Source organism: Tachysurus fulvidraco, chromosome 9 (genome assembly GCF_022655615.1).
Source record: "Tachysurus fulvidraco isolate hzauxx_2018 chromosome 9, HZAU_PFXX_2.0, whole genome shotgun sequence".
NCBI classification, from domain to species: Eukaryota; Metazoa; Chordata; class Actinopteri; order Siluriformes; family Bagridae; genus Tachysurus; species Tachysurus fulvidraco.
In genome coordinates, this window is record NC_062526.1 from 26,064,671 (window position 1) to 26,205,953 (window position 141,283).

At 41.7% G+C, this 141,283-nt stretch overlaps 3 protein-coding genes and 1 pseudogene across 3 annotated transcripts in view; all 4 read right to left on the bottom strand.

Moving 5' to 3' along the window:
• Positions 1-1,109: 1,109 nt before the first annotated feature.
• LOC113660551 (polymeric immunoglobulin receptor-like) lies at positions 1,110-25,538 on the bottom strand. Its single transcript, XM_047818705.1, has 11 exons — positions 25,289-25,538; positions 19,132-19,449; positions 15,975-16,283; positions 15,484-15,792; positions 15,114-15,375; positions 2,954-3,003; positions 2,505-2,570; positions 1,947-2,072; positions 1,818-1,876; positions 1,603-1,668; positions 1,110-1,452 (listed from the first exon to the last, which is right to left on the bottom strand). The coding sequence occupies exons 1-11, from the start codon at positions 25,536-25,538 to the stop codon at positions 1,345-1,347; spliced, it is 1,923 nt and encodes a 640-aa protein (XP_047674661.1). The 3' UTR covers positions 1,110-1,344.
• Positions 25,539-30,969: 5,431 nt separating this feature from the next.
• On the bottom strand, positions 30,970-36,283 carry LOC125145438 (annotated as a pseudogene).
• A 5,889-nt stretch (positions 36,284-42,172) lies between these two features.
• On the bottom strand, positions 42,173-117,198 carry LOC113660576 (obscurin-like). The gene is made up of 22 exons (XM_047818191.1): positions 117,132-117,198; positions 104,281-104,346; positions 103,504-103,566; positions 102,403-102,465; positions 101,947-102,012; positions 101,767-101,829; positions 100,162-100,470; positions 99,518-99,695; positions 96,707-96,840; positions 95,927-96,238; positions 84,419-84,733; positions 84,005-84,313; positions 81,066-81,380; positions 45,313-45,627; positions 44,512-44,826; positions 44,082-44,393; positions 43,631-43,696; positions 43,409-43,486; positions 43,148-43,213; positions 42,956-43,033; positions 42,568-42,657; positions 42,173-42,488 (listed from the first exon to the last, which is right to left on the bottom strand). The coding sequence occupies exons 1-22, from the start codon at positions 117,181-117,183 to the stop codon at positions 42,430-42,432; spliced, it is 3,624 nt and encodes a 1,207-aa protein (XP_047674147.1). The 5' UTR covers positions 117,184-117,198; the 3' UTR covers positions 42,173-42,429.
• Positions 117,199-128,634: 11,436 nt separating this feature from the next.
• Positions 128,635-141,283, bottom strand: part of LOC113660593 (obscurin-like) — a 79,572-nt gene continuing 66,923 nt past the window's right edge. The window contains exon 11 of the mRNA XM_047818192.1: positions 128,635-128,718. Within this exon, the coding sequence (XP_047674148.1) occupies positions 128,660-128,718 (59 nt within the window). The 3' untranslated portion in view covers positions 128,635-128,659. The remainder of the gene's footprint in view (positions 128,719-141,283) is intronic.

Here is a 141,283-nt window from a genome sequence, read left to right on the forward strand (position 1 = left end):
CTTGTGGACTCTAATTAAACTGAATAATTAGACAATTATAGCTTTTTTTATTCCACTAGATGGCAAAATAGAACAATAAATTCTAAAAAGGACCATTCTGGTCTGTTCATCAGGTGTGTAAATGTTGTGTTGTCTGTTGGTCAGGTGTGAAGAAGGAAAAACATGAATAAAGACATCTAGTGGCCAAAACATGGAATGACAGGTGCAGAATCCTAAAGACACTAGGAAATAGCGAGAGCAAAAAGAAAAGCAGGAAATCTACAACTGACCAGCACTAGGAGCTCCACTCAGGTTAACAGATGCTCCTCCTGCAATTTCTTGGCATGCTGGCAGGGCAGACATTCTTTCCTCCATTTCAGTGAGTCTTTGGAGGTGGAAAAGCTGCATCTTGCCATACTCAGGAGGAACATTCACAGCTATAACTGGTGGAGTAACTACATACTGCCTTTAGTCTGTTTTAAAGGCACTTTGGTAACCCTTTCACCAGGCAGTGCCTATATTATTGGATCATACATGTTATATGGTACATGGAGTAATCTTGTCTCTTAATATCAAGGCCCACCTTTCAGGGGTGTAGCATCTTCAACTACCCTGTTCAGGGGTGTCCCCATGCATAATGTTTTGCTGTGACAGGCTGGTCCTGCTACACACCGGGCATGACTGGTGTCTTTCTTCAGACAATCAGAATCTGAGGGACACGTGACTTGGATGCCCTTTGTCAGCCAATTAAATATTGTCATGTGTTCACAGAAGCTTCCATGAACACGGTTACAGGTTACAGGAATGAAAGAATGAAAAGACAGAATGAAAATCACAACCCACCTTTAACCATCAATGTTCTTGCAGTTATTTTCTGCTTGGACTGGTCTTGTGAATTAAATGGGTTTAATCCAAACCTCAACAATAAATGTCAAATAATTTTGACCAGAAATGATTTACAAGCAGGAATTTTCTTCAATAATAAAAATATTTCAGTAATAATAAGATTTTATGGCTTGTTACAAGGATCTGATTAAACTAGAGTAAATCTCACTAATGTTCATTGTTCTGTTGGATAATTTTTCTGTGTTGTGTAATAAAAAGCAGAGAATGAAGACAATCCACAGTGAACTTTTCAGCTTCTGTCATTTATTTTTAAAAAAGAAATCAGCATAGAAAAGTTTGTTACATCTAAAGCTGAGCGCTTTTGTCACCTTTACAGGTGTGTATAGAACTAAAGGAGTCATATTATATCAAGCATGCCTTAAAAAATTTAATCTTTATAGTTTCTTCTTCTTGTGTGTGTGTGTGTGTGTGTGTGTGTGTGTGTGTGTGTGTGTGTGTGTGTGTGTGTGTGTGTGTGTGTTAGTTAGTTTTGATGCTGGCGTATACTGTAACTTCTTCTGATGCCACAGGAGTGTGTGCTGCTCTCACAGTGTTACTGTGGACTACAGTCGAGTACAGCAAACCATCCTGTAGGAATAGAGCAGCAATAAATGTTATCACACACACACACACACACACACACACACACACACACACACACACACACACACACACACACACACAATAAAACATATACACATGTCCATATAAAATACACACATTTAGAATTATACACACCTGTTCTTCTTCTTTGTTGTGTTTAGTTTTTGGATCCATGGTGGTGTACAGAGCATCAGAATCATTCTGTAGGAAAAAAATGATGCATTAGAAAAAACTAATGACACACACACACACACACACACACACACACACACACACACACACACACACACACACACACACACACACACTATGTGATGATCAATCTACTGAACAATGGTATGTTTTCCAACCTGCTCCTTCTTCTGTCCTGCTTGTCCATCATTAATCTCGATCTGTCCTCGTCTCTGTACTACAGAATGAAACGGAGTGAAATGCAGAAATGTGTGTGATTGAGTGAGTATGTGTGTGTGTATATATACCTCTGTGTTTCCAGAAGATGACCAACCCAAGTATCAGCAGCAGCAGCAAAACCCCAACAGCAGTACAGATGATGATGGTGGTATTGAGAGGATCTGACAGATGATTATTGTTTTGAGAGTTTATCCCTATGTGGAACAGATGAGAAGTGAAAAGGACACAGGGGTTTAAATTCTTCACTCTGACTTGTTCACCATGTTGAATCATTATCTTGCTCTGACAGTTTACATTAACACACTGATTCTAATATGTTATAATTTCTATACTAACAGCTCCTTCACAGAATCACAAGGAGAACTCTGGTGGACTCTACAAAATCTAAGGCCAATTTTAGGATTTATTACTTTTTTACTAACCATCTGATTAATTTGTTAATGCATATTAGCTTTCTATTTAAATAAAGTTTTTCTGAAATGATTCTACTCCTGTAGATGTTAAAAGAACAGAAGAACATCATGAGCTCATCTTAAATAAACAGAAGTTAATGTAGTGTGTTGACTAACGTACTAACACTAACACTAAGACTTTTCATTGCAGTGTGTATCAGTGGTGTGTGGTACCTGGTCTGGAATGAGGTGAAGTTGTTGTGATCACTGGTGTGGATGATGAAGGTCTTGTTGGTGCCCCTGTAAGGAGAGAAAGGTTTAATAAGTTATAAATAAAGAGTGTGATGTGTGGTGAGTGAAGGCAGGACACAAGTGTGGAAACTCAGTGTGTTCTTTATTAAAGACAATCCAGGAATCGTAGTGAGAAGTGAAAGCAGGTCAGAACACAAACTCAGATAATCTGTAATCATAAACACAAACACAGACGAAGGACAGAACAGAGAACAGAAATGTGTCTAATTATTACATTTTATTTATCAGTTATTGTCACCAAGATTTGATGAATGATCTCCAAATCATTTGTTATAAAGTAGAAGTTCACATATTTATTAAAATATTTCATTGACATAGATAAACACTGTAGTTGACATCACATATGGTTTATATACAGAAGGATGTTTTACCTTTTACTGTGAGTTTGATGTCTGTACTGATTTTGTTGTTGATCTCACACCTGTACCATCCTCCATCCTCTACAGTCAGGTGTGATATGAGTAGAGAGAGATTTCCTGGAGGATGAACATTAAAGACCTGAACTCTGTCTGTGTAATTTGTCTGCTCCTTTGGGAAGATATTTATGACATCAGATCCTTTATAAAAGCTCCATCTGAAAGTGTGTGGTTTGGCTTGTAGTTCAGAGCAGGAGCAGGGCAGAAGGACAGACTGTCCCACGATTCCAGTCACATCCACTGTCTGTTGATTCAGTCTGCAACCTGGAGAATGAACTAACATCAACATATTGTATTGATGTTACAACCTCAGATTGATCTGTCATGAGATTATCACTGAAGTAACATTGTGAATAAAAATGAATCATTTACCTTTAACAGTGAGTCTGATGTATCTGTATTCATTAACTTTAACATCACACATGTAATCTCCTCCATCCTGTTCAGTCAGGTGTGATATGAGCAGAGAGAGATTTCCTGAAGAGTGATCATTAACCAGCTGAAATCTCTCTTTGTACTCATCACTCTCAGGAGATATCTGTGTCCACTTATTTCCATCTGTATTTTTCTTCCATGTGAATGTCTCAGGTTTGCTGTGGAGCTCAGTGCAGGAGCAGGGCAGCAGTACTGAGTCTCCTGTGTATGCAGTGATCTGTTTCATCTCTCTATTTCGTTTCAGACTGCAGCCTGTATGAACACACCAGTTAATGATGTGTTAATGAGCAGTTCACCATCTGTAACAACTCTACAGAACTACAGACATCCTGTAACTCCACAACTCACTAATGTCCACAACTTACTTGTGTCCAATAATCACAAATTTTAATAACTCTCTAATATCCACAAGTGGTCATTAGAGAAAGACTTTTGCAATTAAAATGTATTTTTAAACATTTCCTATAAAACCACACACTTCATCATACACAACTACAGACAAATCATGTCACAGTATCGTGGCAAGCTACAGACATGTAGTTTCATCACATGACACTTCTACAGACTCAGGCAAAAATGTTTAGAGGCTTTTTACACAGACAATAACAGCAGAAAAAAACATTTCTCAAATTTATACAAATAAAAGGATTAATTTATTGTATTGATGTTACAACATCAGATTAATCTGTCATGAGATTATCAGTGAAATAACATTGTGAATAAAAATGACTCTTTTACCTTTAACAGTCAGTCTGATGACTCTGTATTCATACCCTTTAACATCACACCTGTAATCTCCTCCATCCTGTTCAGTCAGGTGTGATATGAGCAGAGAGAGATTTCCTGAAGAGTGATCATTAACCATCTGAAATCTCTCTTTGTACTCATCACTCTCAGGAGATATCTGTGTCCATTTTTTTGTGTATTTCTTCCATGTGAATGTCTCAGGTTTGCTGTGGAGCTCAGTGCAGGAGCAGGGCAGCAGTACTGAGTCTCCTGTGTATGCAGTGATCTCTTCTGTCTCTTTATTTCCTTTCAGTCTGCAGCCTGTATGAACACACCAGTTAATGATGTGTTAATGAGCAGTTCACCATCTGTAACAACTCTACAGAACTACAGACATCCTGTAACTCCACAACGCACTAATGTCCACAAATTTCTTGTGTCTAATAATGACTAATTTTAATAACTCTCTAATAAACTACAGACAAATCATGTCACAGTATTATAAGCTCACAGCACACAGCTACAGATATGTGGTTTCCTCATATGACATTTCTACAGACTCAAAAATATTTAGATGCTTGTGACAGAAAAAAACAGCTGTAAAAAAAACATTTCTCAAATTTATCCAAATGAAGACATTATTGAGTGTCAGTTTGAATGTAAAGGTCTCTCATCATTTGTCACACACATGGTCAAGTGTTAATCCACAGAACACAAACTACACAATGTTCACATGAACATGTTCCTCTGAGACACTGAAACTCTGCATGTATTTTACTCTGAACAGCAAAACCCACTTCTATTTTAGTGACACAAAACCAGACAAGCCACAAGAACCAGGAAGTGACAATGTGAACACACCACATGGGTTTCAAGTATTTTTGACATGATTGTTACAAAATCTTGTGATGTAACCACATGTACGACGCTAAAAGAACCTTGATGAGTAACAGCCAATGCGAGAGCGAGAGGAAGGTGTAGGGGGACGACGAAGGAACAACCAGAACAGCCATCATGATGAAGGAGACTCAGTTTTCTACATGAACCCAGGACATAGACGGGGATTAATAAAGACCTGGCAGAAAGTTCTTACTTAATAAGTGTTAAGCAGGTTTTATTAATATCCAATAATGAACATTTTCTTAATGTTAATGTTTCTATTTACATTCAGTTTGGCAGCAAAACCAAAAACTCCAAAACTCAAATAATTTCAGTTGTTCAGTGAGAACTTTATATTTTCAAATAAAAAGTAAGATTAGTGAATAACTTTATGGTTTAAAAGATACAATCTTACATACAGCATTTCCTGATATAGTATTAAAAAGGAATGTATATGTGTGTGTGTGTGTGTGTGTGTGTGTGTGTGTGTGTGTGTGTGTGTGTGTGTGTGTGTGTGTGTGTGAGAGAGAGAGAGAGAGAGAGAGAGAGAGAGAGAGAGAGAGAGAGAGAGAGAGAGAGAGATCAGCAGACTCACCTTCAGTGACATGAAGCTGTATAAGGAGGAGGAGAAGAAAACACACCTGCATTCTTCCTGAGGACCAACACATTAATCCAAAGAGAGAATTAGAGCTAAACACACACTGACCGACTGCTGCAGTGTCTCATCATAATGAACACACTCCATAGGTCACATTCACACCCTCACAGTTAAAACAGGAAGTGCAACATTAGCAGTATGGCCTTGACCACATAGAAGTAAGAAGTCTCTCATGTCTTTTGCACAGCAGAACTGAGTCTATGTTCTGAATCCTTATTAATCATCTAATGCTGATAAACTAATCAACTATTATACATTTTAATGCATCAAACAAAAGCAGTGTGGTTTTGAATTTCTCCTTGTAAACATGTATTTTATTGTGTTTTACATTTTTCATGAGCTTTGACATGACGTAGTGACAGTCAGCAGCAGTCTACAGCATTACTGACCTGACATCTCCATCTAGTGGTCTTTTAGAGTTAGTGCACCAGAACAAAGCTCATTATGATACATTTGATTGATTGATTGATTTTTCATGGAGTCTCCATTCACTTTCTTTTCACTTAGAAATGACAATATATACAAATGTCTATTATTGTAGTTTCCCCTTCATTCAGCGTGTGCGTTTCATTCAACTCAAAGTGAACTGTTGCAAAGATCTGGGAAAAAAGTAGTAGAGCACTTGTCCATACTCTTCAGTATTCTGTGTAGTGTACAATAAGGAGTTGAATAAGGAGGTTTATATGGGTGAGATATTAAACTCATGTAATGATGAGTCTGCACATTTCTCCATCACACTTAACCCAATTAAGAGATGTGTCCTAGTTTGCATGGGTTAGTGTTGAAAACACAATATCAACTATCAGAGTTGATCTTAGGTTGAATGCAGGTGTCCTTCAAAGTCCCTCGGTCTTCTAACAAAGGATCCTCTTCAAGTTCTTCTACCTAATCTATTGTTTTATTCTTTAAATGGTGGAGTCAGACTTAGACTTAAAATCTCCTTCAAATAATAAACAGTATTAGAATAAGTAAATGTAATTAAAATGCAAATATTATAACAAACCAAGAAACACTCTCTAAGCGTAAGCATGCATTTGTTCTATGATGCACACAGAGTATAACATGCACTGAGAATGTTTACACTAGAATGCACACACAATTTAATTCAAGACAAGCTTTCATACATTTTCAAGCCTTTTGCCAATATGGCATTCTTATTGACTTTAAAACCAACAACCGGTAACCCTGTGGTCAGTGACAAAATGTATTTAAGGTATACATTCCTCTCAAAAAGCACACGCTTGCAATATCATCTTACTGACTAAGTCTTTCCCCCACATGTGTTGGGGTTTCCCTTTACAGGTTACTGTCAGTGGTATCCTTCTGAGCACTGAGGGTTGACTTTTTCTAAGAGAGCCTTCATATAACATATCTTTTAACACACAAGCAATATTACCGCATACATATTTTGAAAGCAAAGAAAGAAAAAAATATATAAAGAAATAAAGAAAACGTGCATCCTGTCCCTCTATCAGTTCGCACCAACATTCGAGTCACAACCAACAGATGTTTACAAATAGATGGTCTCTTCAAAGAGATTTCTCAGACACTTACAGACAGAAGTTTTTTTATGATGCACAACATAGGGATAAGTGGCTCAGGCCTTCTGAAACTCCACAACTCACTAATGTCCACAGTAAGGATGTAACTGAATATAACATCATGAACAGACAACATGCTCTACACGGATACAAGTACAGCTCTGTGTCAGTAATTGGATGTGCAGTGTTTATTTATTCTACAGTATTGTGATCTAATCCATTCTATTTGCTTTATACGTTTATCCAAAGTTACTTTATCCAAAGTTTTTTCAGGATTTAAAATCACATTCATATTTTACTGTTTTGCTCTTTTTGCTTTGCTGATTGTTTACACTGTAATTGTGGAAATGCTGTAAAACTACAATGTAACTTAAAACCCAGATACAGAAAATGATCATTGGAGCATGAATACAGATAAAAATCTTGTCATCATGTTACTGCCCAAAGCCACAGGTCAGTAATGATCTCTTTAATATTTTTAACTACATGATTTCAGTAGTTTCATGTACAGGTTATATTTCCACATCAGAAGTAAGAAAACTACATGATAAGATTTAAAGGCTTTAAATAGCAAATTCTTACATATTTTACAATTATTTTGATTATTGAATAGGAGAGAGAGAGAGAGAGAGAGAGAGAGAGAGAGAGAGAGAGAGAAAGAAACTCACCTTCAGTGATGTGAAGAAGGAGGAGAAGATAAAAACACACCAACATTTTTAATAACTCTAAATAAGCAGAGACACTGTGTGTGGAAATGCAGTCTTACATTCAATTTTTAATGCTCACACACACACACACACACACACACACACACACACACACACACACACACACACTTAATGAAGCAATAGTTTCAACTACTTTTTTCAGTTGTCACTTCCTGTTTTGACAGTCATACACAACTCTCTCTCTCTCTCTCTCTCTCTCTCTCTCTCTCTCTCTCTCTCTCTCTCTCCCTATCTCTATTTCTAGCTATCTATCTAGCTATCTATCTCTCTGTCCAAAGCTTATATTTTCTACCAGCATCAGGCCCAAGCATGTATTACTCACCTTCAGTGACATGACCAATCTTACTGAGGACCCAAATCCACACACTATACTGATCACACACACTGCAGGTTTAACACATTACCACATTCACACACTGACAGGAAGTGAAAATATTAGCAACACACCACTGACAGGGCAGAAGAGTGAAATACTAAAAGCGTGACGCCGCATTAAAACACACAAAAGCCAAACACTGCTTTCACCAAACAACACAATGAGTAAAAACACTGATTTAAAAAAATAAGCAGGTTTTTTATTAATAATTGTAAGAATTGTTGACATGGTGATGATATGTTGATGTGGCATTGACAGCAGAAGTATACAGGAAAGTCCAAAGATAAGAAGAGTTCATTTGAACTTGTGGACAGAAAAAAAAGAGAGGCTGGTGCCAATCCAATTTGTGAATGAAAAACGGCTAAAATACGTTCAGACGGACTACAATACAATACTGTATGTAGAAATACTGTCCATACATACAATAACACATTAATTTATAATCATTGTTCTAAGTAAAAAATCTTTAGGACTCTAATTGAACTGAAAAATGAGATAAATATAGCTTTTTTATTCCACTAGATGGCAAAATAGAGTAATAAATTCTAAAAAGGACCATTCTGGTCTGTTCATCAGGTGTGTAAGTGTTGTGAGGTCTGTTGGTCAGGTGTGTAGGTGACCTCTTATAACAAAATAAGCTAACAGAAGGAAAATAACATGAGGGAATATGAAGACATCTAGTGGCCAAAACATGGAATGACAGGTCCAGTGTAATGAAGACACTCTTTGTGTGTGTGTGTGTGTGTGTGTGTGTGTGTGTGTGTGTGTGTGTGTGTGTGTGTGTGTGTGTGTGTGTGTGTGTGTGACATGAAGCTGTATAAAGAGGAGGAGAAGAAAACACACCTGCATTCTTCCTGAGGACCAACACATTAATCCAAAGAGAGAATTAGTGCTAAACACACACTGACTAAATCTAAAACTAAACTAAAAATCTTAAACTAAAAAGCAAAACTAAATCTAAATCACACAAGGAAATGAGTCACAGGTGGCAGCAAAAACACTATAAAGAGACGGGGGACAACAACATACAAAAAAAGTGGAGCAATATAGACCTCTAGTGGCCAAAGCATAGGATGACAAGTCCAGAATCCTGACGTTCTCTGTGTTTGGAGAGAGAGAGAGAGAGAGAGAGAGAGAGAGAAAGAGACTTTTTGACTTTTAAAATGCCCTTTCATTTAAAAACAAGATTTTTTTTTCCAGAGAAGACAAATTTATTCATTTTTCTTTGAGTTTTACCCTCACAGGGGACAAAAGGAGGAGAAAAAGAAAAATTAACAAACACATTTAAAAGGTACAAGTTAGCTCATTTGTGCCTATCCGACATAAGACTTCTCTGCATAACCAAAGCTGAAACAATTTTGGTAGCTTGTGTGTCTAAAAAAAAATTAATATCCAAATTTGAGTCTGGCTTTTGCTAAAGCAGCAAGTAGTATGTTGGGAAACTGGGTGCAACTTCATTTTGTTTTTTCTTGTGATCCAAATAGCAAGTTTAGCCTGACCAATAAAAAAGTTAAGAACCACATTTTTCGTATTTGAAACATAACTTGGACCATATATAGTCCACTTAAAATCTACACTTTTACACCAGTTTTGTTCTAATGAAAACCTTTCACTCACCCTCTCAATGCCTAGATGGAGGTCTTCCTCCATGTGACAGAAAAGGTATTACTTGCCCCTGGTAGGGTCGATGTGTGCCAAGTATCTGTTTGTAGTCACAGCCACGTACACAATCTGCCACTGAAAATCAGTAGTTCACTTTTCTATTCTTAGTTTGTAAAGGGATCTCCAGGCTTCTCGTGGGGCTGGACTTGACTTCAACATGGCGCCCCCTGAGGCAGACGTGTTTGCTTGCTCCGTGCTAAAATGTCAGATTTTTCTCCTTTTTTGTGTTTCCTGTTTTTTCCACAGTACATGAATGCCATGCACTGCTAACATACAATCGACAGGAATTACTGGACATCGCCAACTCACGACACAATGACTTCACTAGTTTTATTCCGCTGGAGCTACAACACATTGTTCGTTCCCAGAGTGACCACCGAAACCACCACCAAAACCATCCCGGGGGCCACGATGCACCGAGCTCGAGGGAGTTAGCTGACACCAGGAGAGCGCTTCGGAGATGGCAACGCAAGCGAGGCAAGAGGGGAGGGCTCCATGCTAGGCTAAAAGCTTGTGCTAGCCGACCACCACTATCTAGCCTCCTGCTAGCGAATGTGCGGCCCCTGGAAAACAAACTGGACGAGCTACGAGACAGGATTACAAATCAACGGGAAATCAGAGAGTGCTGCACCCTGTTTTTCACCGAGACCTGGCTCTCAGACAGACTGCCAGAAGATGCCATTCAGTTACAGACTCACTCTGTTCACCGAGACGACCGAACGGCCGCGTCTGGTAAGGCTAAAGGGGGAGGTGTGTGTGTGTTTGTCAACAACTCGTGTTGTGGAGATATACAGACGGTTGATAAACACTGTTTGCCAGATGTGGAGTTTCTACTGCTGAAATGCCATCCTTATTATCTACCGAGGGAATTTACTGCTGTGTTTTTAGCCGCTGTTTACATACCCCCATGAGCTAACTCCATGGCAGCACTCAGCAAACTCCATGACGTCATCAGCGCATTAGAAACGGCTCATCCTGATGCTGTTTTTATTGTTGCTGGCGACTTCAACCAGTGTAGTTTATGTATTCCTCAAATACCACCAGCATGTTGACATTCCCACCCGTGATAAGAACACTCTGGACCATGTTTACGGCAACATACTGTACGTGGTGCATACAGGGCTGCACCCCGCCCCCACTTCGGACACTCAGATCACATCTCTTTGTTCCTGTACCCTGCTTACAGACAAAGACTGAAACAAGCACACCCTGTCACCAAAGAGGTTAAACTCTGGACCCCAGAGACTGAGAGCACCCTGCAGGACTGTTTTGCTTTGACAGACTGGGATGTTTAAAGCTGCAGCCACACTGGAGGACTCATCCATCAGCGTACAGGACTATTCTGAGTATGTGACTGGGTACATCAGCATTTATGTCAATAACATCGTGCCCACCATACAAATCATGAAGTTTCCAAACCAGAAGCCCTGGATAAACACTCAGGTACGTCACATGCTGTTTGCTCGCTCTCTTGCATTTAGATCAGGCAACGAGACCGAGTACAAAGCTGTGAAGTATGGACTGAGGAAAGCCATCACAGCGGCCAAGAGGCAGTACAGAAAGATGCTGGACAGCTTCAATTCTACTGCTGACTCGGGGCAGATGTGGCAAGGCCTGCAGCACATCACAGACTACAGGACCACCACCAACAATATAACCTTAACAGACAGCCTGCCGGACGACCTCAACACATTCTACACCCGCTTTGAGGACCCCAGCTAGACTGCAGAGAGCAGGCTCACACACACCTGGACCACCCAACCCCCCTCCCCTCCACCAACCGTCTCAACAACCCAGGTACAAAAAGCTCTGAGGATCAATCCCTGCAAAGCAGCAGGACCAGACAACATTCCTGGGCGGGCCCTCAGAGCATGTGCCAACGAGCTGACTGATGTTCTCACATCTTCAACCTCTCCCTCAGCCAGTGCACCGTTCCTTTGTGCTTTAAGACCATGACCATCGTCCCCCTGCCTAAGAAGAGCCCACCCACCTGCCTGAATGACTACAGGCCAGTGGCACTCACTCCAATGATCATGAAGTATTTCGAGAGAGTGGTGCTGGCCCGAATTCAGAGCAGCATACCAGACACTATTGACCCCCTGCAGTATGCCTACTGGCCTAACAGGTCCACCTCGGACGCCATTGCTGCTGCCATCCACTATTCCCTTTCTCATCTGGAAAATAAGGACTCATACCTAAGGCTACTCTTCATCGACTACAGCTCCGCCTTCAACATGGTTATCACCCACAAACTGTCCACACTTGGTCTGCACCCCACCCTCTGTGACTGGCTCCTAGACTTCCTGACTGGCAGGCCTCAGTCTGTCAGGATTGGTAATAGGACTTCAGCCAGTATCATCACAAACATTGGAACTCCACAGGGTTGTACTCAGCCCCATACTCTACACGCTGTTCACTTACAACTGTGTCACCTCCCACAAGGACAACATCATCCTGAAGTTTGCAGACAACACTGCAGTGATAGGACGCATCACTGGCGGTGACGAGGCAGCCTACAGGAGGGAGGTGGCCAGTCTGGTGTCATGGTGCGGAGACAAGAACCTCACCCTCAACACGGACAAGACGAAGGAAATCATATTGGACATCAGAAAGGAGAGGAGAACACATCAGCCACTGTTCATCCGGGAGCTTGAAGTGGAGAGGGTGAGCAATTTTAAATACCTGGGTGTCCACAGCAGTGAGGACCTCACTTGGACACCTCACATCAAGCAGCTGGTCAAGAAGGCCCAACAGCAGCTGTATTTTCTGAGGAGGCTGAGGAAGTTTGGCATGTCGCCTAAGATCTGCAGCAACTTCTACAGCTGTGTCATCGAGAGTGTCCTGACCAACTACATCACTGTGTGGTATTGCAGCACTACTGTCATGGACCGCAAACACCTACAGAGAGTTGTGAAGACTGTGCAGAAGATCATCAGGACTCCACTGACCTCTCTGCAGAGCATCTACCACCACAGAGTCCGCAGGAGCTGCTTCCAACCTCAAAGACCCCTTCCACCCCCTACACGGACTGTTTACACTTCTACCCTCAGGACAGAGGTACCAAAGTGTGAATTGCAGGACCTCAAGACTGCAGAACTCTTTCTTCCCCTCTGCCATCAGACTACTAAACAGCTGATGGGAGTTTGCAACCATGGACATAACTGCTTAACTTTTTACATGGATATAACTGTTTACATTGAACTACATTTTTGCACATTAATTTTCTCAGAACTGCACTACCTCACCAAGAACTGCACTACCTCACTTTATTACCTTATTCGGCACTGCACTTCTTATTGCCTCTATTAAGAACTGTACCTTTACTACTTTATTGCTTTTGTTGCTCTTATTTTTATTTATTTATTTATTTTGCTCCTTTTTTTATTCAATTTTATTCATTTTTTTTTTTTTACTTTACTGTATGACATTTAGTGTGGACAGCAAAGTAAGAATTTCATTGTGCAGGGAAACATACTTTCTGTCTGTGCATATGACAATAAACACTTTGAACTTGAACTTGGGAAGAGTCTGGAGCCAACACCCCTGACCAACAGGATTCCTTCAGGCCAACCACATACAAAATTTTGGAGTCTCTACACAACAGAGCTATGGGTCTCCAGTTCTTTAAATGTGCCAGGTTTAGTACAGCTTGCTTGCCTTCCAATGGCGAAGGTGTACTTGAAGACATTGCACAGGGCTGCCCCAGAAAACCACAGAAGTGCTTGTAAAATTCTTTGGGTAGTCTGTATATTGTAGTCCTGTTGTTAATGTGGTTAGTTCCTGTAGTTTTAGAGGCATGTCCAGTTTATTCTTCTGTTCTGTGGTTAAAGTGGGTTGGTTCATCACTATGGGATGAGTTGCAAAACTCTGCATTGTAGAGTTTAGTGTAGAAAGTTATAGCTCTGTTTCTTATTTCTGCTGGGTCTATTATTACAGTGCCATTTTCCCTTTTGAGATGCAGCATTTGTTTGTAATGAATTGTGTTTTTAGAAAGGTCAAAGAAGAAGCTGCTTGGGGTGTCAATGTATTTAATAGAGGAGAAATGTGATCTTATGGGATGAATACAGAGACTTCGGTCTCACTGTTAAAGGTAAAACCATTCAAATCTTGGTAGAATTGGTAGAAAAGTTGCTTACAATAATCTTTGTGACACAGATGTATTTATTGTCTCTGAGGAACACCTCAGTTCTGATTGCATTTACAATCCAGGACCAAGAACATTACATTTTGTGAAGAAATAATACAATGTGTCTAGTTTTTAATGATGCATATATTGTAAAAGTGAAAAAGGCTTCAAAAGCATGTGATCATCAGATATAAACCCTGTAAATGATACACCTTTAAATCTAACCACACATATTCCATGATTTAGCTAAAATATCATTAAGCATAAAAAGGAAAGCTGAAAGTCTAAAACGGTTGGAGAGAACAAACCGTGAATAAGAAATGAAGCTAATGAATTTACTAAACTATTTATGCAGGAATATTTCTGAACAAATCTCTTGATTAATTTCTTGATGGATCAGTGAATTGAATTCTTCTCTACTGCAGACTCACTGTTTCCTCTCCATCACCTTTGCTGTAATGGACTGTACCAGAACCTGGAGAGAAAAATAAAGAAGAAAAGCTCAGGTCGTTCAGATAATACGGTGGTAAGTTGATAAACTTCTCACAAAAGTTTAAAGGTGTTTGTACCTTTCTTTCTGGTGGTGCAATAAACCACAGCCACAATCATATGCAGAAAGATCACAGTTACCACGGCAACAGGGAAGTGGATAAGAGAATCTGGAGAGACATCAGCAAAGACAATCCAGCGATCATAGTGAGAAGTGAAAGCAAGTCAGAACACAAACTCAGATAATTAGTAATCATAAACACAAACACAGACAAAGGACAGAACAGCTTCTTGTCTGATTTTAATATTTTAATTCTTATACCATAATATGGTTTTGTCACCAAAGTTTGATAAATGTACCTCACATCTTTTTAATATGAAGCAGTAGTTCACATAATAATATATTTTTAAATGACCTCCTTGCATAATATACTGAAGGGTGTTTTACCTTTCACTGTAAGATAGATATATGTAGTCATTTTCTCGATCTCACACCTGTAAAATCCTCCATCCTCTACAGTCAGGTGTGATATGAGTAGAGAGAGATTTCCTGGAGGATGATCATTAAAGACCTGAACTCTGTCTGTGTAGAGATTTGTCTGCTCCTTTGGGAAGATCTTTATGTGATCAGATCCTTTAACAAAGCTCCATCTGAAAGTGTGTGGTTTGGCTTGTAGTTCAGAGCAGGAGCAGGGCAGAAGGACAGACTGTCCCACGATTCCAGTCACATCCACTGTCTGTTCATTCAGTCTGCAACCTGGAGAATGAACAAACATCAACATATTGTATTGATGTTACAGCATCAGATTAATCGGTCATGAGATTATCACTGAAATAACATTGTGCATAAAAATGACTCATTTACCTTTAACAGTGAGTTTAACATCTCTGTATTCGTCCCCATTAACATTACACATGTAATCTCCTCCATCCTGTACAGTCAGGTGTGATATGAGCAGCGAGAGATTTCCTGAAGAGTGATCATTAACCAGCTGAAATCTCTCTTTGTACTTATCACTCTCAGGAGATATCTGTGTCCAGTTATTTGTGCTTTTCTCCCATGTGAATTTCTCAGGTTTTCTGTGGAGCTCAGTGCAGGAGCAGGGCAGCAGTACGGAGCCTCCTGTGTATGCAGTGATCCGTTCTGTCTCTCCATTTCCTTTCAGCCTGCAGCCTGTGTGAACACACCAGTTAATGATGTGTTAATGAGCAGTTCACCATCTGTAACAACTCTACAGAACTACAGACATCCTCAAAAAAGAAAGAACTGGTTCTAAATTAGGCTCTGGCTCTAAACCAGCAATCAAACTGCCTTGGTGAAAAAGGGGCATAAGTGAATAAAAATGACTTTTTTACCTTTAACAGTGAGTCTGACGTCTCTGTATTCATCTCCTTTAACACCACACCTGTAAAGTCCTCCATCCTGTTCAGTCAGGTGTGATATGAGCAGAGAGAGATTTCCTGTAGAGTGATCATTAACCTGCTGAAATCTCTCTTTGTACTCATCACTCTCAGGAGATATCTGTGCCCAGTTCTTCGTGCTTTTCTCCCATGTGAATGTCTCAGGTTTTCTGTGGAGCTCAGTGCAGGAGCAGGGCAGCAGTACTGAGTCTCCTGTGTATGCAGTGATCCATTCTGTCTTTCCATTTCCTTTCAGTCTGCAGCCTGTATGAACACACCAGTTAATGATGTGTTAATGAGCAGTTCACCATCTGTAACAACTCTGTAGATCTACAGACATCCTGTAACTCCACAACTCACTAATGTCCACTTGTGTCCAATAATCACAACTTTTAATAACTCAGTGGTCAGTCAAAGTGAAATAGTTGTGCAATAAAAATGTTTCCTATGAAACAGCACATTTCATCATACACAACTACAGACAAATCATTTCACAGTATTGTGGCAAGATACAGACATCTATTTTCATCACATGACACTTCTACAGACTCAGGCAAAAATGTTTAGAAGCTTTAGTGACAATAACAGCAAAAAAAAATTATAAATAATATATATATATATATATATATATATATATATATATATATATATATATATATATATATATATATATATATATATAATTTTTTCCCCAACAAATTCCTACAAATGAAGAGGTTATTTTCTTTGGGGAGGGTGGGGGTGGGTATTGTACTATTGTAGTTTTATGCACTTAAATATTGGTCAAAGATAAAACAAGTAAACACAACATGCAGTTTTTAAATGAAGGTTTTCATTATTAAGGGAAAACAAAATCCAAACCTGCATGGCCCTGTGTGAAAAAGTGCTTGCCCCCTAAACCTAATAACTGGCTGGTCCACCGTTAGCAGCAAGAACTGCAATTAAGGGTTTGCGTATAACTTGCAAGGAGTCTGTTACAGTGCTGTGGAGGAATGTTGGTCCACTAATCTTTGCAGAATTGTTGTAATTCAGCCACGTTGGAGGGTTTTCGAGCATTTACCGTGCCACAGAATCTCGATAGGATTCGGGTGTAGTAGAAAATTTGTAGTTGAAATTTGAAGAAAATCATGAGTGTTTATATGTGCTTTCATGGACAATTCTGTTTGTCAGACTATGGGAGAGAACAGCAAACCCAACAGTTCTACAACAAATGTACATGTTCTACAACCCTAAACGTTCCTGCCACAAACATTCTATGTGTTAAAGGGATGGGAACTAAGGGGCGTGTGGGTGCACGTGCTTGATAAGATCTGACTTTACTCAAGTGACTGAGAGGCCACATAAACACAAGCACACACACATACCAGGCTACACAAGCACACACCTAGGTTATAAAAGGGAGAGCTGAATCAGTAAACTTTGCCTCTTCACTGTGTAGACTTGGCACTCTACACTGTATAGAAGACTTCGTTTGTTGCAGGGAAATAAATACCATCTATACTTCTTTGTTTTTACCACCAACTCTGAGTCTGACTGTGTTTTATATGTAGATCAAAAATGCCACCACACAGATTTTGACTTGGCCACTCCAAGGTCTCATTTTGTTTTAGTTCAGCCATTTAGAGGTGGACTTGCTGGTGTGTTTTGGATCATTGTCCTGCTGCAGAACTCAAGTTCGCTTCAGCTTGAGGTCACAGATGGCCGCACATCGTCCTTCAGGATTTTTTGGTAGACAGCAGAATTCATGGTTCCATTTATCACTGCAAGTCTTCCATGTTGTGAAGCAGCAAAACAGCCCCAGACCATGGGGACGGGGGGAGGACCTTCCAAAAAGTTAATGTTTTGTCTCGTCAGTCCCCAGAGTATTTTCCCAAAAGTCTTGGGGATCAATAAGATATTTTCTGGCAAATCTGAGACGAGCCTTTATGTTCTTTTTGCTCAGAAAAAAAGCAGGTATTCATCTTGGAACTCTGCCACGCACGCCATTTTTACCCAGTCTCTTTCTTATGGTGTCATGAACACTGACCTTATCTGAGGCAAGTGAAGCCTGCAGTTCTTTGGATGTTGTTGTAGGGTTTTTTGTGACATCATGCATGAGTCGTTGCTGCACTCTTGGGGTAATTTTGGTCTGCCGGAGACTCCTGGGAAGGTTCACCACTGTTCCATTTTTTTCATCATTTGTGGATAATGGATGTCACTGTGGTTTACTGGAGTCCCAAAGCTTTAGAAATGGCTTTATAACCTTTTCCAGGCTGATAGATCTCAATTACTTTCTGTCTCATTTGTTCCTGAATTTCTTTGGATCTCAGCATGATATGTAGCTTTTGAGGATATTTTGGCTTACTTCACTTTGTTCAGTCAGGTTTTATTTAAGTGATTTCTTGATTGAGAACAGGTGTGGCAGTAATCGGTCCTGGGTGTGGCTACAGAAATTGAACTCGGTTGTGATAAACCAGAGTTATGTTAGGTTTCAACAGGGGGGCAAAGACTTTTTAACACATGGCAATGTGGGTTTGGATTTTGTTTTCCCTTAATAATAAAAACCTTAATTTAAAAACTGCATTTTGTGTTTACTTGTGTTATCTGTGACTAATATTAAAATTTGTTTGATGATCTGAAACATTAAAGTGTGCAAACATGCAAAAAAATAAAAACAGGAAGGGGGCCAACACTTTCACACCACTGTATGTTCATATTTATGACCAGAAAATAATGGGGGGGCATATTGAAATGCTTTTGAAGAAGTGGAACGCCCAAAGAGTGGTTCGAACCTCAGGGACTAAACTACCCAAATTGCACTCCTTAAGCTCTACCGCTACAACAGGCAGGTAAACAGAAGTGTATTACCATGCTGAACCTCAATTGAAGCTCTCCTTGTAACTCCACTACCAATTTTGTTACGTGCTATTGCTCTACTCTGACACAGACTTTGTCTGGAAACCGAAATTCTGCATATTAAATAGAGGCGTGAACAGGTGTCACGAGTTGCACTAATTGCAGCTTTGTGACCAGGAGCCTATAAAGAGGCGTGTTGTTTGCTGTTACAAAATCAGATTAATCTGTCATGAGATTATCACTGAAGTAACATTGTGAATAAAAATGACTCATTTACCTTTAACAGTGAGACTGATGTATCTGTATTCATCCCCTTTAACATTACACCTGTAAACTCCTTCATCCTGTTCAGTCAGGTGTGATATGAGCAGAGAGAGATTTCCTGAAGAGTGATCATTAACCAGCTGAAATCTCTCTTTGTACTCATCACTCTCAGGAGGTATCTGTGTCCAGTTATTTCCATCTGTAATTTTCTCCCATGTGAATATCTCAGGTTTTCTGTGGAGCTCAGGAATGCAGGAGCAGGGCAGCAGTACTGAGTCTCCTGTGTATGCAGTGATGCGTTCTGTTTCTCTATTTCCTTTCAGCCTGAATCCTGTATGAACACACCAATTAAAATGTTTTTTAAACATTTCCTATAAAACAACACACTTCATCATACACAACTACAGACAAATCATGTCATAGTATTGTGGCAAGCTACAGACATGTACAGTAGTTTCATCACTTGACACTTCTACAGACTCAGGCAAAAATGTTTAGAGTCTTTTTACACAGACAATGTGTAAAAATACTCTAAAAAAGCATTTCTCAAATTTATACAAATAAAGAGTTTAATATATTGTATTAATGTTACAACATCAGATTAATCTGTCATGAGATTATCACTGAAGTAACATTGTGAATAAAAATGACTCATTTACCTTTAACAGTGAGTCTGATGTATCTGTATTCACCCTCATTAACATCACACATGTAAACTTCTCCATCCTTTTCAGTCAGGTGTGATATGAGCAGAGAGAGATTTCCTGAAGAGTGATCATTAACCAGCTGAAATCTCCCTTTGTACTTATAACTCTCAGGAGATATCTGTGCCCAGTTATTTGTGTATTTCTTCCATTTGAATGTCTCAGGTTTTCTGTGGAGCTCAGTGCAGGAGCAGGGCAGCAGTACTGAGTCTCCTGTGTATGCAGTGATCTCTTCTGTCTCTTTATTTCCTTTCAGCCTGCAGCCTGTATGAACACAACAGTTAATGATGTGTTAATGAGCAGTTCACCATCTGTAACAACTCTACAGAACTACAGACATCCTGTAACTCCACAAATCACTAAAGTACACATTAGGGAAATAACTGGATATGAAAACATAAACAGATAACAGATACAGACATCCTTCAATCTCTAATGTCCACAACTTTCTTGTCCAATAATTACCAATTTAATTATCTGTCTAACTTTTCCATCTTAGGCCCATTTTTTAGCCTCTTGCTTCAAAACAACATTCTGGCAGCAGCTAGTGCGACTGGGAAAACTCAAATCCAGCACCTGCACCATCAGCACTAGTGCCCCTCAGGGCTGTGTTCTCTCCCCATTGCTCCTCTCCCTGTACAAGAATGACTGCACCTCTAATGACCCCTCTGTCAAGCTCCTGAAGTTTGCAGACGACACCACACTGATCAGCCTCATCCAGGACGGTGACGAGTCTGCTTCAAACTGGAGGTTGAACAGCTGGCTGTCTGGCCTTAACAACCTGGAGCTGAACACGCTCAAGACAATTGAGATGATAGTGGACTTCAGGAGAAACCCCCTTGCTCTCCCCCCACTTACCATAATGGACAGCATTGTGACAGCAGTGGAGTCATTCAGATTCCTGGGAACCACAATCTCCCAGGACCTGAAGTCGGACATTCACATTGACTCCATTGTGAAAAAGGCTCAGCAGAGGTTGTACATCCTTCATCAGCTAAAGAAGTTCAACCTGCCACAGGATCTGCTGAAACGGTTGTACACTGCAATCATTGAATCCATCCTCTGCACCTCAGTGACTGTTTGGTTCAGCTCAGCTACCCAATCTGACCTCAGGAGACTACAGAGCATAGTCCAGACTGTTGAGTGAATCATTGGCACAACTCTCCCCACTCTTCAAGACCTGTACTACTCCATAGTGAGCAAAAGGGCAAAGTCAATCACTCTGGACCCCTCACATCCAGCACACTCCCTCTTTGAACTGTTGCCATCTGGTCGATGCTACAGAGCCCTGAGCACCAGAACGACCAGACATAGGAACAGTTTCTTCCCTCAAGCAATCCACCTGATGAACACTACTCCAGCTACAATTTGTCTGAAGGAAGCGCGAGAGGATGCCCGGGTGTGGCCAGCGACGCAGCGTCTTGTTCCCTTCTCAGGAAACTGGGTTACATACGTAGCCTAGTGTAGTTCCCTTTCGAGGGAACTCGACGCTGCGTCAGTGCTGACGCTATGGGAACGCCAATACCCACATCACCACGCAGCGGTCGATGACTGTGCCAGAGGCCATGAGAGAGCACGAGCAGACTGGGAACAGACCATCAAAGGCCCTGCAGGACCTGGGACCCTCGATTGGGGTCCAAGACCAGGTTATAGAACCAGATAAAGGTGTGCGGAGAGGACAAACCTGCCGCAACACAAATATCTTCAAAGGGAACACCCCTGGCCAAGGCACTGGATGAGGCAATACCCCTAGCGGAGATAGCCCTGATGCCGAGAGGCGAGGCAAGACCGTGCAACTTATAGGCCTGAGCTAATGGCCTCCAATACCCAGTATGCCCACTTATTCCAGCCCAAGACAGATAAAAAGGGCGGAGGAGTTATTCCATAGAATAACTCCATAGAGGAGTTATTCCACAGTGGACATAAGTCCTCAAGGCCCTCAGTGGGCAAAGCAAATGCAGCCTCTCCTGTTCCGCCGACTCATGGGGCAGTATAACTGGACAGCCAGCCATCATGGGCACCATAGGGACATATCGCGCCCCAGGGTGCTGAAAAGAGGCCAAGGCTAGGAGCAGAACCAACTTCAGGGTCAGAAACTTCTCAGAGGCTGACTCCATGGGCTCAAAGCGGGCTTCCAGCAGCCCCTCCAGGACCACAGAGAGGTCCCAGGAGAAAAGGCACGGTCTGCAGGAAGGCCTCAGCCGCCTGACACCACGCAGAAAGTGAGAGACCAGAGGGTGCCTACCCAAGGAGGCCCCGAGGACAGGTTCATGGTTGGCAGTGATGCACCTTTAAAGTAGATGGGGACAAGCCCTGAGAAAAGAGAGACTGCAGGAACTCCAGCACTGTACTGACCAGTCAGTGAACTGGATTCTGACAGTGTTCATCACACCAGAGGCAAAAAAAACCCTCCACTTCAGAGCATATAGCTTCCTAGTAGAGTTTTGGTCACCCCAGATGACAGGCCTGCCTCTAGGAACTGGTCCCCCTCAGGGGCACAGACCAGAAGCTTCCATATCTTGGGGCGGGGGTGTAGGATTGTCCCCTGCACCCAAGAGAAGAGATCTTCCCTGACGGGAACCTCCATGGAATGCCATTCATGAGGAGGACTGTGTACCAACCCAAGGGGTCCAACGAGAGGCAACTAGGAGAAGGTTGGCCAGGTCGTGGCGCACTCTGGCTAGGGCTTGCGGAAGCAAAGCTACCGGGGGGAAGGCGCACTGACGGAGCCTCGGCTACGTCCACACCAGTGTCATTCCACCCAGTGGGGATTGAGACATTTATGACATTTACGCCACTCCCCGGGCCTCAGTACCTGCCTCGACAGGAAGTCTGCCTACCTATTTACATGCCCTGGGATGAAAATTGTTCTCAGCGAAAGGAACCTGGTCTCTGCCCAGCGCAGTATCTGCTGTGCCAAAATAAAACGGGGGCACAAATGCAGACCGCCCTGATGATTCATACGGGGAACCACCGCAGTGCTGTCTGTCCGTACTAAGACATGGCAGCCCCTGAGGCATGGAAGAAAGTGTTAGAAACACAGCCCTCATCACCAGGCAGTTTATGTGCCATGAGAGATAGGGGCCCTCCCATAAACTCTGGGCAGGACGGCCATCCTAGGCGCTCCCCAGCCCGAAAGTGAGGTGTCTGTCGAAAGAGTCCTGAGATGGTGACACGCCCTTAGAGTGTTACCTAAGGCCAGAAACCGGGGTCTTTTCCACATAAGAAGGGTACGAAGCCAGCAGCACGTAACCCTTTTAACCCTGAGGGAATGTCTGCAAGGAAGAAAGCCCGCATCCCTGAGCCAGAGCTGGAATGGCCTCATGTGGAGCAGAACCAAAGGAATAACGTTGGCTGCTGCCGACACGAGGCCGGGCACCCTCTGTGCCTCGGTGACAGAGAGGCCTCGGCCTAGCCGAATAGCTTTCACTGCTGACAAGATGGAAGCCACCCGAGCGGGAGACAGATGTGCCTGCATCATGGTGGAGTCCCAAACTAGCCACAGAAAGGTGGTTCTCTGAAAAGGAGAAAGCACACAGGTTTCTGGGTCCAACCTGAGTACTAGAGACCTCATATGGGCAAGCACAGCATCTCGATGACTGGCCGCCCTAGCCTTCCACTGGGCCAGAATGAGCCAGTCGTCCAGGTAATTCAGTAGACGGATGCCCTGGAGACACAATGGTGCTAGGGAAGTGTCCATACACTTTGTAAACGTGCGTGGTGAAAGTTCTAGGACAAAAGGAAGAACACAATACCAGTACACTTCGCCCCCAAAAGTGAACCTGAGGAACTTCCTGTGCTCTGGCAGAATGCCTATGTGACAATAAGCGTCCTCAAGTTCGATCGTCACAAATCAGTCTTTGGACCTGATCTGGGACACGATAACCTTGAGCGTGAGCATCTTGAACTTGCAAGTCTTCAGAGTACAGTTCAGAGCCCGTAGGTCCAAAATCGGACGCAGCCCCCCGTCCCTCTTGGCAACAATGAAATATCGGCTGCAAAGCTGGAGTCCCGCCCTGGGAGGGGAACATGCTCTATGGCCCCTTTCCTCAGGAGTCAGAGAAATTCCTCTTGGAGGAACGCTGCCTGGTGTCTGCCAACAATTGTGGGCAGCACACCCTGGAAGCGCGGAGGATGGGAGGAGAACTGGATCCTGTAGACTTTTTCTACGGTATCCAGGACCCACTGAGACACCCCTGGCAGAAGTTTAAACACTGCCTGGCTGTCTGATAGTGGTGTCAACCTTGTGCAGACCTCCCAGGTGCCCTGAAACTGGCAGGTGCCAACCCAGGGAGATCCATGCAAGGGAGAGGAGCAGACACAGACCCCACTGCTCCCCGAAACGCCGGAGGCGGCGGGGCAGGCATTAGGGAAGCCTGAACGTCGCCGACTGGCATTTTACCTCCTGGTGCCTGTCGATGACAGTACTCACTGCCAGTGTTGTATAAAGTACTAGAAAGCAATACTTGAGTAAAAGTACAAGTATCGTACTAGAAAAAGACATTGGTAGAAGTGAAAGTTGCCTTTTAGAATATTACTCAAGTAAAAGTCTTAAAGTATCTGATATTTACTGTACTTAAGTATCAAAAGTAATTTTCTGATATTTAATGTACTTAAGTATTTGAAGTAAAAGTAAAAAGTACAATTTCAGTTATTTTCGGTAGGCATAAGAGCAGGGGCGGTTCTAGGATTTCACCATTAGGGGTTTTAATGAGAATTTAAAACAAGAAGAGTTATATATTATATATTATATGACTACATAGTAAGCCAAACGTTATGGTGTTATTAAATGGCAAAAGTGGACACCAAAATTTTATGCATGATGTAATGATGCCAGTCTCGAATCAAATCAGTATATGTGTGTGTGCATTCTCTACAAACAGTGTGTCCAATGAATGCAGTCACTCACTCACTCTTTTTCTTCCGCTTATCCACAAACTACCTCGGGTCACGCGGAGCCTGAGCATCTCAGGCTTCAAGACCAAATCAATAAATGTTATTTTTATTTAGTATTGAATGGAATGTTTGCATTAATATTTTGTTTGTGCTACAACTCTGGTAATAAGCATAGCGAAATTTCACTGCTTTTGGTCGCCGTATTTGCGGCTTTCAGCCGATTAACGTTATAAATGCCTCCAGCTCTGACTGCGCGTGCACGCTGCGTGTGCCTGTGCGTGCAATCTAGCAATCTAATGCAATCTAGGAGCAGTGATTCGCCAAACCTCCCTTATTGCAGTCGCACACATTTCTTCTGATTTTATTTTGTAGTAACGAGTAACGAAGATGCTTATTGGAAATATAACGGAGTAAAATTATACATTTTATCTAGAAAATGTAGTGGAGTAAAAGTAAAAGTTGACATAAATTTAAATAGTGAAGTAAAGTACAGATACGTGAAATTTCTACTTAAGTACAGTAACGAAGTAATTTTACTTCGTTACATTACAACACTGCTCACTGCATCACCGAACAAGCCCTGAGGTGACAACGAGGCTTCCAGGAGAGAGTACATATCCTCATCTTTAATATTAGTCAAACTGAGCCACAGGCGCCTCTCCATGGCAACCAGCGCAGCCATTGCACGGCCTATGGAGCGGGCCGTCTGCTTTGTGGCACAGAGCGCAAGGTCAGTGGCTCGGTGGATCTCAGATACCACCTCAAGGCAGGTTTCCTCCGTGCGGGCGATGTAGGTGAGAGTCTCCTCAATCCCAGGCATCGCCCCATACCATGTCTTTCAAGCCCTATAATGGCTGATTAGTCAGACATGGCAGGAGAAAAAATATGTGCTGAAAATGGAATTCTTCAAGACCTCGGCATGGAGGTCTGGGAATTATGGCAGCTGCCCACGTGAAGGTGGCCTGTGGCCTGAAGTCAGAAAGCGGTCGTCTAGCTTATAACGGACGACACTTACTTCCTCTTCAGGCCAATCTAATTTTAGCTTAGACATAGCGTGGGTCACCACCTCGAGGAGCTCCTCGAACGCAGCTGATTGTGTCGGCTATTCAGAGGAGGGAAGCCCCTCCCTGCACCATGCTCACTTCCAGGTTGGGAGAAGTCGCAGCACAAGCTCCTGAAACCGAAGCCGAGCGAACGGAGTTAGGGGAGAGGGAAAGAGAAAGGGAAAAACCCGCCTCTTGCTCAATTTCAGCAAACTCGACCTGCAAAAATACAGCCAGGTGAGCGCAGAGGGAATCCCTTACAATGCACGCATCCGGCTGTTCAGAGGGGGGAAGCCCTTCCCCGCCCACATTCAGCTCCTCAGAGCCCAATGCGAAGGCAACATGCTCTCTTCCGGGTTGGGAGAAATCGCAGCGCGAGCTTCCGAAACCGAGCGAACGGAGTTAGGGGAGAGGGAAAGAGAAAGGGAAAACCCCGTCTCTTGCTCCATATCCACTAACACAACCTGCAAACCCTGTGATCGAAGCCGCCATGCCGCCTCAGCGGACGCGGGACCCGAACAACGAGGCACAGCCGAGGCTGAGAAGCCTAGGTTTCCCTAAAATATATATTTTTCTCTCCCTGTACTAGACAGACAGGACAAACAATTGACACACATACACAGAGCACTTCCTGAAGACAAAGAAGCTGGAGTAGTGTGACGTAGATGCCCTTATATGGACTTGCTGGCACGTAATCACTATATATGTTCATTCCATCGGAATATAACTTTCTATGCTTTGTTTTGGAGTCTCCCAAACATGGCATACAGTAAATACAGCCTGCGGTTAAACCAGCTGCTCTTACTGATAGCACGGGTAAACTAGCAGCACTTATATTTCAGGAGAGCGGCTTTTAAATAGCTGTAATAGTGATTAAATAATGAATTAAAGGAATTAAAACAAAATTATATTTTTGTAATAAATTTGTGACTAAACAAATTCACAGTATTTATGAGAATGAAGGTTTTATGATTTAATAATCATTATATATTAAAAATTGGGTACATAAAGGAAAAAGTAAAATGGATTAAAATCTATTATAAATATACAATCCTAATTGTTAGTTGATAAACCATTTCAGATCACTTCAGCATGACCTAATGTATAGATAATAAATTCCAACTAATTTTACTTTGGATTTTTTTTATTAATTCTTCTTATTCACCACCTAATTCACCATATCTGGCAATATAATTTTGCCACAAGGTACATTTTTAAGACATCATAAGTTAAAAAAATGCAAAATGTTAGTTGATAAAACTCACTCAGATCACTTTAGCATGAACTATTCTATGAGCAAAATAATTTTACTGTGTGTGATTTAATCATTCCTATTCACAATTACCATATCTGGTGGCCAGGAATCACAATTTAATCCATCATAAAATAATAATTTTCTCAATAAAGATCAGCCCATTTTACTGTGGATTTTTTTATAATGGAAATTTTAAAGTTAGTTGATAAAACTCACTCAGTTCACCTTGTAATGATCTATGCTTAGGATAAGGATCTAATCTATCTGCTTCAAAATCACCATATCTGGCATATCTGGCAGTATCACTTACTTACAGTATATACTGAAGTGATATAAGCTGGTTGCACTGACTAACATTTAGAAATAGACATTTTGTAATTGATTAAATATTGAATCCTGGTGCAATTTCATTGACAGATATGGTGACATTTAATAAAAATTATTAAAAAATTACACAGTACAATTAAATAATATTTATTTTGCTTATAGAGTGTTAGACTAAAGTGACATGAGGTGGTTTTACCAACTAACATCTTGAAATTTTAAAATAGTGCCTCCAGGTGCAATTATATTGCCTAATATAGTGATTTTGAAGAGGAATTATTAAGAAATTCCACAGTAAAATTTATCCTTATTGTAAGCATAGATAAGATTATTAAAAAGTGATCTGATTGAGTTTTATCAACTAATATTTTTAAAATTTCCATTTATAATGGATAAAAATTTATTCCCACATATTAAATTATTAAAAGATTCCAGAGTAGAATTGGCTGATATTTATTGTGAGCATAGACTAGGTCATGCTAAAGTGATATGAGTGAGTTTCATCAAGTAACATTTTGAAATTTTGATTTTATAATGGATTAAGTGTTAATGTAGTACAGTCAGTAGAAGCTTGTAGATGCTCATTTTCTGTTTTCAGAGCTATTACCACTATGTAGCCAAAAGCCACACCCCTGAAATATAGTTAGTTTAACCATGCTTTCAGAAAGAGCGGCCGGATTGATCTCAGTTAAATACTGTAATCTGCGTCATGCCACATCCTGGTTGAAGAGAGCTCTGAGAGCAAGCCAGCACATTTGTGAATAAAGCAGCTGAGCTGAGCTGTTCAGATGAGCTGCGAGTTTAAAAACTTTAACCACGCTGTCATTTGTCGCATTTTAGCAACACAGACTTGGGATTAGAAGTATTTTATCTTGGAATATATTGGAATATTGGAGCTTGGTTTAATCTTTACCTGTGTCAGAAGATGTATCAGGGTGTACAGTTGTTCCTTTATACTGGGGTGGTGACACCTACAGGAAGTGAAGCTTAAACTTAAACTTAGGGTTGTGTTCTTGCTGTGGGGTGATGTACTAATTTACTAACACTAAAACTAAGTCTTTCATTCCAATGTGTATCAGTGGTGTGTGGTACCTCGTCTGGAATGAGATGAAGCTGTATTTTTAGGTTGAGATGTGTTCACTAGGTGGCAAGATGGTAAGCCTGCAAGGAGAGAGTTGTTTCATAATTTATAATTAAAGAATTTCATCCACTGTCTGTTGATTCCTTGTGCAATCTGGAGAAGACAGATCAGTTCCTCTGGCCATGGATAAATGCTGAGATCTGGGACTTATGTCGGCAGAGCCTCCAGTTTCAATGGATGGCCCCCCAGAAGCCATCTCCAGCACCCCCCCATCCTGCTACCAGTGATCGAGGTCCCGTTCAAGTGCTTGTGTATTTATCTCATTGTGCTGCTGCTGAAATATGCCACCAGATATCCGAGGGAGACACTTTGCAAAAAGCCACATCCAGAAAAGGTGCTGATGCGCCTCTTTAGCCAGGTCGGGATACCAAAGGAATACTGTTCTGGTCCTGTTCATCAACCACAAGCTGAGCTCTGTGGAGAACTCCCCTGCAATCTATGGCTCGGGAAAAGGACAGTAACACCAGAGTGACAAGGTGGTTCTTGTCTCTCAGGACAACACCAAGGCCGAAGACTCATCAAGGCAATGCCGACGCCCTCTCCCGCAGAGATGTGCAGTCCCTAGCGGCAGTTGGCTTAGAGCTTAGGGGGATACTGTGGTGAGTGGCCTTACACAGCCAACAGCAAATAGAAAGCAAGCGCTCTTCAATCCCATGTCATTGCTGAAGAGAGTGTGCCACTTTGGCACCAGGGATAGCGGCCATTAGTTTACTCACCCTCCAGCAAGAGGAGAGTCCCAAGAGAGACCAGGCACAACAGGGAAGTAAGGACAGCTAATGAACCAGCAGTAATTGTCTTCTGTGCTGTTTTTTTTTTTATTTTTTAAAGAAAGCCTGTGAGGAAAATAGACGCTACCCAAGATGGGAACCCAGATCATTGATGCGAGAAGTGCCAGGTACGGTTTCCTCCACTAGCCAGATGAGATCATCACTCCACTGACCGGCCTCCTATCCAGCACTTCAATTAGTTGTTCTTTTATCCTCTCTCTCTCTCTCTCTCTCTCTCTCTCTCTCTCTCTCTCTCTCTCTCTCTCTCTCTCTCTCTCACTCACTCACTCTGTCCACCATCACATTCACTCTTTGGTTGTGCATAAATAAATTTGCTGTTTTGTAAACACTGTTTACACTTTGATGACAATGATGTAAAGTGTAAAATTAGAGAAGAGTTTGAAGTAATGATTAATAAGTTGTGAAATTTCTGGTATAATTGATTAGCAGAAGCCAGTCAACGGTTCGTAAGGAATAACTTTAGTTATATTAAACTTCACAGCTTTAATTACTAATTATTGGATCTTTTTATTGAATCTATATAGAGATCATTTATACAGAATAGTCTCAAGAGACATTTCTTTAACTGTAAATGTTGGCAGAACAGGAGAAGAGAGTAAGTGCAACTTAAATGAATAGATGTTAATGTAATGTGTTGATCATTACCTGTGTAGGAAGATGTATTAAAGTGTACAGTTGTTTCATTATAGTGCACTGGGGTGGTAAAACCTACAGGAAGTGAAGCAGATAAAGTTAGTGTGGGGTTCTTGTTGTAAGCTGATGTACTAATGTACTAACAATGTGGAGCATGAACTAATCAACATACATATGTATACTTATGTGAGAACATCAGATTAATGTCATAAGATATAATGAGCAACATCTGTAACAACTCTACAGAACTACACACATCGTGTAACTCCACAACTGACTAATGTCCACAACTTACTTGTGTCCAATAATCACAAATGTTTATAACTCAATAATATCCACGACTGGTCGGTGAAAGAGAAAGAAGTGTGCACTTGTACTGTATTTTTAAATAAGCAGCAGACTGCATCATCCGCAACTACAGACAAATCATGTTGCAGTATGGTGTTAAGCTCACAGCACACAGCTACAGCCATGTGGTTTCCTCACATAGCATTTCTAAAGAGTCAGGCAAAAATGTTTAGAAGCTTGTCATGCAGGCACTAAAAGCAATAAAAAGCAAACATTTCTCAAATTGTCAGTTTGAATGTAAAGGTCTCTCATCATTTGTCACGCACATGGTCAAGTGTTAATTTACTCTGAACAGCGAAACCCACTTCTATTTTAGTGACACACCAAAGAAAGGGCTAACTGCTGGTGCACACTTCTATTCCAGAAACTGCTGGTGCAGGAATCGACAGTGTGAACACACCACATGGGTAAGCAGTTTAGTGACCCATTCCGTGAAGAGTGTAAACAGGGAATAAGGTGGGAATACACCATGAAGAAGGAGCCAGGTCATGACATGATGTTACATGGTTTAGAGTCACTAATCCATCTACCAGCATGTTTTTGGACAGGAGATCATGGGAAACTTCACACTGATGGTAATATGAGCTCAGGATCAATCCAGAGACCCCGAAGCTTTGAGTGTCTGGAATACTGAGCTTCAACTTTTACGAGAGAAAACGCTGTAATTAAGAATGCTAAAAGAAAGTATGTTGAGAAAAATAAATTTGTTTAATATGCAACGTGATATCCAGAAACAATTTCTCTGCAGTCAATCTCAGCACGAAGAGTAACTAATGCACTCGTTGAGGAGAAAGTCTGGAGAAAATAGCACACTGATAGGCATGGGCAAGTGTAAAAGGTTCACAATTTATTGTACTGCGGTGGAATATGAACAAATGCTCTGAGAGAAATCTCAAAGAGGATGGGTACCTATCATTCTTTACACTGAGTTCTAACACAGAGACAAAGCAAGAAAAACATTGTCGACAGTTTGGCTACATACAAATGTTCATCAGTCAAGGTGCAATCTCGAGTCTAGCAACCTTACCAAGGCTAAGCTAGATCAGACATTGAGACTCTCCGTCTTGTCTCAACTGCATCGTGTCCCTCTATCAGTTCACACAAACATTATTTATTAAAAAAAATAACAAATATTTACAAAAAGATGTCATCTTCAAACAGATTCATCAAAAACTTAAAGACATGATTCATACGTTTTTTTTTATGATGCACAAAATTTGGATAAGTCGCTCCAGCCCCTGTTTTTTGCAGTACAAGAGGTCCTGTAAGTTAGGAGGATGGACCTTCTAGTAGTAAAAGAGAAACTATATGCATTCTTGACCTGAGAGCAAAACCCAATGTATGCCCTTCATAATTAGTCACTCGGCTACAGGAATTTGTTATGGGAGCTCAAGTGCTCATTTTTCTACCCACACTGAGCTCTAAATTACTCAACAAGGGGCAATATGAGGTCACACTGAGAGTCAGAGATGTAAGCTATAAGGTCAGGTTAAAAGACAGATGACAATCCTTTCATTTGCCTGAACACAAGAAACAAGTGATTCACGATCACAACTGTACTCAGTATGGAGTAATCGAGGAGTTGCACAGTGACTGGTTCAGCACTGTGATTTTGTTGCCCAAAGCTGAAGAGTCGCTTCAATATGATGTCTAATACCCAATGCCTCACATTGACAAAAACTACTCAATTGGTTAGGTGCGGCTCACTTTTACTCGACCCTGGACTACAACATCCCTTAAAAAAAGACTCCATTTGGGTTACACCAATTTGTATTTCTTACTTTTGGAGCCCCAGCAACGTCCCAGCAGAAATTGAATAAAAGAATAAAATTTAAAGTTATAAGTCTAAGAGGGTTGAAGGGAACAAACTGAATAAGAAATAAAGATAATCTGTCTACTAATGTATGTATGCAGGACTATTTCTAAACATATCTCTTGATCATTTTATTGATGGATCAGCGATTTGAGGTCTTCTCTACTGCAGACTCACTGTTCCATCTCCATCACCTCTACTGTAATGGACTGTAGCAGAACCTTGAGAGTAAAATAAACAAGAAAATCTCAGGTAATGCAGCTAAAATTTTGAGGAAGTGGATGATAATTTCCAACAAAAGCTTGAAAGTTTTTGTACCTTTCTTTCTGGTGGTGCAATAAACGACAGCCACGATAATGTGCAGAAAGATCACAGTTACCATGGCGACAGGTATATAGGGAGGGGAATCTGGAGAACCTGGAGAAACATCATCAATATCACCCAGAACATAAACTGTTTACATGTATCACACAACTTTTCCTGTTGTAAAGGAAACAGTGATGGAAAGTGTAAAAGAAGACAAGAATTTGATATAATGAGTGATAAAGGGTTTTGAGGTGTGTAGTTTAGTGTATAACTTGTATAACTGAGTCTCTATAAATATCATTTACTGTACACAGAATAGTTTTAAGAGAAACTATTTTTTTAGAGATCATGAGCTCATCTAAAATGGACAGAAGAACTTAATGTATTGACAAACACCTGTTTCATTGCAGTGTGTATCAGTGGTGTGTGGTACCTGGTTTGGAATGAGGTGAAGTTGTTGTGATCACTGGTGTGGATGATGAAGGTCTTGTTGGTGCCCCTGTAAGGAGAGAAAGGTTTAATAAGTTATAAATAAAGAGTGTGATGTGTGGTGAGTGAAGGCAGGACACAAGTGTGGAAACTCAGTGTGTTCTTTATTAAAGACAATCCAGGAATCGTAGTGAGAAATGACAGCAGGTCAGAACACAAACTCAGATAATTTGTAATCATAAACACAAACACAGACGAAGGACAGAACACAGAACAGAAATGTGTCTAATTATTGCATTTTATTTATCAGTTATTGTCACCAAGATTTGATGAATGATCTCCACATCATTTATTATAAAGTAGAACTTCACAGATTTGTAAAAATATTTCATTGCCATAGATAAACACTGTAGTTGAATACACATATGGTTTATATACAGAAGGATGTTTTACGCTTTACTGTGAGTCGGATGTCTGTACTGATTTTGTTGTTGATCTCACAGCTGTACAATCCTCCATCCTCTACAGTCAGGTGTAATATGAGTAGAGAGAGATTTCCTGGAGGATGATCATTAAAGACCTGAACTCTGTCTGTGTAGAGATTTGTCTGCTCCTTTGGGAAGATCTTTATGTCATCAGATCCTGTAACGAAGCTCCATCTGAAAGTGTGTGGTTTGGCTTGTAGTTCAGAGCAGGAGCAGGGCAGAAGGACAGACTGTCCCACGATTCCAGTCACATCCACTGTCTGTTGATTCAGTCTGCAACCTGGAGAATGAACAAACATCAACATATTGTATTGATGTTACAACATCAGATTAATCTGTCATGAGATTATCACTGAAGTAACATTGTGAATAAAAATGACTCTTTTACCTTTAACAGTGAGACTGATTTCTCTGTAATCATCCCTTTTAGCACTACACCTGTAAAATCCTCCATCCTGTTCAGTCAGGTGTGATATGAGCAGAGAGAGATTTCCTGAAGAGTGATCATTAACCAGCTGAAATCTCTCTTTGTACTCATCACTCTCAGGAGATATCTGTACTCAGTTATTTGTGGCTTTCTTCCATGTGAATGTCTCAGGTTTTCTGTGGAGCTCAGTGCAGGAGCAGGGCAGCAGTACTGAGTCTCCTGTGTATGCAGTGATCTTTTCTGTCTCTTTATTTCCTTTCAGACTGCAGCCTGTATGAACAAACCAGTTAATGATGTGTTAATGAGCAGTTCACCATCTGTAACAACTCTACAGAACTACAGACATCCTGTAACTCCACAACTCACTAATGTCCACAACTTACTTGTGTTCAATAATCACTAATTTTAATAACTCTCTAATAAACTACAGACAAATCATGTCACAGTTTTTTAAGCTCACAGCACACAGCTACAGCCATGTGGTTTCCTCATATGACGTTTCTACAGACTCAGGCAAAATATTTAGATGCTTGTGACAGAAAAAAAAAACAGCAGAAAAAAACATCTCAAATTTATCCAAATGAGGAGATTATTGAGTGTCAGTTAGAATGTAAAGGTCTCTCATCATCTGTCACACACATGGTCAAGTGTTAATCCACAGAACACAAACTACACAATGTTCACATGAACATGTTCCTCTGAGACTGAAACTCTGCATGTGTTTTACTCTGAACAGCGAAACCCACTTCTATTTTAGTGACACGACACAAAAGCCAGGAAGTGACAATGTGAACACACCACATGGGTAAGGAGTTTAATGATGTCATCCACACATTCTGTGAAGAGTTTACACACACCCTGGTGATTCAAGTATCTTTGACATGATTGGTACAAAATCTTGTGATGTAACCACATGTATGACGCTATAAGAACCTCGATGAGTAACAGCCAATGAGAGAGCGAGATGAAGGTGTAGGGGGACGAGGAAGGAACAACCAGAACAGACATCATCATGAAGGAGATTCAGTGTTCTACATGAACCCAGGACATAGACGGGGATTAATAAAGATCTGGCAGAAAGTTTTTACTTAATAAGTGTCAAGTAGGTTTGAAGTCCAATAAAGAACATTTTATCCTGTTAATATTTCTATTTAAATTCAGTTTGGCAGCAAAACCAAAAACTCCAAAACTAAAATAATTTCAGTTGTTCAGTGAAACTTTGTATTTTTATATGAATGACTTTTTGGTTTAAAAGATAAAATCTTACATACAGCATTTCCTGACATAGTATTAAAAAGGAGTGTGTGTGTGTGTGTGTGTGTGTGTGTGTGTGTGTGTGTGTGTGTGTGTGTGTGTGTGTGTGTGTGTGTGTGTGTGTGTGTTTGTGTGTGTGTGTGTGTGTGTGTGCGTGAGAGAGAGAGATCAGCAGACTCACCTTCAGTGACATGAAGCTGTATAAGGAGGAGGAGAAGAAAACACACCTGCATTCTTCCTGAGGACCAACACATTAATCCAAAGAGACAATTAGAGCTAAACACAAACTGAACGACTGCTGCAGTGTGTCTCATCATAATGAACACACTTTAAATATCACACTGCAGTTTTATTACCTTACCTCATTCACACCCTCACAGTTAAAACAGGAAGTGCAAAATTAGCAGTATGGCCTTGACCACATAGAAGTGAGACGTCTCTCATGTCTTTTGCACAGCAGAACTGAGTCTATGTTCTGAATCCTTGTTAATCATCTAATGCTGATAAACTAATCAACTATTATACATTTTAATGCATCAAACACAAGCAGCGGGGCTTTGCATTTCTCCTTGTAAACATATATTTTAATGTGTTTTACATTTTTCATGAGCTTTGACATGACGTAATGACAGTCAGCAGCAGTCTACAGCATTACTGACCTTACATCTCCATCTAGTGGTCTTTTAGAGTTAGTGCACCAGAATAAAGCACATTATGATAAGATTGATTGATTGATTGATTGATTTTTCATGGAGTCTCCATTCACTTAATTTCACTTAAAAATGACAAAAATACAAATGTCTGTTATTCTAATGTTTCCCCTTTATACATTGTGTGTCATTCAACTTATAGAAAGTGAACATCAGTTGCAAACAGCTGGAAAAAGTAGTAGAGCACTTGTCCATACTCTTCAGTATTCTGTGCAGTGTACAATAAGGAGTTGAATAAGGAGGTTTATATGGGTGAGATATTAAACTCATGTAATGACGAGTCTGGACATTTCTCCATCCCACCTGCAGAGGTCACACTTACCAGAGTGCTGGTGTAATCTCAGCCCTTCTCTTACTTATCAAGAGCTTTATCCTGGTCTGCATTGTGGTGGATATGGAGTTTCTCCCAAGAACACAGGGAATAAGGTGGGAATACACCATGAAGAAGGAGCCAGGTCATGGTATGATGTTACATGATTTAGCGTCACAAATCCAACTACCAGCATGTTTTTGGACAGGAGATCATGGGAAACTTCATGCTGATGGTAATATGAGCTCATGCGGATCAATTCAGAGACCCTGAAGCTGTGAGGGTCTGGGATACTGAACTTTAACTATTACAAAACCCCTCCTTGAACCGCCACCTTATTGTGGTGGAGGGGTTTGCGTGCCTGAATGATCCTAAGAGCTATGTTGTCTGGGGCTTTCTGCCCCTGGTAGGGTCTCCCAAGGCAAACAGGTCCTAGGTGACAGGCCAGACGAAGAGCGGTTCAAAAACCCTTTATGAAGAAAATTATAACAAGGTCCGTGACGTCGCCCGGTATGGCGCAACCGGGGCCCCACCCTGGAGCCAGGCCCGGGGTTGGGGCTCGCATGCGAGCGCCTGGTGGCCGGGTCTTGCCCCACGGGGCCCGGCCGGGCTCAGCCCGAAGGAGCAACGTGGGGCCGATCTCCTGTGGGCCCACCACCTGCAGGAGAAACCGTAAGGGGCTGGTGCAATGTGGATTGGGTGGCAGTCGAAGGCGGGAGCCTCGGCGACCCAATCTCCGGACACGGAATCTGACTCTAGGGACATGGAATGTCACCTCGCTGGGGGGGAAGGAGCCTGAGCTGGTGTGGGAGGCTGAGAGATACCGACTAGAGATAGTTGGGCTCGCCTCCACGCACAGCTTGGGCTCTGGAACCCAACTCCTCGAGAGAGGCTGGACTCTCTACTACTCTGGAGTTGCCCGCGGTGAGAGGCGGCGGGCTGGTGTGGGCTTGCTCATAGCCCCCCAGCTCAGCAGCCATGTGTTGGAGTTCACCCCGGTGAACGAGAGGGTCGTTTCCCTGCGCCTTCGGGTCGGGGAGAGGTCTCTCACTGTTATTTGTGCTTATGGGCCAAATGGCAGTGTAGAGTACCCGACCTTCTTAGCGTCTCTGGGAGGGGTGCTAGAAAGGGCCCCGACTGGGGACTCCGTCGTTCTACTGGGGGACTTCAACGCTCACGTGGGCAGTGACAGTGACACCTGGAGGGGCGTGATTGGGAGGAACGGCCCCCCCGAACTGAACCCGAGTGGTGTTCTGTTATCGGACTTCTGTGCTAGTCACAGTTTGTCCATAACAAACACCATGTTCAAGCATAAGGGTGTCCATCAGTACACATGGCACCAGGACACCCTAGGTTGGAAGTCGATGATCGACTTTGTGGTTGTTTCATCTGACCTCCGGCCGTATGTCTTGGACACTCGGGTAAAGAGAGGGGCGGAGCTGTCAACTGATCACTACCTGGTGGTGAGTTGGGTCCGATGGCAGGGGAGGAAGTTGGACAGACTTGGCAGACCCAAACGTACTGTGAGGGTCCGTTGGGAACGTTTGGCAGAGTCTCCTGTCAGAGAGATCTTCAACTCTCACCTCCGGCAGAGCTTCAACCAGATCCCGAGGGGGGATGGAGACATTGAGTCCGAGTGGACCATGTTCTCCACCTCCATTGTTGATGCAGCCGCACGGAGCTGTGGCCGTAAGGTCTCCGGTGCCTGTCGTGGCGGCAATCCCCGAACCCGGTGGTGGCCCCCGGAAGTAAGGGATGCCGTCAAGCTGAAGAAGGAGTCCTATCGAGCCTGGTTGGCTCGGGGGACTCCGGAGGCAGCTGATAGTTACCGGAGGGCCAAGCGAGCTTCAGCCCGGGTGGTTGCAGAGGCAAAAACTCGGGTCTGGGAGGAGTTTGGTGAGGCCATGGAGAAGGACTATCGGTTGGCCTCGAAGAAATTCTGGCAAACCGTCCGGCGTCTCAGGAGGGGGAAGCAGTGCCCTGCTCACACTGTTTACAGTGGGAGTGGGAATCTGCTGACTTCGACTGGTGACATCCTCAGACGGTGGAAGGAGTACTTCGAGGATCTCCTCAACCCCACCAACATGTCTTCCATTGAGGAAGCAGAGGCGGAGAGCTCGGTAGTGGACTCGTCGATCCCCCAAGCTGAGGTCACTGAGGTAGTTGAGAAGCTCCTCAGTGGCAAGGCACCGGGGGTGGATGAGATCCGCCCTGAGTACCTTAAGTCTCTGGATGTTGTGGGGCTGTCTTGGCTGACACGCCTCTGCAACATCGCGTGGCGGTTGGGGACAGTGCCTCTGGACTGGCAGACTGGGGTGGTGGTCCCTCTGTTTAAGAAGGGGGACCGGAGGGTGTGTTCCAACTATAGGGGGATCACACTCCTCAGCCTCCCCGGAAAAGTCTATGCCAGGGTACTGGAGAGGAGAATTCGGCCGATAGTCGAACCTTGGATTCAGGAGGAACAATGCGGGTTTCGTCCTGGGCGTGAAACACTGGACCATCTCTATACCCTCACCAGGTTGCTGGAGGGTTCATGGGAGTTTGCCCAACCAGTCCACATGTGTTTTGTGGATCTGGAGAAGGCATTTGACTGTGTCCCTCGTGATGGCCTGTGGGGGGTGCTCTGGGAGTATGGGGTCCGGGGCCCTCTGTTAAGGGCTGTCCGGTCCCTATATGACCGGAGCAGGAGTTTGGTTCGCATTGCCGGGTGTAAGTCAGACTTGTTCCCGGTGCATGTTGGACTCCGGCAGGGCTGCCCTTTGTCACCGGTCCTGTTCATTATTTATATGGACAGGATTTCTAGGCGCAGTCGGGGGCCGGAGGGAGTCAGGTTTGGGGACCACAGGATTTCGTCTCTGCTTTTTGCAGATGATGTTGTCCTGTTGGCTTCTTCAAATCAGGACCTTCAGCATGCACTGGGACGGTTTGCAGCCGAGTGTGAAGCGGCGGGGATGAGAATCAGCACCTCCAAGTCCGAGGCCATGGTTCTCAGCCGGAAAAGGGTGGCTTGCCCTCTTCAGGTTGGTGGAGAGTTCCTGCCTCAAGTGGAGGAGTTTAAGTATCTTGGGGTCCTGTTCACGAGTGAGGGAAGGATGGAGCGGGAGATCGACAGGCGGATCGGTGTATCTTCCGCAGTGATGCGGTCGACATACCGATCTGTTGTGGTGAAGAGAGAGCTGAGCCGCAAGGCGAAGCTCTCTATTTACCAGTCGATCTACGTTCCTACCCTCACCTATGGCCATGAGCTTTGGGTCATGACCGAAAGGACAAGATCCCGGATACAGGCGGCCGAAATGAGTTTCCTCCGCAGAGTGGCTGGGCGCACCCTTAGAGATAGGGTGAGGAGCTCAGTCACTCGGGAGGAGCTCAGAGTAGATCCGCTGCTCCTCCACATTGAGAGGGGTCAGCTGAGGTGGCTCGGGCATCTGTTTCGGATGCCTCCTGGACGCCTCCCTGGGGAGGTGTTCCGGGCATGTCCAACCGGGAGGAGGCCCCGGGGAAGACCTAGGACACGCTGGAGGGACTATGTCTCTCGGCTGGCCTGGGAACGCCTCGGTATTCCCCCGGAAGAGCTGGAGGAAGTGTCTGGGGAGAGGGAAGTCTGGGCATCCCTGCTTAGACTGCTGCCCCCGCGACCCGGCCCCGGATAAGCGGTAGAAAATGGATGGATGGATGGAACTATTACAAAAGAAAAATCTGTAAATAAGAATGCTAAAAGAAAATATGGTTAGACAAATGAAACTGTTTTTTGTGCAGTATGCAACGTGATATCCAGAAACTGTGCATCTGCAGTCAATCTCAACACGAAGAGTAACTAATGCACTCAGTGAGGAGAAAGTCTGAAGAAAAGAGCACACTGATAGGCATGGGCAAGTGTAAAAGTTTCACAATTTATTGAACTGCTGTGGAATATGAAGCCAGGCCCTTATCATTCTTTACACTGATTACTAAACACTGGTTCTAACACAGAGACAAAGAAAGAAAAACTTTGTCGACAGTTGGCTACATACAAAGGTTCATCAGTCAAGGTGCAATCTCGAGTCTGGCAACCTTACCAAGGCTGGACCAGACACTGAGACTCTCCATCTTGTCTCCAGTGCATCTTGTCCCTCTATCAGTTCGCAGAAACATTCTTTAGTCACAAACAACAGATGTTTACAAATAGATGTCCTCTTCAAACACTTACGGATAATATTCTTACGTTTTTATAGGATGCACAAAATTGAGATAAGTCACTCGGGCCTCTTATTTTTGCAATACAAGAGGTCCTGCAATTTAAGAGGACGGACCTTCTAGTAGTAAGCTTTCATTCTTGACCTGAGAGCAAAACCCAATATATGATCTGTATAATCAGGCACTCAATATGATGTCTAATACCCAATGCCTCACATTGACAAACTACTCAATTGTTTAGGTGTGGCTCGCTTTTACTCGACCCTGGACTACAACATCCCTTACAAAAATGGCATTTGGGATACACCTATTTTGTTTGGAGTCCCAGCAATGTCCCAGCAGATTAAAAACACACTTTAAAATAAAACTACATAGATTCTGTGAAATATCTAAAATATGATTAAAAATAAAATTTCATCTAGCCATGGGGGTCACAGTCCAGTTACTTCTGTGCCGGTCCCAAGCCCGGATAAATAGACAGGATTGCGTCAGGAAGTCCAGATCAGATACCAGATCAGTCGATGCCCGGGTTAAAAACAACCGCACAGTTGACCTACAGGGTGCCGATGGAAATTGGGCTACTGTTGGTCGAAGAAGTAGAGGAGGGAGGAGAGTGCACAGACAGAGAGAGAAGAGGAAAGGTAAGAGTGTAGGACTGAGAATAGGAACTCTGGATGTTGGTACTATGACAGGGAAATGTAGAGAGCTGGCTGATCTGATGGAGAGAAGGAAGGTGGATATACTGTGTGTACAGGAGACCAGGTGGAAGGGTAGCAAGGCTTGTAGTATATGAGCAGGATTCAAGCTGTTTTATTGTGGTGTGGATAGTAAGAGAAATAATGTGGTCCTGAAGGAGGAGTTTGTGAGGAATGTTCTGGAGGCGAAGAAAGTGTCAGACAGAGTGATGAGTCTTAAGTTAGAGATTGAAGGGGTGATGTTGAAAATGAATGAATGAATGAAAGAATGAATGTTGTGAGTTAGCGGAGAAAGTTAGATTCTGGAGTGAATTAGATGAGGTGATGCAGAGTATTCCCACGGGTGAGAGAGTGGTGATAGGAGCGGATTTTAATGGACATGTTGGTGAGGGGAACACAGGTGATGAGGAGGTGATGGGCACGTTTGGAGTTAAGGAAAGGAACCTTGAAGGACAGATGGTAGTGGACTTTGCTAAGAGGATGGAAATGGCTGTGGTTAACACTTATTTTCAGAAGAGGGAGGAACATAGAGTGACTTACAAGAGTGGAGGTAGGAGAACACAGGTAGAGTACATCCTATGCAGAAGAGGCAATCTGAAAGAGATTAGTGGCTGTAAAGTGGTAGTGGGAGAGAGTATAGCCAGACAGCATAGGATGGTGGTGTGTAGGATGACTCTGGTGGTCTGTAAGATGAAGAGGTCAAAGATAGAGAAGAAAACCAAGTGATGGAAGCTGAAAAAGGAGGAATGTTGTGAGGAATTTAGACAGAAGTTGAGGCAGGCTCTGGGTGGTCAGGTAGTGCTGCCAGATGACTGGGAAACTACAGCAAAAGTTATCAGGGAGACAGGGAGAAAGGTGCTGGGTGTGTCATCTGGAAGGAGGAAAGGAGATAAGGAGACTTGGTGGTGGAATGAGGAAGTTCAGGATAGTATCCAGAGGAAGAGATTAACCAAAAAGACGTGGGACATGGACAGGACTGAATACAAGGAGTTACAGCACAGAGTGAAGCGGTGGAGGAAAACCTGGAGAGGTGGAGGTTTGTGCTGGAGAGGAATAAATGTCAGTCGTCGTAAGACTAAGTACATATGTGTGAATGAAAGGGAGGGAAGTGGAACAGCAAGGTTACAGGGTGAAGAGGTGAAGAAGGTACAGGAGTTTAAGTACTTGGGGTCAACAGTCCAGAGCAATGGAGAGAGTGTGAAAGAGGTAAAAAAGTGAGTGCAGGCAGGTTGAAATGGGTGGAGAAAGGTGTCAGGAGTTCTGGGTGATAGGAAAATATCATCGAAAATCAAGAGGAGGGTGTACAGGACAGTGGTGAGACCGGCCATGCTGTATGGTTTAGAGACAGTGTCACTGAAGACGAGACAGAAGTCAGAGCTAGAGGTAGCCAAGAAGAGCCAAAAGAAAAAAAAGAGGATGATTAAGAATAAAATTTAAAGTTAGAAGTCTAAAAGGGTTGGAGGGAACAAACTGGATAAGAAATAAAGATAATGTGTCTACTAATTTATGTATGCTGGACTATTTCTGAAAAAATCTCTTGATTATTTTATTGATGGATCAGCGATTTGAGGTCTTATCTACTGCAGACTCACTGTTCCATCTTCATCACCTCTGCTGTAATGGACTTTAGCAGAACCTGGAGAGTAAAATAAACAAGAAAAGCATGATTCTTTGATCATGATAAATTTCCAACAAAAGTTTGAAAGATTTTGTACCTTTCTTTCTGGGGGTGCAATAAACCACAGCCACAATAATGTGCAGAAAGATCACAGTTACTATGGCAACAGGTATATAGGGAAGAGAATCTGGAGAAACATCACCAATATCACTCAGACCATGACATTAAAACTGTTTACATGTATCATTGACCTTTGCCTGTTTTAAAGGAAACAGTGATGGTAAGTGTAAAAGAAGAGAAGAGTTTGATAGAATGAGTGATAAGGGGTTTGGAGGTTTGTATTTTTGTGAATAATTTGTATAAATGAGTCTCTATAAAGATCATTTACACAGAATACTTTCAATAAAAAGTTCTGTTCCTGGAGATGTTAAGAGATCATGAGCTCATCTTAAGTGGACAGAAGAACGTAGTGTATTGACAATCACCTGTTTCAGATGTGTCAGTGTGTACAGTGGTTACATCACTGAGAACTGGAGCTGGTTTTGTACCTTCTAATGTATCACCTACAGGAAGAGCAGATAAAGTTAGAGTGGGGAACCCGCTTATTATGATATACTAACATAATAACACCAAAACTAAGACTTTTCATTGCAGTGTGCATCAGTGGTGTGTGGTACCTGGTCTGGAATGAGGTGAAGTTGTTTTGATCTCAGGTGTGGATGATGAAGGTCTTGTTGGTGCACCTGTCAGAAGAAAAAAGTTATAAATAAAGAGTGGGGATTTGGAGGTGCATAGTTTCGTGTATAACTTGTATAACGGAGTCTTTATAAATATCATTTGCACAGAATAGTTTCAATAGAAAGATCTGTTCCTGGAGATGTTTAGAGATCATGAGCTCATCTTAAGTGGACAGAAGAAAGTAGTGTATTGACAATCACCTTTTTCAGATGTGTCAGTGTGTACCGTAGTTTCATCATTGAGAACTGGAGGTAGATTTTTACTTTCTAAAGTATAACCTACAGAAAAGGTTAAAGTTACAGATAAAATTAGTCACCTACAGATAAGGTTACTGTGGGGATCCTGCTGTGAGCTGATGTACAAACATAATAACACTAAAACTAAGACTTTTCATTGCAGTGTGTATCAGTGGTGTGTGGTACCTGGTCTGGAATAAGGTGAAGTTGTTGTGATCACTGGTGTGGATGATGAAGGTCTTGTTGGTGCAGCTGTAAGGAGAGAAAGGTTTAATAAGTTATAAATAAAGAGTGTGATGTGTGGTGAGTGAAGGCAGGACACAAGTGTGGAAACTCAGTGTGTTCTTTATTAAAGACAATCCAGGAATCGTAGTGAGAAGTGAAAGCAGGTCAGAACACAAACTCAGTTAATCTGTAATCATAAACACAAACACAGACGAAGGACAGAACACAGAACAGAAATGTGTCTAATTATTGCATTTTATTTATCAGTTATTGTCATCAAGATTTGATGAATGATCTCCACATAATTTTATTATAAAGTAGAAGTTCACATATTTATTACAAATATTTCATTGCACTAGATAAACACTGTAGTCGACATCACATATGGTTTATATACAGAAGGATGTTTTACCTTTTACTGTGAGTTTGATGTCTGTAGTGATTTTGTTGTTGATTTCACACCTGTACAATCCTCCATCCTCTACAGTCAGGTGTGATATGAGTAGAGAGAGATTTCCTGGAGGATGATCATTAAAGACATGAACTCTGTCTGTGTAACGATTTGTCTGCACCTTTGGGAAGATCTTTATGACATCAGGTCCTTTATTAAAGCTCCATCTGAAAGTGTGTGGTTTGGCTTGTAGTTCAGAGCAGGAGCAGGGCAGAAGGACAGACTGTCCCACGATTCCAGTCACATTCACTGTCTGTTGATTCAGTCTGCAACCTGGAGAATGAACGAACATCAACATATTGTATTGATGTTACAGCATCAGATTAATCTGTCATGAGATTATCACTGAAGTAACATTCAATTAACAAGTAACAAGTAACAACTCATTTACCTTTAACAGTGAGACTGATGTATCTGTATTCATTCCCATTAACATCACACCTGTAAAATCCTCCATCCTGTTCAGTCAGGTGTGATATGAGCAGAGAGAGATTTCCTGAAGAGTGATCATTAACCAGCTGAAATCTCTCTTTGTACTCATCACTCTCAGGAGATATCTGTGTCCACTTATTTCCATCTGTACTTTTCTTCCATGTGAATGTCTCAGGTTTGCTGTGGAGCTCAGTGCAGGAGCAGGGCAGCAGTACTGAGTCTCCTGTGTATGCAGTGATCTGTTCTGTCTCTTCATTTCCTTTCAGCCTGCAGTCTGTATGAACACACCAGTTAATGATGTGTTAATGAGCCATTCACCATCTGTAACAACTCTACAGAACTACAGACATCCTGTAACTCCACAACTCACTAATGTCCACAACTTACTTGTCCAATAATCACTAATTTTAATAACTCTTTAATATCCACAAATGGTCAGTCAAAGAGACAGATTTCTGCAATTAAAATGTATTTTTAAACATTTCCTATGAAACAACACACTTCATCATACACAACTACAGACAAATCATGTCACAGTATTGTGGCAAGCTACAGACATGTAGTTTCATCACCTGACACTTCTACAGACTCAGGCAAAAATGTTTAGAGGCTTTTTACACAGACAATAACAGCAGAAAAAAAATTTCTCAAATTTACACAAATGAAGAAGTTAATCTATTGTTTTGATGTTACAACATCAGCTCAATCTGTCATGAGATTATCACTGAAGTAACATTGTGAATAAAAATGACTCATTTACCTTTAACAGTGAGACTGATGTATCTGTATTCATCACCTTTAACAGTACACCTGTAAACTCCTCCATCCTGTTCAGTCAGGTGTGATATGAGCAGAGAGAGATTTCCTGAAGAGTGATCATTAACCAGCTGAAATCTCTCTTTGTACTCATCACTCTCAGGAGATATCTGTGTCCAGTTATTTCTATCTGTATTTTTCTTCCATGTGAATGTCTCAGGCTTGCTGTGGAGCTCAGTGCAGGAGCAGGGCAGCAGTACTGAGTCTCCTGTGTATGCAGTGATCTCTTCTGTCTCTCTATTTCCTTTCAGACTGCAGCCTGTATGAACACACCAGTTAATAATGTGTTTATGAGCAGTTCACCATCTGTAAAAACTCTATAGAACTACAGACATCCTGTAACTACAAAACTCACTAATGTCCACAACTTACTTGTCCAAATAAACACTTATAATCACAATTTTAATAACTCTCTAATAACTGTTAAATCATGTCACAGTATGATAAGCTCACAGCACACAGCTACAGCCATGTGGTTTCCTCATATGACGTTTCTACAGACTCAGGAAAAAATATTTAGATGCTTGTGACAGAAAATAACAGATGAAAAAAAAAATTTCTTAAATTTATCCAAATGAAGAGATTATTGAGTGTCAGTTAGAATGTAAAGGTCTCTCATCATCTGTCACACACATGGTCAAGTGTTAATGCACAGAACACAAACTACACAATGTTCACATGAACATGTTCCTCTGAGACACTGAAACTCTGCATGTATTTTACTCTGAACAGCAAAACCCACTTCTATTTTAGTGACATGACACAAAACAGGAAGTGAATTTAGTGATGTCATCCACACATTCTGTGAGTAGACATGATTGGTACAAAATCTTGTGGTGTAACCACATAAGAACCTCGATGAGTAGCAGCCAATGAGAGAGCGAGAGGAAGGTGTAGGGGGACGAGGAAGGAACAACCAGAACAGCCATCATGATGAAGGAGACTCAGTGTTCTACATGAACCCAGGACATAGACGGGGATTAATAAAAACCTGGCAGAAAATTCGTACTTAATAAGTGTTAAGCAGGTTTGATTAACATCCAATAACTGTCCAATATTTGTTTATGTTTCTATTTACATTCAGTTTTGCAGCAAAACCAAAAACTCCAAAACTCAAATAATTTCAGTTGTTCAGTGAAAACTTTATATTTTCAGATAATAAGTAAGATTAGTGAATGACTTTATGGTTTAAAAGATAAAATCTTACATACAGCATTTTTGTGACATAATATTAAACAGGAATGTGTGTGTGTGTGTGTGTGTGTGTGTGTGTGTGTGTGTGTGAGAGAGAGAGAGAGAGAGAGAGAGAGAGAGAGAGAGAGAGAGAGAGAGAGAGAGAGAGAGAGAGAGAGAGATCAGCAGACTCACCTTCAGTGACATGAAGCTGTATAAGGAGGAGGAGAAGAAAACACACCTGCATTCTTCCTGAGGACCAACACATTAATCCAAAGAGAGAATTAGAGCTAAACACACACTGACCGACTGCTACAGTGTGTCTCAATGAACACACTTTAAATATCACACTGCAGTTTTATTACATTACCTCATTCACACCCTCACAGTTAAAACAGGAAGTGTAAAATTAGCACTATGGCCTTGACCACATAGAAGTAAGAAGTCTATCATGGCTTTTGCACAGCAGAACTGAGTCTATGTTCTGAATCCTTATTAATCAACTAATGCTGATAAACTATTATACATTTTAATGCATCAAAAAAACGCAGTGTGGTTTTACATTTCTCCTTGTAAACATGTATTTTATTGTGTTTTACATTATTCATGAGCTTTGACATGACGTAGTGACAGTCAGCAGCAGTCTACATTATTACTGACCTGACATCTCCATCTAGTGGTCTTAAGGAGTTAGTGCACCCAAATGAAGCTCATTATGATACATTTGATTGATTGATTGATTGATTGATTTTTCATGGAGTCTCCATTTACTTAATTTCACCTAAAAATGACAAATATACAAATGTTTGTTATTCTAATGTTCCCCTTTCTACATTGTGTGTCATTCAGCACAAAGAAAGTGAACATCTGTTGCAAACAGCTGGACAAAATGTAGTAGAGCACTTGTCCATACTCTTCAGTATTCTGTGCAGTGTACAATAAGGAGTTGAATAAGGAGGTTTATATGGGTGAGATATTAAACTCATGTAATGATGAGTCTGGACATTTCTCCATCCCACCAGCAGAAGTCACACTTACCAGAGTGCTGGTGTAACCTCAGCCCTTCTCTTACTTATCAAGAGCTTTATCCTGTTCTGCATTGTGGTGGATATGGAGTTTCTCCCAAGAACACAGGGAATAAGGTGGGAATACACCATGAAGAAGGAGCCAGGTCATGACATGATGTTACATGATTTAGAGTCACCAATCCATCTACCAGCATGTTTTGTACAGGAGATCATGGGAACTTCACACTGATGGTAATATGAGATCAGGATCAATCCAGAGACCCTGAAGCTGTGAGGGTCTGGAATACTGAGCTTCAACTTTTAAAAGAGAAAAAGCTGTAACTAAGAATACTAAAGTAAATATGCTGAGAAAAAAGAATCTCTGCAGTCAATCTCAGCACGAAGAGTAATTAATGCACTCGTTGAGGAGAAATTCTGGAGAAAATAGCACACTGATAGGCATGGGCAAGTGTAAAAGGTTCAAAATTTATTGAACTGCTTTGGAATATGAACAAATGCTCTGAGAGAAATCTCAAAGAGGACGGGCACCTATCATTCTTTACACTGAGTTCTAACACTGGTTCTAACACAGAGATAAAGCAAGAAAAACATTGTTGACAGTTGGCTACATACAAATGTTCATCAGTCAAGGTGCAATCTCGAGTCTGGTAACCTTACCAAGGCTAAGCTGGATCAGACATTGAATCTCGCTCGAGCCCCTGTTTTTTTTACAGTACAAGAGATCCTGTAAGTTAGGAGGACAGACCTTCTAGTAGTAAAAGCGAAACTCTATGCATTCTTGACCTGAGAGAAAAACCCAATATATGCCCAGCTATCGGCTACCGGAATTCGTTATGGGAGCTCAAGTGCTCATTTTGCTACCCACACTGAGCCCTAAATTACTCAACAAGGGGCAATACGAGGTCACACGGAGAGTCAGAGATGTCAGCTATAACGTCAGGTGAAAAGACAGACGCCAAGCCTTTTGTTTGCCTGAACACAAGGAACAACTGAATCATGCTCACAACTGTGCTCAGTATGGAGTAATCCAGGAGTCGCACAATGACTGGTCCAGCACTGTGATTCTGGTGCCCAAATCTGAAGAGTCGCTCTTGTTCTGTGTTTCCTTTCAAAAAGTCGATATGATGTCTATTACCCAATGCCTCACATTGACAAACTACTCAGTTGGTTAGGTGCGGCTCGCTTTTACTCAACCCTGGACTACAACATCCCTTAAAACAACTCCATTTGGGTAACACCATATTGTATCTCTTCCTTTTGGTTTGTTCGGAGCCCGAGCAACATCCCAGCAGAACTTGAATAAAAGAATAAAATTTAAAGTTGGAAGTTTAAGTGGGTTGAAGGGAATAAACTAAATAAGAAATAAAGATAATGTGTCTACTAATGTATGTATGCAGGACTATTTCTAAACAAATCCCTTGATTATTTTATTGATGGATCAGCGATTTGAGGTCTTCTCTACTACAGACTCACTGTTCCATCTCCATCACCTCTGCTGTAATTGACTGTACCAGAACCTGGAGAGTAAAATAAAGAAGAAAATCTCAGGTCATGGAGCTAAAATGTTGAGGAAGTGGATGATAAATTTCCAACAAAAGCTTGAAAGATTTTGTACCTTTCTGTCTGGTGGTGCAATAAACCACAGCCACAATAATGTGCAGAAAGATCACAGTTACCATGGCAACAGGTATATAGGGAAGAGAATCTGGAGAAACATCATCAATATCACTCAGAACATGACCTTTGAACTGTTTAGATGTTTCACTGAACTTTGCCTGTTTTAAAGGAAACAGTGATGGAAACTGTAAAAGAAGAGAAGAGTTTGATAGAATGAGTGACAAGGGGTTTGGAGGTGTGTGGTTTAGTGTATAACTTGTATAACTGAGTCTTTATGGAGATCATTTACACAGAATGGTTTCAAGAGAAAGTTCTGTTAGTGGAGATGTTAAGAGATCATGAGCTCATCTTAAATAAACAGAAGTTAATGTAGTGTGTTGACTAACGTACTAACACTAAAACACAGACTTTTAGTTCCAGTGTGTATCAGTGGTGTGTGGTACCTGGTCTGGAATGAGGTGAAGTTGTTGTGATCACTGGTGTGGATGATGAAGGTCTTGTTGGTGTCCCTGTAAGGAGAGAAAGGTTTAGTAAGCTATAAATAAAGAGTGTGATGTGTGGTGAGTGAAGGCAGGACACAAGTGTGGAAACTCAGTGTGCTCTTTAAGGATCTCGCCCCCTATTGCAGGTTTTTCGCCTACATAACCTACCCAACAAAAAGTGGTACAGCTCCTACATACTTTGACACACAGGGGTGAGCCTGGTCTCATTGGAAAGAAGAGATTGTCTAGTTTCTAGAAACTGGTTTCAGATTGATCAGATTGACTAGGCCTTACTGGCACAAAGTTACAGAGGCTAGAATGGAAGGTTTTCATTTCCGCCTTAGCTGTTTACCTGATAAACTGATTAATCGTATTTTTCTGGAACATGTTACCAAATAACAACTGAGGTTCATAGCCACATGTCTTGTCTTTCCCCAAAAAAAATTTCAAGTCAAAAGACCCAAAAATGGCTTCAATAAAAATATTTTTCTACGATAGGCCTCGATAGGCCCTGGGCTATAAATATGACATAAATTTAGAATTTTTGAATACCCCAATGAGAAGTTAGAGCCGAAAAACAAGATGATGGAGCACTACTGTTTCCAGTTTTCAGAACACAAACGGAATATTTGTGGGGCGACCAAAGCGTTTTGGATTAAAAGGCTTACAGATTCCAGTTCCTTGGACCTGTGAGGATTTTTGTGGAATATATTACCCCAGTGAAGAAAGGGAAGCGTCTAAAGGTAAGGGAAAAACTGGTCTAGCGCCACCTAGGTCAGTTTTCTCCAAAAACTTTTCTAATTGTATGAAGGCTGTGAATCATATTATGCTTTGTGTGTGGGCTTAAAAAATATTGAGAGTATAAACTTTACTAGGTAAATAGGTTTTTTCGTGTTTTTAGAGGATTTAATGCTTTAAAGCTGAAATGAAGCTTGTTTCTGGCTCATCCCCTAGTGGTCACTTTGTCTTCCGTGCCGTGCATAGCACGGCGATCCGTGACAATCCAGGAATTGTAGTGAGAAGTGAAAGCAGGTCAGAACACAAACTTAGAAGTTCACATATTTATTAAAATATTTCATTGCCATAGATAAACACTGTAGTTGAATACACATGTGGATTAAATACAGAAGAATGTTTTACCTTTTACTGTGAGTCGGATGTCTATACTGATTTTGTTGATCTCACACCTGTACAATCCTCCTTCCTTTACAGTTAAGGTGTGATATGAGTAGAGAGAGATTTCCTGGAGGATGATCATTAAAGACCTGAACTCTGTCTGTGTAGAGATTTGTCTCCTCCTTTGGGAAGATCTTTATGTCATCAGATCCTTTATCAAAGCTCCATCTGAAAGTGTGTGGTTTGGCTTGTAGTTCAGAGCAGGAGCAGGGCAGAAGGACAGACTGTCCCACGATTCCAGTCACATCCACTGTCTGTTGATTCAGTCTGCATCCTGGAGAATGAACAAACATCAACACATTCAGATTATCACTGAAGTAACATTGTGAATAAAAATGACTCATTTACCTTTAACAGAGAGACTGATGTCTCTGTATTCACCGCCTTTAACATCACACCTGTAAACTCCTCCATCCTGTTCAGTCAGGTGATCATTAACCAGCTGAAATCTCTCTTTGTACTCATCACTCTCAGGAGATACCTGTACTCAGTTATTTGTGGCTTTCTTCCATGTAAATGTCTCAGGTTTTCTGTGGAGCTCAATGCAGGAGCAGGGCAGCAGTACTGAGTCTCTGTGTATGCAGTGATCTATTCTGCCTCTCCATATAGCCTGCAGCCTGTATGAACATACCAGTTAATGATGTGTTAATGAGCAGTTCACCATCTCACCAACTCTACAGAACTACAGACATCCTGTAACTCCACAACTCACCAATGTCCACAACTTACTTGTGTCTAACAATGACTAGTTTTAATAACTCTAATAACTAAAGACAAATCATGTCACAGTATTGTAAGCTCACAGCACACAGCTACAGCAATTTGGTTTCCTCAAACGACTTTTCTACAGACTCAGGCAAAAATGTTTAGTTGCTTGTTACAAAAAAGTACAGCGAAAAAAAAAATTCTCTAATTTATCCAAATGAATAGATTATTGAGTGTCAGTTTGAATGTAAAGGTCTCTCATCATTTGTCACACACATGGTCAAGTGTTAATCCACAGAACACAAACTACACAATGTTCACATGAACATGTTCCTCTGAGACACTGAAACTCTGCATGTATTTTACTCTGAACAGCAAAACCCACTTCTATTTTAGTGACATGACACAAGAAACAGGAAGTGACAGTGTGAACACACCACACTGGTAAGGAGTTTATTGACCCATTCCATGACGAGTTTACACACACACCCCAATCTTTGACATGATTGGTACAAAAGTCTTGTGATGTAAGATGTACGATGCTAAAAGACCCTCGATGAGTAACAGCCAATGAGAGAGCGAGAGGAAGGTGTATGGGGACGAGGAAGGAACAACCAGAACAGCCATCATGATGAAGGAGACTCAGTGTTCTACATGAACCGAGGAAATAGATGGGGATTAATTAAGATCTGGCACTTAATAAGTGTTAAGCAGGTTTTTTAAGCAAAGCCAAAAACTACAAACTCAAATAATTTCAGTTGTTCAGTGATATTATTTATATATTACTGATATAGTATTAAAAAGGAATGTGTGTGTGTGTGTGTGTGTGTGTGTGTGTGTGTGTGTGTGTGTGTGTGTGTGTGTGTGTGTGGGAAAGAGAGAGAGAGATCAGCAGACTCACCTTCAGTGACATGAAGCTGTATAAAGAGGAGGAGAAGAAAACACACCTGCATTCTTCCTGAGGACCAACACATTAATCCAAAGAGAGAATTAGAGTTAAACACACACTGACTAAATCTAAAACTAAACTAAAAATCTAAAACTAAAAAGCAAAACCAAATCACACATGGAAGTGAGCCAGAGGTGGCAACAAAAACACTATAAAGATACGGGGGACAACAACATACAAAAAAACAATATAGACCTCTAGTGGCCAAAGCATAGAATGACGTCAAGAATCCTGACGTCCTCAGATTTTAGAGACAGACAGACAGACAGACAGACAGACAGACAGACAGACAGACAGACAGACAGACAGAGAGAGAGAGAGAGAGAGAGAGAGAGAGAGAGAGAGAGAGAGAGACTTTTTGACTTTTAAAATGCCTTTTCATTTAAAAACAATAAATTTTCTCCTTCATAAAAAAAAAAACAAAAACAAAAAAAAAAAAAAAACAATAGAGAGCTCCAGAGAAGACAAATTTATTAATTTTTCTTTGGGTTTTACCCTCACGGGGGAAAAAAGAAGGAGAAAAATAAAAATAAATAAACACATTTAAAGGGTACAAATTATCTAATTTGTGCCGATCCGACATAAGATTTTTCTGCATGGCCATAGTTGAAAAAAATTTGGTAGCTTGTGTGTCAACTTAAAAAAATTTATATCCAAATTTGAGTCTGGCTTTTACTAAAGCAGCAAGTAGTATGTTGGGAAACTGGGTGCCACTTCATTTTGTTTTTTCTTGTGATCCAAATAGCAAGTTTAGCCTGACCAATTAAAAAGTTAAGAACCACAGTTTTCATTTTTGAAACATTACTTGGCACATATATGTATGTCATCAGTCCATTTAAAATCTACACTTTTACACCAATTTTGTTCTAATGAAAACCTTTTGCTCACCCTCTCAATGCCTAGAAAGAGGTCTTCCAAATGTTTCCTCCCTGTGACAGAAAAGGTATTACTTGCTCCTGCTAGGGTCGATATGTGCCACGTATCTGTTTGTAGTCACAGTGGAGTACACAATCTGCCAATGATAATCAGTAGTTCGCTTTTCTATTCTTAGTTTGTAAAGGGATCTCCAGCCTTCTCATGGGGAAGAGTCTTGAGCCAACACCCCTGACCAAGACGATTCCCTCAGGCCAACCACATACAAAATTTTGGAGTCACTACACAGCAGGGCTATGGGTCTCCAGTTCTTTAAATGTTCCAGGTCTAGTACAGCTTGCTTGCCTTCCATTGTTGTAGATGTACTTGAAGACATCACACAGGTCTGCCCCAGAAAACCACAGAAGTGCTTGTAAAATTCTTTGGGTAGTCCGTATATTGTCGTCCTGTTGTTAATTGGTAACGGTTAGTTCCTGTAGTTTTAGAGGCATGTCCAGTTTATTATTCTGTTCTGTGGTTAAAGTAGTGTAGGTTGGTTCATCACTATGGAATGAGCTGCAAAACTCTGCGTTGTAGAGTTTAGTGTAGAAAGTTACAGCTTTGATTCTTATTTCTGCACTGTAAAAAAGCCAACTTACTAAAAGTTATCTAAATAAAATTTTAAAAGTAAACTGAACTAAAATATTTTTATTTGAAATGCTCAGAAATAATATTAAGTTTATTCAACAAATATGTTGCTTCAATGTTAAAAATTGTGCAATACTAAAAAATATTTGTTGAACTAACATTAAAATGTAAATGTTTTATGTTAAAGCACGTTTCTTGTTGGCGCATGCGCACTATGAACGTGGAACGCATGGCAATTTGAGACTTCAACTGCGGGGGTTCCTGAAAGGGCAGTATCACGGCATATTAATCCACTTGTTTCTGCTGAGTCACAGGAAAGTGTCAATCATTTTCATAATCGAATAACTTATATTTTTCATTTAATATGTGATGTGCTACCAAGCTAATGGTAATAATCTCTTTTACCAGTGCGTTGTTTATGTGAAGACACATGCTGTTTCACGGCAGTCCAACATTTCTGCCGAATCATGCGCAAGTTATGTATTAATAATTTTTTAATTATCATCTAATTTTACGTCATAATTTCTGACGTGTAAGCTTTGATGTGGGTGTACCAAAATAACTATCTATTTGAATTTAGCTGCTTGTTACTGATTCCGCTTGGTTATGTTAGCTTTGTACCTTTTTGAGAGTTTTGAATGCTTGGATTTGAAACAAATAGCGAATTGCTTGGGTGATGAGTATAAAGTTTAAGCTTGGTAATTATCGGGCCAAACTAAGGGAAGCTGGTTGTTCTGATGTTACTGTCAATTGTAAAAGAAAAGGGTATGACAGAATGGGCCTACATGAAAAAGCCTAAAAGAGCAGAGGTAAATTTTTTGCCTAACCATACTGAAAGCCACACAGAAGATTAACTTGAAAAGGAGAGACTTGCTATGATTGATGAAATGAAGAAAAGAAAACTCGACTTGACAGTCATTCACAGACAGATGAAAGAAACCTTTTCTCTTCGCTGCAAATAAGTTGTTAAATTTCAGCCACTAGTAGAAGAGATTAGAGAGAGATGGCCTGGACTTTTTGCAAAGGACGAGGTAACTAACTGAATGGCAAGTATGTTCTGGTTATCAAGTAATGAGTGATGATAGCAATAAACATTACCTTTTTAGTTATTTGTTGATATAATTTTTATTATTGGGAATTCTGAACTTTTTATTCATTTATATTGGAAAATGCTCTGATTTTTTATTGTTTTTTTTTTTCTTCTAAATACTGTAGATCTGCATGGAGTTTTTCAGGATCTGTAACATAGACCTCCTAAAAAAGTTCAGTGAGTCACTTGATAAAAATACAGCACCTCTACTGAAACTCTACAGAAAAAGGAGAGATTCATTGGGTCCAGAAATGAAGACACTTTTGGACAAGCTGGATGAGCAGGTACTCTTTAAGATTCTTGAATGTACATATAAAATACACATATTTAAAATACCGAAGTACCAGATTCCTGAATGAGTTTAATCCATAAGACTTCGTAAAGCATCTGCACCCTTTAGCAACTTTCTTCTTTTGTTCTTTTGAGGTCAGCGATATTGTCATAAAACGAAAAAGAGCAGCTCTTGAGGGACTGCCACTTGTTCTGCGTGAAAATCCGGCTTTCTTGCTCAAGATGTGTCTGGCAAGTTGCCCTTTTCAAACTTTATTTCTAATTTGGTAGAACACTTAGCATTACATTTGTTCATTTGTTCACCACCATTGCACGGGCACTAATAACAATTAGTAATTACGTCTACATGTCAATTAATGCCCCCTCCTATTACTTAATCTCCTAGGACACTGACCCTGAAGACCACAGCACTAGCGGGGTAAAGATCGGAGTCCTCACTGTGGTTGAAGATGATGTTGGCACTCCTGTTTCACTGGCCACTGTGATAAACCGTGCAATAATCCTGGAAGAGGCCATTGTTCTACAGGATATTCCAGATCTGCCAGAAACCTTTGCTTAGTTGTTCGGTCTCTTGTATGCACTCAATATGGAATTCCCAAAAGAACTGAAATATACTTTTGAATTCATTCAGAAAATCTTCATTGATCTTGGCGGTACCTGCTCTGCAAGAGTCCAGTCACTAAAATTAAAACCGTTGTAGTTGACGATTTTGCAGATGTCACTGAAGCTATGGCAAATGGGACAATGATTGTTGCAATTATACTTTAGTAATTAAGTATTTAAAAAAAAATCATTATTCTTCATAACAATGTATCATTCGATTCAAACTTTGCAGCCTTGAGGAATACTGAAGTTTTGAGTTGAGTTTTTTTTTGTTTGTTTGTTTGTATCTGGCTGTACTGGTACAAGCTAACTATTTTTTCTGATGCACTGTTACATATCATACTGTACTTTACCAAGTGTTTAGGTTTATTCACTTGCAGTGTTAATGTATTCTCAATGTTGATTTGCTAAAATAATACAAAATGCTATGTAACGCTTGAACCTTTGAGGTTTACTCTGATGCTTTTATTAATGTCTGTTTTGGCTGTTTTATGTACTTTGGTGATCAGTTGAATAAGAAAACTTTATACACTGTTTGACTGGAGTGTGGTTAGAGGTTTTGCTCAGATGCTTTTACATTTGTCTGTTTTGGGTTTTTAGACAAAATATTACTTGGTTTTTGGAAGCTCATCTTTCATTTTATGTTGAAACAAACAATGTTGTAGTTTTCATACAGTTTACAAAGTTTTCTAATGATGTTTGATAACATTTGTAGTTTAGTACAAACATAGCCTAATGCAGAAGACATTTATGTCATATGGCAGACTTTGTAATGTTGTGTTTTGGACAAACTATTAAAAAATGGAGAGGGAGAGAAATTTGTTGTAGTTTATTCAATTTTAAATATGAAAATAATTATGAATACATAATGGATCAATCTCGCCTGAGATAGGCACAGGCTCCCCGTGACCCGAGGTAAAAGCGGTAGAAAATGAGTGAGTGAGTGAGTGAGTGAGTGAGTGAGTGAGTGAGAGACAATGGATCAATCTGTCCTAATTGCATTCAGCAAACAAAAAATATTTTGTTTTGCTATTTGTTAGGTGAACTTGACAATTTGTTGTGAGAACTAAGGATCTTAACAAAATACTTTGAGTTGCATGGTCTTCAGACCCTGTTTGTTCAGTAAACTCATAAAAGTGCTGTGATAGGTTGCCTTATTATTTTAAGTTAACTCAACCTTTTTTTTTTTTTTACAGTGTGCTGGGTCTATTATTACAGTGCCATCTTCCTTTTTGAGATGCAGCATTTGTTTGTAATGTAGTTGTGTTTTTAAAAAGGTCGAAGAAGCTGCTTCTTCTTGGGGTGTCAATGTATTTAATTGAGGAGAAACGTGATCTTATGGGATGAATACAGAGACTTCAGTCTCACTGTTAAAGGTAAAACCATTCCAATCTTGGTAGAAATTTGCTTACAATAATCTTTGTGACACAGATGTATTTATTGTCTCTGAGGAACACCTCAGTTCTGAGTGCATTTACAATCCAGGACCAAGAACATTACAACATTTTGTGAAGAAATAATACAATGTGTCTAAATTTTAATGATACATATATTGTAAAGGTGAAACAGGCTTCAAAAGCATGTGATCATGAGATATAAACCCTGTAAATGATACACTCTTACGGGCCGAAGTAGAAGTGACCACTAGGGGATGACCCAGAAACAAGCTTCAATTCAACTTTAAAGCATCAAATCCTCCAAAAACACGAAAAAACCTATTTACCTAGTAAAGTTTATACTCTCAATAATTTTTTAAGCCCAAACACAAAGCACAATATGATTCACAGCCTTCATACAATTAGAAAAACATTTCGGACAAAACTGACCTAGGTGGCGCTAGACCGGTTTTTCCCTTACCTTTAGACGCGTCTCTTTTTTCACTGGGGTAATATATTCCAACAAAAATCCACACAGGTCCAAGGAATTGAAATCTGTAAGCCTTTTAATCCAAAACGCTCTGGTCGCGCCGCAAATATTCCGTTAGTGTTGTGAAAACTGGAAACAGAAGTGCGCCATCATCTCGTTTTGCCGCTCTAACTCCTAATTGGGATATTCAAAAATTCAAAGTCTACGTCATATTTATAGCCCAGGTCCTAACGAATCAAATAAGCCCTCATTTGAGCCAATCGGCGCTTGTATGGCAGAGATAGACGGCTGAGAAGCCAATGGTGGCATGACCTAATTTTTGGGAACCCGCATTTGACTGACAATTACTCCTTCCAATAGCAATGAAATGGGCTGGACCTATACAGCCGTTTATCCAATAAGCAGACGATTCCAACGGTATATGACATGCCGTATGTTCTTTGCCTGTGTCTGCGTGAACTGGATGCGCAGAAGAATTCTTGCGTAATCCCTGACCTTTTGTCCCTCTCACATCTCAGGGTGTCAAGTTACAGGCCTGTTTTCACACCAGAGTGATAGAGAGAGAGTATAGGCTTGTTTATGGCTTGTCAGACTGAGCCTGCAGCCTTTTATTTCAAAGTTATATAGTAAACAAGTACACAAAAACGCTGCACCAGATGACCAGGGCCGTAGAAAAATATTCATATAAAATCCATTTTTGGGTCTGTTGACTTGAAATTTTTTTTGGTGAAAGCCAAGACATGTGGCTATGACTCTCAGTTGTTGGTTTGTCCCTAACATGTTCCAGAAAAATAAGATTAATCAGTTTATCAGAAAAACAACCCAGGCGGACAGGAAAATCTGCATTCAAACCTCTATAACTCTGTGTCAGTAAGGCTTTACTCCTGTGTGTCAAAGTATGTGGGAGCTGTACCACTTTGTGTTGGACAATGGATATAGGCGGAGGTCCATATCTAACCACACAAATTCCATGATTTAGCTAAAATATTATTAATCATAAAAGGAAAGCTGAAAGTCTAAAAATGGTTGGAGAGAACAAACCGTGAATAAGAAATGAAGCTAATGTATTTACTAAACTATTTATGCAGGAATATATCTGAACAAATCTCTTGATTAATTTCTTTATGGATCAGTGAATTGAGTTATTCTTTACTGCAGACTCACTGTTTCCTCTCCATAACCTTTGCTGTAATGAACTGTACCAGAACCTGGACAAAGGACAGAACACAGAACAGAAATGCTTCTTGTCTGATTGTAATATTTTAATTCTTAAACCATAATATGGTTTTGTAGCCAAAGTTTGATAAATGTATCTCACATCCTTTTAATATGCAGCAGTAGTTCACATAATAATATATTTTTAAATGACCTCCTTGCATAATCTACTGAAGGGTGTTTTACCTTTCACTGTAAGATAGATATATGTAGTCATTTCCTCAATCTCACACCTGTAAAATCCTCCATCCTCTACAGTCAGGTGTGATATGAGTAGAGAGAGATTTCCTGGAGGATGATCATTAAAGACCTGAATATATATATATATATATATATATATATATATATATATATATATATATATATATATATATATATATATTTTTTTTTTTTTCCAACAAATTTATACAAATGAAGAGGTTATTTTCTTTGGGGAGGATGGGGGTGGGTATTGTACTATTGTAGTTTAATGCACTTAAATATTGGTCAAAGATAACACAAGTAAACACAACATGCAGTTTTTAAATGAAGGTTTTTATTATTAAGGGAAAACAAAATCCAAACCTGCATGGCCCTGTGTGAAAAAGTGCTTGCCGCCTAAACCTAATAACTGGCTGGTCCACCGTTAGCAGCAAGAACTGCAATTAAGGGTTTGCGTATAACTTGCAATGAGTCTGTTACAATGCTGTGGAGGAATTTTGGTCCACTAATCTTTGCAGAACTGTTGTAATTCAGCCACGTTGGAGGGTTTTCGAGCATGGACCGTGCCACAGCATCTTGTTAGGATTCAGGTGTAGTAGAAAATTTAAATATCATGAGTGTTTATATGTGCTTTCATGGTCAATTCTGTTTGTCAGACTATGGGAGAGAACAGCAAACCCATGTACCTGCCATAAACAGTTCTACAACAAATATACATGTTCTACAACCCTAAACATTCCTACCACAAACGTTCTTGCTACAAACATTCTATGTGTTAAAGGAATGGGAACTAAGGGGCGTGTGGGTGCACATGCTTGATAAGATCTGACTTTACTCAGGTGACTGAGAGGCCACATAAACACAAGCACACACACATACCAGGCTACACAAGCACACACCTAGGTTATAAAAGGGAGAGCTGAATCAGTAAACTTTGCCTCTTCACTGTGTAGACTTGGCACTCTACACTGTATAGAAGACTTCGTTTGTTGTAGGGAAATAAATACCATCTTTACTTCTTTGTTTTTACCACCAACTCTGAGTCTGACTGTGTTTTATATGTAGATCAAAAATGCCACCACACAGATTTTGACTTGGCCACTCCAAGGTCTCATTTTGTTTTAGTTCAGCCATTTAGAGGTGGACTTGCTGGTGTGTTTTGGATCATTGTCATGCTGCAGAACTCAAGTTCGCTTCAGCTTGAGGTCACAGATGGCCGCACATCATGCTTCAGGATTTTTTGGTAGACAGCAGAATTCATGGTTCCATTTATCACTGCAAGTCTTCCGTGTCCTGAAGCAGCAAAACAGCCCCAGACCATGGGGGCGGGGGGAGGACCTTCCAAAAAGTTAATGTTTTGTCTCGTCAGTTCCCAGAGTATTTTCCCAAAAGTCTTGGGGATCAATAAGATATTTTCTGGCAAATCTGAGATGAGCCTTTATGTTCTTTTTGCTCAGAAAAAAAGCAGGTTTTCATCTTGGAACTCTGCCACACATGCCATTTTTGCCCAGTCTCTTTCTTATGGTGGAGTCATGAACACTGACCTTATCTGAGGCAAGTGAAGCCTGCAGATCTTTGGGCGTTGTTGTAGGGTTTTTTGCGACATCATGCATGAGTCATCGCTGCACTCTTGGGGTAATTTTGGTCTGCCGGCGACTCCTGGGAAGGTTCACCACTGTTCCATTTTTTTCGCCATTTGTGGATAATGGATGTCACTGTGGTTTACTGGAGTCCCAAAGCTTTAGAAATGGCTTTATAACCTTTTCCAGGCTGATAGATCTCAATTACTTTCTGTCTCATTTGTTCCTGAATTTCTTTGGATCTCAGCATGACATGTAGCTTTTGAGTATCTTTTGGTTTACTTCACTTTGTTCAGTCAGGTTTTATTTAAGTGATTTCTTGATTAAGAACAGGTGTGGCAGTAATCGGTCCTGGGTGTGGCTACAGAAATTGAACTCGGTTGTTATAAACCACAGTTATGTTAGGTTTCAACAAGGGGGCAAAGACTTTTTAACACATGGCAATGTGGGTTTGGATTTTGTTTTCCCTTAATAATAAAAACCTTAATTTAAAAACTGTATTTTGTGTTTACTTGTGTTATCTGGGACTAATATTAAAATTTGTTTGATGATCTGAAACATTAAAGTGTGCAAACATGCAAAAAAATAAAAACAGGAAAGGGGCCAACACTTTCACACCACTGTATGTTCATATTTATGACCAGAAAATAATGAGGGGCATATTGAAATGCTTTTGAAGAAGTGGAACGCCCAAAGAGTGGTTCGAACCTCAGGGACTAAGCTACCCAAATTGCACTCCTTAAGCTCTACTGCTACAACAGGCAGGTAAACAGAAGTGTCAACTCCTCACTCTTCCTCTCATATTACCGTGCTGAAACTCAATTGAAGCCCCTTTTGTAACTACACTACCCGTTTTGTTACAGTACGTGCTATTGCTCTACTCTAACACAGACTCTGTCTGCAAACCGAAATTCTGCATATTAAATAGAGGCGTGAACAGGTGTCATGAGTTGCACTAATTGCAGCTTTGTGACCGAGAGCCTATAAAGAGGCGTGTTGTTTGCTGTTACAAAATCAGATTAATCTGTCATGAGATTATCACTGAAGTAACATTGTGAATAAAAATGACTCATTTACCTTTAACAGTGAGAATGATGTATCTGTATTCATCCCCTTTAACATTACACCTGTAAACTCCTCCATCCTGCTCAGTCAGGTGTGATATGAGCAGAGAGAGATTTCCTGAAGAGTGATCATTAACCAGCTGAAATCTCTCTTTGTACTCATCACTCTCAGGAGATATCTGTGCCTAGTTATTTCCATCTGTAATTTTCTCCCATGTTAATATCTCAGGTTTTCTGTGGAGCAGAACTCACTTATGTCCACAACTTACTTGTGTCTAGTAATCACTAATTTTATTAATAGTATCCAAAAGTGGTCAGTCAAAGTGAAATAGTTGTGCAATTAAATTTATTTTTAAACATTTCCTATAAAACAACACACTTCATCATACACAACTACAGACAAATCATGTCACAGTATTGTGGCAAACTACAGACATGTACAGTAGTTTCATCACGTTACACTTCTACAGACTCAGGCAAAAATGTTTAGAGTCTTTTTACACAGACGATGTGTAAAAAGACTCTTAAAAAAAGCATTTCTCAAATGTATACAAATAAAGAGTTTAATATATTGTATTAATGTTACAACATCAGATTAATCTGTCATGAGATTATCACTGAAGTAACATTGTGAATAAAAATGACTCATTTACCTTTAACAGTGAGTCTGATGTATCTGTATTCACCCCCTTCAACATCACACATGTAAACTTCTCCATCCTGTTCAGTCAGGTGTGATATGAGAAGAGAGAGAGATTTCCTGAAGAGTGATCATTAACCAGCTGAAATCTTCCTTTGTACTTTGTACTATCTGTGCCCAGTTATTTGTGTATTTCTTCCATTTGAATGTCTCAGGTTTGCTGTGGAGCTCAGTGCAGGAGCAGGGCAGCAGTACTGAGTCTCCTGTGTATGCAGTGATCTCTTCTGTCTCTCTGTTTCCTTTCAGCCTGCAGCCTGTATGAACACACCAGTTAATGATGTGTTAATGAGCAGTTCACCATCTGTAACAACTCTACAGAACTACAGACATCCTGTAACTCCACAACTCACTAAAGTTGACATTAGGGAAATAACTGAATATGAAAACATAAACAGATAACAGATACAGACATCCTTCAATCTCTAATGTCCACAACTTTCTTGTCCAATAATTACTAGTTTAATTATCTGTCTAACTTTTCCATCTTAGGCCCATTTTTGAGCCTCTTGCTTCAAAACAACATTCTGGCAGCAGCTAGTGCGTCTGGGAAAACTCAAATCCAGCACCCGCACAATCAGCACTAGTGCCCCCCAGGGCTGTGTTTTCTCCCCATTGCTCTTCTCCCTGTACAAGAATGACTGCACCTCTAATGACCCCTCTGTCAAGCTCCTGAAGTTTGCAGACGACACCACACTGATCTGCCTCATCCAGGATGTTGATGAGTCTTCTTACAAACTGGAAGTTGAACGGCTGGCTGTCTGGTGCAGCCTTAACAACCTGGTGCTGAACATGCTCAAGACAATTGAGATGATAGTGGACTTCAGGAGAAACCCCCTTGCTCTCCCCCGACTTACCATCATGGACAGCATTGTGACAGTAGTGGAGTCATTCAGATTCCTGGGAACCACAATCTCCCAGGACCTGAAGTGGGACATTCACATTGACTCCATTGTGAAAAAGGCTCAGCAGAGGTTGTACTTCCTTCATCAGCTAAAGAAGTTCAACCTGCCACAGGATCTGCTGAAACAGTTCTACACTGCAATCATTGAATCCATCCTCTGCACCTCAGTGACTGTTTGGTTCAGCTCAGCTACCCAATCCGACCTCAGGAGACTACAGAGCATAGTCCAGACTGTTGAGCGAATCATTGGCACAACTCTCCCCACTCTTCAAGACCTGTACTACTCCAAAGTGAGCAAAAGGGCAAAGTCAAAGTCACTCTGGACCCCTCACATCCAGCACACTCCCTCTTTGAACTTTTGCCATCTGGCCGATGCTACAGAGCTCTGAGCACCAGAACGACCAGACATAGGAACAGTTTCTTCCCTCAAGCAATCCACCTGATGAACACTACTCCAGCTTCAATTTGTCTGAAGGAAGCGTGAGAGGATGCCCGGGTGTGGCCAGCGATGCAGCATCTCGTTCCCTTCTCAGGAAACTGGGTTACATATGTAGCCTGGTGTAGTTCCCTTTCGAGGGAACTCGACGCTGCGTCAGTGCTGACGCTATGGGAATGCCAATACCCAAGTCGCCACGCACCGGTCAATGACTGTGCCAGAGGCCGTGAGAGAGCACGAGCAGACTGGGAACAGACCATCAAGGCCCTGCAGGACCTCAGAGCCTACCTGAGGGGACGTCTGTGAGGATGAAAGCCCACACCCCTTAGGCAGAGCTGGAATGTCCTCATGTGGAGCAGATCTAAAGGGATAACGTTGGCTGCTGAATAGCCGAATAGCTTTCACTGCTGACAAGATGGAAGCCACCCGAGCGGTAGACAGATGTGCCTGCATCGTGGTGGAGTCCCAAACTAGCCCAAGAAAGGTGGTTCTCTGAAAAGGATAAAGCACACACTTTTTTGGGTCCAAGCTGAGGCCGAGAGACCTCACATGGGCAAGCAAAGTATCTCGATGACTGGCCGCCATAGCCTTCGACTGGGCCAGAATGAGCCAGTCGTCCAGGTAATTCAGTACACGGATGCCCTGGAGACAGGATGTTGCTAGGGAAGTGTCCATGCACTTTGTAAACGTGCGTGGTGAAAGGGGTAGGCCACAAGGAAGAACACAATACCGGTACACTTCGACCCCAAAAGTGAACCTGAGGAACTTCCTGTGCTCTGGCAGAATGCCTATATGACAATAAGCGTCCTCAAGGTCGATCGTCACAAATCAGTCTTTGGACCTGATCTGGGACACGATAAACTTGAGCATGAGCATCTTGAACCTATACAGTTCAGAGCCCACAGGTCCAAAATCGGACTCTTGGGAATAATGAAATATCAGCTGTAAAGCTGGAGTCCCACCCTGGGAGGGGAATGTGCTCTATGGCCCCTTTCCTCAGGAGTGAGAGAAGTTCCTCTTGGAGGAACGCTGCCTGGTGTCTGCCAACAATTGTGGGCAGCACACCCTGGAAGCGCAGAGGATGGGAGGAGAACTGGATCCTGTAGACTTTTTCTACGGTATCCAGGACCCACTGAGACACCCCTGGCAGAAGTTTCCACGCTGCCTGGCTGTCTGATAGTGGTGTCAACCTTGCGCAGACCTCCCAGGTGCCCTGAAACTGGCAGGTGCCAACCCAGGGAGATCCATGCAAGGAAGAGGAGCAGGCACAGACCCCACTGCTCCCCTAAATGCCGGAGGTGGCGGGGCAGGCAGTAAGCCTGAACGTCGCCGACTGGCATTTTACCTCCTGGTGCCTGTCGATGACAGTACTCACTGCATCGCCGAACAAGCCCTGAGGTGACAACGAGGCATCCAGGAGAGAGGACATATCCTCATCTTTAATATTAGTCAAATTGAGCCACAGGCGCCTCTCCGTGGCAACCAGCGCAGCCATTGCACGGCCTATGGAGCGGGCCGTCTGCTCTGTGGCACAGAGCGCAAAGTCACTGGCTCGGTGGATCTCAGATACCACCTGAAGGCAGGTTTCCTCCCTGCGGGCGATGTAGGTGAGAGATAGCCCGTAAGAGTCTCCTCAATCCCAGGCATCACCCCATACCATGGCTTTCAAGCCCTATAATGGCTGATTAGTCAGACATGGCAGGAGAAAAAAAGTACACGCTGAAAATGGAATTCTTCAAGACCTTGACACCTCGGCATGGAGGTCTGGGAATTATGGCAGCTGCCCACATGAAGGTGGCCTGCTGCCTGAAGTCAGAAAGCGGTCGTCTAGCTTATAACAGACGACACTTACTTCCTCTTCTCACCAATCTAATTTTAGCTTAGACATAGCACGTGTCACCGCCTCGAGGAGCTTCTCGAACGCAGCTGATTGTGTCGGCTATTCAGAGGAGGGAAGCCCCTCCCTGAACCATGCTCACTTCCAGGTTGGGAGAAGTCACAGCACAAGCTCCTGAAACCGACGCCGAGCGAACGGAGTTAGGGGAGAGGGAAAGAGAAAGGGAAAAACCCGCCTCTTGCTCCATTTCAGCAAACTCGACCTGCGAAAATACATCCAGGTGAGCGCAGAGGGAATCCCTTACAATGCACGCATCCGACTGTTCAGAGGGGGGGAGCCCTTCCCCGCCCACATTGAGCTCCTCAGAGCCCGATGCAAAAGCAACATGCTCTCTTCCAGGTTGGGAGAAATCGCAGCGCGAGCTCCCGAAACCGAAAACGAGCGAATGGAGTTAGGGGAGAGGGAAAGAGAAAGGGAAAACCTCGTCTCTTGCTCCATATCCACTAACTTAACCTGCAAACCCCGTGATCGAAGCCGCCGAACAAGACCCGAACAATGAGGCACAGCCGAGGCTGAGAAGCCTAGCTTTCCCTAAAATATATATTTTTCTCTCCCTGTACTAGACAGACAGGACAAACACACATACACATTGACAAACATACACAGAGCGCTTCCTGAAGACAAAGAAGCTGGAGTAGTGTGACGTAGATGCCCTTATATGGGCTTGCTGGCGCGCAATCACCCCGTCACGTGAATATCCTCACAGAAGCGTTCCCAAAGCGTCAGCACTGACGCAGCGTCGAGTTCCTTTGAAAGGGAACTTAATTTATTTGATTTATATGTCACTATATATGTTCATTCCATCTGAATATAACTTTCTATGCTTTGTTTCGGAGTCTCCCAACATACAGTAAATACAGCCTGCGGTTACACCAGCTGCTCTTACTGATAGCACGGGTAAACTAGCAGCACTTATATTTCAGGAGAGCGGCTTTTAAATAGCTGTAATAGTGATTAAATAATGAATTAAAGGAATTAAAACAAAATTATATTTTTGTAATAAATTTGTGACTAAACAAATTCACAGTATTTATGAGAATGAAGGTTTTATGATTTAATAATCATTATATATTAAAAATTGGGTACATAAAGGAAAAAGTAAAATGGATTAAAATCTATTATAAATATCCAATCCTAATTGTTAGTTGATAAACCATTTCAGATCACTTCAGCATGACCGAATGTATAAATAAAATAAATTCCAACCAATTGTACTTTGGATTTTTTTTTTTATTAATTCTTCTTATTCACCACCTAATTCACCATATCTGGCAATATAATTTTGCCACAAGGTACATTTTTAAGACATCATAAGTTAAAAAATGCAAAATGTTAGTTGATAAAACTCACTCAGATCACTTCAGCATGAATTATTTTATGAGCAAAATAATTTTACTGTGTGTGTTTTAATCATTCCTATTCAAAATTACCATATCTGGTGGCCAGGAAGCACAATTTAATCCATCATAAAATAATAATTTTAAAATGTTAGTTGATAAAAGCATCTCATATAACTTTAGCATGATGTGCTCTATGCTCTCAATAAAGATCAGCCCATTTTACTATGGATTTTTTTATAAAGGAAATTTTAAAATGTTAGTTGATAAAACTACAGATTACAGATCACCTTGTAATGATCTATGCTTAGGATAAGGATCTAATCTATCTGCTTCAAAATCACCATATCTGGCATATCTGGCAGTATCACTTACTTCCAGTATATACTGAAGTGATATAAGCTGGTTGCACTAACTAACATTTATAAATATACATTTTGTAATTGATAATCAATTTATTGAAAGATATGGTGACATTAAATAAAAAATATTAAAAAATTACACAGTAAAATTAAATAATATTTATTTTGCTCATAGAGTGTTACACTAAAGTGACATAAGGTGGTTTTACCAACTAACATCTTGAAATTTTAAAATAGTGCCTCCAGGTGCAATTATACTGCCTAATATGGTGATTTTGAAGAGGAATTATTAAGAAATTCCACAGTAAAACTTATCCTTATTGTAAGCATAGATAAGATTATTAAAAAGTGATCTGATTGAGTTTTATCAACTAATATTTTTTAAATTTCCATTTATAATGGATTAAAAATATAAAAGACTCCAAAGTAGAATTGGCAGATATTTATTGTGAGCATAGACTATGTCATGCTGAAGTGATATGAGTGAGTTTCATTAAGTAACATTTTGAAATTTTGATTTTATAATGGATTAAGTGTTATTGTAGGACAGTCAGTAGAAGCTCGTAGATGCTCATTTTCTGTTTTCAGAGCTATTACCACTATGTAGCCAAAAGCCACACCCCTGATATATAGTTAGTTTAACATTGTGGGATGTGGTAGCTTAGTGGCTAAGGTGTTGAGCTACTGATCGGAATGTCATGGGTTCGAGCCCCAGGTCCACCAAGCTGCCACTGCTGGGCCCCTGAGCAAGGCCCTTAACACTCAGTTGCTCAGTTGTAAGTCACTCTGGATAAGGGTGTCTGCTAAACGCCGTAAATGTAAATGTAACCATGCTTTCAGAAAGAGCGGCTGGATTAATCGCAGTAATAAATACTGTAATCTGTGTCATGCCACATCCTGGTTGAAGTGAGCTCTGAGAGCAAGCCAGCACATTTGTGAATAAAACAGCTGAGCTGAGCTGTGAGTTTAAAAACTATAACCATGCTGTCATTTGTCGCATTTTAGCAACACAGACTTGGGATTAGAAGTATTTTATCTTGGAATATATTGCAATATTGGAGATTGGTTTAATCTTTACCTGTGTCAGAAGATGTGTCAGGGTGTACAGTTGTTCCTTTATACTGGAGTGGTGACACCTACAGGAAGTGAAGCTTAAACTTAAACTTAGGGTTGTGTTCTTGCTGTGGGCTGATGTACTAATTTACTAACACTAAAACTAAGTCTTTCATTCCAATGTGTATCAGTGGTGTGTGGTACCTGGTCTGGAATGAGATGAAGCTGTATTGTTAGGTTGATGTGTTCACTAGGTGGCGAGATGGTAAGCCTGCAAGGAGAGCGTTGTTTCATAATTTATAATTAAAGAATTTCATCCACTGTCTGTTGATTCATTGTGCAACTTGGAGAAGAAGGATCAGTTCCTCTAGCCATAGATAAATGCTGAGATCTGGGACTTATGTCGGCAGAGCCTCCAGTTTCAATGGATGGCCCCCCAGAAGCCATCTCCAGCACCCCCAATCCTGCTACCAGTGATCGAGGTCCCGTTAAAGTGCTTGTGTATTTATCTCATTGTGCTGCTGCTGAAATATGCCACCAGATATCCGAGGGAGATACTTTGCAAAAAGCCACATCCGGAAAAGGTGCTGATGCACCTCTTTAGCCAGGTCAGGATACCAAAGGAAATACTGTTCTGGTCCCGTTCATCAACCACAAGCTGAGCTCTGTGGAGAACTCCCCTGCAATCCATGGCTCAGGAAAAGGACAGTAACACCAGAGTGACAAGGTGGTTCTTGTCTCTCAGGACAACACCAAGGCCCAAGGCTCATCAAGGCAATGCCGACGCCCTCTCCCGCAGAGATGTGCAGTCCCCAGCGGCAGTTGGCTCAGAGCTTAGGGGATACTGTGGTGACTGGCCTTACACAGCCAACAGCAATTAGAAAGCAAGCGCTCTTCAATTCCATGTCATTGCTGAAGAGAGTGTGCCACTTTAGCACCAGGGATAGCGGCCATCAGTTTACTCACCCTCCAGCAAGAGGAGAGTCCCAAGAGAGACCAGGCACAACAGGGAAGTAAGGACAGCTAATGAACCAGCAGTAATTGTCTTCTGTGCTTTTTTTTTATTTTTTAAAGAAAGCCTGTGAGGAAAATAGACGCTACACAAGATGGGAACCCAGATCATTGATGCGAGAAGTGCCAGCCAAAGTTTCCTCCACTAGCCAGATGAGATCATCACTCCATTGACCGGCCTCCTATCCTCTCTCTCTCTCTCTCTCTCTCTCTCTCTCTCTCTCTCTCTCTCTCTCTCTCTCTCTTTCTCTCTCACTCTGTCCACCATCACATTCAGTTAGTGTGGGGTTCTTGCTGTAAGCTGATGTACTAATGTACTAACAATGTGGAGCATGAACTAATCAACATACATATGTATACTTATGTTAGAACATCAGATTAATGTCATAAGATATAATGTGCAACATCTGTAACAACTCTACAGAACTACACACATCGTGTAACTCCACAACTGACTAATGTCCACAACTTACTTGTGTCCAATAATCACAAATGTTTATAACTCAATAATATCCACAACTGGTCGGTGAAAGAGAAAGAAGTGTGCAGTTGTACTGTATTTTTAAATAAGACTGCATCATCCGCAACTACAGACAAATCATGTTGCAGTATGTTGTTAAGCTCACAGCACACAGCTACAGCCATGTGGCTTCCTTGCATAACGTTTCAAAAGAGTCAGGCAAAAATGTTTAGAAGCTTGTCATGCAGGCACTAAAAGCAATAAAAAGCAAACATTTCTCAAATTGTCAGTTTGAATGTAAAGGTCTCTCATCATTTGTCACACACATGGTCAAGTGTTAATTTACTCTGAACAGCGAAACCCACTTCTATTTTAGTGAGACACCAAAGAAAGGGCTAACTGCTGGTGCACACTTCTATTCCAGAAACTGCTGGTGCAGGAATCGACAGTGGGAACACAACACATGGGTAAGCAGTTTAGTGACCCATTCCGTGAAGAGTGCACACACATTTTCTCATGTTTATGTTTCTATTTACATTCAGTTTGGCAGCAAAACCAAAAACTCCAAAACTCAAAAAATTTCACTTGTTCGGTGAGAACTTCCCCTCCTTGAACCGCCACCTTATTGTGGTGGAGGGGTTTGTGTGCCTGAATGATCCTAGGAGCTATGTTGTCTGGGGCTTTTTGCCCCTGGTAGGGTCTCCCAAGGCAAACAGGTCCTGGGTGACAGGCCAGACAAAGAGCGGTTCAAAAAACCCTTATGAGTAAAGTTAAACCAAGGTCCATGACGTCGCCCGGTAAGGCGCAACCGGGGCTGGGGTTTGTATGCGAGCGCCTGGTGGCCGGGTCTTGCCCCACGGGGCCCGGCCGGGCTCAGCCCGAAAGAGCGACGTGGGGCCGATCTCCTGTGGGCCCACCACCTGCAGGAGAAACCTAAGGGGCCGGTGCAATGTGGATTGGGTGGCAGTCGGAGGCGGGGGCCTCGGCGACCAAATCCCCAGCCACAGAATCTGGCACTAGGGACATGGAATGTCACCTTGCTGGGGGGGAAGGAGCCTGAGCTGGTGTGGGAGGTTGAGAGATACCGACTAGATATAGTTGGGCTCATCTCCACACACAACTTGGGCTCTGGAATCCAACTCCTTCAGAGAGGCTGCACTCTCTACTACTCTGGAGTTGCCCATGGTGAGAGGCGGTGGGCTGGTGTGGGCTTGCTCATAGCCCCCCAGCTCAGCAACCATGTGTTGGAGTTCACCCTGGTGAACGAGAGGGTCGTTTCCCTGCGCCTTCGGGTCGGGGATAGGTCTCTCATGGTTATTTGTGCTTATGGGCCAAATGGCAGTGTAGAGTACCCGACCTTCTTGGCGTGTCTGGAAGGGGTGCTGGAAAGTACTCCGACCGGGGACTCCATCGTTCTACAGGGGACTTTAACGCTCACGTGGGCAGTGACAGTGACACCTGGAGGGGCGTGATTGGGAGGTACGGCCCCCCCGACCTGAACCCGAGTGGTGTTCTGTTATTGGACTTCTGTGCTAGTCACAGTTTGTCCATAACGAACACCATGTTCAAGCATAAGGGTGTCCATCAGTACACATGGCACCAGGACACCCTAGGTCGAAAGTCGATGATCGACTTTGTGGTTGTTTCATCTGACCTCCGGCCGTATGTCTTGGACACTCGGGTAAAGAGAGGGGCGGAGCTGTCAACTGATCAACTGTCGTGGTGGCAATCCCCGAACCTGGTGGTGGACCCCGGAAGTAAGGGATGCCGTCAAGCTGAAGAAGGAGTCCTATCGAGCCTGGTTGGCTCGGGGGACTCCGGAGGCATCTGATAGGTACCGAAGGGCCAAGCGAGCTTCAGCCCTGGTGGTTATGGAGGCAAAAACTCGTGTCTGGGAGGAGTTCGGTGAGGCCGTGGAGAAGGAGGGGGAAGCAGTGCTCTGCTCACACTGTTTACAGTGGGAGTGGGAATCTGCTGACTTCGACTGGGGACATCCTCGGACAATGGAAGGAATACTTCGAGGTTCTCCTCAACCCCACCGACATGTCTTCCACTGAGGAAGCAGAGGGCGGGGGCTCAGTTGTAGACTCGCCCTGAGTACCTCAAGTCTCTGGATGTTGTGGGGCTGTCTTGGTTGACACGCCTCTGCAACATCGCGTGGAGGTTGGGGACAGTGCCTCTGGACTGGCAGACTGGGGTGGTGGTCCCTCTGTTTAAGAAGGGGGACCGGAGGGTGTGTTCCAACTATAGGGGGATCACACTCCTCAGCCTCCTTGGAAAAGTCTATGCCAGGGTACTGGAGAGGAGAATTCGGCCGATAGTCGAGCCGCGGATTCAGGAGGAACAATGTGGGTTTTGTCCCGGTCGTGGAACACTGGACCATCTCTATACCCTCGCCAGGTTGCTGGAGGGTTCATGGGAGTTTGCCCAACCAGTTCACATGTGTTTTGTGGATCTGGAGAAGGCTTTCGACTGTGTCCCTCATGGTGACCTGTGGGGGGTGCTGTGGGAGTATGGGGTCCGGGGCCCTCTGTTAAGGGCTGTCCGGTCCCTATATGACCGGAGCAGGAGTTTGGTTCGCATTGCCGGCAGTAAGTCAGATTTGTTCCCGGTGCATGTTGGACTCCGGCAGGGCTGCCCTTTGTCACCGGTCCTGTTCATTACTTATATGGACAGGATTTCTAGGCGCAGTATGGGGCCGGAGGGAATCCGGTTTGGGGACCACAGGATTTTGTCTCTGCTTTTTGCAGATGATGTTGTCCTGCTGCCTTCCTCAAACCAGGACCTACACGTGCACTGGGACGGTTTGCAGCCGAGTGTGAAGCAGCGGGGATGAGAATCAGCACTTCCAAGTCCGAGGCCATGGTTCTCAGTCGGAAAAGGGTGGCTTGCCCCCTTCAGGTTGGTGGAGAGCTCCTGCCTCAAGTGGAGGAGTTTAAGTATCTTGGGGTCTCGTTTACGAGTGACGGAAGGATGGAGCGGGAGATCGACAGGCGGATTGGTGTATCTTCGGCAGTGATGCGGTCAATATACCGATCTGTTGTGGTAAAGAAAGAGCTGAGCCACAAGGCGAAGCTCTCTATTTACCGGTCGATCTACGTTACTACCCTCACCTATGGTCATGAGCTTTGGGTCATGACCGAACGGACAAGATCCCGGATACAGGCGGCCGAAATGAGTTTCCTCCGCAGGGTGGCTGGGCGCTCCCTTAGAGATAGGGTGAGGAGCTCGGTCACTCGGGTGGAGCTCAGAGTAGAGCCACTGCTCCTCCACATCGAGAGGAGTCAGCTGATGTGACTCGGGCATCTGACCAACACAATAATCCAAAGAGAGAATTAGAGCTAAACACACACTGACCGACTGCTGCAGTGTGTCTCATCATAATGAACACACTCTATAGTTCACATTCACACCCTCACAGTTAAAACAGGAAGTGCAACAATAGCAGTATGGCCTTGACCACATAGAAGTGAGACGTCTCTCATGTCTTTTGCACAGCAGAACTGTCACAAATGTTCTGAATCCTTATTAATCATCTAATGCTGATAAACTAATCAACTATTATACATTTTAATGCATCAAACACAAACAGTGTGGTTTTGCATTTCTACTTCTAAACCTGTATTTTATTGTGTTTTACATTTTTCATGAGCTTTGACATGAAGTAGTGACAGTCAGCAGCAGTCTACAGCATTACTGACCTGACATCTCCATCTAGTGGTCTTTTAGAGATAGTGCACCAGAATAAAGCTCATTATTATACAATTGATTGATTGCTTGATTGATTGATTGATTGATTGATTGATTGATTGAATGATTGGCTGACTGATTTTTCATGGAATCTCCATTCAATTTGTTTCACTTAAAAATGTCTAATATACAAATGTCTGTCATTCTAATGTTTCCTCTTTATGGTGTGTGTCATTCAACACAGAAAGTGAACATCTGTTGCAAACAGCTGGACAAAAAGTAGTAGAGCACTTGTCCATACTCTTCAGTATTCTGTGCAAAAATGTTTAGAGGCTTTTTACACAGACAATAACAACAGCAGAAAAAAAAAACATTTCTTAAATTTATGCAAATAAAGAGATTAATCTAATGTATTGATGTTACAACATCAGATTAATCTGTCATGAGATTATCACTGAAGAAACATTGCAAATAAAAATGACTCATTTACCTCAATTTGCCTCTGCACATCAGACAGGCACCCACTGTTTCCATGTGTCAAAACCGACTGAAACCATATTTTTATTCTCTGGATTTTGTACAGGCATGAATTATTATTGCTATTCTTTTATTTATTATTTATGTATTTAATTATCTGTATTTTATGGTGTACAGCACTTGTGTCAGCTGTGGCTGTTTTTAAAGTACTTTATGAATAAAGTATTATTATTATTATTATTATTATTATTATTATTATTATTATTATTATTATTACGAGGGCATGATGGCTTAGAGGTTAGCACGTTCAGCTCACACCACCTGGGTTGGGGGTTTGATTCCTGCCTCCGCCTTATGTGTGTGGAGTTTGCATGCTCTCTCCGTGCCTCGGGGGTTTCCTCTGGGTACTCCGGTTTCTGACTGATATATATAGTTTCATATATATATACACAAATGCCTGTTATTCTTATGTTTTCCCTTCTTTCAGTGTCTGTGTGTCATTCAACACAAAGAAAGTGAACATCTGTTGCAAACAGCTGGACAAAAAAGTAGTTGAATAAGTAGGTATATATGGGTGAGATATAACCTGTTATGGTGTGGGAAATTTTAATACATCAAAGGTTCAAATTATGCCCCAACTAGAACAATGAAAGAACATGGGAGAGAAAACCATACATTGAGTGTCCAATGTAAACATGCCCACAGGCCATTAGGGCCACAGGAAGCAAAAGGAATCCGAGACCATTAGAGGTCATAAATAAAACACTCAGGAACCACCCCCCCCCCCCCCACACACACACACACACACACACAGTGAGGCAGAACAAGATATGTACATGTACAAGATGTGGGGAAAAAGTTGAATATAATGGCTTTAATAATGAGATACAACATCAAAAGGAAAGAGTCACTTCTTAATGTAAAATGGTTTGACAGCAAAACGAGGAGGATATTGAGTCTTTTTGTTAACACGCCACATATTTTGAGTAGCTTGTGTGCTTGTAGGCTGAAGGGATTTTTGCGCCAGCGATTTATGATTGGATAGCAGGGGGTTATGGCGAAGAGGGGGCATGTCAGAGCTGTATATAAGCTTGTCAAAATCAGCAGTGCTTCGGTGCAGGTCCCGTCTACCAGACGAACTTGTATCCCTGGTGCAAATCTTGTCTACTGGGCGAACTTGTATCCCTGGTGCAAGTATCGTCTGCTAGACAAACTTGTATCCCTGGTACCAGCTGGTTGATTGCTGTCTGTACGACTGTCAATAAACCTACCTCAACTGAATCCAGTCTTCATGAGTTTGGCTGATCATTTCTTCTTTAAATTTTAACTTGTGAGTTGTTGTTTAAACTTAAAGTCAGATTGCCGGAGCTAGCCTGGGCCAGTGTAGGGTGGCGACGGTCTTCTCCTACAATGGACCTCGCCCCCTATTTGCAGGTTTTTCGCCTACATGACCTACCCACCTAAAAAGTAGTACAGCTCCCACATACTTTGACACACAGATATGAGCCTGGTCTCATTGGAAAGAAGAGATTCTCTAGTTTCAGATACAAATGTCCCAACAAAGTTACAGAGGCTAGAATGGAGGGTTTTGATTACCGTCTGAGTTGTTTACCTGATAAACTGATTAATCTTATTGCTCTGAAACATGTTAGGAGCTAAATAACAACTGAGGGTCATAGCCACATGTCTTGGATTTCACCAAAAAAAAAAATTCAAGTCAAAAGACCTAAAAATGGATTCTATACAAATATTTTTCTACGGACATGTCCGTCCGTTCATGTTTTTCTTGTTTACTTGTTTACTGTAACTTTGAATTAAAAGACTGCATGCTCAGTCTAAAAGGCTTAAAACAAAGAGAACCTCTCTGCCTAGAAGTCTGCTGTGAAAAAAGGCCTGTAACCTGACACCCTGAGGTGTGAGAGTGTGAAAAAGTCGAGAATTGTGCAATAAACCCATCAGAGATGTGTCATGTTGCATACCGTTGGAATCGTCTCCTTATTGGCTAAAGAGCTGTAAAGGTCCCGCCCGGATCATGGAATCGCTACTGGAGGGAGCAATTGTCAGTCAAAGGGAGGGTGTCCCACCTAGGATGGAGAGACCTGATTGGCTTCTCAGCCGTCTGTCTCTGCACTACAGGCGCCGATTGGCTCAAGTGAGGGCTTGTTTAATCTGGTAGGCACTGGACTACAAATCTCATGCAACAGTGTAGTGTTAGAAGCCTCATGGGAGAAGTGAGAGCCGAAACAGAGGACGGAGGTGAACTGCTGTTTCCAGTTTTCGGTCAGAAACGGAATATTTGTGAGGCGAGCAAAGCGTTTTGGATTAAAAGGCTTACAGATTCCAGTTCCTTGGACTCTTGGGGATTTTTGACAAGCATTTGTTTTGGAAAATATTACCCCAGTGAAGAAAGGGAAGCGTCTAAATGTAAGGGAACAACAGGTCTAGCGCCGCCTAGTTCAGTTCACTACCAATTTTGATGCTATGATGGCTATAAATCATATTATGCTTTGTGTGTGGGCTTAAAAAAATCTTGAGAGTCTAAGCTTTGATAAAAAATTTTTTGACAAAAATAAGTTTAACCGTGTATTTAGAGGATTTAATGCTTAAAAGCTACAACGAAGTTGATGCAGCCTCATCCCCTAGTGGTCATTTTCCGTGTTGTGCCGTGGACGGCACGGTGGTAACATCATGTATTGATGACTTTGGACATTTCTCCATCCCACCAGCAGATGTCACACTTACCAGAGTGCTGGTGTAACCTCAGCCCTTCTCTTACTCATCAAGAGCTTTATCCTGGTCTGTATTGTGGTGGATATGGAGTTTCTCCCAAGAACACAGGGAATAAGGTGGGAATACACCATGAAGAAGGAGCCAGGTCATGACATGATGTTACATGGTTTAGAGTCACTAATCCATCTACCATCATGTTTTTGGACAGGAAATCATGGGAAACTTCACAGTGATGGTAATATGAGCTCAGGATCAATCCAGCTTCAACATTTAAAAGAGTAAACACTTTAACCGAGCATGCTAGAGGAAAAAATGCTGAGAAAAAAGAACCTGGATCTGTTGAAAGACAGCTAAAGAAACAGATGATGAATTCTTTATCCAGTTCCTTCATTTAACAGATGGTTTGAAAGCAGAACTGTGGCTGAGGGACATGAATGAAGGTTTGGTAGGTGGATCAGGTATCTGCCTTTACAGAAATCCTGGTTGAATTGGTAGAAAAGTTGCTTACAATAATTTTTGTGACACAGATGTATTTATTGTCTCTGAGGAACACCTCAGTTCTGATTGCATTTACAATCCAGAACCAAGAACATTACAACATTTTGTGAAGAAATAATACAATGTGTCTAGTTTTTAATGATGCATATATTGTAAAAGTGAAACAGGCTTCAAAAGCATGTGAGTCTCGGATATAAACCCTATAAATGATACACCTTTAAATCTAACCACACATATTCCATGATTTAGAAAATATTATTAAGCATAAAAAGGAAAGCTGAAAGTCTAAAACGGTTGGAGAGAACAAACCGTGAATAAGAAATGAAGCTAATGAATTTACTAAACTACTTATGCAGGAATATTTCTGAAAAAATCTCTTGATTAATTTTTTGATGGATCAGTGAATTGAGCTCTACTGCAGCCTCACTGTTTCCTCTCCATCACCTTTGCTGTAATGGACTGTACCAGGACCTGGAGAGAACAATCAATAAAAGAAGCTCAGGTCGTTCAGATAATACGGTGGGAAGTAGATAATAAACTCCTCACAAAAGCTTAAAGGTGTTCGTACCTTTCTTTATGGTTGTGCAGTAAACCACAGCCACGATAATATGCAGAAAGATCACAATTACCACGGCAACAGGGAAGTAGATAAGAGAATCTGGAGAAACATCAAAAGGAAAAGACAATCCAGGGATCGTAGTGAGAAGTGAAAGCAGGTCAGAACACAAACTCAGATAATCCATAATCCTAAACACAAAAACAGACGAAGGACAGAAGAGAAATGCTTATGGTTTTCATATTTTGTCTCTTATAGTACAGTTTTCCCAGATAGAAATTACGTTTGAGCCACATTTAGGTATTATCTAGATGTGGCGTTGCTGAACAGATATGGGCCAAATTGTGTCCATATTTGTTTTGCCATAACTTTAAAATCTGCGGGAAATGCTCTCTTGGTTCACAACTCATTTTGAGGTATATGGCTCAGATAACAACGAACACATGAGAACCATATGTGGTTGAGGTATGGCACACAGTGAGAAACACAGACTTGTGGTAAACTTTTGGCTTATACGTGGAAAAACTCAGGAATTAAGAAATCAAGTGCGGCAGAAATCCGCCGTTCCACACCTCAGGTTGCTATGCATCTTCCCTCCTATTGATGGAGTGAGACTACAGCGTGAATTTGACTGAGACACGGGCAGCGGGCGGCATTTCTGCTTTCCTCTCGACTGTGTAGGCGACGTTCAGGTAAGTGATTGGCACTTTAATGTCATATAATTGAAATATGCAGCATTATGTGTCAATATTGCATGTTATTAAGTGTTTAGTTATTAGTTTAATTGAGGAAGGGGTCAAATTAGCTAATATTTTCCTCAGTTTAACAATACAGTTTAATTAAAATTGAATTTGAATTCCTGAATTTGGTGACAGTACAGTGTATTACAGCGAAGTTATTGACACTTTTTTAGTATTCGCTTTTCGAGATTTGCACTTTGCAGACGGTCCCTTGGAATCTGTTTCTCAGTCGTCTGCACATAGAGACTTATGTATTTTGTCATCATTGTGTTTGAGTTTATTTTGTATTAGTAAAAAAAACTTATTTGAATCTTTTTCGTTGTCTTTCGACTCAAACATGACATTTATGCTATCTGTGGTGGTGTGTTTTTACATTAAAGTGTGCATGTCTTTTTTTAACCTCTTCAGGACCTCACCCCCTTTTTGCAGGTTTTTCGCCTACATGACCTACCCAACAAAAAGTGGTACAGCTCCCACATACTTTGACACACAGGGGTGAGCCTCATTGGAAAGAAGAGATTCTCTAGTTTCAGATACAAGTGTCAGATTGACTAGGCCTTACTGGCACAAAGTTACAGAGGCTAGAATGGAAGCTTTTCATTTCCGCCTGAGTTGTTTACCTGATAAACTGATTAATCTTATTTCTCTGGAACATGTTAGGGACCAAATAACAACTGAGGGTCATAGCCACATGTCTTGGCTTTCACCAAAAAAAATTTCAAGTCAAAAGACCCAAAAATGGCTTCAATAAAAATATTTTTCTACGGACATGTCCGTCCGGTCATGTGTTTTTGTGTACCTGTTTACTATATAACTTTGAATTAAAAGACTGCATGCTCAGTTTAAAAGGCCTAAAACACACAAAGCCTCTCTGTCTACAAGTCTGCTGTGAAAACTTTTGGCTTATACGTGGGGGCTTGTTTGATTCGTTAGGCCCTGGGCTATAAATATGACATAAATTTTGAATTTTTGAAACCCCCAATGAGAAGTTAGAGCCGAAAAACTAGATGGTGGCGCACTACTGTTCCCAGTTTTCGGAACACAAACGGAATATTTGCGGCGCGAGCAAAGCGTTTTGGATTAAAAGGCTTACAGATTCCAGTTCCAGTTTTGGAATATATTACCCCAGTGAAGAAAGGGAAGCGTCTAAAGTTAAGGGAAAAACTGGTCTAGCGCCACCTAGGTCAGTTTTCTCCAAATTTTTTTCAAATAGTATGATGGCTATGAATCATATTATGCTTTGTGTGTGGGCTTAAGAAAATCTTAAGTATAAGAGAGAGTATAAACTTTACTAGGTAAATAGGTTTTTTGCATTTTTAGAGGATTTAATGCTTTAAAGCTGCAATGAGGCTTGTTTCTGGCTCATCCCCTAGTGGTCACTTTGTCTTCCGTGCCGTGCATGGCACGGCGGTCCTAAACTGGAAAGCAGAATTCATCTATTCTAAAAATATATTCTAAAAACAAAATATAAATAATTTGTCATAAGAAATTATGCTATTATTATGGCCCACATACTGAAAAATACAATTTGCAATTCCTTTTGAAAATATACTGGGGAAAAAATTGTTAATGGTTAATATTAAAATATTAAAGGAAAAATTCATATTTAATGATTTTTTTTTTCCATTATCCTCCAGCTCTAACTTCCAGGTTGTATTGCTGCTAGCATTATTTAAATTCATCCTTATTGCAGGGGCAGTCAGGCAGAATCCCCTTACTGCAAAAGCCCCAAATAAAGACATTGCATTCAACATCATTAAATGGTTGCACCTCGCTGGAGACCTGGGTGGGTAGGAGGGATCGACTGAAGAAATGTGAGGTACAACAACACATTGCCGACCCTCATTAGAGACGTCCCTGCACATCAACACACTTGAAGTTTCTTTAACTTTATCAATTTCTCTTTAAAGTTCTTTGTACAAGTTACTCTGATTTAAAAAAAAAATTCTGTGGATTTTCATTACTCAATAAAATATAAACATTAATACATGCTTTAAAACATGAATTTTGGTTTAAAAAAATAAATAGTCTAAGACTCTTTGAATGTTATTTATATTATTAATATTTCTTCTTAATGATTTCAACTGAATTCCTCTTAAATTATGATTAGCTGTAATTATTTATTCTTAAATGTTTAATCTTAAAGCTGTAATTATTTAATCACTTGTCAAAATTAAATTGTTTTGAGTACATTTGTTGTTGAGGGTTTCATTTACCTTTGAGTAAATAAGACTTTTACATATGGTCAGCTGCATGTGGGGCAGATATGATTGTCACTGAAGTAACATAAATAAAAATGACTTAGTTACCTTTAACAGTGAGTCTGACGTATCTGTATTCACCCCCACTAACATCACACCTGTAATCTCCTCCATCCTGTTCAGTCAGGTGTGATATGAGCAGAGAGAGATTTCCTGAAGATTGATCATTAACCAGCTGAAATCTCCCTTTGTACTCATCACTCTCAGTAGATATCTGTGCCCAGTTATTTCCATCTGTTGTTTTCTTCCATGTGAATGTCTCAGGTTTTCTGTGGAGCTCAGTGCAGGAGCAGGGCAGCAGTACTGGGTCTCCTGTGTATGCAGTGATCTCTTCTGTCTCTCCATTTCCTTTCAGATTGCAGCCTGTATGAACACACCAGTTAATGATGTGTTAATGATCAGTTCACCATCTGTAACAACTCTGCAGAACTAGACATCCTGTAACTCCACAACTCAATAATGTCCACAACTTACTTGTGTCCTATAATCAAAAATGTTAATAACCCTCTATTATACACAAGTGCTCAGTCAAATTAAAATGTATTTTTAAACATTTCCTAAGAAACAACACATTACATCATACACAACTACAGTCAAATCATGTCACAGTATTGTGGCAAGCTACAGACATGACACTACAGACTCAGGCAAAAAATGTTTAGAGGCTTTTTACACAGACAATAACAGCAGAAAAAAAACATTTTACAACAAATTTATACAAATGAAGAGAACATTTTTATGGAAGGGGAGTTGTAATTGTACTATTGTAGTATTACTATTGTACTATTGCACTATTTTAATGCACATAAATATTGGTCAAAGATTACACAAGTAAACACAACATGCAGTTTTTGAATTAAAGTTTTTATTATTAAGGGAAAACAAAATACAAAACATACATGGCCCTGTGTAAAAATTGTTTGCCCCAAACCTAATAATTTTTTGGACCACCTTTAGCAGCAAGAACTACACCAGGTTACGCATGTAAGCTGGCTCCCTGAGACGCAATAGGAATGGTTTTGTGAGGAAGTTGTGTCTGAAGCTCTGTGCGCACACACGCCGATTTAATGGCTCAGGAAGGACACGTGACTGAGTGATTACGCGCCAGTAAGTCTATATAAGGGCATCTACGTCACACTACTCCAGCCTCTATTTGTCTGAAGGAAGCATGAGAGGATACCCTGGGCCTGGCCAGTGATACAGCGTCTCGTTCCCTTCTCAGGGAACCGGGTTACACACGTCCAAGTCCAGGATATAGAACTTGATAAAGGTGTGCGGGCCAACCTGCCACAGCACAAACATCTTCAAAGGGAACGCCCATGGCCAAGGCACTGGATGAGGCAATACCTCTAGCAGAGTGAGCCCTAATGCCGATAGGCGAAGCAAGACCGTGCACCTCATAGGCCTGAGCTAATGGCCTCCACTACCCAGTGTGCCAGGCGCTGCTTGGAAACTGGATTACCCTTATTCCAGGCCCCCAAGACAGATAAAACGGGCATAGGAGTTACTCCACGAGCTAGAGCGGTGGACATAAGTCCTCAAGGCCCTCAGTGGGCAAAGCAAATGCAGCCTCTCCTGTTCCACTGACTCATGGGGTGAGGGACAGAAGGCCCACAGTATGACTGCACAGCCAGCCATCCTGGGCACCCTAGGGACATATCCTGCCCCGGGGTGCAGAAAAACCTTTAACATGCCAGGGGAATAATTCTAGGCAGGTGGGGGGCTATCGACAAGGCCTGCAGATCCCCCATTCTCTTGAGAGAGGCCAAGGGTAGCAGCAGAGCCAACTTCAGGGTCAGAAACTTCTCAGAGGCTGACTCCATGTGCTCAAAGGGGGCTTCCAGCAGCCCCTCCAGGACCACAGAGAGGTCCCAGGAAGAAAGTTGTGGTCTGCAGGAAGGACTCAGCCACCTGACACCACCCAGAAAGTGAGAGACCAGAGGGTGCCTACCGAAGGAGGCCCCATGGAGAGGTTCGTGGTTTGCAGTGATGGCGGCCACGTACACCTTTAACGTAGATGGGGAAAGGTCCCGAGAAAAGAGAGACTGCAGGAACTCCAGCACTGTACTGACCAGGCAGTGAACTGGATCCTGACAGTGTTCATCGCACCAGAGGCGAAAAAACCTCCACTTCAGAGCATATAGCTTCTCAATAGAACACTTCTCAACTTACCTTTCAAGTTTCTTTAACTTCATCGATTTCTCTTTAAAGTTCTCTGTACAAGTTACTCTGTTTTTTTTTCCATCGCTTTTTATTACTCATAAAATATAAACATTAATACATGCTTTAAAACATGTATAAAAATAAATAGTCTAAGACTCTTTGAATGTTATTTATATTATTATTTCTTCTTAATGTTTTCAACTGAATTCCACTTAAATTATTAAGTACAATTGAGTAGCTGTAATTATTTATGCTTAAATGTATTCGTAAATGTTTACTCTTAAAGCTGTAAGTATTTAATCACTTGTCGATAGTAAATTATTTTTAGTACATTTGTTGTTGAGTGTTTCATTTACCTTTGAGTTAATAAGACATTTACATACTGTCAGCTGCATGTGGTGTACATATGGGCCATTAGATTTTAACAGAACTCAACCATACTAAAATTGCATAAAAGGCTCACATATGGGCCACATTAAATTGTATTATTTGGCTCTTGTTTGGTGGAGTTATGGCACTCCTTTGGTTCAGTTGTGGCGAAGAAGAGGTGTGCCATATTTGGGCCACATAAAATTACATTTAGCTCATTCTCCTTTGGTTCAGTTTTGGCAAAAGCGATGTGGGCCATATCTGGGCCGGCAAACACAAACTAATCTAGGCCACAGCTCAGCTGTTTATCTGGCCCAAATCTGGGCCAAAGGAAATTTGCTGACTGGGTTGTCACCAAGGTTTGATAAATGTACCTCACATCTTTTTATTACAAAGCAGTAATAATTAAAAAAAATATATAATTTCCTTGTATAATCAATTGAAGGGTGTTTTACCTTTCACTGTAAGGTAGATGTATGTAGTCATTTCATCGATCTCACACCTGTACAATCCTCCATCCTCTACAGTCAGGTGTGATATGAGTAGAGAGAGATTTCCTGGAGGATGATCATTAAAGACCTGAACTCTGTTTGTGTAGAGATTTGTCTGCTGCTTTGGGAAGATCTTTATGACATCAGATCCTTTATAAAAGCCCCATTTGAAAGTCTGTGGTTTGCCTTGTAGTTCAGAGCAGGAGCAGGGCAGAAGGACAGACTGTCCCACGATTCCAGTCACATCCACTGTCTGTTGATTCAGTCTGCAAGCTGGAGAATGAACAAAAATCAACATATTGTATTGATGTTACAACATCAGATTAATCTGTCATGAGATTATCACTGAAGTAATATAAGTAAAAATGACTCATTTACCTTTAACAGAGAGACTGATGTCTCTGTATTCACCCCCTTTAGCATCACACCTGTAATCTCCTCCATCCTGTTCAGTCAGGTGTGATATGAGCAGAGAGAGATTTCCTGAAGAGTGATCATTAACCAGCTGAAATCGCTCTTTGTACTCGTCTCTCTCCGGAGATATCTGTGCCCAGTTATTTCCATCTGTTGTTTTCTTCCATGTGAATGTCTCAGGTTTTCTGTGGAGCTCAGTGCAAGAGCAGGGCAGCAGTACTGAGTCTCCTGTGTATGCAGTGATCTGTTCTATCTCTCTATTTCCTTTCAGTCTGCAGCCTGTATGAACACACCAGTTAATGATGTGTTAATGAGCAGTTCACCATCTGTAACAAGTCTGCAGAACTAAAGACATCCTGTAACACCACAACTCACTAATGTCCACAACTAACTTGTGTCCAATAATCAAATTTTAATAAAAAAAAATGTCTCTATTAAAACTCTCTATTATCCACAAGTGCTCAGTCAAATTAAAATGAAAATAGGAAATGGGATTTTTAAACATTTCCTATAAAACAACACATTACATCATACACAACTACAGACAAATCATGTCACAATATTGTGGCAAGCTACAGACATGTAGTTTCATTACATGACACTTCTATAGACTCAGGCAAAAATGTTTAGAGGCTTTTTACACAGACAATAACAGCAGAAAAAAAACACATTTTACAACAAATTTATACAAATGAAGAGGTTAACATTTTTATGAAGGGGGGGGGGGTAATAATTGTACTATTGTAGTATTACTATTGTACTATTTTAATGCACTTACAAAGGATGCCCGGGGCCTGGCCAGCTCATTCCCTTCTCAGGAAACCGGGTTACATACATCCAAGTCCAGGTTATAGAACCTGATAAAAGTGTGCGTAGAAGGTCAATCTGCCACAGCACAAACATCTTCAAAGGGAACGCCCCTGGCCAAGGCACTGGATGAGGCAAAACTCCTGAGGAGCGAGCCCTGATGCCGAGAGGTGAAGCAAGACCGCACACCTCATAGGCCTGAGCTAATGGCCTCCACTACCCAGTGTGCCAGGCGCTGCTTGGAAGATGGATTACCCTTATTCATCGGGGCCCTGAAGACAGACAAAAAGGCAAAAAGGCCTCAGCTGCCTGACACCACCCAGAAAATGAGAGACAAGAGGGTGCCTACCCAAGGAGGCCCCGAGGAAAGGTTTGTGGTTTGCAGTGATGGCGGCCACATACACCTTTAACGTAGATGGGGACAGGCCCCGAGAAAAGACTGCAGGAACTCCAGCACTGTACCAACCAGGCAGTGAACTGGATCCTGACAGTGTTCATCGCACCAGAGGCAAAAAATTCTCCACTTCAGAGCATGCAGCTTCCTAGTGGCAGGAAGCTTTGGGTCTGGCCCATGAAGAGGACCAGTTCATAGAGTCAGGAACTGGTCCTCCTCATGGGCCAGACCCAAAGCTTCCACATCTTGGGGCGTGGGTCTAGGATTGCCCCCTGCACTGGAGAGAGGAGATCCTCTCTGACGGGAACCTCCATGGAGTGCCGTTCAGGAGGGAGGCTAGGAGCATGAATCAACTCAAGAAGGCCAACGAGGGGCAACTAGTAGGTGCACAGATGGAGCCTTTGCCACATCCATACCAAATTCACTCCACCACGTGGGGGTGGAGACGTCACTCCCCGGGCCTCAGCACCTACCTCGACACGAAGTCTGCCTCCCTATTTACATGCCCTGGGATGAAAATTGCTCTCAGAAAAAGGAGCCTGGTCTCTGCCCAGAGCAGAATCTGCTGTGCCAACCTGAAACAGAGGTGCAAATGCAGACCGCCCTGATGATTGATATTGGGAACCACCGCAGTGTGTCTGTCCGTCCTAAGACATGGCAGCCCTGAGGTGTGGAAGAAATTGTTAGAAACACAGCCCTCATCACCAGGCAGTTTATGTGCTATAAGAGATAGAGGCCCTCGCATAGACCCTCGGCAGGATGGACATTCTAGGCCGCTCCCCAGCTCAAAAGGCCACCTGAGCGGGAGACAGACATGCCCGCATTGTGGTGGAGTCCCAAACTAGCCCCAGAAAGGTGGTTCTGTGAAAAGGAGAAAGCACACATTTTTCTGGGTCCAACCTGAGGCCTAGAGACCTCATATAGGCAAGCACAGCATCTCGATGACTGGCCGCCATAGCTTTCGACTGGGCCAGAATGAGCCAGTCGTCCAGGTAATTCATTACATGGATGCCCTGAAGACACAACAGTGTCGTAAACGTGTGGGGTGAAAGGGCTAGACCAAAAGAAAGAACTGGGCCAGAATGAGCCAGTCGTCCAGGTAATTCATTACATGGATGCCCTGAAGACACAACAGTGTCGTAAATGTGTGGGGTGAAAGGGCTAGACCAAAAGAAAGAACAATACTGGTACACTTCACCCCCAAAAGTGAACCTGAGGAACTTCCTGTGGTCTGGTAGAATGCCTATGTGAAAATAAGCGTCCTCAAGGTCCATCGTCACAAAACAGTCTTTGGACCTGGTCTGGGACATGATAACCTTGAGCATGAGCATCTTGAACCTGTAAGTCTTCAGAGTATAGTTGAGAGACTGCAGGTTCAAAATCGGATGCAGCCCCGCATCCCTATTCTTGGGAATGAAATATGAAATATCGGCTGTAAAGCCGGAGTCCCGCTCTGGGAGGGGAACATGCTTTATGGCCACTTTCCTCGGGAGTGAGAGAAGTTCCTCTTTTAGGAACACCGCCTGGTGTCTGCCAACAATGTTGGGCAGCACACCCTGGAAGCGTGGAGGAATGGAGGAGAATTGGATTCTTTAGCCTTTTTATATGGTATCCAGGACCCACTGAGACACACCTGGCAGAAGTTTCCACGCTGCCTGGCTGTCTGATAGTGGTGTCAACCTCGCACAGACCTCCCGGGTGCCCTGAAACTGGCAGGTGCCAACTCAGGGAGATCTGTGCAAGGAAGAGGTGCAGGCACAGACCCTACTGCTCCCTGAAACGCCGGAGGTAGCAGGGCACGCAGTAGGGGAGCCTTCCTGAATGGGACACTCATAGAAACTGCAGCCCTCAGGCACCAGGCCCGGGTACACCGACCGGCCTCCCTAGTCTTAGACGGGGGGCACGGGCAGCCACACTAACCCTTCTTACTACCCTGAGTGAGCTAGGAGGGGGTTCAATGGCCACTTCAAAATCTTCATTTTGTTTTCCTTCAGCCATTCAGAGGTGGACTTGCTGGTGGGTTTTGGATCATTATCCTGCTGCAAAACCCAAGTTCACTTCAGCTTGAGGTCACGAACAGATGGCCGTACATTGTCCTTCAGGATTTTTTGGTAGACATCAGAATTTATGGTTCCATATATTACAGCACATCTTCCAGGTCCTGAAACAGCAAAACAGCCCAAGACCATCACACTACCACCACCATATTTTACTGTTGGTATGATATTTTACTTTTACACCAGATGTAATGAGACAAACACCTTCCAAAAATTTCAACTTTTGTCTCGTCAGTCCCCAGAGTGTTTTCCCATAAGACTTCAGGCTCAACAAGATGTTTTCTGGCAAATCTGAGCCAAGCCTTTATGTTCTCTTTGCTCAGAAAAAGAGCAGGTTGTCATCTTGGAACTCTGACATGCAGGCCATTTTTGCCCAGTCTCTTTCTTATGGTGGAGTTATGAACATCGACCTTATCTGAGGCAAGTGAAGCCTGCAGTTCTTTGGATGTTGTTGTGGGGTGTCTTTTGTGACATCTTGGATGAGTCGTCGCTGCACTCTTGGGGTAATTTTGGTTGGCCAGCAACTCCTGGTTAGGTTCACCACTGTTCCATGTTTTAGCCATTTGTGGCTCTCACTGTTGTTAGCTGGAGTCCCAAAGCCTAAAAAATGACTTTATAACCATTTCCAGTCTGATAGATCTCAATTATTTCTCTCATTTCTTCCTGAATTACTTTGGATCTCGTCATGACGTGTAGCTTTTGAGGATATTTTGTGGATATTCTATTTCACTTTGTTGAGTCACATCTATTTTTAGTGATTTCTTGATTGTGAACAGGTTTGGCAGTAAATAGGCCTGGGTGTGGCTAGAGAAATTGAACCCAGGTGTGATAAACCACAGTTATGTTTTAACAGGGGGGCAATCACCCTTTCATAATGATCTTACCTTGACCCTCGAGAAACTTCGAGGGACAGTGGAGAAGAAATTGCAGAGGATGGGGGACATCATTGATGAGTATGGGGCATTACGCTTTGGAGTGCAAGAGGCAAAAGGCGGGAGAAAGGTTCCAACCCCACCAGTCTCCAGGAGGCAACAAGAACTCAAGCGCCTCGTTCAAGAAAGGAGACAGCTTAAGAAACAGTGGAAGAAGGCCTCGGAAGAGGAAAAGGAGGGTATAGAGGCACTTCAGGTTTACATCAAAACCCGGTTGGCATCCCTCCGTAAAGCAGAGAACCTACGGAAACGAAGAAGGAAGAAAGAGCAAACTAGAACTCGGTTCTATAAAGACCCCTTCAAGTTCCTCAAAAGACTCTTCACGAGGGAAAAAAGTGGCGCTCTAAAAACAACAAAGAAAGACCTAGAGGAGCACCTGAGAACAACAAACTTTGACCCAAAACGATATCAACATCTGGCCATTCCATCAGATATCCCACCCATAGAACCCCCGGAACATCATATTGAGACCAGCCCTCCGACATGGAAAGAGGTGGAAGACATAGTTCGACGGGCAAGAACAGCATCAGCCCCGGGGCCAAATGGAGTCCCGTACAAAGTGTATAAGAACGCACCAGACGTCTTGAGGTTCCTCTGGAGGCTCATGAGAACAGCTTGGCAAAAGAAGATAATACCCAAAGTGTGGCGTAGGGCGGGCGGGGTCCTGATCCCTAAGGAGAAGGATGCAGTGAACATCAACCAATTCCGGCCAATCTCTTTATTGAACGCTGAGGGTAAAATCTTCTTCAGGGTCATTGCCCAGAGGATGGCCGTGTTCCTGCAAAGGAATGCGTACGTCGATACATCCGTACAGAAGGCAGGAATATCAGGATTTTCTGGCTGCTTGGAACATTCCAGCATGATCTGGCACCAGATCCAAATGGCCAAAATGGAGAAAAGGGATCTCCATGTAGTTTTCCTCGACCTCGCCAATGCATTTGGCTCTGTGCCCCATGAACTCCTGTGGTCTGCCTTCAAATTTTTCCACATACCGGACACCATCACAACCCTGGTGAAGGCGTACTTCCAGGATCTGCAGTTCTGCTTCACCACTTCAAAGTTCACCACCTCATGGCAGTGCCTGAACGTAGGTATAATGGCGGGATGTACCATTTCTCCGTTGGCATTTATAATGGCAATGGAGGTTATCATCAGATCCTCAAAATGGGTTGCTGGTGGACAGCGAGTCGACTCTGGTTTCCGCCTCCCTCCACTCAGAGCCTACATGGACGACATTACAACACTGACCACCACTGTTCCATGCACCAGGAGACTGCTCAGAACACTTGAGGAAAACATCCGCTGGGCCCGTATGAAAATCAATCCATCCAAGTCACGCAACATCTCGATTGTGAAGGGAGTACTCTCTGATCTGAAATTCTTCATCGGAGATGTCCAAATCCCAACAGTGTCTGAGCAGCCAGTAAAAAGCCTTGGAAGGTGGTATGATGCAAGCCTGAAGGATAAAGACCAGGTGCAACAGCTGCGCAAAGACATCAGTAGTAGCCTACAGTCCATCGACAATACCCAGCTACCTGGAAAGCTAAAGGCCTGGTGTCTGCAGTTTGGTCTCCTACCCCGGGTGTTGTGGCCCCTAGTAGTGTATGAGGTTCCAATCTCAATAGTGGAGAAGATAGAAAGAGGAGTCACAGCCTACCTAAAGAAGTGGCTCGGAGTTCCACGATGCCTTACCACCATATGCCTCTATGGAGATGGTGTCCTCAAGCTGCCCCTCACCAGTCTAACAGAGGAATTCAAGTGTGCAAAAACCAGGCTCCAGATGACACTGAATGAATCTCGAGACCCAGTGGTGAGCAATAATGCACCGACCTTGGCAACCGGGCACAAATGGAGGCCAGGAAAGGCAGTCCAGGAGGCAATAGCAGCCCTCAGACATGCTGACATTGTGGGGCATGTCCAGCAAGGAAGAGGAGGCCTTGGGCTAACTAGCCGTGCTGTCTGGAGTAAGGCCACTGCACCAGAGCGGCGGATGATGGTAGTGCAGGATGTACGCCATCAGCAGGAGGCTGCAAGTTGGGCTAAGGCAGTCTCCCTTGGCAAACAGGGACAGTGGACTCGATGGGACAGTGTGGAAAAGAGGAAGATCAGCTGGAAGGAACTGTGGGCCATGGAAGCGATGCGGTTGAGCTTTTCCATCAGAGCAACATATGACGTCCTTCCAACACCAGATAATCTTCACCAATGGTATGGTGAAGATCCGGAATGTGCCCTCTGTTCCATGCCAGCTAACCTCAGGCACATTCTCACAGCGTGTAAAACAAGCCTCATCCAAGGACGCTACACTTGGCGTCACAACCAGGTCTTAAAAAACCTTGCGTCTGCCCTGGAAGACAAACGAGTTGCCACTAACTCCCTACCACCCCCAGCAGCATCACACCCCTTATGGACGACTTTTGTCCGCGAAGGGGCAAAACCACAGAAGAGCAGCTCTACACCATCAGAGCGAGACCAGCTGCACTTGGCCCGCGATTGGAAAATGCTATCTGACATTGGGCGGCAACTTGTGTTTCCGCCGGAGATCGCAACCACCACCCTAAGACCTGACATGGTGCTCTGGTCCTGTTCGCTAAAGAAGGTCTTCATTATTGAGCTCACAGTACCCTGGGAGGACTCGGTAGATGAGGCCTATGAGCGAAAACATCTGCGCTATGCCGATCTAGCTGCCGAAGCACGACATCATGGCTGGAACACAGAAGTCCGACCAGTGGAGGTGGGCTGCAGATGTTTTGTTGCAACATCTATGACCAGACTGTTTAGAGACCTGGGAATTAAGGGCCAGAGCCAGCGTTCGGCAATCAGAGCTGTATCGGAGGCGGCAGAAGGCAGCAGTCAATGGCTCTGGATGAAGAGGAAAGACCCTAGCTGGGCCCCGAAGTGAGAGGATCAGGAGGTATGCGGTCAAGGATGTTTGACTCAGGGAGGAGGATGCCCCTGCCATGCATAGTCCCTTGGGATGTTGGCTATTAACAACAAGGCAACTCCTATGACTAATTGGGTATGGAACGCAAGCGTAGGACTGATCACCCTGTCGCTGGCCGCCTCTGGGGAGGGTGTATAGTGTGAAAGGCCGAAACACCCTAGGAACCAAAGGTACACTACTGATGATGCGTTCCTAAATTTCTTCAGGTTCTCTGTTCATGAACTCTTGGAAATGCTTGCACAAAGGATAGTAACATCTTATCCTGTGTTCCTTGAATCATATAGGGACATGTTGGTTTAGATTTTGTTTTCCCTTAACCTGTTAGAGGCCTACGTCTCGGTACCGAGCCACGACCGCTAGGAGGCGAAAATGCATCAAATTCATTGTAACTTCATTGTAACTTTTAAGCATTAAATCCTCTAAATACACGGTTAAATTATATATTGTTTGAAAGCTTAGACTCTCAGGATTTTATTAAGCGCACACACACAGCATAATATGATTTATAGTAATTTAAACATTTGATAGAAAATTGAACTAGGTGGCGCTAGTTCGATCTGTTTACTCACTTTTAAACGCTGGTCTTTAAATTTCCCTTTCTTCACATTGTCACTAATGTTAATGTATTTTCCAAAACAAATGCTTGTAAAAATCCCCGAGAGTCCAAAAAACTTGAAAATGTAATCCTTTTAATCCAAAACGCTTTGCTCGCTTCACAAGAATTATGTGTTTGACCGGAAACTGAACACGAAGCTTCACTTCCGCCCTTTGTTGGACTCCTACGTCTCATTGGACACATACCAAAATTTCAAAACGCGTCAGATTTGTAGTCGAGGATGTGACGAATCAAACAAGCCCTCGCATGAGCCAACCAGTGCCTGTGCGGCCGAGATAGGCAGCTAAGAAGCCAATGAGGTCTCTCCATGCTATGTGGGTGACCCGCCCTTTGACTGACATTTGCTCCGTCCAGTAGCGATTTGATGTTTCGCGAGCATCATAGCTCTTTAGCCAATAAGGAGACGATTCCAACGAGATGCAACATGATACATCTGGTGAGTTCGGGCTGTGCAATAAGCGTGCGCATATTAATTTTTTTCAGCTTTATTGCGCAATTCTCGAACGTTTCACACTCTCACACCTCAGGGTGTCAGTTTACAGGCATTTTTTCAAAACAGAGTTATAGGCAGAGGGGTTCTCTTTGTTATAGGACTTTTGAACTAAGCATGCAGTCCTTTTATACAAAGTTATACAGTAAAAAAAAATAAACAAGAAAAACCTGAACAGACGGACATGTCCATAGAAAAATATTCATATAAAATCCATTTTTGAGTCTTTTGACTTCATTTTTTTTTGGTGAAAGCCAAGACATGTGGCTATGGCCCTCAGTTGTTGTTTACCAACCAGCATTAAATACAGCAATGTATGTAATCAGTTTATCAGGTAAACAACTCAGACGGAAATAAACACCCTCCATTCTAGCCTCTATAACTCTGTGTCAGTAAGGCTTAGAATCAAGCTGACACTTGTGTCGGAAACTAGAGACTCTCTTCTTTCCAATGAGACCAAGCTCACCTCTGTGTGTCAAAGTATATGGGAGCTGTACCACTTTTTATGTGGGTATGTCATCTAGGCGAAAATCATGAAAATGGGGGGGCGACAGGTAACAATAATAAAAACCTTCATTTACCTTCATTGTGTTTACTTCTGAAACATTACAGTGTGACAAACATGCAAAAAAATTTAAATCAGGAAGGGAGCCAAGACTTTCACACCACTGTGTAAATTTACATTTATGACCAGAAAATAATGATGATGCATAATGAAATGCTTTTGATGAAGCGGCTCGCCCAAAGCGGGATTCGATCCGCAGATACTAAGTTCCTCAAATTGTGCAACTGAAGCGTAGAGCAGGTACAGTGATACAGTAACTCCTCGCTCAAACTCTCATATTACCGCACTGAAACTCAATTGAAACTCTTTTTCTAACTATGCTACGTGCTCTCTTACGTGTTACTGCTCTACTCTGACACAGACCTTGTCCACTTGCCGAAACTCTGTGACTTAAATAGGTGTGAACAGGTGTCACGCGTTGCGCTAATTGCAGTTACATGACCAAGAGCCTATAAAGAGGCATGTTGGTGGCCATTACAAACATATTGTATTGATGTTACAACATCAGATTAATCTGTCATGAGATTATCACTGAAATAACATTGTGCTGCAGACATGTAGTTTCATCACACGACACTTCTACAGACTCAGACAAAAATGTTTAGAGGCTTTTTACATGGACACTAACAGCAGAAAAAAAAAATTCTCAAATTTATACAAATGAAGAGGTTACTCTTGTAGTGTTTTCCTTGTTTCTGTCTGCTGTCATTCCCTGCTGTTAATTGTTGGCCCTGCCCACTTATTTGTTACCATGAACGATTGTACTCAATCTTTCCTCCAGGTGTGTTGTTTTTGTCTCTGTCTCTGCTTTGTCATTGGTTCCTGTCACCTATATATTCTCTGTTTGTTCACTTCCCTGGTGCTAGTTTCAGTGTTCCTGTTTCCTGTCAACTCTGCGTTCAGTCTTGTTTTGCCTGCCTGTTTGTGTAACCATGGGCAGCGGAGAGACGGAAGCCAGCGTTAAATGTTTTTTTTTGGGGGGGGGGGGGCAGCAAGCATCAGGGTCCGTGGGCTACGGAGCGGAACCAGCCACGGATGCCCAAATGCCCTACAGTGCCTCCGTCCAGCCCAGTCCCGTGCACACCTGTGACCGAGCCGGTTCACATGGCTACCGTACCAGCAAGCTCGGCTGAAGCCCGTGCGAACCGGCTGGTCTCCAAACTGGCGGATACCCCGATGAGGTCGGCTTGGCCGGCCGGCATCCCTAAGCCGTCGGCCTCACCTGCTGAACCGACCGGGTCGTTGGAACCAGCTGAGACGAACGGGTCGCCGGAACCAGCCGGACCGACCAGGTCGCCGGAACCAGCCGGGTCGCCGGAACCAGCCGGGATGCCGGAACCAGCCGGACCGAACTTGTCACCGGAACCAGCCGGAACCAGATGGGCCAACCGGGTCGACAGAACCAGCCGAATCGACCGGGTCGACGGAACCAACCGGACTGACCGGGTCGACGGAACCAGCTGGGTCGATGAAACCAGCCGAACCAGCCGGGTTGACCGAAATGACTGAGTCAGAGAACGCAGTCGACATGGTTACACCCAAGCTCCCTGAACTCTCTGCCTGGCCTGAACCAACCGATTTTCCTGTGTTATCTGTCTTGTGTTTTATTTCACTGGATTTGCCAGCCCCTCTACCTTCTGTCCCTGTTTACAGGCTCAGAGCACCCCCAGCATCACCATGGGTTGCAATCACGGCCAGCTCACTGAGCACATCGGCTGCCCTGCCCTGGTCTCCAGCCCTGCCCTGGTCTCCAGCCCTGTTCAGTTCTCTGGCCCTGCCTGCGGCACCGCCCTGGTCTCCTACACTGCTCTGGTCTCGGGCTCCGCCTCCAGCACCACCCTGGCCACCAACTCCGTTATGGTCCCTGGCTCGGCCTGTGGCACCACCCTGGTCTCCAGGCCTGCTCTGGTTTCTGGCTCTGCCTGCGGCACCACCCTGGCTCCCAGCTCTGCTCTGGTCTCTGTCTCCACCTGCAGCCCCGCCCTGGCCTCCTACTCTTCCGGCTCCACCCTGGCCTCCTGCTCTTCCGGTGCCGCCCTGGCCTCCTGCTCTGCCGGCGCCGCACTAGCCTCCTGCTCCGCTGGCGCCGCCCTGGCCTCCTGCTCTACCTGTGCTGCCCTGGCCTCCTGCTCGGCTGGTGCCGCCACTACACGAACTCGACCCTCCCACCCTGGTTGCGCCTTCGCTCCACCCTCCTGGACTGGTTTCTGCAGACTTGGGAGCCTCTGGAAGCCACTCATTCTGTAATGAGTCTGTCTGTGTTTTCCTTGTTTCTGTCTGCTGTCATTCCCTGCTGTTAATTGTTGGCCCCGCCCACTTATTTGTTACCATGGACACTAATTGTACTCAATCGTTCCTCCAGGTGTGTTGTCTTTGTCTCTGCTTTGTCATTGGTTCCTGTAACCTATATATTCTCTGTTTGTTCACTTCGCTGGTGCTAGTCGTTTCAATGTTCCTGTTTCCTGTCAGCTCTGCATTCAGTCTTGTTTTGCCTGCCTGTCTATGTACCTGTTTTCTTGTTTTTTGTCATTAAATCTCTTTACTGCATTTGGGTCCTCATTCACCTTTGCCTCACCTTAACAACTCTATTGTATTGATGTTACAAAAGCAGATTAATCTGACATGAGATTATCACTGAAATAACATTGTGAATAAAAATGACTCATTTACCTTTAACAGTGAGACTGATGAATCTGTTTTCATCCCATTTAACATCACACATGTAAAGTCCTCCATCTTGTTCAGTCAGGTGTGATATGAGCAGGGAGAGATTTCCTGAAGAGTGATCATTAACTAGCTGAAATCTCTCTTTGTACTCATCACTCTCAGGAGATATCTGTGCAAAGTTATTTCCATCTGTACTTCTCTCCCATGTGAATGTCTCAGGTTTTCTGTGGAGCTCAGTGCAGGAGCAGGGCAGCAGTACCGAGTCTCCTGTGTATGCAGTGATCTCAATCCATCTATTTCCTTTCAGACTGCAGCCTGTATGAACACACCAGTTAATGATGTGTTAATAAGCAGTTCACCATCTGTAACAACTCTACAGAATTACAGATCTCCTGTAACTCCACAACTCACTAATGTCCACAACTTACTTGTCCAATAATTTTATTAACTCTCTAATATCTACAAGTGGTCAGTCAAAGAGAAAGAGTTTTGCAATTAAAATGTTTTTTTTTAACATTTCCTTTAAAAACAACACACTTCATCATACACAACTACAGACAAATCATGTCACAGTATTGTGGCAAGCTACAGACATGTAGTTTCATCACATGACATTTCTACAGACTCAGGCAAAAATGTTTAGAGGCTTTTTACACAGACAATAACAGCAGAAAAATAACATTTCTCAAATTTATACAAATGAAGAGATCAATCTATTATATTGATGCTACAACATCAGATTAATCTGTCATGAGATTATCACTGAAATAACATGTCATTTACCTTTAACAGTGAGACTGACGTATCTGAATTCACTCCCTTTAACATCACACCTGTAAAATCCTCCATCTTGTTCAGTCAGGTGTGATATGAGCAGAGAGAGATTTCCTGAAGAGTGATCATTAACCAGCTGAAATCTCTCTTTGTACTCATCACTCTCAGTAGATATCTGTGCCCAGTTGTTTGTGCTTTTCCTCCATTTGAATGTCTCAGGTTTTCTGTGGAGCTCAGTGCAGGAGCAGGGCAGCAGTACTGAGTCTCCTGTGTATGCAGTGATAAATTCTGTCTCTCCATTTCCTTTCAGACTGCAACCTGTATGAACACACCAGGACATTTCTCAAGTTTCTCCAGTTAATAATGTGTTAATGAGCAATTCACCATCTGTAACAACTCCACAGAACTACATACATCCTGTAACTCACAACTCACTGAAGTCCACAGTAAGCATGTAACTGAATATGAAAACATAAACAGATAACAGATACAGACATCCTGTAATCTCTAATGTCCACAACTTTCTTGTCAAATAATTACTAATTTTATTAGCTGTCTAACTAATTGGCTGATTTTTGAGCCTTTTGCTTCAAAACAACATTCCCAATTTAAAATGAGCATAACTCAAATGCTATATACGGTGTATTTGAAAAATTCTGGGACCAATATAAAGGTAACGTTCAGAAGTGAAAGTCAGTGTCAAAAGTGTCAATCAGCTAATCAACTCAAAACACCTGCAAAGGCTTCCTGAGCTATCAAAATGGTCTCTCAGTTTGGTTCACTAGGCTGACCTGACAGGTGTCCAGAAGACAATCATTGCCACCCTTCACAAGGAGGGTAAGACACAAACATTCTTTACCAAACAAGCTGGCTGTTCACAGAGTGCTGTACCTACACATGTTAACAGAAAGTTAAGTTTAAGGAAAAAGTGTGGAAGAAACCAACCAACCAAGAGAACCACAGGCTTGAGAGGCTTGTCAAGCAAAATCCATTCAGGAATTTGTGTGAATTTCACAAGGAATGGAATGAGACTAGGGTCAAGGCATCAAGAGCCACTACACACAGACATGTCAAGGAATTTGACTACAGTTTTTGTAATCCTTTTGTTAAGCCTCTCCTGAACATCAGATGACATCAGAGGCATCTTAGCTGGGCTAAGGAGAAGAAGAATTGGACTGTTGCCCAGTGGCCGAAAGTCCTCTTTTCAGATGAGAGCAAGTTTTGAATTTCATTTGGAAAGCAAGGTCCTAGAGTATGAAGGGTGGAGAAGCTCATAGCCCAAGTACTGTGGAATTTCTTAAAGGTGCCCTGCCACACGTATTTCATTACTTTTGTGGTAATATCTGAAGTTTACCATGGACTCTAACATTTTTTGTGGAAAAAATGCCTTGGTTACCTTGTTTCAAGCCATTCTAGTGTGGTATATAAATCCTGCAGGAAGACTCAGTTCGATTTGTGCCAGTTCTCATTACCATTCAACAAGCTATGCTGCTTGGCTCCGATTGGCTAACCGCTAGGATATGAGAGCATGACTATTCATTCACCCAGAGCAATAAGTAGCTTAGGCTAGAGGAACTTTGTTTACAATCACCTGGAATTGTGGCAGAATGGCTTCTTCAGGTATTTTGACGTTCAGTCATTGTTGCTGTATAGAAAACTCACTGAGCTACATGAATTCTGTGGGCGTAGTCTCAAGTGGGAGAGCTCATGAATAGTAATGAGCTCGATCAATTTCACGTCACACTGAGCAGCTTTTCTTATTGACCTGATTTCTCCGCTTATTTTTATTCAGTGGCCAGAGCTGACAGGGGAGGTAGCAGTTCATTTTCACATTCCCGACACAACACAAACACATATGGACCTAACACATATCAAAAAATACAAGTAAAAACGGTTTTGTGTGGAAGGGCACCTTTAATAATTCCAATTCAAATCACGTGCATGTTGTGTTTACTTCTGAAACATTAAAGTGTGACAAACATGCAAAAAAATAAAAATCAGGAGGGGGACCAACACTTTCACACCACTGTATGTTTACATTTATGACCAGAAAATTATGATGAAGCATAATGAAATGCTTTGATGAAGCGGAATGCCCAAAGCGGGATTCGATCTGCAGGGACTAAGCGCCCCAAATTGTGCAACTGAAGCTCTACAACAGACAGGTACACAGAAGTGTCAACTCCTCACACTAACTCTCATTTTACCGCGCTGAAACTCAATTGAAACTCTTTTTCTAACTACGCTACGTGCTCTGTTACATGTTACCACTCTACTCTGACACAGACTCTGTCCACATGCCGAAACTCTGCGTCTTAATTATAGGAGTGAACAGGTGTCGCGCGTTACGCTAATTGCAACTACGTGACCGAGAGCCTATAAAGAGGCGTGTTGGTGGCCATTACAAACATATTGTATTGATGTTACAACCTCAGATTAATCTGTCATGAGATTATCACTGAAATACCATTGTGCTGCAGACATGTAGTTTCGGCACACGACACTTGTACAGACTCAGGCAAAAATGTTTAGATGCTTTTAACACAGACAATAACAGCAGAAAGAAACATTTCTCAAATTTATACAAATGAAGAGGTTACTTTATTGTATTGATGTTACAAAAGCAGATTAATCTGTCATGAGAGTATCACTGAAATAACATTGTGAATAAAAATGACTCAGTTACCTTTAACAGTGAGTCTGATAAATCTGTTTTCATCCCATTTAACATCACACATGTAAAGTCCTCCATCCTGTTCAGTCAGGTTTGATATGAGCAGAGAGAGATTTCCTGAAGAATGATCATTAATCAGCTGAAATCTCTCTTTGTACTCATCACTCTCAGGAGATATCTGTGTCCAGTTATTTCCATCTGTACTTCTCTCCCATGTGAATGTCTCAGGCTTTCTGTGGAGCTCAGTGCAGGAGCAGGGCAGCAGTACTGAGTCTCCTGTGTATGCAGTGATATCAATCCATCTATTTCCTTTCAGCCTGCAGCCTGTATGAACACACCAGTTAATGATGTGTTAATGAGCAGTTCACCATCTGTAACAACTCTACAGAACTACAGACATCCTGTAACTCCACAACTCACTAATGTCCACAACTTACTTGTGTCTAAAAATCACTAAGTTTAATGTCTTTAATATCCACAAGTGGTCAGTCAAAGAGAAGGAGTTTTGTGATTAAAATGTATTTTTTAAACATTTCCTATGAAACAACACACTTCATCATACACAAATATGAACAAATCATGTCACAGTATTGTGGCAAGCTACAGACATGTAGTTTCATCACATGACATTTCTACAGACTCAGGCAAAAATGTTTAGAGGCTTTTTACACAGACAATAACAGCAGAAAAAAACATTTCTCAAATTTATACAAATGAAGAGATTAATCTATTGTATTGATGTTACAACATCAGATTAATCTGTCATTATAAATAAAAACATCTCATTTACCTTTAACAGTGAGACTGACATATTTGAATTCACCCCCTTTAACACCACACCAGTAACCTCCTCCATCCTGTTCAATCAGGTGTGATATGAGCAGAGAGAAATTTCCTGAAGAGTGATCATTAACCAGCTGAAATCTCTCTTTGTACTCATCACTCTCAGGAGATATCTGTGCCCAGTTATTTGTGTATTTCTTCCATGTGAAGTTCTCAGGTTTGCTGTGGAGCTCAGTGCAGGAGCAGGGCAGCAGTACTGAGTCTCCTGTGTATGTAGTGATAAATTCTGTCTTTCCATTTCCTTTCAGACTGCAGCCTGTATGAACACACCAGGTAATAATGTGTTAATGAGCAGTTCAGCATCTGTAACAACTCCACAGAACTACAGACATCCTGTAACTCACAACTCACTGAAGTCCATAGTAAGGATGTAACTCAATATGAAAACATAAACATTTAACAGATGCAGACATCCTGTAATCTCCTGTAATGTCCACAACTTTCTTGTCAAATAATTACTAATTTTATTAGCTGTCTAACTCTTCCATCTTCGGCCGATTTTTGAGCCTCTTGCTTCAAAACAACATTCCCAAATTAAAATGAGCATATCTCAAAAGCTACAGGGTGTATTTGAAAAATTCTGGTACCAAAACAAAGGTAACTTTCAGAAGTGAAAGTTAGTGTCAAAAGTGTCAATCAGCTAATCAACTCAAAACACCTGCAAAGGTTTCCTGAGCTATCAAAATGGTCTCTCAGTTTGGTTCACTAGGCTGACCTGACAGTTGTCCAGAAGACAATCACTGACACCCTTCACAAGGAGAGTAAGACACAAACATTCATTACCAAACAAGCTGGCTGTTCACAGAGTGCTGTACCTACACATGTTAACAGAAAGTTAAGTTTAAGGAATAGTGTGGAAGAAAAAGATGCACAACCAACCAAGAGAACCACAGGCTTGAGAGGCTTGTCAAGCAAAATCCATTCAGGAATTTGTGTGAATTTCACAAGGAATGGACTGAGGCTGGGGTCAAGGCATCAAGAGCCACTACACACAGACGTGTCAAGGAATTTGACTACAGTTTTTGTAATCCTCTTGTTAAGACTCTCCTGAACATCAGATGACATCAGAGGCATCTTAGCTGGGCTAAGGAGAAGAAGAACTGGACTGTTGCCCAGTGGCCGAAAGTCCTCTTTTCAGAGCAAGTCTTGAATTTCTTTTGGAAACCAAGGTCCTAGAGTATGAAGGGTGGAGAAGCTCATAGCTCAAAGAACTATGGAATTTCTTAATAATTCCTATTTAAATAACCATATGTGGAAATATAATTGCTCCAGTGGGCACATCTCAATCCATCATAAAATGAACATGTTAGTTGGTAAAACTCATTTAGATTACTTCAGCATAAGCTACTCTAACTAAAGATCAGCCAATTTTACTGTGGAATTGTTTAATGATTCCTATGCAATATAATTGTGCCAGAAGAAAAGATGCTATATAGAGATCATTTATACAGAATAGTTTCAAGAGACATTTCTTTTTCTGTAAATGTTGCCAGAACAGGAGAAGAGAGTAAGTGCAACTTAAATGAACAGAATGTAACGTGTTGATCATTACCTGTGTAGGAAGTTGTTTCAAGGTGTACAATTGTTTCAGTATAGTGCACGGGGGTGGTTAAAGCTACAGGAAGTGAAGCAGATAAAGTTAGTGTGGGGTCTTGGTGTGAGCTGATGTACTAACGTACTAACACTAAAACTAAGACTTTTCGTTGCAGTGTGTATCAGTGGTGTTTGGTACCTTCTCTGGGTTGTGGTGAATTTCTTGTGATCTCTGGTGTGGATGGTGAAGATCTTAGTGGTGCCTCTGTAAGGAGAGAAAGGTTTAATAAGTTATAATTAAAGAGTTTTGTCCACTTTGTGATGATTCATTGTGCAACCTGAAATTCAGTGGCAAGGATAAACTCTTTCTAACGTTTATACATTGTCAGGCAAAAATGTTTAGAAGCTTGTCATGCTTGCCCTAAAAGCAAAAATTGATTAGTAGAAGCCAGTTGACAGTTTGTAATAAATAACTTTAGTTATATTAAACTTCACAGCATTAATTACTAACAATCTGGATCTTTTTATAGAATCTATAAAGAGATCATTTATACAGAATAGTTTCAAGAGACTTTTCTTTTCCTGTAAATGTTGGCAGAACAGGAGAAGAGAGTAAGCGCAACTTAAATGAACAGATGTTAATGTTGATCATTACCTGTGTAGGAAGTTGTTTCAAGGTGTACAATTGTTTCAGTATAGTGCACTGGGGTGGTGACACCTACAGGAAGTGAAGCAGATAAAGTTAGTGTGGAGTTCTTACTGTAGATTAATATTAGATATATTTAAATGTGTTTGTATTTTTCCCCATTGAGCAAGTCTGAGGTGACTCTGGCAGCAGTGGCAAAGAAAAACTTCCTAGAATGGAAGGAAGAAACCTTGAGAAGAACTAAACTCAAGGGGAACCTCATCATCATATGGGTGACACTGGACGGTGTGATTATAAATATACAGTCTGAATAAATATACAGTCTGAATAAATATATAGTCTGAATATCCACAACTAGTAGGTGAGAGAAGTGTGCATTTGTAGTGTATTTTTAAATAGGCAGCAGACTGCATCATCCACAACTACAGACAAATCATGTTGCAGTATGGTGTTAACAATGAAACTGTGAACAGTTTACACACACACACCATTGTTTCAGGTATCTATGACACGATTGGTACAAAATCTGGTGATGTAACCACATGTAAGACGCTATAAGAATCTCGATGAGTAACAGCCAATGAGAGAGCGTGAGGAAGGTGTATAGGGACGAGGAAGGAACAACCAGAACAGCCATCATAATGAAGGAGTGTTCTACATGAACCCAGGACATAGACAGGGATTAATAAAGACCTGGCAGAAAGTTCTTACTTAATAAGTGTTAAGCAGGTTTGGTTAAAGTCCAATAATGATCATTTTCTCCTGTTTATGTTTCTATTTAACACCTCAGCAGTGCCACAGACTGATCACCTCCATGCCACACAGAATTGAGACAGTAATTAAAGAAAAAGGAGCCCCAAACAAGTATTGAGTACATATACACTAAATTAACAAACTTTCCAGAAGGCCAACAATTCACTTAAAATGATTTTTATTCGTCTTATTATGTATTATAATGTTTTGAGTTTAGTTGATTTTCGTTAAATGGGAGACAAAATCCATCACAATTAAAAGAACCATAGACTTAAACTACAGTAAATGAACAGGACAGGAGAAGAGAGTAAGTGCAACTTAAATGAACAGATGTTAATGTATTGTGTTGATCATTACCTGGGTCGGAAATTGTACTAGGGTGTACAGGTACTTCCTTATAGATCACTGTGGTGTTGACATCTACAAGAAGTAAAGCAGATAAAGTTAGTGTGGGGTTCTTGCTGTAAGCTGATGTCCTAATGTACTAACAATGTGGAGCATGAATTAAAGGATCTACTCTATCTGCTTCAAAATCACCATATCTGGCAATATCACTCACCTATATACTGAAGTGGTATAAGCTGGTTGCACTAACTAACAATTTGAAATATACATTTTGTAATCAATTAAATAGTTGATTCCTGGTGCAATTTTATTGACATATGGTGACATTAAATAAAAATTATTAAAAAATGACACAGTAAAATTGAATAATATTTATTTTGCTCATAGAGTATGTTATTCTAAAGTGACATGAGATGGTTTTACCAACTACCAGCTTGAAATTTTAAAATAGTGCCTCTGGGTGCAATTATACTGCCCAATATGGTGATTTTGAAGAGGAATTATTAAGAAAATCCACAGTAAAATCCCTATGGTAAGCATAGAGAAGATCATTACAGAGTGATCTGAGTGAGTTTTATCAACTAACATTTCGAAATTTCCATTTTTATGATGGATTAAGTGTTATTGTAGGACAGTCAGTAAAAGCTCATAGATGCTTGCTTTCTGATTTCAGCACTATTACAACTAAGCAGCCAAAAGCCAAACCCTGAAATATACGTGCGGTTAGTGTAATCGTTAACACTAAAACTAAGACTTTTCATTCAAGTGTGTATCAGTGGTGTATGGTACCTGGTCTGGAATAAGGTGAAGTAGTTGGGATCTCTGGTGTGGATAATGAAGCTGTTCTTGTTATGCCTGCACGGAGAGAGATGTTTAATAATTTATAATTAAAGAGTTTCGTCCACTTTGTGATGATTAATTGTGCAATCTGGAGCATGAACTAATCAACATACATACAGTAAGAATACTTGTTACAGCATCAGATAAATGTCATAAGATATAATGAGCAGTTCACCATCTGCAGCAACTCTACATAACTACAGTACAGACATCCTGTAACTCCACAACTCACTAATGTCAACAACACGACTTGTGTCAAATACTACAAATGTTGATAACTCAGTAATTCAATTGAAGTTTATTTGGATACAGAACATTTGTATGCAGCTTTACACAACATAAACATAGAACATAAGGTTACTGTAAAGAATAATATTAAGGTTAATAGAATACAAAATTCAAGATTCATTTTAGATGTATTTAAATGTGTTTGTATTTTTCCTCAATGAGCAAGTCTGAGATGTCTCAGGCAGCAGTGGTAAGGAAAAACTCCCTAGAATGGAAGTTAGAAACCATGAGAGGAACTAAACTAAAGGGGAACCTCATCCTCATATGGGTGACACTGGAGGGTGTGATTATAAATATACAGTCTGAATAAATATACAATCTGAATATCCACAACTGGTCGAGGAAAGAGAAAGAAGTGTGCAATTGTACTGTATTTTTAAATAGGGAGCAGACTGCATCATCTGTAACTACAGACAAATCATGTTGCAGTATGCTGTTAAGGTCACAGCACACAGCTACAGCCATGTAGTTTCCTCACATAATGTTTCTAAAGAGTCAGGCAAAAATGTTTAGAAGCTTTTCTCATTTTTTTCCAAATGAAGAGATTGTCAGTTTGAATGTAAAGGTCTCTCATCATTTGTCACGCACATGGTCAAGTGTTAATTCACTCTGAACAACAAAACTCACTTCTATTCTAGTAACACACCACAGAAGGGGCTAACTGCTGGTGCAAAAATGAACAGTGTGAACACACCACATGGGTAAGCAGTTTAGTGACCCATTCTGTGCAGTCTTTACACAAACGCCATTGTTTCAGGTATCTTTGACACGATTGGTACAAAATCTTGTGATGTAACCACATGTACAACGCTATAAGAATCTCGATGAGTAACAGCCAATCAGAGAGTGAGAGGAAGGTGTATAGGGACGAGGAAGGAACAACCAGAACAGCCATCATGATGAAGGAGACTCAGTGTTCTACATGAACCCAGGACATAGACGGGGATTAATAAAGACCTGGCAGAAAGTTCTTACTTAATAAGTGTTAAGCAGGTTTGATTAAAGTCCAATAACGAACATTTTCTTCTGTTTATATTTCTAGTTAACCCCTCAGCAGTGCCACAGACTGATCACCTCCATGCCATGCCGAATTCAGGCAATAATTAAAGCAAAAGGAGCTCCAAACAAGTATTGAGTACATATACTGTAAATTAACAAACTTTCCAGAAGGCCAACAATTCACTAAAAATGTTTATTTATTGGTCTTATTGTGTATCAGGAAGTCCCCTAGGAGACTTCCTGGAAGAAATGGACTCACTGCTTAGTGCTTTCCCTTCCGATAGCTCCCCCCTGACAGTGCTTGGTGACTTCAACCTCCCCTCTGACAAGCTACATTCTTCTTCCCTCCTGTCTCTTCTCGACTCTTTCTCCCTCACACTCAACAGCTACATCCCCACACACAAAGGAGGCAATGTCCTGGACCTGGTTTTCACCCGTCCTTCTCCAGCTACAGATGTGACTGCTACCCCACTCCACGTCTCTGATCATCACCTGGTATCCTTCACCATCACTCTACCTATCTTACCTAAAACTACCTCTCACCCCCTCGCTCTTACTCGCCGCAACCTTCACTCTGTCTCACCTTCATCTGTAGCTTCTGGCACTCTTTCTTCCCTTCCTGATGCTAAGTCTTTTTCCTCACTACCCTTAGACTCAGCCACAGATACTTTCCTCTCATTTCTTTCCTCAACTATGGACTTCCTCTGCCCTATGTTCACTAAACGCAAGAAAACTTCTTGTTCTGCTCCTTGGCTTTCAGATGTGCTGCGCAACAATCGAAGAGAGCTAAGATCATCAGAGAGAAAGTGGAAGAAATCACAACTTGATGCAGATCTTGATTTTTACAGAACACTTCTTGTCAAGTTCTCCTCAGATGTGACTTCTGCCAAGACTTCCTTCTACAAGGAAAAGCTTGAAGCTTCCTCACATGACCCTCGGAAATTCCACAACATCATCTCTTCTCTGCTCAACCACCCGGCTCCCCCTTCTTCATCCTCCCTGACTGCAGAAGACTTTGCTTCTTTCTACCAGGAGAAGATTGAGGAAATCTGCTGGACCTTCACTTCAGCCCCGACTGCACTTACATCTCAGAGTATGGATTCCCCTACACCTTCGTTGTCACATTTTTCAACTCTGGCAGCAGAAGAGATTTTACAACTCATCCAGTCCTGCAATCCTACCACCTGCCCATTGGATCCACTCCCTACCACTATGCTCCAGACCATCTCACAAGACCTCTTGCCCTTCATTTCCACTATCGTCAATAGATCCATAGCATCTGGTCAGGTACCAACTACTTTCAAGAGAGCAAGGGTTATTCCCATCCTAAAGAAACCTGCTCTGGATCCATCAGACATCATTAACTACAGACCTGTATCACTTCTCTCATTTCTTTCAAAAATTCTTGAATGCATTGTATAAATCATTGTATATAATATAATTGTATATAGTCTGTCTATCTCTCACAGAACAACCTCCAAGATCCCAAACAGTCTGGCTTTAAAGCAGCTCACTCTACAGAGACAGCCCTTTTGGATGTCTCTGAGAAGCTACATACTGCTATATCAGCCAAACTATCATCCGTGACCTTTCAGCAGCGTTTGATACGGTCAACCACAAGACTCTCTTATCCTCCCTCAAGAGTCTTGGGATTTGCGGATCAGCTTGGGAATGGTTTGCCTCCTACCTGGAAGGACGCTCATATCAAGTAACATGGAGGGGAGTGACATCTGCTCCACGCAGACTCTCCACTGGCATCCCACAGGGCTCAGTACTTGGTCCTCTTCTTTTCTCCTTGTATACTCACTCTCTTGGTGAAGTTATTTCATCACATGGGTTCTCTTACCACTGCTATGCTGATGATACACAACTTATCTTCTCTTTCCCACCCTCAGATGCCACAGCTTCTGACCGGATCTCAGCATGTCTGGCAGAAATTTCATCATGGATGACTGCTCATCAGTTAAAGCTCAATCCTAGCAAAACTGCTGTTCATCCCAGGTGATTCATCCCCAGGTCACGATCTTGCTATATCCTTGCACAACGATCTGATCTCCCCTTAAGTGTAGCTGCCACTAAAGGCATCTCTCATTTATATATATATATCTATATATATATATATATCTATATATATATATATATATCTATATATATATATATATATATATATTCAGTTTGTAATATATGCACTTTACAGTTTTAGGGAAATAAATGGTTGAAATGTTCAAATTGTTAGAATGGAACAGCAATGTATTTTTTTTGTTGATTGTTGATTTATTTGTTATTAGTTAAAAACCATAGAAGGGTGAAAGGGAACAAAGGGGAATAATTTTGTTTCAGGGTAGAAGAATTTTGTACGAGGTAGAAGAGAAGCACGAGGTATGCGCTAATGTCTGTACGAGTTGCAAGTACTTTTACATTTAGAAGTATTATGAAGTTAATTTTGATGCTCTTTGTTTAAAGAAGAAGAAGAAGCTGTTAACCCTCAAGTGTATTCCTCTTGAGTTAGAGAGGCCAATGAGGTACGTGTTTGTTAATTGCATTTTTTGTATGTAACTGTTTATTTAGAAGCAGCCATTTTCTTACTTGTTAAATGTGCACTTTATTTAAGTTATGTACTGTATGGCCTTCCATAGTTCTGACGGCATTTTGTCATCTTCGTCATTATTGAAGCATAAGGCTACAAGACATGTTGAAGACTTGTCCAAAATAAATGTCTGTTAAAAACCAAGAACGACCTGAGCCTTTTATTCAACTCGAGGGGAGTAACAGTCAGAACTCAGCCTGTTCGTGCTGGAGGAGAGAAAAGCCGTGCCAGTCGCAGCGGAGCCGTAAACGAGCGCTCGTTAAGCTTGTTAAGGTGGTGACGTCGCTCTCAAGCATCAAAGGAAAAGACGGTCTGCATGCACACAAGTACCAAACCAGCCTTATGGTAAAGCTAAGAAGTAACGCATTTAAAACAAGTTAAATGTGAAGATTAACCTTGCTAACTTTAAAGGGAATCTGTTATTAAGAATTTAAAGGATTACTGTGCTGTGCTAAAATCCAAGCTTAATTTATTGCTTGTTTAATATAAAGTGATTGTTGCTAAGCTTATTTCAAGTCAACTACTAGTACTTTGCTAATTTAAGGGTACAGCAAGCTATTTAAAGGTGAAGTCTTTATTGTTTAATTTTTTTGATATTGAAGGTCATTTGTCTTATTTTATAACAAGTGAAAAAGCCTAATTTCTAATTTTGATTTATGGTGTTTGACACACATTTAAGTTTATCTTTAAAGAGAAGTACTTCAAGTTTATAAGCACATTTAACAGCACTTAGTTAAGTTAAAGTCACAAGTAAAAAAGTTTAAAGCACACTAGAGTAGTGACATGGCCGTTCAAGAAGACTGTGATACTGAAGCTGTGCAGATACAGCAACAAGTAAGTCTCGATGAGAGAACTCCGGACACAAGCCCACAAGAGTCAAGCACAAGTCAAGCTGCTAAAGAAGAGAGCTTGAAGAAAAGCCAAAGAGTTCGGAAACTCACTGAAAAGGGCCAAGCACTGCATGAAGAAAAGGCAGATAAGCTTAAAATTTGCTTTAAGGCAAGCTATGATGAATGGAAAGTCACTGCTAAACAAGTTAAAGGAGTACTTGAAGCACCTGTCAGTACAAGGTTATATGATCACCTTGTTCGGATCCAATATACTTCAGCAGAGGTCAAACAAGCCTATGACAAGCTGCGCAGTCATGAAACTCCTGACGGAGACACTCGTCGCAGAATGGATACATGTGACGCTGTTTCTCAAAAGCTCATACAACAAGTTCAAGAATGTCTGGTAGAAGGTGGAAATGTAAAAGATTTAGCAAAGAGATCAACTCGCTGTAGTGAAGCTGGTTCAGTGTTCATCTCAGCAGCGTCTAGAAAATCTAAGGGCTCTAGAAATACAGCATCCTCTCATAGATCCGAAGGTTCACGGAGCACATATTTAAGTTCAATCAGGTTGTCTGTAAGGAAACAAGAAGCAGCCGCTGAGCTAGCTGCAACTGAAGCAACTCTGAAAGTTATGGAGGAAATGGATCGTGAAAGAAACGAGCTTGAAAATCTTGAAGTAGAAAACCGACAAAGATTAGCAAAACAAGAAGCAGAAAATGCTGAAAGACTAAAGGCATTAGAACAGAAGTGAAGAGAGCTAGAACGTCTAGAAACTGTAAGGAAGATCAATGCTGCCAAAGCACGACTGAAAGTGTATGAGCAAAACTCAGACGAAAAAATCTCAGATCTCCTACATGATAATGCTAATCAAAGGAAACCTGTTTCTAAGCCAATAAGTCTGCCTGAACATGAGTTCGCACCCTCACAACCCACTGCAAATCTGCAACAGTTTTCTACTCCACAACTTACAACCAATGCTACACAAGAAGATAGCATTACGGCACTTGCTAGAGCTTTATCAGAGTCCATTAATATAAGTCATCTACCAGTGCCAGAGCCTGCCGTTTTCAATGGCGACCCTCTCAAGTATAAGGATTGGAAAATGTCCTTTCAGACACTAATAGACCGGAAAAACATTCCACTGAATGAAAAGATTTTACTACCTCCGCACGTATGTTGGCGGACAAGCCAGAAAAGCTGTTGAGAGTTACTTTTTGCTGGGTACAGATGCAGCGTACTATGCATCATGGGAAACTCTGGAGGAGAGATATGGAAGTTCATTTGTAATCGCAAAGGTCTTCAGAGATAAGCTAACATCATGGCCAAGGATCGGTGCAAAGGACAGTAGTAAGTTACAAGAGTTCTCAGACTTTCTCAGATGCTGTGAAGCTGCTATGCTACAAATCAAGAGTCCTAAATCCTAAATGATTGCAGCGAAAATCAGAAAATACTAAGCAAGCTTCCTGATTGGCTGACAGCAAGATGGAATAGGAAAGTCATTGAGATTGAAGAGCAGTATGGTTCTTTTCCAACATTCAGTAACTTTGTCATCTTTGTCACAAGAGGAGCCAGGATAGTGTGCAACCCAGTAACGTCACTCCACGCACTCAAGGGAGGTGACTCAGAGAAGGTTAAGCCTCCAAAGATTCGCAGTGTCGGAGCTAAGGTGCTGACAAGCAGTGCAGAAGAGAAACCAAATGCAAAGAAATGTGTCTTTTGTGAGAAATTAAACCATGACATTCACATATGTCGAAGGTTAATGGAAAAACCAATAACAGAAAGAGTCAAGTTTGTACAAACAAAAGGACTGTGTTTTGGATGCCTTAACTTTGGACACCATTCAAAGAAATGTAGAAAGAGAAGTGTTTGTGATGTATGCAAAGGAAAACACCCAACTTGTTTACATGAGGAACGGGACACAGAAAGCATAAAGAATAAAGAAAGCAAAAGCATAAAGGATGCAAAGGAAATCAAACAAAGTAAAGAAGCACCAAACGAGACAATATCACACCGTGTTGTCCAAAATGACCGTAGTGACCTCACATCCACAATCATTCCAGTTTGGTTATCCACGATAAGTGACCCACAACACGAAATTCTGCTGTATGCCCTTTTAGACAACCAGAGTGACAGCACATTTATTCTACAAGAAAAGGCAGATGCTCTGGACTCTGAAAAGAAACATGTACAGTGTTAACTTTCTACGTTATCAACCAGAGATACAGTCATTCTGTATCTCTGAAAAGCTGTCTGGTCTACAAGTCAGAGGCTTCAATTCTTCGAATCGCTCTTCCTGTAACTTGTACAAGAGAGTTTATTCCTGCCAATCTAAATCACATCTCCACTCCTAAGACAGCAAGAGCATGGCCGCACCTAGAGCACCTTGCGGAAGAGATCGCTCCTCTTATGGAATGCGATGTTGGACTGCTCATAGGTTACAACTGCTCACAAGCGCTGTTACCCAGAGAGGTTGTGTCAGGAAAAGACAATGAGCCATTTGCGCAAAGAACAGACCTGGGCTGGACAATAGTCGGAGGTGACGACCCTTGTGTTGACTATGGTGATGCAATTGGAAGCAGCCACAGGATCATTGTCAAGGAAGTGACACCTAGTCAGTCATCAGACCAGTTGCCAAATGAAGTCCATTACATTTGTCATACACAAGTCAAGGAATAGTCACACCACAAGACGTGATTAAAGTCCTGGAGTCTGACTTCAACGAAAGAAAGGTGGAAGATTCTCACTTCTCCCAAGAAGATCTGCGCTTCATTTCCATAATGGAAGAAGGTGTGAAAATGAAAGCAGATGGACATTGTGAGTTACCTTTGCCATTCAAAGAAGATCAGCCAACTCTTGAAAACAAGAGCTGTGCTGAACACCGACTCAAATGTCTTAAGAAAAGACATTTTGGCATTTTCGTCATTATTGAAGCATAAGGCTACAAGACATGTTGAAGACTTGTCCAAAATAAATGTTAAAAACCAAGAACGACCTGAGCCTTTTATTCAACTCGAGGGGAGTAACACTAAGTTTGAACTTTTCACTGACGGTCATCATCTTCCTCTTCGGCTCACTAGAGGAATCTTTCGCATGGGCACGGCGCTTAGGAGGCATTGTAAGGGCTTAACAAAGTGTTAATTTCGAACACAATATGTGAGACACAGTTGACAGCGTGAACGAGAGTGGCAAGATACAACAAGGGAAGAAGCTGCAAGAGGATGCAATGATGCGTAGTCAATCAGCTCAGATCTCGCGTCGGGAACCAATCATGTGCCAGTTCTGTGTGCCCGTGGGTATGTACAAAGCCTCTGAGAGAGTTTCTGTCTTTGTCTGGCAACCTGGGAAACTGTTTTTATTTATATTTTTCAATGAATATTTTTGAAAAACTCAGGCCGCAAAACTTGAACCACGAATCATCACAATTAAAAGAATAATATATTTTCAGTCTGTGTGTACTGAATTTATATAATACAAGACTTTCACTATTTGAGTGGAATTATTGAAATAAAGGAACTTTGCCACGACATTCTAATTTATTGAGATGCACATCTATATACTGTATATTACCAGGTCAGAGTAAGAGAAGCTGGAAAACAGCAAAAGATTAAATAAAATTCTGCCTGACAAAATGTTACAAATTTAAAAGCCTAAAAACTCCAAAAATCTATTTTATAACATCCCACCATTAACTTTGTTTTCAAATTTGATTTATTTATTGTCTCAGAGAGATATTAGAGAGAGGTTTTTGTAGAAGAATGTTTAGGAACACTCTCCTATGCCAGGTTGGCACACCTCTGTATCTGAGTTCTCAGTTACCAAACTATAAAACTTAATTTATTTGATTTATATGTCACTAAAGGTGTTCATTTCATCTGAATATAACTTCCTATGGTTTGTTTTGGAGTCTCCCAACAATACCATAGAGTAAATACAGACTGGGGTTAAACCTGCTGCTCTTACTGAAAGCACGGTTAAACTAGCAGCACTTATATTTCAGGGGAGCAGCTTTTACATATTTAGGGGTAATAGTGATTAAATAATAAATTAATACAAAACAATATTTTTGTAATAAATTCATGACAAAACAAATTCACAGTATTTATGGGAATTAAGGCTTGACGATTTAATAATCATTACATATTAAAAAAAGTACATAAAGAAAAAGTAAAATGGATTCAAATCTATTATAAAATATACAATCCTAATTGTTAGTTGATAAACCATTTCAGATGCTGAAGTGATATGAGTGAGATTTAACTAATATTTTGAAATTTCCATTTTATATTGGATTACGGGTTAATGTAGGATAGTCAGTAGAAGCTCGTAGATCCTCGCTTTCTGTTTTCAGCGCTATTACCACTATGTAGCAAAAAGGCAACCAATGAAATATACGTGTGGTTCGTTTAACCGTTAACACTAAAAATATAGCATTCAGCGTCAGTTCAGGTAGGCCACATAGTCAAGCTCGGCTATCAGCTAATGTCAAATTTTCTAACCCCGCCCATCAGCTGATCTGATTTCTAAGCACGCTATTGGTCCCTTTCAAACAGAGCGCCCTATTTAAATGCATTTTTCAGTCTGTCTGCTTGGCTGTTTCCTCTGCATTGCTGCTGCGGCGATTTAAACTCGGCGGCTAATTAGATTTTAAACCGCAAGCTATCTCCTTTTGTGCTCGCGATATGGAACTATAAGAGGTCGTGATTACTATTAGTATACTCGAGCTGAAAGACGCTTTGAACTTACGGTAAATCAATACGGCGCGCATGTTCGTGTATAATGGTGCGTTTGTTGAGCTGGAAGCGACCTTAGGGCCGGCATGTTGTACAGTCTGTTATGCTATGCTACATTAGGCTATGCTTCGCTATGCTACGCTAGGTTATATTATTGTATGTTACGCTAAGTTATAAGATAAGCTTATGCTATGCTTTTGCTATGCACGTCACGATGGGCCATGCCATGCTTGCTTTGCTAGGCTAGATTGCCTCATGCTAGGTAAAGCTATGCCTCTATGACTTGCTATGCCAGCTCGTTATGTTATGGGGCTGTTACCACTGCATTGCTGCTGCTGCAATTTAAACTCGGCGGCTATTAGAGTTTAAAACCGCAAGCTATCTCTTTTTGTGTTCGTGATATAGAACCATAAGAGGTCATGATTACTATTAGTATACTTGAGCTGAAGGGCAAGTTTTGAAGACGCTTTGAACTTACGGTAAATTGATACGGCACGCATGTTCACATATAATGGTGAGTTTGTTGAGCTGGAAGCGACAATAGGCTGTTGTGATACGTTGTGCTGTGCCTTGCTAGTCTGTTGTGTTGCATTATGCTATGCCTTTCTAGGCCATGTTAGGTTACGCTACGCTATGTTACAGTATGCCTCGCTAGGCTATTATGATGCGTTATGCTATGCCTCGCTAGGCTGTGTTATGGTGTGTTGTGCTGTGCATTGTAGGACAGTCAGTAAAAGTTCGTAGATGCTTGCTTTCTGTTTTCAGCACTATTACCACTATGTAGCCAAAAGCCACACCACTGAAATATATGCGTGGTTAGTTTAATCGTACTTTCAGAAAGAGCGGCTGGATTAACCACAATTAAATACTGTAATCTGTGTCATGCCACATCCTGGTTGAAGTAAGCTCTGAGAGCAAGCCAGCACTTTTGAGAATAAAAACAGTAACACCTTTGGACCAAACAAACAAAACTAATCCATAATAAACACATGTGTACATATCTTTCAGATGAGCTGTGAGTTTAAAAACTTTAACCACGCTGTCCTCATGTTCTTTCTCCAGCCATTTTCAATATTAAAAAAAAAGCAAAAACGCACTTAAATACTGTAGATAACTGCATCGTTGTATTTAAAGCCCCCCCCCATCATTTGCTCGAAATCCCTTTGACCGATTTAGCTGTTTAATTCTCCTTTCAGCCAATAGTATCAAAGGTTTCAGCTAATAGTATCAAAGGAAATGCCCCAGATTTGCGTCATTTGAAGCATAATCCAATAATAAGGCATGATAAAATAAGGCATTTATTGTGAGGGCTGATGTTCAATCAATTTCTTTGTTTTGTAAGTCACTCAAAGACAAAGGAAGTAACAGATATAGATAACAAATGTTATTAGAAGAAACGAGTGGAGTTTTATATTGGAATATGGATTATAATCTCGAAACACCAATGCAAGGGCATATTTAATGTTATGGCTGTATGAAAGTTTTGTGTTTTTTGCTTCTAGTTCTGTGAGATTGGTCACAAAAATTCAGCTTTCCAGGTCAACCAAGCTTGTTGGAATTGTGATTTGTTTAGGTGGAAATGGTCTTTGTGGTCATCAGAGTTTCTTCACATTTTTCTAATATAATGCATGTGTAAATTCATTCAATCTTTATTTGCTTTTGAAAATGATTCATAATTTTAGACCCACCCCACTCTGTGGAAGAGGCTAATATCCACATCTATAGACTATTTTCAACACTTCCTACAGAGGAACACACTTCATCATACACAACTACAGACAAATCATGTTGTATGGTGTTAAGCTCACAGCTAAGGGCTAACTGCTGGTGCACACTTCTAATTACAGCGTGAACACACCACATGGGTAAGCAGTTTAGTGACCCATTCCATGAAGAGTTTACACACACCCCAGTGTTTCAAGTATCTTTGTCATGATTGGTACAAAATCTTGTGATGTAACCACATATACAACGCTTTAAGAACCTCAATGAGTAACAGCCAATGAGAGCAAGATGAAGGTGTAGGGGGACGAGGAAGGAACAACCAGAACAGCCATCATGATGAAGGAGACTCAGTGTTCTACATGAACCCAGGACATTAATAATGATTTACTAAGTGTTAAGCAGGTTTAATTAAAGTCCAATAATGGACATTTTTTCCTGTTTATGTTTCTATTTACCTTCAGTTTGGCAGCAAAAATAATTTCAGTTATTCAGTGAGAACTTTATATTTTCATATAATAAGTAAGATTAGTGAATTACTTTGTGGTTTAACAGATAAAAGCTTACATACAGCATTTCCTGACATAGTATTAAACAGGACTGTGTTGTTGTTGTAAGAATCGGACCTTTAGTAGGAGTAGGTAGAATGGATGATGAAGGAAATGATTGGTTAACTTCATGCTCAATGGAGGAACCTTACCAATGCTATCCAGCTTCAAACCCCTGCTCACATATTCTCATACAAAAGGAAAGTGAGATTTAGGCTAAAAATACCAGAAAACATAGAGCTAGGAGACAAAGACAAAGAGAAAAATAAAGAAGAGAATAGAACAGGCAACAGAAGAAATAAAACAACTGGTGAATGAATTGAAGAATATGAAGAAAGTTTGAAGAAATCAATGGATTAAAAACTAACAGACTCTGTACCAAGACAGAAATGAAGAATTGATCAAGATCAAGAATATTAAAGTGATTAAGTTTTCTCTGTTTTTTTATTTGCCTTGCTTTCAAAATATGTACGCAGTAAGATTGCTTGTGTTGTTAAAAGAAAAGATGTGTTTAGTGTTATATGAAGGCTCTCTTAAAAAGTCCCTCAATGCTCATAGGATACCGCTGACAATGTCGCTGATCTGCAACCCTTAAAAAGGGAAACCACAATGCGTGTGGGGGAAGGACTTATTTAGTAAGATGATATTGCAAGCTTGTGCTTTTTGAAAGGAAGTATACCTTAAAAGGAATACAACTGGTTGCTGACACAGAGTCACCAACTTTGAGAGAGGAACGTTGGAGGTTGTCGGTTTTGTGAGCGAGGAATGGAAATGAGTGATGATATTAAAGTCAATAAGAATGGCATATCAGTGAAAGGCTTGAAAATGTATAAAAGCTTGTCTTGAATTACACTGTGTGTGCATTCTAGTATAAACAGGCTCAGTGCATGTTATAATCGGTGTGCATCATAGAACAAACACAAGTTTACACTTGGAGAGTATTTCTTGGTTTTCTTGGAGAGTGTTTCTTGGTGATCTTTGAATTTTGAATCTGGAAACAAGTGTCACCAAGGGACACGTATGTCAGTATAAATTACTTGTGTGTGTGAAAGAGAGAGAGAGAGAGAGAGAGAGAGAGAGATACCAGCAGTCTCACCTTCAGTGACATGAAGCTGTATAAGGAAGAGGAGAAGAAAACACATCTGCATTCTTATTGAGAACCAACACATTAATCCAAAGAGAGAATTAGCACCAAACACACCCTGACCAACTGATGCAGTGTGTCTCATCATAATCAACACACTTTATAGATCACATTCACACCCTCACAGTTAAAACAGGAAATGCAATATTAGCAGTATGCCCTTGAACATAGAAGTGAGACATCTCTCATGTCTTTTGCACAGCAGAACTGAGTCTAGAATCTGAATCCTTATTAATCATCTAATGTTGATAAACTAATCAACTATTATACATTTTAATGCATCAAACAAAAGCAGTGTGTTTTCGCATTTCTCCTTATAAAACTGCATTACAGTTACCACGGCAACAGGTATGCAGGGAAGAGGATGTATACAGACATCACCAATATCAGTCAGAACATGACCTTAAAACGTGTTTCACTGAACTTTGCCTGTTTTAAAGGAAAGAGTGATGGATTGTATAAATGATGAGAAGAGTTGAATATGATGATTGATAAGGTGTTTGTATATTTGTTATTTCTTCTAAAACTGTATAACTCATGAATAACTTGTATAACTGAGATCATTTACACAGAAGAGAAAGTTCTGAAAGTTCTGTTCTGTATAATCACAAATGTTGATAACTCAGTAATATCCACAACTGGTAGGTGAAAGAGAAACAAGTGTGCAATTGTACTGTATTTTTAAATAAGCAGCAGACTGCATCATCTGCAACTACAGACAAATCATGTATGGTGTTAAGCTCACAGCACACAGCTACAGCCATGTCGTTTCCTCACATAACCAGGGCTCTCAAATATCATGCATTGAGAGTGACAGTCCCTCATTTCGGTCTTTTGTCACACTCTCCCACCACACATTGTATTTCTAAAGCAGAAAAACTTACTACATATCATATATTTAATACACCGCAACGCCCAAAATGTATCAGCCCGCACCACTGTCTGTATGGAACCGGGCAGGTATCAAGCGCGTCTCCCCTGGAGTTCTTGTTCGAGCCTGACTCTTATCAGCCAATCAAAAAGGCTACACAATAGCCAATGAGAAAATAGCACTATTGTATCTGGGTTAGATTTAACGCAACAACCAGTGAAAAAAACGCCTCCCAACCGGCAACACAGAGAAACCTTGGTTTTGTATTCTGGTCCTCTGATTGTTTGCTGCCTGCCCTGAACTTCTGCCTGCCTTTTCGTTTATGGTTTTTGCCTGCCCCTCTATCATTTTGCCGTGTTTTTGAGCCTGCCTGTCTGTCTCTGATCTGTTAATAAAAACGCTGCACATGGATCACCAGCTGTACGACTCCTCCTTACAGGAGGCTTCGCCACCAAGTGATCCAGCAGCCTTTCTTCAGCTTGCCACCCAGCTCTCCGCCCAAGCCCAACAGCTCACCGGGCACCATCAACAGCTAATGCAACTCAACTTGCTCACCGGAGAGCTCGCCGCGGCGCTACAGGGCTTACGCGGGACCGCCACGGCGCCGAATCCTGCACCTCCGACGGCTCTTCCTCCCACCACTCCGGCAACAGCTCCAGCTGTCTCCAGCCCCTGGCTCGCATTTCCAGAGAAGTTCAAAAGGGACCCCGGTAAGTGCCGGGGGTTTCTGATGCAGTGCTCGCTCTTCGTAGTGCAGCAGCCGGCACTGTACCCGACCGCCGCCAGCCTTTGTGTGCAGCCTCCTCATCGGGAGAGTGCTGGAATGGGCCACCGCGGTTTGGGGAGAGGACAGCTCTGCCTTCCCCACGTTCGACCACTTCCTCACCCAATTTCGTGCCGTCTTCGACCACTCCGCCACAGGGGAGAGCGCGGAGGAGCACCTGCTAGCCACCTCCCATTCCGCATGCTCGCAGCGGCCCCTGAGATTGCTGTATCGCAAGGGCCTGAATCCGGATCTTCAAGCCGAGCTCGCCTGCTGGGAAGAGGGGAGGAACCTATCAGAGTTTATGGACCTTTCCATCCAGATCGACAACTTAATGCGGACTCACCGAGCATCCGTGTACGCTCCCCGACCTGAAGCCACACGCGCACCCCGTACAGTGGACCATGAACCCGATGCAGCTAGATTACACACGCCTCACGCCTGAAGAACGAGCGCGACGCTTCCGTCTCCAGCTCTGCTTGTACTGCGGGGAGGCCGAACACAGACTGGCTGCCTGCCCCACCAGACCTCCCAGCAGGCGGAACACCTCGGTGAGTTCTGATTCCATCACTCCTTGACCCCCTAGCTGCGCCCAAGTTCAAGTGCAAATCGGAATACAAGGGGAGTGGATTAGTCTGCCTGCTCTCATTGATTCCGGTGCCGCGGGGAGTTTTATGTCAGGAGAATTTGCTCAAGCTCACGACTTGCCAGTAACTTCATGTGTTTTCCTTCTGGCAGCTCTATAACCGCATCATTTCTTGGAGGGACATGCGCATCTCAAGCTGGGATGAAACCTGAACCGAACATCAGCAGCTCACCGCAGGGCCCTCGCATCTCAACTCCGTGATCACGGTGTGAGCCGCCTCCAACATCCCCAAACTCCCCACATAATACCAAGACCTCGCGGAGGCCTTTAGCAAGACATGAGCTACAGAACTGCCGCCACACCGACCCGGCGACTGCGCCATAGAGCTCCTTCCCGGCACAACACCTCCTAGATGGAGAATCTTCCCACTATCACAGCCAGAGATCGTGGCCATGAAGGAGTACACCGAGGAGGAGCTCAAGAAGGGGTTTATCTGACCCTCCGTTTCCCAACATCATCCGGGTTCTTTTTTGTGAAGAAAAAGGTTGGAGGCCTCCGTCCTTGTATTGACTACCGAGCCCTGAATGACATAACCATCAAGTTCCGATATCCTCTCCCCCTCGTATCGTCAGCCTTGGAACAGCTCTGTCGGGCTCGATACTTCATGAAGCTGGACCTGCACTGCGCGTACAATCTCATCCGGATCAGAGAGGGGGACCGGCCTTTCGAACAGTCCAACCGTGTTTCAATCATTTATCAATGACGTGTTCCGCGATATGTTAGACCGATGGGTAATTGTATACATAGATGACATCCTGATTTACTCCAAAACCCTGGACAAGCACATCCAACACGTGCGAGCCGAACTCGGGTGCCTCATCCAGCACCGTCTGTACGCCAAGGCAGAGACGTGCGAGTTTCACCCGGACCTCAAGGACTTTCCTCGGCTATGTCATCTCAGCCGAGGGGGTGGCGATGGATGACTCTAAAGTGCGTGCAGTATTGCAGTGGCCCCGACCGCAGAGCATTAAAGAGCTGCAGCGCTTCCTGGACTTTGCCAATTTCTACTGCTGCTTCATCCGTGGGTTCAGCACGATCGCCGCACCGCTCATGTCCATGACAAAGAGGGCGTCAAATTGGCTTAGCTTGTCCCCTGAAGCCACGACAGCGTTCAGACGTCTGAAAGAAAGTTTCACCTCGGCCCCCATCCTCCACCATTCAGACCCAGACTGTCCAGTTATATTGGAGGTGGACGCCTCCAACACAGGAATTGGAGCTGTATTGTCTCAATGCCAGGGGGCAGCCAAAAAGATGTTCCCGTGCACGTACTTCTTGCGCAAGTTGTCTCCGACAGAGCATAACTACGGCGTGGGGGATCGCGAGCTGCCCGCCATGAAAGCTGCATTTGAGGAATGGCGGCACTGGCTCAAGGGCGCTCTGCACCCATTCATGGTTCTCACTGATCACCGTAACCTGGAATATCTCCACTACGCCAAACGCATGGACCCGCACCAGGCCAGGTGGGCCATGTTCTTCACCCGCTTCCGATTCTCGGTGACTTACAGACCCGGAAGCAAGAACGCCAAAGCCGATGCCCTGTCCTGAATGTTCCGGGAACCCGGCCCGAACACGCCCCCCGAGCCCATCATTCCTGAGACCCACATCCTCGCACCCATCCAGTGGTCCATTATGACCGAGATCACCCAGGCCAATGCACAAACACCACCACCAGCAGAGTGTCTGCCCTCGAAAGTCTATGTGCTGGAGAACCTACGCGCAAGCCTCCTGGAGCTCTTACACTCCACTCCCAGCTCCGGCCACCCCGGCATCCCAAGAACAACGCGCCCAGCCCAAAATCAGTTCTGGTGGCTGTCTCTGTCCACGCCTGCGCCATCTGCAGCAGCTCCAAGCCCTCTCGTCAACTCTCCGCGGGTCTCCTGATGCCATTACCCACACCACAACAGCCCTGGTTGCACATCGCGCTTGACTTCGTCACTGATCTTCCCCGCTCAAACAACTGCACGTTCATTCAGAGTAATAGACCAATTTTCCAAGACCTGTCGTCTAATTCCCCTGCCAAAGCTCCCCACGTCATTCTGACTCCATTCCAGTGTGTCCTGGGCTTCCAACCTCCGCTGTTTCCATTGTCCGGCACGCCCTCCAAGCTGCCGGCTGTCAACAACTGGTTTCGCCGGATTGAGGAGACATGGAGCGTGGCACACCAGCAGCTGCAGAGAGCCATGCGCAGAGAAGAGGCAAGCTGACAGGCGTTGCCAGGAGCACCCCGACTAGCAACCCGGTCAGTGGGTCTGGCTATCTACCCGTGACCTCCGTCTCTGTTTGCCCTGCCGTAAGCTTAGCCTCAGATATGTGGGGCCGTTCCGGATCACCAGACAGATCAACCCGGTCTCTTACCGCCTGGAACTCCCACTGAAATACTGCATCTCCCCGACCTTCCACGCCTCTCTGCTGAAGCCTGCAGAGGGACCTATGAGACACCCCGGGTGCTCCACCGATCCACCAGCACCCCTCCTAGTTGGCGACGAAGATGCGTTCCAGGTCCGGGAGCTACTGGATTCCAGACACAGAGGTGGTCATCTGGAGTACCTGACCGACTGGGAGGGGTACGGACTGGAAGAACGTTCCTGGGTGAAGGCGGGGGACATCCTAGACCCCCGCCTTCACCCAGGAACGTTCTTCCAATCCAAACTTACTGCAGATTTTCACCGGCGGCACCCAGACAACCCTGCTCCCCGGCCTCGAGGTCGACCCCAGCGCCGCACACACCCTCGCGTCGGGAGCTGCTGGTGTGGGGGGGGAGGATCTGTCACGGTCCCAACTCCCAACTGGCAACACAGAATATTAGGTGCTTCTGGACTGCAATTCCCACAAAGCCCCGTGCCGGGGCTAATTACTCCACCAGCTGTTTCCCATTTCCCACGCTATAAAGACTGAACTTGAACTTTCCCCCAGTACAAAGTCTCGACTAGCGTTTGCTGTCATTCTGAGCGTTTCCTTGTTACGATTCTGTTTCTGGTTTTGACTCTGTTTTGTACTCTGATCCTCTGATTGTTTGCTGCCTGCCCTGACTTTCTGCCTACCTTTTCATTTATGATTTTTGCCTGACCTTCAATATCGTTCTGCCGTGTTTTTGACCCTGCCTGTCTGTCTCCGATCTGTTAATAAAAACGCTGCACATGGATCACCAGCCATATGACTCTTCCTTACACTAATGCTATCCAACTTCAAAACTCTGTACCAAGACAGAAATGAATGGATAAAGATCAAGAAAGTTAAAGGGATTAAGTTTTTATTTTTTTATTTTTTTATTATTTACTTTGCTTTCAAAATATGTATGCAGTAATATTGCTTGTGTTGTTAAAAGATAAGATGTGTTGAGTGTGTTATATGAAGGCTCTCTTAAAAAGTCCCTCACTGCTCACAGGATACCGCTGACAATGTCGCTGATGAATATTAAGGGTTAACCCTTAAAAAGGGAAACCACAATGCATGTGGGGGAAGGACTTAGTTAGTAAGATGATATTGCAAGCTTGTGAAAAGAAGTATACCTTAAGAGGAATACAAACAGTTGCTGACCACAGAGTCACCGACTTTGAGAGAGAAACGGTGGAGGTTGTCGGTTTTGTGAGAGAGGAATGGAAAAAAGTGTTGATATTAAGGTCAATAAGAATGGCATATCGGTGAAAGGCTTGAAAATTTATAAAAGCTTGTCTTGAATTACATTGTGTGTGCATTCTAAACAGGCTCAGTGCATGTTATACTCTGTGTGCATCATAGAACAAACACACGTTTAAACTTGGAGTGTTTCTTGGTTTTCTTGGAAAGTGTTTCTTGGTGATCTTTGAATTTTAATTACTTTTACTGGGATTGTGGAAGGGTTTCCTACGCAATCTGAAAACAAGTGTCACTAAGGGAAATGTATGTCAGTATAAATTACTTCAGTGTGTGTGTGTGTGTGTGTGAGAAAGAGAGTGAGAGAGAGAGAGTGAGAGAGAGAGAGATCAGCAGGCTCATCTTCAGTGACATGAAACTGTATAAGGAGGAGAAGAAAACACATCTGCGTTCTTCCTGAGGACCAACACATTAACCCAAAGAGAGAATTAGCACTAAACACACCCTGACCAACTGCTGCAGTGTGTCTCATTATAATGAACACACTCTATAGATCACATTCACACCCTCACAGTTAAAACAGGAAGTGCAAAATTAGCAGTATAGCCTTGAACATATAGAAGTGAGACATCTCTGATGTCTTTTGCACAGCAGAACTGAGTCTATATTCTAGATCCTTATTAATCATCTAATGTTGATAAACTAATCAACTATTATACATTTTAATGCATCAAACAAAAGCAGTGTAGTTTTGCATTTCTCCTTGTAAACCTGCATTACAGTTACCACGACAACAGGTACAGTATGCAGGGAAGAGGATGTATACAGACATCACCAATATCAGTCAGAACATGACCTTAAATCGTGTTTCACTGAACTTTGCCTGTTTTAAAGGAAAGAGTGATGGATTGTATAAATGATGAGAAGAGTTTGTATATTTGTTATTTCTTCTAAAACTGTATAACTCTTGAATAACTTGTATAACTGAGATAATTTACACAGGAGAGAAAGTTCTGAAAGTTCTGTTCTGTATAATCACAAATGTTGATAACTCAGTAATATCCACAACTGGTAGGTGAAAGAGAAACAAGTGTGCATTTCTACTGTATTTTTAAATAAGCAGCAGACTACATCATCTACAACTACAGACAAATCATGTTGCAGTATGGTGTTAAGCTCACAGCACACAGCTACAGCCATGTTGTCTCCTCACATAAGCAGAGCTCTCAAGTAGCACGCATTGAGAGTGGCAGTCCCTCATTTTGGTCTTTTGTCACACTCTCCCACCACACATTGTATTTCTCAAGCAGAAAAACTTACTACATACTGTATCATATATTTAATATGCCGCAGCGCCCAAAATGTATCATGTAACTGGGCAGGAATCAAGTGCATCTCCCCTGGAGTTCTTAGACGAGCCTGACACTTATCAGCCAATCAAAAAATAGCCAATAAGAAAATAGCACTATTGTATCTGGGTAAGATTTGACGCAAAAAACAATGAAAAAAAAGCATATCCTTCAAAGCACTGGAGCTGTGAACATCACTTTGAGCACAGAGTAAGTTAATCCTGTTTTAATGTTACAACACATTCACAACTTCTTCAACACAAACAATGACATTGTGACTGCTGTTAGAGACGTTTCCCAGATAATCAGCATGAGTTTTTCATGAGTGTCTGTAACTTAGCCAACAGTTTTACAGCCTGTTCACTGACAACACCTGCTCAGAACAAGTAGTCTAGGGCCAGTGGTTCTCAAACTGGTGGCCCTGAGATGGTGCCAGGGGCCCCGGTTCACTGACAACACCTGCTCAGAACAAGTAGTCTAGGGCCAGTGGTTCTCAAACTGGTGGCCCTGAGATGGTGCCAGGGGCCCCGGTTCACTGACAACACCTGCTCAGAACAAGTAGTCTAGGGCCAGTGGTTCTCAAACTGGTGGCACTGAGATGGTGCCACGGGGGCCCCGCTTTTAAGACATTTTATAAAATAATTAATTTAAATTAAATCTTAGAAAAATAAGACCACTAACCACCAGCAATGCATTGTATAGATTAATATGTTTTGTTTACTACAAATATTAAGTTTTTTAATGTTTTATGTCATCTTTTTTTTTTTTTTTTTTTGGGGGGGGGGGGGGACGACAATATTTAAAATATGTCACTCTTGCCTGTCTTCAAAACTTAAGAGCCCTGCATAACATTTATAAAAAGTCAGGCAAAAAAAGTTTAGAGGCTTGTCATGAAGACTCTAAAAGCAATAAAAAAGCAAACATTTCTCAAATTTATCCAAATAAAGAGATGGGGATCATGACAGAAGGGGCTAATTGCTGGTGCAAAAATCAACAGTGTGAACACACCAGACTGGTAAGCAGTTTAGTGACCCATTGCATGAAGAGTTTACACACACGCCATTATTTTAAGTATTTTTGACATGATTGGTACAAAATCTTGTGATGTAAACACGTGTGATGCTATAAGAACCTCGATAAGTAACAGCCAATGAGAGAGCGAGAGGAAGGTGTAGGGCAGGGGTGTCAAACTCTGGCCCGCGAGCCAAATTTGGCCCGCGGTGTAATTATATTTGACCCGCGAGATCATATCAAATGTGCATTACAGCTGGCTAGCCGCATGCCCCTCTAATACTACAAATCCCAGAATGCCTTGTATTGCCTTGTACACTGTATTGATGTGTAGTCATGAACAGCAAGCTCTCCTCATTCTCTGTTGACAGTCATTAACAACCAAGCTACAGTCACATCGGGCTTAATTCCACCCACCACAAAAATGGTCAAACAAAATATAGACAATAGAAGCTTTCAAGACAGGTGGGAGGCAGATTATCTGTTCACGAATATAAAGGACAGACCTATTTGTCTTGTGTACGGAGCTAACGTGTCTGTAATGAAAGAATATAACATAAGACACTATGAAATGAAACATTATGAGAAGTATAAGGACCTGGACGTAAAGCAGACGCTCCAGAAGGCGGAGGAGATGAAAAAAAGTCTGGTTTCCCAGCAGACTATGTTCATGAAAGCAAAATCAAAAATTGAAGCTGCTGTAAAGGCGAGTTTTATTGTTCCGGCAGAGATCGCAAAATCTGCCCGGCCCTTTAATGAGGGAGAGTTTGTCAAAAGATGTATGGTCAAAGTTTGTGAAATGAACACCACTGATGTGTCTTTTATTTCAAATTTAATTTCTTATGTATTTGTAATATCAAGCTCTGGTTGTTCCAAATCCTGTATTTAAGCAAAACTAAAGTTTGTTTCCATATGAAAAAGGTTGAACATTACATATCAGTTACAGTTAATTTTTCAATAAATATTCACTTTGGCCTGTGACTTTATCTCAGTTTTATATTTTGGCCCACTGTGAATTTGAGTGAGACACCCCTGGTGTAGGGGGACGAGGAAGGAACAACCAGAACAGCCATCATGATGAAGGAGACTCAGTGTTCTACATGAACCCAGGACATAGACGGGGATTAATAAAGACCTGGCAGAAAGTTCTTACTTAATAAGTGTTAAGCAGGTTTGATTTAAATCCAATAATGATAATTTTCTCCTGTTTATGTTTCTATTTACATTCAGTTTGGCAGCAAAAACAAAAACTCAAATAATTTCAGTTGTTCAGTGAGAACTTTATATTATTACATATAAAAAGTAAGATTAGTGAATGACTTTATGGTTTAAAAGATAAAATCTTACATACAGCATTTCCTGACATAGTATTAAACAGGAGTGTGTGTGTGTGTGTGTGTGTGTGTGTGTGTGTGTGTGTGTGTGTGTGTGTGTGTGAGAGAGAGAGAGAGAGAGAGAGAGAGAGAGAGAGAGAGAGAGAGATCAGCAGACTCACCTTCAGTGATATGAAGCTGTATAAGGAGGAGGAGAAGAAAACACACCTGCATTCTTCCTGAGGACCAACACATTAATCCAAAGAGAGAATTAGAGCTAAACACACACTGACCGACTGCTGCAGTGTGTCTCATCATAATGAACACACTCTATAGATCACATTCACACCCTCACAGTTAAAACAGGAAGTGCAACATTAGCAGTATGGCCTTGACCACATAGAAGTGAGACGTCTCTCATGTCTTTTGCGCTGCAGAACTGAGTCTATGTTCTGAATCCTTGTTAATCATCTAATGCTGATAAACTAATCAACTATTATACATTTTAATGCATCAAACAAAAGCAGTGTGGTTTTGCATTTCTCCTTGTAAACATGTATTTTATTGTGTTTTACATTTTTCATGAGCCTCGACATGTCGTAGTGACAGTCAGCAGCAGTCTACAACATTACTGACCTGACATCTCCATCTAGTGGTCTTTTAGAGTTAGTGCACCAGAATAAAGCTCATTATGATACGATTGAATGAATAAAGCTCTGCAATAAAGCAACGATGGATTGATTGACTGACTGACTGACTGACTGACAGATTGACAATTCATGGAGACTATATTCACTTAACTTCACTTAATAATGACAAATATACAAATGTCTGTTGTTCTAATGTTCCCCTTTATACATTGTGTGTCATTCAACACAAAGAAAGAGAACATCTGTTGCAAACAGCTGGACAAAAAGTAGTAGAGCACTTGTCCATACTCTTCAGTATTCTGTGCAGTGTTCAATAAGGAGTTGAATAAGGAGGTTTATATGGGTGAGATATTAAACTCACATAATGATGAGTCTGGACATTTCTCCATCCCACCAGCAGAGGTCACACTTACCAGAGTGCTGGTGTAACCTCAGCCCTTCTCTTACTTATCAAGAGCTTTATCCTAGTCTGCATTGTGGTGGATATGGAGTTTCTCACAAGATCATAGGGAATAAGGTGGGAATACACCATGAAGAAGGAGCCATGGCATGACATGATGTTACATGATTTAGAGCCACTAATCCATCTACCAGCATGTTTTTGTACAGGAGATCATGGGAAACTTCACACTGATGGTAATATGAGCTCAGGATCAAGCCAGGTTCAATGTTTAAGAGGAAACACTTTAACTGAGCCTGCTAGAGGAAAAAATGCTGAGAAAAATTAACCTGGAACTGTTGAAAGTCATCTAAAGAAACAGATGATGAATTCTTTATCCAGAGCCTTCGTGTAACAGATGATTTTAAAGCAGTTCTGTGGCTGAGGGACATGAAGGAAGGTTTGGGAGGTGGATCAGATATCTGTCTTTGCAGAAATCATGGTAGAATTCTTAGAAAAGTTGCTTACAATAATCTTTGTGACACAGATGTATTTATTGTCTCTGAGGTTCTGATTGCATTTACAATCCAGGGCCAAGAACATTACAACATTTTGTGAAGAAATAATACAATGTGTCTAGTTTTTAATGATGCATCTATTGTAAAAGTGAAACAGGCTTCAAAAGCATGTGAGCATCAGATATAAACCCTGTAAATGATACACCTTTAAATCTAACCACACACATTCCATGATTTAGAAAATATTATTAAGCATAAAAAAGAAAGCTGAAAGTCTAAAACGGTTGGAGAGAACAAACCGTGAATAAGAAATGAAGCTAATGAATTTATTAAACTATTTATGCAGGAATATTTCTGAACAAATCTCTTGATAAATGTTTTGATGGATCAGTGAATTGAGTTCTTCTCTACTGCAGACTCACTGTTTCCTCTCCATCACCTTTGCTGTAATGGACTGTACCAGAACCTGGAGAGTAAAATAAAGAAAAAAGCTCAGGTCATATGGATAAAATGGTGGTAAGTGGATGATAAACTTTTCACAAAAGCTAAAAGGTGGTTGAACCTTTCTTTATGGTTTTGCAATAAACCACAGCCACGATAATATGCAGAAAGATCACGGTTACCACGGCAACCGGGAAGTAGATAAAAGAATCTAGAGAGACATCAGCAAAAGACAAGGGATCATAGTGAGAATTAAAAGCAGGTCAGAGAACAAAATCAGATGGTCTGTAATCATAAACACAAACACAGACGAAGGACAGAACAGAAATGCTTCTGATTTTAATATTTTATCTCTTATATTATAAGACAGTTTTGTCACCAAGGCTTGATAAATGTACATCACATTATTTTATTAAAAAGCAGTAATTCACATAATAATTAAAAAATATATAATTCCCTTGTATAATCTACTGAAGGGTGTTTTACCTTTCACTGTAAGGTAAATGTATGTTGTCATTCCTCCGATCCCACACCTGTACAATCCTCCATCCTCTACAGTCAGGTGTGATATGAGTAGAGAGAGATTTCCTGGAGAATGAACATTAAAGACCTGAACTCTGTCTGTGTAGAGATTTGTCTGCTCCTTTGGGAAGATCTTTATGTCATCAGATCCTTTATAAAATCTCCATCTGAAAGTGTGTGGTTTGGCTTGTAGTTCAGAGCAGGAGCAGGGCAGAAGGACAGACTGTCCCACGATTCCAGTCACATCCACTGTCTGTTGATTCAGTCTGCAACCTGGAGAATGAACTAACATCAACATATTGTTAATCGGTCATGAGATTATCACTGAAGCAACATTGTGAATATAAAAGAATCATTTACCTTTAACAGTGAGTCTGATGTATCTGTATTCATCAACTTTAACACTACACCTATAAAATCCTCCATCCTGTTCAGTCAGGTGTGATATGAGCAGAGAGAGATTTCCTGAAGAGTGATCATTAACCAGCTGAAATCTCTCTTTGTACTCATCACTCTCAGGAGATATCTGTGTCCAGTTATTTCCATCTGTATTTTTCTTCCATGTGAATGTCTCAGGTTTGCTGTGGAGCTCAGTGCAGGAGCAGGGCAGCAGTACTGAGTCTCCTGTGTATGCAGTGATCTGTTCTGTCTCTCTGTTTCCTTCCAGCCTGCATCCTGTATGAACACACCAGTTAATGATGTGTTAATGAGCAGTTCACCATCTATAACATCTCTACAGAACTACAGACATCCTGTAACTCCACAACTCACTGAAATCCACAGTAAGGATGTAACTGAATATGAAGAAATACATGTAAACAGATAACATATACAGACATCCTGTAATCTCTGTTCACAACTTTCTTGTTCAATAATTACTAATTTTATTATCTGTCTAACTCTTCCATCTTCAGCCTATTTTTGAGCCTCTTGCTTCAAAACATCATTCTCAAATTAAAATGAGTAAATCTCAAAAACTACAGGGTGTATTTGAAAAAAAAAAAAAATCTGGTACCAAAATAAAGGTAACACGTTATGCTTCAGAATTAAACGTATTGCTTCAGGAAGTACAGATGCATCTCAATAAATTAGAATGTCGTCGAAAAGTTTCATTTATTTCAGCAATTCAACTTAAATTCGAAACTCGTGTATAACATACGTTCAGTACACACAGACTGAAGTAGTTTAAATCTATGGTACTTTTAATTGTGTTGATTTTTCCTTAAGTTTAAGGAAAAAGTGTGGAAGAAAAAGATGCACAACCAACTGAGAGAACCACAGCCTTGAGAGGCTTGTCAAGCAAAATCCATTCAAGAATTTGTGTGAATTTCACAAGGAATGGAATGAGACTAGGGTCAAGGCATCAAGAGCCACTACACACAGACATGTCAAGGAATTTGGCTACAGTTGTAAGTAACTTTTGTATTTCATTTGGAAACCAAGGTCGTAGAGTAGGAAGGGTGGAGAAGCTCATAGCCCAAAGTTTCCACAATCTGTGATGATTTGGGGTGCAATGTCACCTGCTGGTGTTTATCCACTGTTTTTTTGTTTTTAAACCAAAGTCACTGCACCAGTTTACCCAGACATTTTCATGCTATCTTCTGCTGACCAGCTTGTTAAAGATGCTGATTTCATTTTCCAGGAGGATTTGGCACCTGCCCACACTGCCAAAAGTGTTGGTGCTGACCATGGTATTGATGTGCTTGACTGGCCAGCAAACTCACCAGACCTGAACCCCATAGAGAATCTGGTATTGTTAAAAGGAAAATGAGAAACAAGAGGCCAAAAAATGCAGATGAGCTGAAGGTCGCGGTCAAAGAAACCTGGGTTTCCACTAGGGAAGTACCGATACCACTTTTTCTCTTCCGATCTGATTCCAATACCAGCGTTTGCCGGTACCGGCCGATACCGAACCGATATCTGTGTTCTTTTCTACCTTTAAAATTAAAGAATGCATACAACTCGTTTAGTTATTAAGATTTATTTGTTTCTGGCAAAGAAATACAAAAATGCCCTTATTACTGGATGAAAAATGAAAACACAAGAAACCATAAAGAAGTATTAATGCAGTAGCAAACAGTACTTTTAAAAGTTAGTGGTATAACAATCTAAACCCTATATACTGCAATTATAAAATTAAATTATTTTCTGAAGAAATGGCAATATTTTAAAGTGAATCTTAAATTAGAACTGTTGAAACACAATGCAAAATGTATTAAACAGTAAACCTCGCACCCAAATGAGCGACATGTTTAACACACTGAGGTAAATGAAAGGGCGCCTGCTAAACTTGCCTGTCTGTCGCAGGCAGTTGTGCAAGATATTTCCTATAAAATGTATTATATTTATTTTCATTAATGTAATTTAATATATAAGTGTATTTTTCTTATAAGTTCAAGCAATAATCTAATGTTTGCTGTTCATTAATCAACAACCACGGGCATGGGTGTCGGAAGTAAATAAAAAGTGGGCGTATCCTGTCCCACACACATATAATGGTTCAGATGCCCATGGATTTCAGGAAGCAGGCGCATGGTCAATAGGTTTTAGGTATAATGCGGAATGGAGTTTGATTTATTAGGGCATTCCTCAAGCAGAATGGATTCGATTGGCGGCTCTAAATAATAATATTAATAAAAAACACATATGCGCTGAATAGAGACGGTAAAAGTGTGTGGGTCCAATATTATTAGTCTTAAAAAAGTGGGTGGGTCCTGTTCCACCCACTTATAATGACCAGGGGTATCAGATTTGGATCACGCACCACCGATACCCGATCCACTCAAAATGCTTGGATCGGTGCTGATACCGATCCAAAATATCGGATCGGTACATCCCTAGTTTCCACACCACCTCAGCAGCGCCACAGACCGATCACCTCCATGCCATGCCGAATTGAGGCAGCAATTAAAGCAAAAGGAGCCCCAAACAAGTATTGAGTACATATACAGTAAACGAACATACTTTCCAGAAGGCCAACAATTCACTAAAAATGTTTTTTATTGGTCTTATGATGTATTCTTTTAATTTTTTGAGATTGGTGTTAATTGTGGATTTTTGTTAAATGTGAGACGAAATCCATCACAATTAAAAGAACTAAAGACTTTAAATAATTCAGTCTGTGTGTACTGAATTCATATAATACATGAGTTTCACTATTTGAGTGGAATTATTGAAATAAAGGAACTTTTCCACAACATTCTAATTTATTGCACATAGAGATGCACATCTATATATATTACCAGGTCAGAGTAAGAGAAGCTGGACCACAGCAAAAGATCTGTAAAAAAAAAAAATGACCAGGATGACCTCATGACCTAATGTATAGATAAAATAAATTCCAACCAATGTAACTTTTAACTTTAATTTTTGTTTTATTTTTTTTTAATTCCTAATTGACCATATCTGGCAATATAATTTTGCCACAAGGTACATTTTAAGACATCATAAGATAAAAAATGTAAAATGTTAGTTGATAAAACTAAGATAAGACCTGGCAGAAACTTCTTACTTAACAAGCCCGTAGGCAGGGGGGCTTCGGGTGGTTGGAACGCCCCCCCCCCCCCCCCACCCCCTGCAAAAGGTCCAGAAGTCATTTTTTAATGTGAATATTGTCATCATTGTTTTAATCAGTGCTTGTGACAAATATTCTGGGTTGCTGTTTCAAAGTAATATGATACATTATTGTAGCTGGACGTGTGTGTGTGTGTGTGTGTGTGTGTGTGTGTGTGTGTGTGTGTGTGTGTGTGTGTGTGTGTGTGTGTGTGCGCGCGCGCGCACAGTTCAGAGAGAGTTCTCGCAATACACTTTTCAAAGCAACGGTGAAGCATCGCCTCTGAATGATGGGGGAATGATATATATATATATATATATATATATATATATATATATATATATATATATATATATATATATATTTATTTATATATTTTTTTTTTTTTTTTTTTTAATTAAAAGGATTTCTATATTTTACCCACTCAGTAGTCTACAGCAGTGGTCCCCAACCTTTTTTTCGCCGCGGACCAGTCAATGTTTGATCATTTTACCGTGGCCCGGTGGGGGTGGGGGGTGGAGGCTATACAATTAAATTAAAATTAATAATTTTAATTTAATTGTATTTAAACATGCCTTTTTAACTCACTACAACGCTAAATCAATGAGAACCCTGAGCTTGTTTCTTTGCAAAGAGACGGTTCCATCTGGGGTAACAGGAGACAATGACACCCGAAGTGTGTCGCTTATGTCCAGTTTATCCCGTTGTTTTGTTTTGGTTGCCGTCACTGCAGAAATCCCCGCTTCACACAGATAGCATGTCGGAAATGGCGATAGGGATGTAAGTGCTGTGGTGGCAATCTCAGGGTATTCCGCCATGACTTTAATCCAGAACACCGGCAGAGTTTCTAACTTTCTAACGACGTCTGTTTCGTGCTCATTTTTGCTAATTGTGGGTTAAATTTGAGCAAACACAATATACACGTACACAAGCACTGTTAAACATGACAAAGTACCGGTGAACAGAGAGAAGAGCGATACACACCTTCTCTCTCCACCAAAGCTACAACACCACTGCCGCTTGCAGCCGCTCAGCTCCTAAACCTACGTCACCTAAACCTGGCCCGATATCATGATAGTCTGCGCATGCGCAGTATTGGTGCGGCTTTAGGTGACGTCTCTCAGTTCCCGGTTAACCTCTCGTCCATGAAAGTCGCACAAACCCGAGAGAATTACACTACAGTAAATAAAATGGAAATAATTTAATGTTCCTTGGGCGGCCCGGTACCATTTGGGCGGACCGGGGGTTGGGGACCACTGGTATACAGTATAATATTCATATAAACGTAGCGTAATTATAACTAGATTTGTAAAGTTCGTCGTGACTAACTTTGATGTTGGCTTTGACGGTGCAAGTATTCGCAAAGGCCGGTCCATTTTGGAGGCGAGTGGACAGAAAGATTGTGAAACCTACTGGACAATACTTTTGGAGATGAGCGGATATGAGCATTTGACGTGATCCGAATACCCATAAGGTAGTTCCCCTCATTGTGCTGAGTGTTTTGATATGTCACATGTCCATGTTGTGCAAATATTTAATTTCGCTTGTTTTTGGGGCGGGGCTACATGTGACATCACGTGACATCACGTCACGTCACCAGAATACCCGTGGGGCAGTTCCCCTCAATGTGCTGAGTGTTTTGATTTGTCACATGCAGAGGTAGGAAGTAACGGAGTAAAAATACTTCATACGTGTACTGTATTATTTACTGGTTATCAGACATAGACCAAGGATAGCGGAGCTAACAATGAGCAGCACGCCTACAAAAGGAATGGCTAATGTTAATTCAGAGGGAGTCACCGATGTTAAAATAACTAACAACGAGGACATTCCTGAACACACATGGCCATATATGAGGGAGATGTTTGAAATAATCGGCGTCAAAAAGGATTCCTGGCGAATGCGTTGCGAATTGTGCAATACTTTTGGCAAAAAGTGGCTACTGAGAGTTTTTACATTTCATGTCAATACTGCAGTCATTATGGGATTCTACTTATTATACTGCATAGAACAGTACATGCAATTCTTAATGTTCGATGTATTGTGTGTGTGAGAGCTTAGAGGACTTTTCAGAATTCCCTATTCAAGTCTATGGGATGTTTGACCGTCGACTACGGGAAAACCGAAAATTCCATCGGAACTCCGGAATAAAAACTTCGTCTGGAGTAAGGTCCTAAAGAACCTGTCCGAGTTCGGTGTAAATCGCTCGAAAACTTGCCGAGTTACAAACCTTATAATGGAAGTCTATGGGAAAAAAGGCCACTTTGAGCTTCCGTACCGGGAATGCCGGAATTTCGAATCGCTTAGAAAAATAGAAACAACAAACTTCAGACCAGGGTCTACGACATATCCGAATTTGGTGCATGTGGCTCAAAAGCCCTAGGCCGCATTTTTTAAAATACATTTTCGTCTAATAATAATAATAATAATAATAATAATAATAATAATAATAATAATAATAATAATAATAATAATAATAATAATAAGCTTATAATGGAAATCAGAATGTTGGCTTCTACAAAGCCAACATAATAATAATAATAATAATAATAATAATAATAATAATAATAATAATAATAATAATAATAATAATAAGCTTATAACGGAAATCAGAATGTTGGCTTCTACAAAGCCAAAATGATAATAAAACGTAGTGGGATATTCAGTGATATTCAGAGAGGACCACTTGTCATCCCTGGCCCTCATCCATACACACTATGACATGGCAGTCAACTTGGATGAAGCTGTGAACATATTCTCCAAATTACACCCAAGAAGATTGGAACTGACCAGTGTACTACATCCATAAGTGTCAAGACAAACAGCAACCAGCAAAGAGGCATTGACAGAGAGTCAAGAAATGATGATGAAAATAATTATTATTAATACTTCAGTAAAGTTCATTAAATCTATTCTGTTGTTAGTGTGGTCTTTAAACTTATGAACTTTGTATGGACTGACAAAGGTGGTACACGAGGAAGCAATTTGACAACAATGCAGTAAATAATTTAGGCATTCTCGTTGAGATAGCATGCTCGTTAAGATACCAGCAGACAAGTTATTCCAGCACAAATTAGTGCATAAAAGGTCACCAAAATGTAGTATTTGGACCACACAATTAAGTACAAAAATAGGTTTGAACAGGTCTGGGACGGGTGAGCACCCAGGGATGGGTAAGTCTGACACTTTTATGTGATGCAAGGAAGAAAAGCTTAAGCAAACTGTCCTTTGGCAGTCGTGGCCTAATGGTTAGAGAGTCTGATTCGTAACCCAAAGGTTGTGGGTTCGAGTCTCAGGCCGGCCACGACTGAGGTGCCCTTGAGCAAGGCACCGAACCCCTCAACTGCTCCCCGGGTGCCGCAGCATAAAAAAATGGCTGCCTACTGCTCCGGGTGTGTGTTCACGGTGTGTGTGTGTTCACAGCTGTGTGTGTGCACTTTGGATGGGTTAAATGCAGAGAACAAATTCTGAGTATGGTTCTCCACACTTAGCCGTATGTCACGTCACTTTTCCACCTGTTACTAATTCAATGTCTAGCAAAGAATCAGAGTTTTTTTTATTATATCTGCGAATGAAAGTTATGCTAAATATAAAAGAAATGCCTGTGATTACATTACTAGTCTCACAAATACCGATACAGTTTTTAGTTGACTCAGGAGCAGAACACGCTGTGATATGATTGTGTGAATTTTCTGTTTCACATAAAATGAACAATCACTCCCTGTTTATTATGTGAACATCAGGGATGTCAGTCATTGAGACATTCTCACCCTTAAGGTGTGAAACCGTAACTACACAGAAACTATTTGGATTTTTCTTTTTGATTTCTGAGTATTGCCCAATAAATCTGTTGGGTCGAGATTTGATGTGCAAATTAAATTTATATACTGTATAATCAGCACATCACTAGGCCTTAAGATAGAATGGGGAGATGACTCCAGCTTTGTAAATCATTATCTCAGATCTCTGCTCTATGACACAAAACCAGAAGCTACAGCATGTATAACACCGGTGTTCAACTCCTTGTTATAAGCTGGAGTTATTGTGAGACGTCTCCTGTCAAACCCTATTATTTCCATTAAAGAAAATAATCCTGTCAAATTTGAAATTTGTTCAACCAGAAGTGAAGTTCCTAGGACATTTAATTTCTGCAGAAGGTAAACAACTCGAGTCAAGTAGAATAGAGGCAATTCAGAAAATTCCAAAACCGGTAACAAAAAAAACAGTTCATGTCTTTTTTAGGCACGTGTTTATTTTGTAGGATATTTATACCCAATTATGCTGTTTTAGAGGCACCACTGAGTGCAATTGCTCATGGACAAGGCCTACTAGCACACAGCAAAGTGACGTGGACTGAGAATGCAAAAGCTGCATTTGAACGACTGAAACAGACATTACAGACGACACTGGGCATCCCTGACCCTAAGACTACTTGCACAAACTGTTGACGAAAAAGGAGGATGCATGACATTAGTTTGTTTCAAGGGCATGGGGGCAAACTCAGACCTGTGACAGCAGGTCTGCTCATGTGTCTCAGTGTGATGATGCTATGATTAAATTCTGTGAAAAGCTATGCCGTGCTCTCGCTGTTGTTTCTAAGCAGGTTGTCAAGGAACAGGTAAAATGCAAGTTTAAGAGTAAGCTGAAACCTGGTTAGTGGATTCTGGTCAAGGATGTCCGGAGGAAAAACTGGTCATCCCTGAGGTGGAGAGGACCTTTCCAAGTCCTACTGGTCACACCGACAGCATGTAAGGTTGATGGACGAGTGTCCTGGATCCATCAAAGCTACACACGGAAGGTTCCGGCACCACCGACGGACACTTGTGACGTGCACTAGATTACTGAGACACCCAATAGTCCGCTGGGCGGGCCCGGTGTGTAATTGAATACGGAAACGTATTTGCCCTGAAGCGCCATCACGTAGACTTAAGAAGTTGAGTCAATCTCAGTGACTGGGGGTACGGAAAAACAGTGTGCCGGGTGCCATAAAGGGAAAATGAGAGTTTTCTTGGTCCTGTCAGCACTGCTGATCATCTGGAGTGACCCAGCTTCGTCTCATCCACATGACAACAAATTCTGGAAATTCGCCAAATGGACGGTCAGGCAACATACTAATGAGTCATGTTACGTGTGTAAGGTGTTCTCAACGTCTACTACAACAACCACCCTGACACCTTGAAATGATACTTTTGACAACACTCTTACGACTATGGCCCAGGTCTGCATCTCAGAAACGTGCATATCAGGCAACGCAACAGAGAAGGAGCGCGGACATCGACATAAACGATACCTTAACAGAACTGGCGCCAGATGGTGTGAGAACAACACAGACAAGCCCACATGTATAAATGCACTAAGAACAGCATTGAAGATGGACACAAGTGTGGAATCAACTAGAAGAAGACCCATTTTCTGTTTTGTCATCACTGTTTTAGCTAATGCTTGCTTAAAAAGCCCTATTCAAACCACATTTTAGCACAAGCATGCATGATTACTGTAAGTCTAATATATGTGTATTATACAGATCAGTAATTGCAATAATGTTTTTTCCTTAGCAATTTTTATTTCCATTTTTGTGATTCAAAAGGGTGGAAATGTAATAGAAAATGTTGTGAATAACAAAAATGAACATAGAACATTCTGTAACAATATGCTCACACACCAAAAACTAGGAACAGCAAAAAAGTAACAAAGGGGAACTGAACTGTTTCCAGTTGCACACCAGGCTGAAGAAACAAGAACATTGCAGGCTGCAGGTGTGTGGAAATATAAGATTAGAGGAAGTCACGCACAGTGGAAGACACACAAACATAGCTCCATGTATAAAAGGAGAACTGCCTTACATCCAAGTAACTCCCTCTGTTCAGACTTAGGTTGGGACAGACTGACTTCACACTTGCAAATGTACTGAATAAAGAAGTTTGATATTCCACAGGACTCTGCTACGTTCTTCTCTGCAACTTGAGGAAAGTTCACTTGAACTATTATCTTTGATTAATAGAATAGAATTCCCTCCACAGTGTGTGTTTGTGTGTGTGTGTGTGTGTGTGTGTGTGTGTGTGTGTGTGTGTGTGTGTGTGTGTGTGTGTGTGTGTGTGTGTGTGTGTGTGTGAGAGAGAGAGAGAGAGAGAGAGAGAGAGAGAGAGAGAGAGAGAGAGAGAGATCAGCAGACTCACCTTCAGTGACATGAAGTTGTATAAGGAGGAGGAGAAGAAAACACACCTGCATTCTTCCTGAGGACCAAAACATTAATCCAAAGAGAGAATTAGAGCTAAACACACACTGACTGACTGCTGCATTGTGTCTCATCATAATGAACACCCTCACATTTAAAACAGGAAGTGCAACATAAGCAGTATGGCCTTGACCACATAGACGTGAGAAGTCTATCATGTCTTTTGCACAGCAGAACTGAGTTCTGGATCCTTGTTAATCATCTAATGATGATAAACTAATCAACTATTAGACATTTTAATGCATCTAACAAAAGCAGTGTGGTTTTGCATTTCTCCTTGTAAACCTGCATTACAGTTACCACAGCAACAGGTATGCAGGGAAGAGGATGTATACAGACGTCACCAATATCAGTAAGAACATGACCATAAAACGTGTTTCACTGAACTTTGCCTGTTTTAAAGGAAAGAGTGATGGATTGTATAAATGATGAGAAGAGTTAAATATGATGATTGATAAGGGGTTTGTATATTTGTTATTTCTTGTAAAATTGTATAACTCTTGAATAACTTGTATAACTGAGATCATTTACACAGAAGAGAAAGTTCTGTTCCTGGAGATGTTAGGAGAACAGGAGAACATCATGAGCTCATCTTTAAATAATCAGAAGTAATGCAGAGCAGTGGTCCCCAACCCCGGGCCAAATGGTACCGGGCCGCCCAAGGAACATTAAATTATTTCCATTTTATTTACTGTGGTGTATTTCTCTCGGGTTTGTATGACTCTCCATGGACGAGAGGTTAACCGGGAGCTGAGAGACATATATGTAACCAAAAGCCGCACCAATATCGCGCATGCGCAAAATATCGTGAAATCGGGCCGGGTTTAGGTGACATCTGGAGCTGAGCGGCTGCAAGCAGCAGTGGCGTTGTAGATTTGGTGGAAAGAAGGTGTGTATCGCTCTTATCTCTGTTCACCGGTACATTCTCATGTTTAACAGTGCTTGGTGTACGTGTATATTGTGTTTGCTCAAATTTAACCCACAAATTAGCAAAAACGAGTACGAAACAAGCCTCGTTAGAAAGTTAGAAACAATTATTTTAATTTAATTGTATACCACCTCACACACCTCGCCACCCCAGCGGGCCAAGGTAGAATGATCAGACATTGGTCTGCGGCGAAAAAAAGGTTGGGGACCACTGATGTAGAGTATCAACTAACACTAAAACGTAGACTTTTCATTCGAGTGTGTATCAGTGGTTTGTGGTACCTCTTCTGGAATGCGGTGAAGTTGTTGTGATCTCTGGTGTGGATGATAAAAACTATTTGGTTGCCTGCAAGGAGAGAGATTAAATATTTAAATGATTAAATTTTTTGATTAAATGTGCAATCTGAAGCATGAGCCAATCAACATACATATGTAAACTTATGTTACAACATCAGATTAATGTCATAAGATATAATGCATCTGCAACTACAGACAAATCATGTTGCAGTATGGTGTTAAGCTCACAGCACACAGCTACAACCATGTGGTTTCCTCACATAACCAGGTCTCTCAAGTGTCACGCATTGAGTGTGACAGTCCCTCATGTCGCTCTTTTGTCACACTCTCCCACCACACATTGTATTTCTCAAGCAGAAAAGCTTACTACATATCATATATTTAATAAGCCGCAGCGCCCAAAATGTATCAGTCCGCACCCTTGTCTGTATGGAACCGGGCAGGAATCAAGTGCATCTCCCCTGGAGTTCTTAGTCGAGTCTGACACTTATCAGCCAATCAAAAAAAGAGGCTACATAATAGCCGATAAGAAAATAGCACTATTGTATCTGGGTAAGATTTAACACAACAACCAATGAAAAAAAAAAACACATCCTGGAATTGTTCAGCATCATCCTCGTTCACCCACAGAGAAAAGCAATGGAGCTGCAAGCATCACTTTGAGCACAGAGTAAGTCATGATCTCCTGTTTTAATGTCACAACAAATTCACAACTTGTGTGATACAAACAATGACATTGTGACTGCTGTTAGAGAAAGTTTCCCAGATAATCAGCATCAGTTTGTCATGAGTGTCTGTAACTTAGCCTACAGTTTTACAGCCGGTTCACTGACAACACCTGCTCAGAACAAGTAGTCTAGTGCCAGTGGTTCTCAAACTGGGGGCCCTGAGATGGTGCCATGGGGCCCCGCTTTTATGACATTTTATAAAATAATGAATTTATCATAAATTAAAACTCAGAAAAATAAGGCCACTAACCACCAGCAATACATTGTATAAAAATATGTTTTGTTTAATTCAAATATTAAGTTTTTTAATGTTTTATGTCATAAATGT

What these genes read in the sequence shown, in the direction of transcription:
- LOC113660551 (XM_047818705.1), bottom strand. Translation starts at nt 25,538, where the DNA reads ATGCCTGGGATTGAGGAGACTCTCACCTACATCGCCCGCACGGAGGAA. An exon ending in CGTCAGACTCACTGTTAAAG is followed by an intron (nt 15,793 to 15,974) that starts GTAAAAAAGTCA and finishes GTGTTCACACAG; the next exon opens with GCTGCAGGCTGAAAGGAAAT. An exon ending in ACAACAAAGAAGAAGAACAG is followed by an intron (nt 1,453 to 1,602) that starts GTGTGTATAATT and finishes CTATTCCTACAG; the next exon opens with GATGGTTTGCTGTACTCGAC.
- LOC113660576 (XM_047818191.1), bottom strand. Translation starts at nt 117,183, where the DNA reads ATGCAGATGTGTTTTCTTCTCCTCTTCCTTATACAGCTTCATGTCACT. An exon ending in TGAAACAACTTCCTACACAG is followed by an intron (nt 102,013 to 102,402) that starts GTAATGATCAAC and finishes CTCTCCTTACAG; the next exon opens with AGGCACCACTAAGATCTTCA. An exon ending in TTGCACCCCCAGAAAGAAAG is followed by an intron (nt 42,489 to 42,567) that starts GTACAAAATCTT and finishes TTTACTCTCCAG; the next exon opens with GTTCTGCTAAAGTCCATTAC.